The 118,280-nt window shown below is 41.3% G+C and overlaps 8 protein-coding genes and 3 long non-coding RNA genes across 15 annotated transcripts; 6 read left to right on the forward strand and 5 right to left on the reverse strand.

Annotated features, from left to right (window-relative positions):
• The first annotated feature begins 7,562 nt into the window (after positions 1 to 7,562).
• Positions 7,563 to 8,562, forward strand: LOC125561032. Its single transcript, XR_007307029.1, has 2 exons — positions 7,563 to 7,675; positions 8,161 to 8,562. It is a non-coding gene; the product is annotated as an uncharacterized LOC125561032 (long non-coding RNA).
• Positions 8,563 to 16,292: 7,730 nt separating this feature from the next.
• Positions 16,293 to 17,424, forward strand: LOC125561101 (ribosomal protein S4, mitochondrial-like). The gene is made up of 2 exons (XM_048724385.1): positions 16,293 to 16,568; positions 16,981 to 17,424. Exons 1-2 carry the CDS (start codon positions 16,293 to 16,295, stop codon positions 17,422 to 17,424), a joined length of 720 nt encoding a protein of 239 aa, XP_048580342.1.
• Positions 17,425 to 20,803: 3,379 nt separating this feature from the next.
• Positions 20,804 to 27,407, forward strand: LOC5515505. The gene is made up of 7 exons (XM_001635573.3): positions 20,804 to 21,014; positions 22,159 to 23,407; positions 23,824 to 23,877; positions 24,469 to 24,622; positions 25,456 to 25,547; positions 25,693 to 25,784; positions 26,136 to 27,407. Exons 2-7 carry the CDS (start codon positions 22,250 to 22,252, stop codon positions 26,314 to 26,316), a joined length of 1,731 nt encoding a protein of 576 aa, XP_001635623.2. The 5' UTR covers positions 20,804 to 21,014; positions 22,159 to 22,249; the 3' UTR covers positions 26,317 to 27,407.
• Positions 27,408 to 28,871: 1,464 nt separating this feature from the next.
• On the forward strand, positions 28,872 to 43,831 carry LOC5515515 (ankyrin repeat and LEM domain-containing protein 2). 2 transcript variants are annotated; one of them, XM_032385251.2, is made up of 9 exons: positions 28,872 to 29,137; positions 29,370 to 29,975; positions 39,273 to 39,395; positions 39,579 to 39,651; positions 39,743 to 39,921; positions 40,546 to 40,658; positions 41,282 to 42,067; positions 42,175 to 42,306; positions 43,088 to 43,831. In XM_032385251.2, the coding sequence occupies exons 1-9, from the start codon at positions 28,886 to 28,888 to the stop codon at positions 43,152 to 43,154; spliced, it is 2,331 nt and encodes a 776-aa protein (XP_032241142.1). In that variant the 5' UTR covers positions 28,872 to 28,885; the 3' UTR covers positions 43,155 to 43,831. The 2 variants fall into 2 exon arrangements, with proteins under 2 accessions (XP_032241142.1, XP_032241143.1); XM_032385252.2 differs by having other exon boundaries at positions 28,872 to 29,128.
• On the reverse strand, positions 43,615 to 66,101 carry LOC5515491 (advillin). 2 transcript variants are annotated; one of them, XM_032385249.2, is made up of 21 exons: positions 65,961 to 66,101; positions 63,521 to 63,622; positions 61,363 to 61,452; positions 60,864 to 60,920; positions 59,639 to 59,719; positions 59,371 to 59,441; positions 56,470 to 56,578; positions 54,398 to 54,511; positions 54,008 to 54,074; positions 52,990 to 53,155; positions 51,685 to 51,757; positions 51,275 to 51,376; positions 50,839 to 50,992; positions 50,044 to 50,294; positions 49,874 to 49,963; positions 49,518 to 49,676; positions 48,855 to 49,103; positions 48,472 to 48,672; positions 47,871 to 48,062; positions 45,808 to 45,915; positions 43,615 to 44,136 (listed from the first exon to the last, which is right to left on the reverse strand). In XM_032385249.2, the coding sequence occupies exons 2-21, from the start codon at positions 63,620 to 63,622 to the stop codon at positions 44,023 to 44,025; spliced, it is 2,550 nt and encodes an 849-aa protein (XP_032241140.2). In that variant the 5' UTR covers positions 65,961 to 66,101; the 3' UTR covers positions 43,615 to 44,022. The 2 variants fall into 2 exon arrangements, with proteins under 2 accessions (XP_032241140.2, XP_032241141.2); XM_032385250.2 differs by lacking the exon at positions 65,961 to 66,101 and adding an exon at positions 63,967 to 64,122.
• On the forward strand, positions 57,054 to 59,057 carry LOC125561026. The gene is made up of 2 exons (XR_007307020.1): positions 57,054 to 57,386; positions 58,082 to 59,057. It is a non-coding gene; the product is annotated as an uncharacterized LOC125561026 (long non-coding RNA).
• A 4,827-nt stretch (positions 66,102 to 70,928) lies between the features above and the next one.
• Positions 70,929 to 76,080, reverse strand: LOC5515501 (indian hedgehog protein). Its single transcript, XM_048724087.1, has 3 exons — positions 74,037 to 76,080; positions 73,571 to 73,832; positions 70,929 to 73,092 (listed from the first exon to the last, which is right to left on the reverse strand). Exons 1-3 carry the CDS (start codon positions 74,334 to 74,336, stop codon positions 72,449 to 72,451), a joined length of 1,206 nt encoding a protein of 401 aa, XP_048580044.1. The 5' UTR covers positions 74,337 to 76,080; the 3' UTR covers positions 70,929 to 72,448.
• A 7,981-nt stretch (positions 76,081 to 84,061) lies between these two features.
• On the reverse strand, positions 84,062 to 84,856 carry LOC116619902 (uncharacterized protein K02A2.6). The gene has a single exon (XM_032385228.1). It carries the CDS (start codon positions 84,854 to 84,856, stop codon positions 84,062 to 84,064), a length of 795 nt encoding a protein of 264 aa, XP_032241119.1.
• Positions 84,857 to 88,277: 3,421 nt separating this feature from the next.
• On the reverse strand, positions 88,278 to 91,153 carry LOC125560922. The gene is made up of 2 exons (XR_007306961.1): positions 89,384 to 91,153; positions 88,278 to 88,665 (listed from the first exon to the last, which is right to left on the reverse strand). It is a non-coding gene; the product is annotated as an uncharacterized LOC125560922 (long non-coding RNA).
• A 121-nt stretch (positions 91,154 to 91,274) lies between these two features.
• LOC5515507 (non-homologous end-joining factor 1) lies at positions 91,275 to 102,517 on the forward strand. 3 transcript variants are annotated; one of them, XM_048723355.1, is made up of 9 exons: positions 91,276 to 91,527; positions 92,020 to 92,393; positions 92,677 to 92,778; positions 92,879 to 92,986; positions 96,473 to 96,611; positions 97,053 to 97,114; positions 97,899 to 98,007; positions 99,221 to 99,348; positions 101,996 to 102,517. In XM_048723355.1, exons 2-9 carry the CDS (start codon positions 92,223 to 92,225, stop codon positions 102,086 to 102,088), a joined length of 912 nt encoding a protein of 303 aa, XP_048579312.1. In that variant the 5' UTR covers positions 91,276 to 91,527; positions 92,020 to 92,222; the 3' UTR covers positions 102,089 to 102,517. The 3 variants fall into 3 exon arrangements, with proteins under 3 accessions (XP_032241199.2, XP_048579312.1, XP_032241198.2); XM_032385307.2 differs by having other exon boundaries at positions 91,276 to 92,393; XM_032385308.2 differs by lacking the exon at positions 92,677 to 92,778 and having other exon boundaries at positions 91,275 to 92,393.
• A 3,624-nt stretch (positions 102,518 to 106,141) lies between these two features.
• On the reverse strand, positions 106,142 to 109,129 carry LOC5515494 (QRFP-like peptide receptor). Its single transcript, XM_032385312.2, has one exon. It carries the CDS (start codon positions 108,096 to 108,098, stop codon positions 106,884 to 106,886), a length of 1,215 nt encoding a protein of 404 aa, XP_032241203.1. The 5' UTR covers positions 108,099 to 109,129; the 3' UTR covers positions 106,142 to 106,883.
• Between the last annotated feature and the right edge of the window lie 9,151 nt (positions 109,130 to 118,280).

Below are 118,280 nucleotides of genomic sequence, written 5' to 3' on the forward strand. Positions count from 1 at the left end.
GGTATCTGCATGGGGCTAGTTACGTGTTGGTATCTGCATGGGGCTAGTTACGTGTTGGTATCTGCATGGGGCTAGTTACGTGTTGGTATCTGCATCGGACTAGTTACGTGTTGGTATCTGCATCGGGCTAGTTACGTGTTGGTATCTGCATCGGGCTAGTTACGTGTTGGTATCTGCATGGGGCTAGTTACGTGTTGGTATCTGCATCGGGCTAGTTACGTGTTGGTATCTGCATCGGGCTAGTTACGTGTTGGTATCTGCATGGGGCTAGTTACGTGTTGGTATCTGCATGGGGCTAGTTACGTGTTGGTATCTGCATCGGGCTAGTTACGTGTTGGTATCTGCATGGGGCTAGTTACGTGTTGGTATCTGCATGGGGCTAGTTACGTGTTGGTATCTGCATCGGACTAGTTACGTGTTGGTATCTGTATCGGGCTAGTTACGTGTTGGTATCTGCATCGGGCTAGTTACGTGTTGGTATCTGCATGGGGCTAGTTACGTGTTGGTATCTGCATGGGGCTAGTTACGTGTTGGTATCTGCATGGGGCTAGTTACGTGTTGGTATCTGCATCGGGCTAGTTACGTGTTGGTATCTGCATCGGGCTAGTTACGTGTTGGTTTCTGCATGGGGCTAGTTACGTGTTGGTATCTGCATCGGGCTAGTTACGTGTTGGTTTCTGCATGGGGCTAGTTACGTGTTGGTATCTGCATCGGGCTAGTTACGTGTTGGTATCTGCATGGGGCTAGTTACGTGTTGGTATCTGCATGGGGCTAGTTACGTGTTGGTATCTGCATGGGGCTAGTTACGTGTTGGTATCTGCATCGGGCTAGTTACGTGTTGGTATCTGCATCGGGCTAGTTACGTGTTGGTATCTGCATGGGGCTAGTTACGTGTTGGTATCTGCATGGGGCTAGTTACGTGTTGGTATCTGCATCGGGCTAGTTACGTGTTGGTATCTGCATGGGGCTAGTTACGTGTTGGTATCTGCATGGGGCTAGTTACGTGTTGGTATCTGCATGGGGCTAGTTACGTGTTGGTTTCTGCATGGGGCTAGTTACGTGTTGGTATCTGCATGGGGCTAGTTACGTGTTGGTATCTGCATCGGACTAGTTACGTGTTGGTATCTGTATCGGGCTAGTTACGTGTTGGTATCTGCATCGGGCTAGTTACGTGTTGGTATCTGCATGGGGCTAGTTACGTGTTGGTATCTGCATCGGGCTAGTTACGTGTTGGTATCTGGATGGGGCTAGTCACGTGTTGGTATCTGCATGGGGCTAGTTACGTGTTGGTATCTGGATGGGGCTAGTCACGTGTTGGTATCTGCATGGGGCTAGTTACGTGTTGGTATCTGCATCGGGCTACTTACGTGTTGGTATCTGGATGGGGCTAGTCACGTGTTGGTATCTGCATGGGGCTAGTTACGTGTTGGTATCTGCATGGGGCTAGTTACGTGTTGGTATCTGCATGGGGCTAGTTACGTGTTGGTATCTGCATGGGGCTAGTTACGTGTTGGTATCTGCATCGGGCTAGTTACGTGTTGGTATCTGCATCGGGCTAGTTACGTGTTGGTTTCTGCATGGGGCTAGTTACGTGTTGGTATCTGCATGGGGCTAGTTACGTGTTGGTATCTGCATCGGGCTAGTTACGTGTTGGTATCTGCATGGGGCTAGTTACGTGTTGGTATCTGCATCTGGCTAGTTACGTGTTGGTATCTGCATGGGGCTAGTTACGTGTTGGTAACTGCATGGGGCTAGTTACGTGTTGGTATCTGCATGGGGCTAGTTACGTGTTGGTAACTGCATGGGGCTAGTTACGTGTTGGTTTCTGCATGGGGCTAGTTACGTGTTGGTATCTGCATGGGGCTAGTTACGTGTTGGTATCTGCATGGGGCTAGTTACGTGTTGGTATCTGCATCGGGCTAGTTACGTGTTGGTATCTGCATGGGGCTAGTTACGTGTTGGTATCTGCATCGGGCTAGTTACGTGTTGGTATCTGCATGGGGCTAGTTACGTGTTGGTAACTGCATGGGGCTAGTTACGTGTTGGTATCTGCATCGGGCTAGTTACGTGTTGGTATCTGCATCGGGCTAGTTACGTGTTGGTATCTGCATCGGGCTAGTTACGTGTTGGTATCTGCATCGGGCTAGTTACGTGTTGGTATCTGCATGGGGCTAGTTACGTGTTGGTATCTGCATCGGGCTAGTTACGTGTTGGTATCTGCATGGGGCTAGTTACGTGTTGGTATCTGCATCGGGCTAGTTACGTGTTAGTATCTGCATCTGGCTAGTTACGTGTTGGTATCTGCATGGGGCTAGTAACGTGTTGGTATCTGCATCGGGCTAGTTACGTGTTGGTATCTGCATGGGGCTAGTTACGTGTTGGTATCTGCATCGGGCTAGTTACGTGTTGGTATCTGCATCGGGCTAGTTACGTGTTGGTATCTGCATCGGGCTAGTTACGTGTTGGTATCTGCATGGGGCTAGTTACGTGTTGGTATCTGTATCGGGCTAGTTACGTGTTGGTATCTGCATGGGGCTAGTTACGTGTTGGTATCTGCATCGGGCTAGTTACGTGTTGGTATCTGCATGGGGCTAGTTACGTGTTGGTATCTGCATCGGGCTAGTTACGTGTTGGTATCTGCATCGGACTAGTTACGTGTTGGTAACTGCATGGGGCTAGTTACGTGTTGGTTTCTGCATCGGGCTAGTTACGTGTTGGTATCTGGATGGGGCTAGTTACGTGTTGGTATCTGCATGGGGCTAGTTACGTGTTGGTATCTGCATCGGGCTAGTTACGTGTTGGTATCTGCATGGGGCTAGTTACGTGTTGGTATCTGCATGGGGCTAGTTACGTGTTGGTATCTGCATCTGGCTAGTTACGTGTTGGTATCTGCATCGGGCTAGTTACGTGTTGGTATCTGCATGGGGCTAGTTACGTGTTGGTATCTGCATCGGGCTAGTTACGTGTTGGTATCTGCATCGGGCTAGTTACGTGTTGGTAACTGCATCGGGCTAGTTACGTGTTGGTATCTGCATCGGGCTATTTACGTGTTGGTATCTGCATCGGGCTAGTTACGTGTTGGTATCTGCATCGGGCTAGTTACGTGTTGGTATCTGCATCGGGCTAGTTACGTGTTGGTATCTGCATCGGACTAGTTACGTGTTAGTATCTGCATCGGGCTAGTTACGTGTTGGTATCTGCATCGGGCTAGTTACGTGTTGGTATCTGCATCGGGCTAGTTACGTGTTGGTATCTGCATCGGGCTAGTTACGTGTTGGTATCTGCATCGGACTAGTTACGTGTTAGTATCTGCATCGGGCTAGTTACGTGTTGGTATCTGCATCGGGCTAGTTACGTGTTGGTATCTGCATGGGGCTAGTTACGTGTTGGTATCTGCATCGGGCTAGTTACGTGTTGGTATCTGCATCGGGCTAGTTACGTGTTGGTATCTGCATGGGGCTAGTCACGTGTTGGTATCTGCATGGGGCTAGTTACGTGTTGGTATATGCATGGGGCTAGTTACGTGTTGGTATCTGCATCGGGCTAGTTACGTGTTGGTATCTGCATGGGGCTAGTTACGTGTTGGTATATGCATGGGGCTAGTTACGTGTTGGTATCTGCATCGGGCTAGTTACGTGTTGGTATCTGCATCGGGCTAGTTACGTGTTGGTAACTGCATGGGGCTAGTTACGTGTTGGTATCTGCATCGGGCTAGTTACGTGTTGGTATCTGCATCGGGCTAGTTACGTGTTGGTATCTGCATGGGGCTAGTTACGTGTTGGTATCTGCATCGGGCTAGTTACGTGTTAGTATCTGCATCGGGCTAGTTACGTGTTGGTATCTGCATCGGGCTAGTTACGTGTTGGTATCTGCATCGGGCTAGTTACGTGTTGGTATCTGCATCGGGCTAGTTACGTGTTGGTATCTGCATCGGGCTAGTTACGTGTTGGTATCTGCATCGGACTAGTTACGTGTTAGTATCTGCATCGGGCTAGTTACGTGTTGGTATCTGCATCGGGCTAGTTACGTGTTGGTATCTGCATCGGGCTAGTTACGTGTTGGTATCTGCATCGGACTAGTTACGTGTTAGTATCTGCATCGGGCTAGTTACGTGTTGGTATCTGCATCGGACTAGTTACGTGTTAGTATCTGCATCGGGCTAGTTACGTGTTGGTATCTGCATCGGGCTAGTTACGTGTTGGTATCTGCATCGGGCTAGTTACGTGTTGGTATCTGCATCGGGCTAGTTACGTGTTGGTATCTGCATGCGTTCTCCCTGGGCGAAGCCTGGTGTTCAGGACAGACCTGTTGACTTTTGCGAAGCAATAATAGCGTAACCGCGAGGGGTGATAAGGACGACAAAAGGCAAGTTATACGCACACGCTAAACCCTAGGATTATATATTTGTGGGAAAGGTCGGCGCGGCGTCGCATTGTGTACGATACATTACTGGAACCATGTAAATGGCACCTACTGCTAGGGCAGTAAGCAGTAAACCCGTCACCCAAGCTGCGATAACACATCGAGCAGAACTGCGACCACTAGGGACCTTTAGCGGGTAGAGCGCGCAGGCGTACCTTTCTAATGCTGTGATACAATACACCAAAAACTGGAATTCGACTCTGCCAAATTTGCCAAGTTTTTGGTGTATTGTATTCATTGTTCTGGTACGAGATCGCGACAGTTTGGGCTTTTTGATTTTTTTTTTCTAATGCTGTGTTTACACTTGAGCGTCAACCTAGGTTCAGTTTGTGGTTAACTGAACCCCGGTTAGGAGAAATGCGTTTACACTTGAAAACTTAACCTCGGTTGATCATTCAGCTGGAACAACGCCGGTGTTATCAATTTGAATTCTGAGGTCAAATTGCTGCTGCGATTATTGTGATTTTCCTGGCCGTTCTTGTTATTATGTGGTGGCTTCTGCATACAAGATTCACGATAATTCAAGATGATCTTTTAGGGACCACCTTGCCTGATGTTTTCTCTTATGTTTGTCGTTTTCGTTGAGTTTTTTTGTGCTAGTACGTCAGGGATTCGCAGTCCCTTGACTTGAAAACGAGTTTATTGTAAAGTATTGTGTAAAATGTCCAGCAAAATGCGGAGATCTAGAAAACATGTGGTAATCTCATGACTATTGAGTAAACACTATTTGATAAATGACTGAGATCGGGAAGCGATAGCTGACAAGAACTGTCAACAGATTTGCCTGTAACCTCGGTTGAGTACGCTCAACCATGCCTCCTGGAATGGTTGAGCTCAACCGAACCTAGGTTTCGGATCCTTTGTAATTGCCGGCACATAAGTGGCTATTTCGAGCTACTAGACTCAAAACGTTTTTTACCACTGGTGACAACCACTGGTGACAACCACTGGTGACAACCACTCGTGACAACCACTCGTGACAACCACTCGTGACAACCACTGGTGACAACCACTGGTGACAACCACTCGTGACAGCCACTCGTGACAACCACTCGTGACAACCACTGGTGACAACCACTCGTGACAACCACTCGTGACAAAACCACTGGTGACAACCACTCGTGACAACCACTCGTGACAACCACTGGTGACAACCACTCGTGACAACCACTGGTGACAACCACCCGGGACAAAACCTCTCGTGTGACAGCTACTATTTGAAGACCGTTCGTGACAATAATTTTCTTCCATCACACATAGGCTTTTTCTCAATCGCTTGTTAGATACAAACGTACAATTTAACTCAATACTTTAGCACTATAAAAATAGCGTAATCATTAATTTGCTTCATTGTTTAACAATTATAAGTTTGTTGTCGGCATTTATCAGCAGCTTAGATTTTACGAAGCAGGAAAGAAATGTCATACCATAAACATGAAAAGTATTTGTGTAATTAAATCCTTAGATCAAATCCTTATACGCAACTTCGTGCAATTCTATATTCTGAGAAACATGAAAGTAAATGTTCATTTCATACTATTTCATTCCGGTTACCTAAGTCACTTGGTAACGAGGTTTGAGACCTCGAGGGGAAATAAATAATACTTTTGTAAAAAAAAAAAAAACCTAAAACTCGCTGCGGGTTAAAACTCCACGGGTTTCTTTGGTATTCTGTTTAGTATCGCGGTGTTATTTACATACATTTAGGGCGCTGTCAAGGAATGCGGCACTTATTCATTCATACTAAGATATGGTGGGGGGTGCTAGAAAATTTATTTCTAATGAGGCTTTCAATACATACTACAGTGTATTGCCCCAATTACGGACGGTTTTTGCATTTACCACCATAACTTAATAGAACACTTAGAATAGAACACTTTTGATATTTTTCCAGTAACAAGATTAGACGTTAACCTAATAAAATACTTATAATATATTTACATATTTTTCAAGTTTAGGGCGCCGTGCTCGAAAAGTATGGGTCACTGATTTGCCCTAATCCCGGTCTTCGTAAGATCTTTCATCCACGTTAATTACATTGAGATCGCACCAATTTCCAGGAAAAAATTAACAGAATACCACTCGTGACAATTGGCTTTTATTCGATAGCAATTAATCCGAATCAAACCAAACTCATAGAAATGAAGGGTTTTGTAAGATCTTTCATCGACATTAATAACATTGAGATCGCACCATTTTCCAGGAAGAAATTAACAAAATACCACTCGTGACAATTGGCTTTAATTCAATAGCAATTGATCCGAATGAAACCAAACTCATACAGATGAAGGGTCTTAGTAAGATCTTTCATCCACATTAATTACATTGAGATCGCACGAATTTCCAGGAAGAAATTAACAAAATATCACTCGTGACAATTGGCTTTAATTCCATAGCAATTGATCCGAATCAAACCAAACTCACACAGATAAAGGGTCTTAGCAAGGTCTCTCATCCTTGTTAATTACATTGAGATCGAACCATTTTCCAGGAAGAAATTAACAGAATACCACCCGTGACAATTGGCTTTTATTCGATAGCAATTGATCCGAATCAAACCAAACTTATACAGATGAAGGGTCTTAGTAAGATCTTTAATTCACATTAATTACATTGAGATCGCTTCAATTTTTAGGAAGAAATTAACAGAATACCACCCATGACAATTGGCTTTTATTCGATAGCAATTGATCCGAATCCCGGAGCCCCAGCCGGCCTGAAATGGTTTTGCACACCTATTTTAGACTTGCAAAAATACACCTTAGCAAGGGATTAGTGGTCAAAAGGTGTATAAAATCTGTCAGCACGCGCGGGGTCGAATAACACAACTACTGTTTATATCTTTCAACGTCACGGAGCCTGGAGTACGATTTGTGTTCCTGACTCCAAACTCGCCACGTTTCGCTCATGGACAGAGACACTCGGAATTCGGCTGTTCTGAGAGGGGACGAGTAAAGCCTTTTTTGTGAAATGTTTTCAATAAAATTGCCTTAAAACTTAGAACATGCCTTAATTTTATTGACAACATTTCACCAAAAACGCTTTACTCGTCCCCTCTCAGAACAGCCGAATTCCGAGCTACGAACAAGAGCAACCATTGTCTGGGCTACCTGTGTTTCTTCCCAGCGCGGTCAAGCGTAACTAATCGTCCAACGGCGTCGGTCAAGGATGCTGGTGGCTACTTTCTCGTTTTAAAATGCGGCTAGAGACAAGGGAAAATAGTTTAGCTCGGATGTGTTGCCACATATCGAATGTAAGTGTACCCTGGCATAGGTCTGCGAGATAAAAATATTTTGTTTGTTGTTTTTTCCTCTCGAATTTCAACGGTATTTGAGTGCTACTGAAAATGGCGCCTCCAACCTTGTTGCTTTCCTTAGTAGGGGGAGAGAAGTCATAAATTCCGTTAAGAACCCCCCCCCCCCCCCCCAAATCGTGCATTACACGTGAATTTGACAACAACAAGGCATCTTCTTAGTTTTAAGGCAATTTTATTGACAACATTTCACACAAATAACGCTTTACTCGTCCCCTCTCAGAACAGCCGAATTCCGTGCTACGAACAAGCAACCATTGCCTGGGCTACCTGTGCTTACCAAACAACAACTATACGAGTACCGAACGAACAACTTCCGAGACCAAATAAAACCGCCAGCTGCGCAAAAAGCATACAAGCTGAATTTTTTTCTTACAAATTTATATTTGTCCAGGTTACACATTCTTTCTAATCTTTCCTCTAAGGTCTCTGAGTGATGGTCTTTTTCAAGCAGAAAAATTTGTAGCGTCCTTTATAAAAACCCAATTGAAGAGGAGTAGTCGTCATAAATCCCACTGAAAACACATCAATGGCGTTGGTATTCTTGCTGCCAGGGACTCCAACTTCTGGGCCGTATATTCGGCGGTCGAAAGCTTCTCTCATGATGGAGCTTCAAAGTGCTTGCGGCAGCATTTCCCGAAGTAGATGATAGCAGGGCAGTTTTGCCCTTCCCGCTCCTCGACTAAAACGTTATTGGCTTTGATGTCATTGTGGAGATTTCCTTTGTGATGTATATAGTCAACCGTATTGCAGATCTTTTGAAACACTGCATTCAACTGTTGTTTTGAAAGTAGAGAAAATGAAATAAATACAGTACGGTATTTACATATACTTTGATTGGCTATTAGTTTGGATAACTTCATTACATCTCATTTGCAGGTTTTAAATCATAGCAATTATGTTTCAGATGAAGTCTTCAAGGCGTGCCGCCCAAAACTACAGTGAGAACATAAAGCACATTACACAACCTCCTCTATGAAAAAAAATATATCCAGCAATATGTTTCAGATGAAGTCTTCAAGGCGTGCCGCCCAAAACAACAGTGAGAACATAAAGCACATTACCTGATTACACAAATTCCTGTATGAAAAAAAATATATCCAGCAATATGTTTCAGATGAAGTCTTCAAGGCGTGCCGCCCAAAACAACAGTGAGAACATAAAGCACATTACCTGATTACACAACCTCCTATATGAAAAAAATATATCCAGCAATATGTTTCAGCTGAAGTCTTCAAGGCGTGCCGCCCAAAACAACAGTGAAAACACAAAGCACATTACACAACCTCCTATATGAAAAAAATATATTAAGCAATATGTTTCAGATGAAGTCTTCAAGGCGTGCCGCCCAAAACAACAGTGAGAACATAAAGCACATTACACAACCTCCTATATGAAAAAAAATATATCCAGCAATGTGTTTCAGCTGAAGTCTTCAAGGCGTGCCGCCCAAAACAACAGTGAGAACATAAAGCACATTACCTGATTACACAACCTCCTATATGAAAAAAATATATCCAGCAATATGTTTCAGATGAAGTCTTCAAGGCGTGCCGCCCAAAACAACAGTGAGAACATAAAGCACATTACACAACCTCCTATATGAAAAAAATATATTAAGCAATATGTTTCAGATGAAGTCTTCAAGGCGTGCCGCCCAAAAGAACAGTAAAAAGACAAAGCACATTACACAACCTCCAATATGGAAAAATATATATTAAGCAATATGTTTCAGCTGAAGTCTTCAAGGCGTGCCGCCCAAAACAACAGTGAGAACATAAAGCACATTACACAACCTCCTATATGAAAAAAATATATTAAGCAATATGTTTCAGATGAAGTCTTCAAGGCGTGCCGCCCAAAACAACAGTGAGAACATAAAGCACATTACACAACCTCCTATATGAAAAAAATATATCCAGCAATATGTTTCAGATGAAGTCTTCAAGGCGTGCCGCCCAAAACAACAGTGAGAACATAAAGCACATTACACAACCTCCTATATGAAAAAAATATATCCAGCAATATGTTTCAGCTCAAGTCTTCAAGGCGTGCCGCTCAAAACAACAGTGAAAACACAAAGCACATTACACAACCTCCAATATGAAAAAAATATATTAAGCAATATGTTTCAGATGAAGTCTTCAAGGCGTGCCGCTCAAAACAACAGTGAAAACACAAAGCACATTACACAACCTCCTATATGAAAAAAATATATCCAGCAATATGTTTCAGATGAAGTCTTCAAGGCGTGCCGCCCAAAACAACAGTGAAAACATAAAGCACATTACCTGATTACACAACCTCCTATATGAGAAAAATATATCCAGCAATATGTTTCAGATGAAGTCTTCAAGGCGTGCCGCCCAAAACAACAGTGAGAACATAAAGCACATTACACAACCTCCTATATGAAAAAAAATATATCCAGCAATATGTTTCAGCTGAAGTCTTCAAGGCGTGCCGCCCAAAACAACAGTGAAAACACAAAGCACATTACACAACCTCCTATATGAAAAAATATAAATTCAGCAATATGTTTTAGATGAAGTCTTCAAGGCGTGCCGCCCAAAACAACAGTGAGAACATAAAGCACATTACCTGATTACACAACCTCCTATATGAAAAAAATATATCCAGCAATATGTTTCAGATGAAGTCTTCAAGGCGTGCCGCCCAAAACAACAGTGAGAACATAAAGCACATTACCTGATTACACAAATTCCTATATGAAAAAAATATATCCAGCAATATGTTTCAGATGAAGTCTTCAAGGCGTGCCGCCCAAAACAACAGTGAGAACATAAAGCACATTACCTGATTACACAAATTCCTATATGAAAAAAATATATCCAGCAATATGTTTCAGCTGAAGTCTTCAAGGCGTGCCGCCCAAAACAACAGTGAGAACATAAAGCACATTACACAACCTCCTATATGAAAAAAATATATCCAGCAATATGTTTCAGATGAAGTCTTCAAGGCGTGCCGCCCAAAACAACAGTGAAAACACAAAGCACATTACACAACTTCCTATATGAAAAAATATATATTCAGCAATATGTTTCAGATGAAGTCTTCAAGGCGTGCCGCCCAAAACAACAGTGAAAACACAAAGCACATTACACAACCTCCTATATAAAAAAAATATATTAAGCAATATGTTTCAGCTGAAGTCTTCAAGGCGTGCCGCCCAAAACAACAGTGAGAACATAAAGCACATTACCTGATTACACAACCTCCTATATGAAAAAAATATATCCAGGAATATGTTTCAGATGAAGTCTTCAAGGCGTGCCGCCCAAAACAACAGTGAGAACATAAAGCACATTACACAACCTCCTATATGAAAAATATATTAAGCAATATGTTTCAGCTGAAGTCTTCAAGGCGTGCCGCCCAAAACAACAGTGAGAACATAAAGCACATTACACAACCTCCTATATGAAAAAAATATATCCAGCAATATGTTTCAGCTGAAGTCTTCAAGGCGTGCCGCTCAAAACAACAGTGAAAACACAAAGCACATTACACAACCTCCAATATGAAAAAAATATATTAAGCAATATGTTTCAGATGAAGTCTTCAAGGCGTGCCGCCCAAAACAACAGTGAGAACATTAAGCACATTACACAACCTCCTATATGAAAAAAATATATCCAGCAATATGTTTCAGCTGAAGTCTTCAAGGCGTGCCGCCCAAAACAACAGTGAGAACATTAAGCACATTACACAACCTCCTATATGAAAAAAATATATCCAGCAATATGTTTCAGATGAAGTCTTCAAGGCGTGCCGCCCAAAACAACAGTAAAAACACAAAGCACATTACACAACCTCCAATATGGAAAAAATATATTAAGCAATATGTTTCAGCTGAAGTCTTCAAGGCGTGCCGCCCAAAACAACAGTGAGAACATAAAGCACATTACCTGATTACACAACCTCCTATATGAAAAAAATATATCCCGCAATATGTTTCAGATGAAGTCTTCAAGGCGTGCCGCCCAAAACAACAGTGAGAACATAAAGCACATTACACAACCTCCTATATGAAAAAAATATATTAAGCAATATGTTTCAGATGAAGTCTTCAAGGCGTGCCGCCCAAAACAACAGTGAGAACATAAAGCACATTACACAACCTCCTATATGAAAAAAAATATATCCAGCAATATGTTTCAGCTGAAGTCTTCAAGGCGTGCCGCCCAAAACAACAGTAAAAACACAAAGCACATTACACAACCTCCAATATGGAAAAAATATATTAAGCAATATGTTTCAGATGAAGTCTTCAAGGCGTGCCGCCCAAAACAACAGTGAGAACATAAAGCACATTACACAACCTCCTATATGAAAAAAAATATATCCAGCAATATGTTTCAGCTGAAGTCTTCAAGGCGTGCCGCCCAAAACAACAGTGAGAACATAAAGCACATTACCTGATTACACAACCTCCTATATGAAAAAAAATATATCCAGCAATATGTTTCAGATGAAGTCTTCAAGGCGTGCCGCCCAAAACAACAGTGAGAACATAAAGCACATTACCTGATTACACAACCTCCTATATGAAAAAAATATATCCAGCAATATGTTTCAGATGAAGTCTTCAAGGCGTGCCGCCCAAAACAACAGTGAAAACACAAAGCACATTACACAACCTCCTATATGAAAAAATATATATTCAGCGATATGTTTTAGATGAAGTCTTCAAGGCGTGCCGCCCAAAACAACAGTGAGAACATAAAGCACATTACCTGATTACACAACCTCCTATATGAAAAAAATATATCCAGCAATATGTTTCAGATGAAGTCTTCAAGGCGTGCCGCCCAAAACAACAGTGAGAACATAAAGCACATTACCTGATTACACAACCTCCTATATGAAAAAAATATATTTTTAGCAATATGTTTCAGATGAAGTCTTCAAGGCGTGCCGCCCAAAACAACAGTGAGAACATAAAGCACATTGCACAACCTCCTATATGAAAAAAATATATCCAGCAATATGTTTCAGATGAAGTCTTCAAGGCGTGCCGCCCAAAACAAAATACAAAAATATAATTATTACAATTATTACAAACAAAAACATAAATGTAATTATTAAAGATAAGTTATTATTTGTCAGCTGATTGCTACAATACCAAACTCTTGTCCGCCAAATTTCTCTCTAGCTTTTCGATCTTTAACGAAAGCGATTCCACTTTCGTTCTTACTTCATGCTGTGCCAGTGTTTTCGAGCATAGGTTGGGATAAACGTGGTTGATCTCCTTGTCGATTCCCGGCAGTACGTTTAGAAGTCTGAAGGAATCCCTACTTGCTGAAATCTCCCCGATTACTCCAAACGCTTAAAGGACGTAGACTTCTTCCGTTCTAGCCCTGTTCCAGGCAACGCAATCTGCTTAAAACCATTTGATCGGAGCTGAATCGCCGGCAAGCGTCCTCTCACATCCTTCGACGTTATCTTATAGCTTCGGCCGGGATGCTTCAAAGAACCTCATATTGACAAATTTTCGTGGTCGTAAACGGCATAAGTCAATATTAAGTGCGTACCATCTTTTGTTTGGGTCAATCCTCAGTGAAATCACCTCAAATTACATCATGAAATCGGAAAGGAGGTCTTAGCCGACGAGTCAAATGTTGTAGACTGAATCAATAGAGCGAGCGCTTTGATTAATATTTGGCGCTATGTTCTACCATATTCCCATAGCATAATCCAAAATTTATAGAGGCCAAGTGTCGATAGAAAATACACACTGTACCCACCTGGCACCGATCAAAGTGCAGTCATAAAATATATTCGATTAACACGAAAATGCTTGACGCATGCTGGGAACAAGCATCCCCGCAGGTACCGTTTTCTCCTCTCTAGGGCTCCTCACCAAACTCATACAGATGAAGGGTCTTAGTAAGATCTTTCATTCACATTAATTACATTGAGATCGCACCAATTTCCAGGAAGAAATTAACAGAATACCACCCGTGACAATTGGCTTTTATTCGATAGCAATTGATCCGAATCAAACCAAACTCATATAGATGAAAGGTCTTAATAAGATCTTTCATCCACATTAATTACATTGAGATCGCACCATTTTCCAGGAAATAATTAACAGAATACCACTCGTGACAATTGGCTTTTATTCGATAGCAATTGATCCGAATCAAACCAAACTCATATAGATGAAGGGTCTTAGTAAGATCTTTCATCCACATTAATTACATTGAGATCGGACCATTTTCCAGAAAATAAATAACAGAATACCACTCGTGACAAGTGGCTTTTATTCGATAGCAATTAATCCGAATCAAACCAAACTCATACAGATGAAGGGTCTTAGTAAGATCTTTTATCCACGTTAACTACATTGAGATCGCACTAATTTCCAGAAAGTATTTAACAGAATACCACTCGTGACAATTGGCTTTTATTCGATAGCAATTGATCCGAATCAAACCAAACTCATACAGATTAAGGAACTTTATCGTCTTGCCCATTTACCTCCATCACAGGTTATTTACGGAGAGGGGAGGGATGGCATGTGTCGGACAAGGAAACTGACCTCTTATAGTCTAGTTACGAATGTAGTACGAAAAGTTGCTTTTAAGCACTGAAGAAAAGATATGAACAACGCTACTAACAAGACGCGCTTCTAAACAAGGATTTTTGGTTGGTTTATTATTCGGAACATTCAACGGAAATAGGAACGCTTAACCTACGAAGGCTAAAACTACGAACGCTTGCATGTGTTACCTCTAACAAGACGTGCTTCTAAAACAAGGTGAATAACAAAGTGACTAACAAAGTGACTAACAAGGTGACTAAAAATGTCACTAACAAGGTGACTAACAACGTCACTAACAAGGTGACTAACGAACTAAAAAGGTGACTAACAATGTCACTAACAAGGTGAATAACAATGTCACTAACAAGGTGACTAACAATGTCACAAACAAGGTGACTAACAAGGTAGCTAACAAGGTGACTAACAAGGTGACTGACTAACAAGGTAGCTAACAAGGTGACTAACAAGGTAGCTAACAAGGTGACTAATAAGGTAGCTAACAAGGTGACTAACAAGGTGACTGACTAACAAGGTAGCTAACAAGGTGACTAACAAGGTTGCTAACAAGGTGACTAACAAGGTGACTAACAAGGTAGCTAACAATGTGACTAACAAAGTGACTGACAAGGTGACTAGAAATGTCACTAACAAGGTGACTAACAATGTCACTAACAAGGTGACTAACGAAGTGACTAACAAGATAACTAACAAGGTGACTAACAAGATGACTAAAAAGGTGACTATCAAGGTGACTAACAAAGTGACTAACAAGGTGACTTACAAGATGACTAAGAAGGTGACTTGCAATGTAGCCAACAACGTCACTAACAAGGTGACTAACGAAGTGACTAACAAGATGACTAACAAAGTGACTAACAAGGTCACTAAAATGGTGACTTAAAAGGTAGCTAACAAGGTGACTAACAAGGTAGCTAACAAGGTGACTAACAAGGTGACTAACAAAGTGACTAACAAGGTCACTAAAATGGTGACTTACAAGGTAGCTGACAAGGTGACTAACAAGGTGACTGACTAGCAAGGTAGCTAACAAGGTGACTAACAAGGTAGCTAACAAGGTGACTAATAAGGTAGCTAACAAGTTGACTAACAAGGTGACTGACTAACAAGGTAGCTAACAAGGTGACTAACAAGGTGACTGACTAACAAGGTAGCTAACAAGGTGACTAACAAGGTAGCTAACAAGGTGACTAATAAGGTAGCTAACACGTTGACTAACAAGGTGACTGACTAACAAGGTAGCTAACAAGGTGACTAACAAGGTTGCTAACAAGGTGACTAACAAGGTGACTAACAAGGTGACTAACAAGGTGACTAACAAGGTGACTAACAAGGTAGCTAACAAGCTGACTAACAATGTCACTAACAAGAAGACTAACAAGATGACTAACAAGGTGACTTACAATGTCACTAACAAGGTGACTAAGGAAGTCACTAACAAGATGACTAACAAGGTAACTAACAAGATGACTAACAAGGTGACTAACGCAAGGTGACTAACAAGGCGACTTACAAGGTGACTAACAAGGTGACTTACAAGGTGAATAACAAAGTGACTAACAAGGTGACTAAAAATGTCACTAACAAGGTGACTAACAACGTCACTAACAAGGTGACTAACGAAGTAACTAACAAGGTGAATAACAAAGTGACTAACAAGGTGACTAAAAAGGTGACTAACAATGTCACTAACAAGGTGAATAACAATGTCACTAACAAGGTGACTAACAATGTCACTAACAAGGTGACTAACAAGGTAGCTAACAAGGTGACTAACAAGGTGACTGACTAACAAGGTAGCTAACAAGGTGACTAACAAGGTAGCTAACAAGGTGACTAATAAGGTAGTTAACAAGTTGACTAACAAGGTGACTGACTAACAAGGTAGCTAACAAGGTGACTAACAAGGTTGCTAACAAGGTGACTAACAAGGTGACTAACAAGGTAGCTAACAATGTGACTAACAAAATGACTAACAAGGTGACTAGAAATGTCACTAACAAGGTGACTAACAATGTCACTAACAAGGTGACTAACGAAGTGACTAACAAGATAACTAACAAGGTGACTAACAAGATGACTAACAAAGTGACTAACAAGGTGACTAACAAGGTGACTTACAAGATGACTAAGAAGGTGACTTGCAATGTAGCCAACAAGGTGACTAACAAGGTGACTTACAAGGTGACTAACAAGGTGACTAACAAGGTGACTTACAAGGTAGCTAACAAGGTGACTAACAAGGTAGCTAACAAGGTGACTAACAAGGTGACTAACAAAGTGACTAACAAGGTCACTAAAATGGTGACTTACAAGGTAGCTAACAAGGTGACTAACAAGGTAGCTAACAAGGTGACTAACAAGGTGACTGACTAACAAGGTAGCTAACAAGGTGACTAACAAGGGAGCTAACAAGGTGACTAATAAGGTAGCTAACAAGTTGACTAACAAGGTGACTGACTAACAAGGTAGCTAACAAGGTGACTAACAAGGTGACTGACTAACAAGGTAGCTAACAAGGTGACTAACAAGGTAGCTAACAAGGTGACTAATAAGGTAGCTAACAAGTTGACTAACAAGGTGACTGACTAACAAGGTAGCTAACAAGGTGACTAACAAGGTTGCTAACAAGGTGACTAACAAGGTGGCTAACAAGGTGACTAACAAGGTGACTAACAAGGTAGCTAACAAGCTGACTAACAATGTCACTAACAAGAAGACTAACAAGATGACTAACAAGGTGACTAACAAGGCGACTTACAAGGTGACTAACAAGGTGACTTACAAGGTAGCCAACAAGGTGACTAAAAAGGTGACTAACAAGGTGACTTACAATGTCACTAACAAGGTGACTAACGAAGTCACTAACAAGATGACTAACAAGGTGACTAACAAGATGACTAACAAGGTGACTAACAAGGTCACTAACAAGGTCACTAAAATGGTGACTTACAAGGTAGCTAACAAGGTGACTAACAAGGTAGCTAACAAGGTGACTAACAAAGTGACTAACAAGGTCACTAAAATGGTGACTTACAAGGTAGCTAACAAGGTGACTAACAAGGTAGCTAACAAGGTGACTAACAAGGTGACTGACTAACAAGGTAGCTAACAAGGTGACTAACAAGGTAGCTAACAAGGTGACTAATAAGGTAGCTAACAAGTTGACTAACAAGGTGACTGACTAACAAGGTAGCTAACAAGGTGACTAACAAGGTGACTGACTAACAAGGTAGCTAACAAGGTGACTAACAAGGTAGCTAACAAGGTGACTAATAAGGTAGCTAACAAGTTGACTAACAAGGTGACTGACTAACAAGGTAGCTAACAAGGTGACTTACAAGGTTGCTAACAAGGTGACTAACAAGGTGACTAACAAGGTGGCTAACAAGGTGACTAACAAGGTGACTAACAAGGTAGCTAACAAGCTGACTAACAATGTCACTAACAAGAAGACTAACAAGATGACTAACAAGGTGACTAACAAGGCGACTTACAAGGTGACTAACAAGGTGACTTACAAGGTAGCCAACAAGGTGACTAAAAAGGTGACTAACAAGGTGACTTACAATGTCACTAACAAGGTGACTAACGAAGTCACTAACAAGATGACTAACAAGGTGACTAACAAGGTCACTAAAATGGTGACTTACAAGGTAGCTAACAAGGTGACTAACAAGGTAGCTAACAAGGTGACTAACAAAGTGAATAACAAGGTCACTAAAATGGTGACTTACAAGGTAGCTAACAAGGTGACTAACAAGGTAGCTAACAAGGTGACTAACAAGGTGACTGACTAACAAGGTAGCTAACAAGGTGACTAACAAGGTAGCTAACAAGGTGACTAATAAGGTAGCTAACAAGTTGACTAACAAGGTGACTGACTAACAAGGTAGCTAACAAGGTGACTAACAAGGTGACTGACTAACAAGGTAGCTAACAAGGTAGCTAACAAGGTAGCTAACAAGGTGACTAACAAGGTAGCTAACAAGGTGACTAATAAGGTAGCTAACAAGTTGACTAACAAGGTGACTGACTAACAAGGTAGCTAACAACGTGACTAACAAGGTTGCTAACAAGGTGACTAACAAGGTGACTAACAAGGTAGCTAACAAGCTGACTAACAAGCTGACTAACAATGTCACTAACAAGAAGACTAACAAGATGACTAACAAGGTGACTAACAAGGCGACTTACAAGGTGACTAACAAGGTGACTTACAAGGTAGCCAACAAGGTGACTAAAAAGGTGACTAACAAGGTGACTTACAATGTCACTAACAAGGTGACTAACGAAGTCACTAACAAGATTACTAACAAGGTGACTAACAAGATGACTAACAAGGTGACTAACGCAAGGTGACTAACAAGGCGACTTACAAGGTAACTAACAAGGTGACTTACAAGGTAGCCAACAAGGTAGCTAACAAGGTAACTAAAAAGGTGACTAAGAAGGTGATTTACAAGGTGACTAACAAGGTAACTAACAAGTTCTTTATGCTTACTCGAAGGCCCGACTAAACCTAGCACCTAACTACCTTGCACGCCAGATCCGTCTCTATGGGCCAATCCGCACTAGTACTTTTAGCTGTTTGTACAGGGATAGTTGTTGACAGGACCTTTCAGGTAATGACCAAAGACAAATGCGGACACGAGTAGACAGTGGACAAAAGTTTGTCCTCGGCGGGCCGAAGATCAAAGGATGTGACGGCCTGCAGGCTGAGCTGGCCGTTTCGAAACAAAACCAGGCCGTTGCCAATGAAATATTATCACAGGCAAACTTTAGAATCGTACTAGTTGCAGCTTGCTCGACATTGGACAGTAATAGATCCCAGACAGATATTATACGAGAGAAATTTAGCCCTGTTTGCAAACACTAGACGCTTCTACGTACCATGATACGGTTCTCAGAAGTCACAGTTGATTGACATGTATGCATTTTGTGTTCAGTGCGGATTCACATATTATTGGCTAAGTCCTGTCCCGGAGAAACAAAAACACACGTACCGACAGTGGACAAAACCTGAAACAAAAACAAGCCTCCGTGTAGTGCGGATTGGCCCTATGTGCAACCATCTTGTCATTTGTAGAGCCGTAGCAGGCCTCAAAATATTGTGGGGGCACGGTACAGAATCATCAAAAAAGTTTTGGGGGCACAGCTACGCCCCTACGAGTCATTTTCTTATATTTTATGAAAATGTTGGGGGAGGGTCACGTGTGGTAAATTAATAACTGGTCAGGGTGTCAGACAAGGCCAAGCTAATGACAAAGTATCTCATCGTGGAGCGGGTCAATAAAGCTTGTGCTTGAGAGCTGTTCCATTACTTACATTCAGGACAAGGGTGTGTCGCATGTGCATGATAGTGATGACAAAAACCTTGAGGGCCAATCCTTGTTGTAGCAGTAGTATCACCATCATAGCAAAATATTACCATCATAGCAAAATATCACCATCATAGCAAAATATCACCATCATAGCAAAATACTAAGGAGGGGGGGGGGGGTAAAAGGGCTGCGAAAACCGCGCAGACAAACGCATAGAAAAACCGCAAAACAGTCAAAATAAGTCAATAACCGTTAATCGCGTAAGCATACTAAGTGTCTGGTCCCCCGGCAGTTCCGGTTCTGTCCGTTATGAAAATTTGACTTATTTCCCCTTTTCTTGCTTTTGAACTCGAAAACTTAGTAGCTCTAATATTGCGAGCCGTTTTCCAAGTGTAATGAATTTAAAATTAGAAGCAGAAAAGCAAATTCTTTTGTAGCAGTACTTGGCTAGCGAAGAGTGAGAAAAGAAATAGAAAAAGGAAATAATAAACTCAAAATACTTTCCGCTGAAGCCCAAGGAAAAGCTTGGTAACATGGAGTTTCTCATTCGTCCTTCACCCATTTCGGTCTGTAGGTTCGTGAGGAAATATATGGCTAGTACACAAGAGCGCGTATAGAAAGATTCCGAAAGTTCGAGAATAACAAATGTTGCGAATATCACAAAAAGATATCTATAACAGCAACGCACATTAAAAAAAAGCAAAAAATGCCTTTTATATGCCTAATAAAATGTGGCAAGATACTTTGTTTGTTTGTTTGTTTTTAACGAAATAAAGATAACACTGCTACTAGCATTTGGACCCTAGTAGTAGGTTTACACAGGGGCTCACAAATTTTTATTAGCCCCTGTTTTATAAACATAATAAGGATATATTGGCTGGGCCATCCTTTGCCGACCGAAAATTTTTATTTTATTCTACGTCATTTTGAGTTTATCGTCGAGGAACAAGATGTTGAACGTACGTATAAATTACAAGAAAGAAAAGTCATTTAGCAATGACGTGGCCCTTATCACGTCAGAATTCTTAACGCGTATCACGTGACAGCCCCAATCTATTACCCAGCTTTTCTATGATTGTGACAACATTTTACAATTCAAACGAAGTGTTTAGTTTTTGGTAGTTTGGATATTCTTGATGCTAATTTCGAGAAAGGGAGAAAACTTTTGTGAGTGATTTTGGTTAATTGGTCAAAGCCTCGATGTGAAGTAGAGAGAGCGCGTTGCGTCATGGGTTACAGGGTTTAGTTGAGTCAACACTCGGCAAGGAACTGGGGTACAAATTTCAATACCACAAATTCAACGAAATTTCTGCGCGGTCAACAATCGCAAGTCTCTATCGATTACAAAAATAATGTGAATTTCGAGGTAAGAAGTCATTATGTGATGAACGGAGATTTTTAGGACAGGCGGAGTTCAGACCCTCGGGACAACTTCCCTCACCGTTGTAATATATTCAGCGTGCAATATGGCGCCATAGGCCCAAACAGAAACCAACATTTCTGCCAAAGTAGCGCCTAAAAACAACCCTTATTCTTAGGGAAATAAGACATACTACTCAGTGGCCTTACAGGATTGACTTTCGTGGTATTTTTTCGAGATTGTGGCGGTTTTTTCTGAGTCATTCTAAGGCAACCCCGATTTTCAGGAACGGCGAACGTCCATCTGGGCAGGGTATCGCACAATGCAAATTAAACACTAGAGCCTGATTATTTGTGTTCACACAAGCTTAGAAACCTAACGTGAAACAAGTTTAATTATCGAACCCTTTTTTATCATGGAATTCTTTGTGAAAGCCTCTTTAATTTGTCTACTTTTCCTTAACAAGGTTTCTTTTGGGCTGGGCGCCATTTCTAAACCGCCGAAAATCGAAATGGGGGTATTGTTGCCCCTAAGCTCAGGTTACGGGCCCAGAGGTTGACCGAGACTCGATCATTTCGCTCACAAGTGTCCCAGTGAATATGTAAAACGAAATGTGTATTTATTTTCTGTTTTGTTTAGTGTTTGGCCCAAGACCAACTCTCTGTAATAAAGAAATAATGTTTATTGTCTCGATTTCTAAGTTCATTATTTATTCCGCTATTTCTTGTAGGAATATAAAAGCGATTTTGGATGGGCTGGCATCTGGTATAAAAGCTTAATATTTTTTTTTTCTTTTATTATGTAACTATGATTTTACTCAAATAAGGTTCCTTTTACATGGAGGTGATTAATTTTCAAAGCTATTTAAAGAGAAGTGCTTTCTGAACATTTACAAAAAAATATCTGTGTTTTCTTTGAGAAGATAGATCCTAGACACCTGTGAAATATTTATACAGCCACTGAGACAAATATGTGAAAAATACTTCCATGTATTTTCTGTGAGTTGTGAAAATTGTCAGTATTTTTGGGATCATAAACTTAAGTTTTGAATATATTTATAGTCACTTGTATGAAATAAAATTTCAATGACTTGTTTAAAAACTACTTATTTGTCAAACTCTTGTAATAATCAATTGTTACTATGTTTTAGAAATCAAGGTAACAAGTAAAAGCCCCCCATCGTTATGTAACTAAGTGCTCAAGAACAAGACTTGTGGATATCTGGATTGATTCTTTTGACAATGGAGGTTGTAAACAGAAAGGATTCAGGTGACATGAAAGGTGGGTCAGATCTGAAGCGGACTGACCGTAGGGGAAGAGTGCGTGTTGCAAGTTCGTTACTAGATCGCCTTGCTCCTACACCAGGGTTTGTTGACAAGCCAGCAGTTGAGGATGACTCACTTGCAAGGCGACGTACACCAAGGATGGCAAGCTTGAATGCTGCCGCAAAAGTGAATCTCTTCTTTGAGCCCTCAAGTCCTCTTGCTGGGCGTAATATTGTGGAAATTCACCAGCACTCAAGGAAGCTATCTCGTAGTAGTGTTGAGGACATGAAAAATGGCAATGAAGAAGAATGTTTCAGTTTTGAAGAATACATTCCTAGTGAAATAACATCCACTTCTGATGTTGAGCAAGATATACTATTTGCTGCTAATGAGCCATCTTCAAATGGTGGACTGATTGAGAGAGGAACCGAAGTGGAATCAAAACATCTCAGAAAACGAAAACTTGAGCCAGACTCAACCACAGATGGTGTCAAAAAGAGCAGAAAGAATTTCAACATTGATACATTGCTGATGAAAAAAGAGCAAGAACTTGAGATAGAATGTGATACTACCACTGGTGAGTTACCGGCATCCATGGTGGATGCATGCATCCAGGTTGATTTACCACGTCCTACGCCACAGTTCAAACACGTCCGCTTGCTCTCTGTTCCAATCAAAGGACAGTTGGTGACACCCTCAGGGTCTATGGAATTTACCAAAAACCACTTGGTGACCCCAAGTGCACCTCCAAAACCACCAGTGGAGCTAACAATGAGTAAAACACTAAATAAAAGAACTGCAAGTCTAAATGCTCAAGCCATGCTCAATGCAATGGTGAGCAAAAGTGGTCCTCTTGTGAAAATCAAGGGAATAAATGACTTATTGAGTGAGAAATCCAAGATTCAAGGGATAGGGAAAGACTCCCTCGTCACTAGACGTGACGCTGACTCAAGTACAATTATACCATTAAGGGTACCTAAGATCAATTTTGCAGCGACATCTACATCAACATTTAGTGCAGGGCGGCACCGTCCTGTCGGGAACCCCCTCAAAAGCATCCACATGAAGGCTCTAAACCTCCAACTTGAAAAATTGCAGGCAGAGAGAGCCAGGGGGGAGCCTCATACACAGAAGGTGAGAGCTTGTGTGTGTGGAAAGGATTAGAACTCCTTTGAACACTCTTGCCAATTTTATAGTTATTCAATTTTATCTTAAGTCCATCTGGCTCTTGATCAGTGAATTATAGGTATAATGACTGTACAACACAATATACATAAATGCCACTGTATAACACAATATACATAAATGCCATTGTACAACACAATATACATAAATGCCATAGGAGCCATGACAAAATGATGCATTCTTCTTTAGGATTAAATTTAGATTTTTTCGAATGTTTCAACACTAACATTTCTGGTGTTAACAACTGCTGGTAAGAATGTTTGATTATGCTAGAGAGGCATTTAAAATTACTTTTAGAAATGTTGTCTCAGACCCTTCTTGCGTGATGCTATTCATATCTGACATGGTGTTCTATTTGGTTTCAGAGAACCAACGGTTGGACCTACCATGGTATACCACTAGACAAGCCTTACTGCTATGTAAGTCTTCAACTTATATCTCCTCCAAGCAGACAGTACAGCCTGATTTATAAAATGTATAGGGATTGCTTTGTTTTATTTCTAATTTCCATTGCAAAGTTTGTCCCAATAAGGGCAGAGGTAACCAGTAAGCGAGATAGGCTTTCTAAATTTCATTCAAAAGGATTTTATGGTTTAAAGTGTGCTCAATAAATGTGAACTTATGCCATTCCCATTAGAAGAACATGCTTTTTTTGGAAGGGTATCTAGATAAGTATGAAGGGGGTGGTGATTAGATTTAGCCAACAAAAGGAATAAATGGGATGAAGATGGCATTATTTTTTGTTGCTATTAATCCATCCTTGTAGTATCCTCTTTATTTCTCATCCTTTCCCCAGGCATGTAGCTACAGTGTGCGCATGGGACACCCCCCCCCCCCCCCCCAGCTTAAAAAAAAAGATCTTTTCTTAACCAAGAATCGCCATGCGATGTTTTACACATTCCCCCCCCCCTCAGGAACTCCTGGCTACATGCCTGTTTCTTGAGCATTTGGCCAAGCTACAGTACACAGTACAGAGAGTTTTTGATTGAATACGATCTTTTTATGCTCAGGATGATCAAATCGTAATTCGGCATTACTACAGCGGCATTCAGCGAGGGGATGAGATTATCAATGTGCGTGATTCAGTCCTCCTTAAGGCTGGAACCCGTCGCAAGGATCAACCCTTTGTTGCCAGGGTGTCGGGTCTCTGGGAAGAGGATGAAGGTGGGTGAACCCATGTTAATCTAATGTCATACATACCTTGATCAAATGGACTAATTAACAATTAGACTACAAGCTCAAGTCAATAGATAGTCGAGGCGCATAGCGCTGAGTTGACTATTTGACTCATAGAAAACAAAATTTGGTTTAGTATAAATCCACTCACATTATACCTTCAAATAAATGACGATTTTAATAATTTTCAGTAAGAAATAACTGCTTTTTCGCTACTTACTATCTATGGCTCAATAGATAGTGAGTACGGGAGCCAATCAAATTGCGAGATTTATACTAATGTGTGATAAATACCTTGGTCAAATTGGGATGAGTAGTGATGGTAGTCCAAGAGACTTCACTTCCATGACCATTCATCTGTGCATGTACTCTCCATTTGATTATGATTATAGTAATCATCTGTGCATGTACTCTCCATTTGATTATGATTATAGTAATCATCTGTGCATGTACTCTCACTGACTCTTTTCTCCATTTGATTATGATTATAGTAATCGTCTGTGCATGTACTCTCCATTTGATTATGATTATAGTAATCATCTGTGCATGTACTCTCCATTTGATTATGATTATAGTAATTATCTGTGCATGTACTCTCACTGACTCTTTTCTCCATTTGATTATGATTATAGTAAAAGTATTTATAAAGGTAAAAACGAGAATTGCTGGATACAAGCTGTATTGAAACCCCTCTTAAGGTTTATTTTAAAACCCAGCTGCCATGTTTCCACTCTCATTACTCTTCCTAATTATTGCCAGCTTCTATACATTTCTACTCTACAAAACAAGATGTGATGTGTTAATGAATATCACTCTGACAGGTCCTAATGCTGGCGAGATGATGATGAGTGTTTTGTGGTACTATCGGCCAGAGCAGACTGAAGTGGGGAGGGACCCTTCCATTCATGGCGAGGTACAGTATATACAGTACATTAATTAAAATGGTCTGTGTAAATAAGAATTCACTTGATCACGGAATCATTTACAATCTTTATTTTGTGGCCTGTGTAAATTAGTATTCACTTGATCATGGAACCATTTACAATCTTTTTTTCTAGATGGAAGTGATGGCATCAAGACACAAGGATGACAATAGTGTTGCCTGTATAGTTGACAAGTGTTATGCTCTAAGCTACCCTGAGTATTGCAGGTATACTATTATAAGGATAATAATCATAACCAATATACCATAGCAATAATCAATCCTGTATGACAACCTTCTAGATGTGAGGACTTTTTCCCTCAATCAGAGAGAGTAAAACCAGGCACATTTATCCATAATTCAGTAAAATAAACCACTGAACAACAAAAAAACAATGCTCAGTTGAAATCTCATCAAATGTTGACCACCTTGGCTGAGGGAACACCTGCCCCATGTGAGAAATGAAAATTTTAGTTAGGATTTTTGTTGTTAAAGATTTTATGAAAAAATTGAAATATAAATACTTTGTGCACTCTTCACTTTTCGTTGTAAATAATTAAATGTGTCTATTCATTGCAGATACCGTGCACAAAACAAGCTCTGCCAAGAATCACGTGCAACCCCATTCTCCCCAGTACCTCCCGGTCAGTCTACAAGGCCTGGTTCAGTACCAGCTCCTGACACAGACCCCTCATTGGTCTTCTTTTGTCGACAAGTCTATGATCACAGGATGGGCAGGGTCATTAAAAACCCAGTCTAGACAAAGCTAGCCATTTCTATGTGTGATTCAACAGTAGGGACTTGGTTCAGAACCTGTTAACGTGGCATGCTGGCATTCGTTGTTTCCAAGTAGTGCAAAGTGACCTTTTTGTGCCAAGGATTTTTTCACTACTCTTTTATGTTGGAAACCATGACAAAATGATACATTTGTAAAAAAAATCACATTTAGAATATAAGTATTTCATGTCTTCTTCTTAAGTGATAGTTAATTACTAAGTGAAATTTATATGTTACATACCTGTCAACTCTCCCGTATTAGGCGGGAGTCTCAAGATTTTGGACCCCTTCTCTCGCTCTCCCGCGTTGAGCACTAAATCTCCCGCTTTTTAGCGATTTTTATCGCTTAAGAGAAATTATTATATAAAAAATCATCATTTTGCCAATGTTCTATTAAAATATTTGAAACAATAATTCACTTGCGTAGGGCAATTTATCTAACCCTCGTGCGATCTATAAGTGGATTTGTTCGTGAGAGCTTTCTATACGTCAAAAGCCTGCAAAGTTAAACCCACCCCTCTCCCACAAAAATGAATATACCCCACCCCCCCCAAAAAAATTCTCAAGCCTTGAGATTTTCGGAGGTTGACAGGTATGATGTTATCATCCATTATGACAATGTTTCAGTAATCATGAAGTATTCTTTAGCAGAATAATATAGATTTACAACACATTCATTGTGATGTAATATTTTCTTGATATTTCTTGAGTTGGAACCAATGTAATGTAGTGTTAAATCAGCAATCCGCTTTTTAAGCACTTTTCTAGTGGCAGCATTTTCTAGAATGGTTTACAGTTATTTATTTCTCTCTAGTTATTAGGAAAGCCTTCTTACCCTTATTCTATGTGGGGTGTTAGTTGTTTGTGTGAAACAGTTATTGGAAAGCTACAAATTGGATTTCATTAATCACAATAAGAAGGAATTTGAGTTCATTAATTCACATGTTAATGAAAACTTCTGTTATGGTGTTTTGTGTTTGCATTTAGTTGTGAAACAAATTATAAAATGCAGTTTTTGACAGCTTAATCTACTGTGAACTGTATAAATTGATGAGTAAATTTGAATATTCTAGAGTTTCAAGAATTCATTGTTCTCATTTATTGCAGAGGCCCGCGTCACTTGAAAAGGGCCCATAAAACAAGATCATATAGTTCTTATTTCAAGGTCATCTGTGGCTTAGCCAGGATTTTTTACAGGAGAAGGCCCTTTCAAGGCATTTTCTCCTGTATTTTAGATAATGTCTCATAAATTTACTGTATTTATGGCTGCTAGAAGGGGGGGCTAGGCCACCCCCCTGGCTACGCCCTTGGTCATTAACTTGATGGTTAATATAGCATCTAACACATCCACTCCTAAGTATTCTAGCGCTAAATTGTGAGAAAAACAACTGAAAGCAGAAACCCCCACTTCAAGTCCCACACTACTAGTCAAGAATACCTAGTCAAGTTCAGCTACCGCTGACCCAAGCAGAAACCCCCCACTTCAAGTCCCACACTACTAGTCAAGAATACCTAGTCAAGTTCAGCTACCGCTGAACCAAGCAGAAACCCCACACTACTAGTCAAGAATACCTAGTCAAGTTCAGCTACCGCTGAAGTTTCCCAACAATGTACTGCGGTGTCTACCCTGGATACCAGAGCCTCCAGACTTCTCTCGTCCAGTGACGCTAACTTAAAGTGCCGTGACGAGCGAAGCGAGCGTCACTGGACGAGAGAAGTCTGGGGGCTCTGGTACCCAGGGCCCGGTGTCTGCTGTCTAGCGATCATGTGGCCGCCTGTTTGTTGTTGACAACAATTTTGCTTCCTTTTTGGCGAAGAATGTTTATGAGTTAAAGGATTTGTTTACAAGTTTTGTCAGAAATTAAGGTTGATATTTGACAACGGAGTTATTTATATTGCATTGTATGTATTGATGCGTTTTTGAAAATCATACTTCCTTGGGTGAATCCGAGTATCCGGGTCTGGTATGTTTAGTTGCATTTCTGACGAGTTGGGCCTACATTTTTATGGGCTTCTGGGGGGCGTTATAGGGATGAATGTGTTAAGTCACACAACTTAATGAGACCCCCAATTATACCCTGTATTTATTTATTAAACCACTATGTTTACTGTGCTAGAAAGTTAGCAATAGAGAAGAAGTAAGGCTTAACACGAATCCATTTCCTTAGTCGAGTCAGACGTTAAATGGGGAAAGGGCTTGCAGTTGATTAAGATTATTTCGGTTTTGGTATTTATTTTGGTGCAGTTTCCTAAAACAAAGCGGTTTCCTTTTTTTCGCAAAACTCTGATGCATTTTTGCGTTTTCTTGCGATTCTGAGTTCGTACCCCCTTATACGCTCCTAGATTGCCCGAAGTCGCCCTCTTTAATTTTCCCTAATAAGTTTTTTCCTAAGGCACGGGGAAGGGTTTAAGGTTGAACAGCAAAAAAACAATTTTCTGAAGCCGGCCAACGCTCGTTCCCCTTATTTGTATTGCTGTTATAGAACATATTGGGGATGTGGAATCCCTGTGGTTACTAAGAAGTAAAAGACTGGGACCAAAAAAAATCTAAAATGGCGGCTGCTCGTAGCCCATCAGAGCTCACTGCGTCCGAATTAATGTCCGAATTACAGAGTTTTGGACTAAAGACAGGACCAATAACGCCAACCACCAGACGCATCTTAGAGCGAAGATTAGAAAGAGCGCGCAACGAGAAAAATGCGCCATCTCCACCTGTAGTAGAGCCAGATACAAGCGCGAAATTTGAACTGCCGGCTCAAGAGGGTCATGCCGCGATTTCTTCAAGTTTCCCGCAGGTGAAATTGGTAAAATTAACAGTGGGCACAATAAAGATATGAATTTGCCTAACATTGTTTGTACAAGGCTAAATAAAGATTTGGGTTCCACTAACATCTCTTGTCCAAGGGATCGTTTTAAAGGGATTTCCCTCCTAAGAAACATAAGAATTTTAACACTTTCACTTTGTCATTGTTGCAAAAAAGGATCGTCATAAGAACAGATTATGCCCATGCTTGAATTTACCCATTGTTTTCACAGGAATTTGACTCATCGGATGGAACTCCTGATTTATTTTATGGCGTTTGTTTTGACGATGAAAACCATCCAAATGGGTGTAAGTCACCGGCTGTTTTCGTCGACAAAACCCAGGCTCTTCAAGCAGTTAAAAGCCTCAAGAATTACGGAGCTCGCTTCAAGGCTTTCAAATCAAAGTCAGATGCAGAACAATTCTCCCTTCCATTTAACCAGAGTCAAAGAGCAACTCCAAATACAGAGACGAAATCTCCTGATCCCATCAGTAATTTCAAATCCCCAACACCTCAACAACTTGTGCTGTTCAGAAAACTCATTGAGCAAGGGAAGCAGCAGGAATTCATAGAGTTGGTATATAATAATCCAAGATATTTGATTAGTTCTGGTGACACCCCTGTTATTCTTCAAGAAGGGTTTCGTTACAATGCCATGCATGTTGCTTCAAAAGAAAACAGACCACACATGTGTGAACTGATCATTAGAACACTAGAGAGCATTCATTTTTGGCAGGTATTTTTGCAAACTGATAATAAAGACAGCTTGAATTCAAGTGTTAACAACAACCGCAGACAGTTTCTGGTGGATTTATACCTCAACACTCCAGATAAAGGGGTAAGTTGAAAAAATCAATTTAACCCCTAAGAGATAACACATTGAGGGAAGTCAAAGCAGTTTTTAATCCTAAGAGGTAGCACTGCCATTAAATAGTTACCAATTTAAGTTACAATTTTTTTTTTTTTTTTTTTAAATTCCAAGTCACCTGATTGCTTGATACGGTACTAACCCGTGCACGGGTAAGTACCGTATCAAGCAATCAGTTGACTTGGAATTTTTTATAAAATAAGTTTTGGGCATTAGTGTGAGACCCCCTAAAGATAGCAGAATCTAAAAAAACCTTAAGAAAGAGCAGTTCCTAAAATTTTATACCCTGAGATAGGATGATCAGTCCCATCTACTTTTATGGATAGGCCCCCAGACCTCCTAGTTATTAAGGTTCGGTTAACCCAAACTGGTATTCTGTCATTTTCATCTTATTAATTCCCCAAACCTGGCTGCTATGGTAGTTCATGCTGCTTATCTAAAACTTTAGTGGCTTATCTTCCCTGCTAACCAAGGTCTGTTAGATAGAGTGTCATCTTATCTTCCCTGCTAACCAAGGTCTGTTAGATAGAGTGGCATCTTATCTTCCCTGCTAACCAAGGTCTGTTAGATAGAGTGGCATCTTATCTTCCCTGCTAACCAAGGTCTGTTAGATAGAATGGCATCTTATCTTCCCTGCTAACCAAGATCTGTTAGATAGAGTGGCATCTTATCTTCCCTGCTAACCAAGATCTGTTAGATAGAGTGGCATCTTATCTTCCCTGCTAACCAAGGTCTGTTAGATAGAATGGCATCTTATCTTCCCTGCTAACCAAGATCTGTTAGATAGAGTGTCATCTCATCTTCCCTGCTAACCAAGGTCTGTTAGATAGAATGGCATCTTATCTTCCCTGCTAACCAAGATCTGTTAGATAGAGTGGCATCTTATCTTCCCTGCTAACCAAGATCTGTTAGATAGAGTGGCATCTTATCTTCCCTGCTAACCAAGGTCTGTTAGATAGAGTGGCATCTTATCTTCCCTGCTAACCAAGATCTGTTAGATAGAGTGGCATCTTATCTTCCCTGCTAACCAAGATCTGTTAGATAGAGTGGCATCTTATCTTCCCTGCTAACCAAGGTCTGTTAGATAGAGTGGCATCTTATCTTCCCTGCTAACCAAGGTCTGTTAGATAGAGTGGCATCTTATCTTCCCTGCTAACCAAGGTCTGTTAGATAGAGTGGCATCTTATATTCCCTGCTAACCAAGGTCTGTTAGATAGAGTGGCATCTTATCTTCCCTGCTAACCAAGATCTGTTAGATAGAGTGGCATCTTATCTTCCCTGCTAACCAAGATCTGTTAGATAGAGTGGCATCTTATCTTCCCTGCTAACCAAGATCTGTTAGATAGAGTGGCATCTTATCTTCCCTGCTAACCAAGATCTGTTAGATAGAATGGCATCTTATCTTCCCTGCTAACCAAGGTCTGTTAGATAGAATGGCATCTTATCTTCCCTGCTAACCAAGGTCTGTTAGATAGAGTGGCATCTTATCTTCCCTGCTAACCAAGGTCTGTTAGATAGAGTGGCATCTTATCTTCCCTGCTAACCAAGATCTGTTAGATAGAGTGGCATCTTATCTTCCCTGCTAACCAAGGTCTGTTAGATAGAGTGGCATCTTATCTTCCCTGCTAACCAAGATCTGTTAGATAGAGTGGCATCTTATCTTCCCTGCTAACCAAGATCTGTTAGATAGAGTGGCATCTTATCTTCCCTGCTAACCAAGGTCTGTTAGATAGAGTGGCATCTTATCTTCCCTGCTAACCAAGGTCTGTTAGATAGAATGGCATCTTATCTTCCCTGCTAACCAAGATCTGTTAGATAGTTGTCATCTTATCTTCCCTGCTAACCAAGGTCTGTTAGATAGAGTGGCATCTTATCTTCCCTGCTAACCAAGATCTGTTAGATAGAGTGGCATCTTATCTTCCCTGCTAACCAAGGTCTGTTAGATAGAGTGGCATCTTATCTTCCCTGCTAACCAAGGTCTGTTAGATAGAATGGCATCTTATCTTCCCTGCTAACCAAGATCTGTTAGATAGAGTGGCATCTTACCTTCCCTGCTAACCAAGATCTGTTAGATAGAGTGGCATCTTATCTTCCCTGCTAACCAAGATCTGTTAGATAGAGTGGCATCTTATCTTCCCTGCTAACCAAGATCTGTTAGATAGAGTGGCATCTTATCTTCCCTGCTAACCAAGATCTGTTAGATAGAGTGGCATCTTATCTTCCCTGCTAACCAAGATCTGTTAGATAGAGTGGCATCTTATCTTCCCTGCTAACCAAGATCTGTTAGATAGAGTGGCATCTTATCTTCCCTGCTAACCAAGGTCTGTTAGATAGAGTGGCATCTTATCTTCCCTGCTAACCAAGGTCTGTTAGATAGAATGGCATCTTATCTTCCCTGCTAACCAAGATCTGTTAGATAGAGTGTCATCTTATCTTCCCTGCTAACCAAGGTCTGTTAGATAGAGTGGCATCTTATCTTCCCTGCTAACCAAGGTCTGTTAGATAGAGTGGCATCTTATCTTCCCTGCTAACCAAGATCTGTTAGATAGAGTGGCATCTTATCTTCCCTGCTAACCAAGGTCTGTTAGATAGAGTGGCATCTTATCTTCCCTGCTAACCAAGATCTGTTAGATAGAATGGCATCTTATCTTCCCTGCTAACCAAGGTCTGTTAGATAGAGTGGCATCTTATCTTCCCTGCTAACCAAGGTCTGTTAGATAGAATGGCATCTTATCTTCCCTGCTAACCAAGATCTGTTAGATAGAGTGGCATCTTATCTTCCCTGCTAACCAAGGTCTGTTAGATAGAGTGGCATCTTATCTTCCCTGCTAACCAAGGTCTGTTAGATAGAGTGGCATCTTATCTTCCCTGCTAACCAAGATCTGTTAGATAGAATGGCATCTTATCTTCCCTGCTAACCAAGGTCTGTTAGATAGAATGGCATCTTATCTTCCCTGCTAACCAAGGTCTGTTAGATAGAGTGGCATCTTATCTTCCCTGCTAACCAAGATCTGTTAGATAGAGTGGCATCTTATCTTCCCTGCTAACCAAGATCTGTTAGATAGAGTGGCATCTTATCTTCCCTGCTAACCAAGATCTGTTAGATAGAGTGGCATCTTATCTTCCCTGCTAACCAAGATCTGTTAGATAGAGTGGCATCTTATCTTCCCTGCTAACCAAGGTCTGTTAGATAGAGTGGCATCTTATCTTCCCTGCTAACCAAGATCTGTTAGATAGAGTGGCATCTTATCTTCCCTGCTAACCAAGGTCTGTTAGATAGAGTGGCATCTTATCTTCCCTGCTAACCAAGATCTGTTAGATAGAATGGCATCTTATCTTCCCTGCTAACCAAGGTCTGTTAGATAGAGTGGCATCTTATCTTCCCTGCTAACCAAGGTCTGTTAGATAGAATGGCATCTTATCTTCCCTGCTAACCAAGATCTGTTAGATAGAGTGGCATCTTATCTTCCCTGCTAACCAAGATCTGTTAGATAGAGTGGCATCTTATCTTCCCTGCTAACCAAGATCTGTTAGATAGAGTGGCATCTTATCTTCCCTGCTAACCAAGGTCTGTTAGATAGAGTGGCATCTTATCTTCCCTGCTAAACGAGGTCTGTTAGATAGAGTGGCATCTTATCTTCCCTGCTAACCAAGATCTGTTAGATAGAGTGGCATCTTATCTTCCCTGCTAACCAAGGTCTGTTAGATAGAATGGCATCTTATCTTCCCTGCTAACCAAGATCTGTTAGATAGAGTGGCATCTTATCTTCCCTGCTAACCAAGATCTGTTCGATAGAATGGCATCTTATCTTCCCTGCTAACCAAGATCTGTTAGATAGAGTGGCATCTTATCTTCCCTGCTAACCAAGATCTGTTAGATAGAGTGGCATCTTATCTTCCCTGCTAACCAAGATCTGTTAGATAGAGTGGCATCTTATCTTCCCTGCTAACCAAGGTCTGTTAGATAGAGTGGCATCTTATCTTCCCTGCTAACCAAGGTCTGTTAGATAGAGTGGCATCTTATCTTCCCTGCTAACCAAGGTCTGTTAGATAGAGTGGCATCTTATCTTCCCTGCTAACCAAGATCTGTTAGATAGAGTGGCATCTTATCTTCCCTGCTAACCAAGGTCTGTTAGATAGAATGGCATCTTATCTTCCCTGCTAACCAAGGTCTGTTAGATAGAGTGGCATCTTATCTTCCCTGCTAACCAAGATCTGTTAGATAGAGTGGCATCTTATCTTCCCTGCTAACCAAGGTCTGTTAGATAGAGTGGCATCTTATCTTCCCTGCTAACCAAGATCTGTTAGATAGAGTGGCATCTTATCTTCCCTGCTAACCAAGATCTGTTAGATAGAGTGGCATCTTATCTTCCCTGCTAACCAAGATCTGTTAGATAGAGTGGCATCTTATCTTCCCTGCTAACCAAGGTCTGTTAGATAGAGTGGCATCTTATCTTCCCTGCTAACCAAGGTCTGTTAGATAGAGTGGCATCTTATCTTCCCTGCTAACCAAGATCTGTTAGATAGAATGGCATCTTATCTTCCCTGCTAACCAAGATCTGTTAGATAGAGTGGCATCTTATCTTCCCTGCTAACCAAGGTCTGTTAGATAGAGTGGCATCTTATCTTCCCTGCTAACCAAGGTCTGTTAGATAGAGTGGCATCTTATCTTCCCTGCTAACCAAGATCTGTTAGATAGAATAGCATCTTATCTTCCCTGCTAACCAAGGTCTGTTAGGTAGAGTGGCATCTTATCTTCCCTGCTAACCAAGATCTGTTAGATAGAATGGCATCTTATCTTCCCTGCTAACCAAGGTCTGTTAGATAGAATGGCATCTTATCTTCCCTGCTAACCAAGGTCTGTTAGATAGAATGGCATCTTATCTTCCCTGCTAACCAAGATCTGTTAGATAGAGTGGCATCTTATCTTCCCTGCTAACCAAGGTCTGTTAGGTAGAGTGGCATCTTATCTTCCCTGCTAACCAAGGTCTGTTAGATAGAGTGGCATCTTATCTTCCCTGCTAACCAAGGTCTGTTAGATAGAATAGCATCTTATCTTCCCTGCTAACCAAGGTCTGTTAGGTAGAGTGGCATCTTATCTTCCCTGCTAACCAAGATCTGTTAGATAGAATAGCATCTTATCTTCCCTGCTAACCAAGGTCTGTTAGGTAGAGTGGCATCTTATCTTCCCTGCTAACCAAGATCTGTTAGGTAGAATGGCATCTTATCTTCCCTGCTAACCAAGGTCTGTTAGATAGAATGGCATCTTATCTTCCCTGCTAACCAAGGTCTGTTAGGTAGAGTGGCATCTTATCTTCCCTGCTAACCAAGATCTGTTAGATAGAATGGCATCTTATCTTCCCTGCTAACCAAGGTCTGTTAGATAGAATGGCATCTTATCTTCCCTGCTAACCAAGGTCTGTTAGATAGAGTGGCATCTTATCTTCCCTGCTAACCAAGATCTGTTAGATAGAATAGCATCTTATCTTCCCTGCTAACCAAGGTCTGTTAGATAGAATGGCATCTTATCTTCCCTGCTAACCAAGGTCTGTTAGATAGAGTGGCATCTTATCTTCCCTGCTAACCAAGATCTGTTAGATAGAGTGGCATCTTATCTTCCCTGCTAACCAAGATCTGTTAGATAGAGTGGCATCTTATCTTCCCTGCTAACCAAGGTCTGTTAGATAGAGTGGCATCTTATCTTCCCTGCTAACCAAGATCTGTTAGATAGAATGGCATCTTATCTTCCCTGCTAACCAAGGTCTGTTAGATAGAGTGGCATCTTATCTTCCCTGCTAACCAAGGTCTGTTAGATAGAATGGCATCTTATCTTCCCTGCTAACCAAGATCTGTTAGATAGAGTGGCATCTTATCTTCCCTGCTAACCAAGATCTGTTAGATAGAGTGGCATCTTATCTTCCCTGCTAACCAAGATCTGTTAGATAGAGTGGCATCTTATCTTCCCTGCTAACCAAGGTCTGTTAGATAGAGTGGCATCTTATCTTCCCTGCTAAACGAGGTCTGTTAGATAGAGTGGCATCTTATCTTCCCTGCTAACCAAGATCTGTTAGATAGAGTGGCATCTTATCTTCCCTGCTAACCAAGGTCTGTTAGATAGAATGGCATCTTATCTTCCCTGCTAACCAAGATCTGTTAGATAGAGTGGCATCTTATCTTCCCTGCTAACCAAGATCTGTTCGATAGAATGGCATCTTATCTTCCCTGCTAACCAAGATCTGTTAGATAGAGTGGCATCTTATCTTCCCTGCTAACCAAGATCTGTTAGATAGAGTGGCATCTTATCTTCCCTGCTAACCAAGATCTGTTAGATAGAGTGTCATCTTATCTTCCCTGCTAACCAAGGTCTGTTAGATAGAGTGGCATCTTATCTTCCCTGCTAACCAAGGTCTGTTAGATAGAGTGGCATCTTATCTTCCCTGCTAACCAAGGTCTGTTAGATAGAGTGGCATCTTATCTTCCCTGCTAACCAAGATCTGTTAGATAGAGTGGCATCTTATCTTCCCTGCTAACCAAGGTCTGTTAGATAGAATGGCATCTTATCTTCCCTGCTAACCAAGGTCTGTTAGATAGAGTGGCATCTTATCTTCCCTGCTAACCAAGATCTGTTAGATAGAGTGGCATCTTATCTTCCCTGCTAACCAAGGTCTGTTAGATAGAGTGGCATCTTATCTTCCCTGCTAACCAAGATCTGTTAGATAGAGTGGCATCTTATCTTCCCTGCTAACCAAGATCTGTTAGATAGAGTGGCATCTTATCTTCCCTGCTAACCAAGATCTGTTAGATAGAGTGGCATCTTATCTTCCCTGCTAACCAAGGTCTGTTAGATAGAGTGGCATCTTATCTTCCCTGCTAACCAAGGTCTGTTAGATAGAGTGGCATCTTATCTTCCCTGCTAACCAAGATCTGTTAGATAGAATGGCATCTTATCTTCCCTGCTAACCAAGATCTGTTAGATAGAGTGGCATCTTATCTTCCCTGCTAACCAAGGTCTGTTAGATAGAGTGGCATCTTATCTTCCCTGCTAACCAAGGTCTGTTAGATAGAGTGGCATCTTATCTTCCCTGCTAACCAAGATCTGTTAGATAGAATAGCATCTTATCTTCCCTGCTAACCAAGGTCTGTTAGGTAGAGTGGCATCTTATCTTCCCTGCTAACCAAGATCTGTTAGATAGAATGGCATCTTATCTTCCCTGCTAACCAAGGTCTGTTAGATAGAATGGCATCTTATCTTCCCTGCTAACCAAGGTCTGTTAGATAGAATGGCATCTTATCTTCCCTGCTAACCAAGATCTGTTAGATAGAGTGGCATCTTATCTTCCCTGCTAACCAAGGTCTGTTAGGTAGAGTGGCATCTTATCTTCCCTGCTAACCAAGGTCTGTTAGATAGAGTGGCATCTTATCTTCCCTGCTAACCAAGGTCTGTTAGATAGAATAGCATCTTATCTTCCCTGCTAACCAAGGTCTGTTAGGTAGAGTGGCATCTTATCTTCCCTGCTAAACAAGATCTGTTAGATAGAATAGCATCTTATCTTCCCTGCTAACCAAGGTCTGTTAGGTAGAGTGGCATCTTATCTTCCCTGCTAACCAAGATCTGTTAGGTAGAATGGCATCTTATCTTCCCTGCTAACCAAGGTCTGTTAGATAGAATGGCATCTTATCTTCCCTGCTAACCAAGGTCTGTTAGGTAGAGTGGCATCTTATCTTCCCTGCTAACCAAGATCTGTTAGATAGAATGGCATCTTATCTTCCCTGCTAACCAAGGTCTGTTAGATAGAATGGCATCTTATCTTCCCTGCTAACCAAGGTCTGTTAGATAGAGTGGCATCTTATCTTCCCTGCTAACCAAGATCTGTTAGATAGAATAGCATCTTATCTTCCCTGCTAACCAAGGTCTGTTAGATAGAATGGCATCTTATCTTCCCTGCTAACCAAGGTCTGTTAGATAGAGTGGCATCTTATCTTCCCTGCTAACCAAGATCTGTTAGATAGAGTGGCATCTTATCTTCCCTGCTAACCAAGATCTGTTAGATAGAGTGGCATCTTATCTTCCCTGCTAACCAAGGTCTGTTATATAGAATGGCATCTTATCTTCCCTGCTAACCAAGATCTGTTAGATAGAATGGCATCTTATCTTCCCTGCTAACCAAGATCTGTTAGATAGAGTGGCATCTTATCTTCCCTGCTAACCAAGGTCTGTTAGGTAGAGTGGCATCTTATCTTCCCTGCTAACCAAGGTCTGTTAGGTAGAGTGGCATCTTATCTTCCCTGCTAACCAAGGTCTGTTAGATAGAATGGCATCTTATCTTCCCTGCTAACCAAGGTCTGTTAGATAGAGTGGCATCTTATCTTCCCTGCTAACCAAGGTCTGTTAGATAGAGTGGCATCTTATCTTCCCTGCTAACCAAGGTCTGTTAGATAGAATGGCATCTTATCTTCCCTGCTAACCAAGATCTGTTAGATAGAATGGCATCTTATCTTCCCTGCTAACCAAGGTCTGTTAGATAGAGTGGCATCTTATCTTCCCTGCTAACCAAGGTCTGTTAGGTAGAGTGGCATCTTATCTTCCCTGCTAACCAAGGTCTGTTAGATAGAGTGGCATCTTATCTTCCCTGCTAACCAAGGTCTGTTAGATAGAGTGGCATCTTATCTTCCCTGCTAACCAAGGTCTGTTAGGTAGAGTGGCATCTTATCTTCCCTGCTAACCAAGATCTGTTAGATAGAGTGGCATCTTATCTTCCCTGCTAACCAAGATCTGTTAGATAGAATAGCATCTTATCTTCCCTGCTAACCAAGGTCTGTTAGGTAGAGTGGCATCTCATCTTCCCTGCTAACCAAGGTCTGTTAGATAGAGTGGCATCTTATCTTCCCTGCTAACCAAGGTCTGTTAGATAGAATGGCATCTCATCTTCCCTGCTAACCAAGATCTGTTAGATAGAGTGGCATCTTATCTTCCCTGCTAACCAAGGTCTGTTAGATAGAGTGGCATCTTATCTTCCCTGCTAACCAAGGTCTGTAACATAGGAAGACTTTTGCCAAATGACAGACTAGATAAACAGCCTTAATGGACTTCCAGAAAAATGTCATGACTAAGAAGCAAAATGTGCTCATGTGCCTTATTTACATTCTGCCCACTATTCAAATAGATTTTTGAGGCAAAAGAAGAATTTTGAAGCAAGTTTATAAGTAGTTGTCTGCTTTATGAAGCATATAGTATATAAAGGTAACATTGTTTGTGTTTTCCTATAGAATCTTGAGACGCCCCTTCATTTTGCCTGCAAGTTTGGTCATTTAGATGTGGTAAAGTACTTGGTTAGCCATCCCTTGACGAGCATCACGCCACACAATAGATATGGTGACACTCCCGAGGAGGTAACAATTACACAGACATGTTCTGAATATAAAAGGAAAGCCATCATTAAAAATCATTATATAGTTACTTGTTATACAGTACAGTATATGTGTGAAATGAGCTGTACAATTTAAGATGGCTTGTTCTAGTTACTTGTTATTCAGTATATGTATGTAATGAACTGTACAATTTATGTGTCTAAGATGGCTTGCTCGAGATGTAGTTCCCTGGCAGGGTCTGTCCAGAAGAAGGATCAAATAAAACACTTGCTGCAGGGTGAGTAATGTCTAGAGATCAAATAGTGTGGAAGATTTAGACCATAGAGCTGTCTTTTTACTTGTGATCTTATTGGTATTATTTAATACAGACAATTACTTTGTACCTGTGTTTGGTTCGCAAGACAACTCGACCCCGCCTATCCTTGGAGACCCTTGGTCCCCTACCATGGCTCAAGGCCAGAGAAGACCACCCTCGTGCTCTTCTGTAGGAGTGTACAGCCCAAGGGAGTCAGTCCGGGCCTATGCAGGCCCAATGTCTCCCTCAAAGGTCTGGTTACTGACGGGAAGAAGTGTATCAATTGAAACATTATTAGGGGTGTGCCTGAGAAGTCCATCATCACGTTTTTAGAAGGGGTTTACAGTATAGCTTATGCAGGAATCAAATTCAAATGAAATGGTTTCCAATCACGTCACGTTTACTTCACCTGAAAAAGTACCAAACGCCATTACCAGGGTTAAACTCAGCACAAGCCTATAGATACTTGTGATATACTAGTGCATGTACCTGACTTATAGTAACTGCTCTTGAAAAAATGTTCCTGGTGCAGGGCATAAAAATTCATTGAAAATTTGTGGGATTTCGATACAATCGGTTAAGAGGATGAAATTCAAATAATAATATAACTTGAAAGACTACAGGCAAGCTGTAGAAAAACTAGATGGTCTGCGTAGGCGTGGTGTAGACAAGGTAAAGAAAACTGGATCGTTTTCGTTGGCTCCGACGAAGGGCTCGAAACGTCAGCGCAACCACTCTGTTTCACAGAGGCGTTTAACATACCTTTTCAACCTTGTGTTGATTCGTACCTTGAAATTCAATTTTATATATTTTTATTATCGTTCAATTTTTGTATTTTATACAAATATATAAATAATTTTTTTTTTACTTTTACAGGCCTCTGAGTTTCATAGGATGTGGAAAACTCCACCCACCTCTCCTGAAGATAGAAAGCAGTATACAAACATACGGCGGGGTGACTCATCCCGAGGTATTGAGAGAATTGGAAGGTAACAAAGTTATTTTTTTTACTCACTCTCAATGTTGACCTTTTTTTGTTACCAATCTTCACAATGCAATGCATGCTACCTTCACAGTACTGTATGCCATAAGGATATGCTTTAAGAGTGTTCTCTGATTCACATAATTTATGCTTTAAGGCTGGTTCTCACTAGGACGCAAGCACGAGCGTAAGTGCAAACGGAAGCACAACACAAGTGAGAATCGGTCAAACACAAGCGTGAGAAAACACGAGTACGAGAAAATCAAGCAGTTGCGTTCTCTTGCGCTTACGCTTACGTTTTGGTAAGAATCGGAAAATGATGTGCTCTGCTCCTTGCGCTTAAGTCCAAGTGAGAAACAACCTTTAGTGTGCATAAGACCACAACTTAATGTTTCTCCTTATCAAGCTTGTCTCAATCAAAAATGTGATGCCAGCTGATTGGCCAACTTTCTTAAACGTTGTCTTTACTAAGTTAAGAAAATGTACCAATTTCACCATTTTAGCGAGTTTAATTGTAGTTCCCTACACGTTTATCGTTTGATTGGATAATTGGGTATACCTCCCAAGATACTTAGCATTGCAAACGCTTATTTTTTATACATAGTGATATTAATACTTTTTGTTCCCCAGATCTTTAGCCCACAGCCATGGCGTCCCCTGGGCTGAATACTGGGACTTCTTGGGGTGTTATGTTGACCTGGCCACACCTGATGGGCTTGATAAGTTGGAGGCTCATCTCGAAAAGCGCAAGAGATTGATGACATCATCTCACTCCTACAGCTCAAAGGACAGCGAAGATGGTGTCCCATCCACACCCGATCAAAGCAGATCATCTGAATTTACTCACGTTTTTGACTCGCCTTTAACCACTCGCGTACCATCTGGAAGGTCTTCAGGAAAGAAGCCGTTTCCCATTGGGGATGTAACCGATGAGCTATCTCCTACAGATGAAAAGACCCCAAGTGATCTAGCAACAGAAGATCTTATTTCAGGTTTAAGTGGTCTAAGCATCAGTTCATATGATACATCACCTGAGCAACCAATGACTCCCTTATCAATTCAGACAGATTTCAATAAAGCCTCTAGGCTGGATGACACTAAAGACTCTACAGATTGCAAGAAAAAACTGTTCCAAAATAAATTTTCTCCGGAAGGAATACATACAGATGATGTCTTGTCAGGTGGCAGCTGTAATGTAATCAGTCAAAAGGCTGACGAACTTTCTGAACAAATGGCGCATATTGTTACAACTGAGGGAGTTTTGGTCGATGAACCTTCGTCAGAGACTCACAGCAGGTGTTGGGAGGATGGTGGACTGGGTCATTTGGACCCCCATGCCTCCCTCGGGTCGCGAAGCACAGGCCATAATACACCAAGGCTTCGTCAACTTCATAAAAACAATGTGTTTATTGATGGGTAGGAAAAAGCATAATTTGCCTTTATCAATTCTGTTTATTATGGGTAAGAAAATGCCCAACCTGTTTGTTTATGTTGACAAATATAACCACCATTGTATGTTTCAGTTTGTTTCCCAGTAAACTGGATGTTGACGTTTTGCGTGCTATAGAAAACAGCAATGTTGATGAGAGGAAGTACCCCTTACTGACCCTATGGCGGGAAAGTGTAATGGCATACTCAGCAAAGGCCAGAGAAAGGTAGGCTTGGGTGGGATGTGTAATGGCATACTCAGCAAAGGCCAGAGAAAGGTAGGCTTGGGTGGGATGTGTAATGGCGCTCTGTATTGTGTTGTATTGTATTACGGTAAAGTACCTATTTATTATTTCATCAATTTTGAAGTAATGCTCTGTGAAAGAACTAGGCCGGCAACCTAACGGCAAGTACACGCTGGCATGTCAAAAATGCTTTTGTTAATTCTAGAAATTTCATACACAAGAAATTTTAGCATGACATACACATAACACAGCATGATTCATAATTATTTTTTTGTAGACTTTTGTTAAACAGCTTTTGAGGTATTTTACGTGAGGATCCTTGGTTCAACACAGAAATCACCGATAAGATAAATAGGGAAGAATAAGTTTCACACAATTTCTTTAAGAAACCGTTAATGTCTGTTTTAGCGGGCTGGGCGCTTTTATTTATTTATTTTAGTTTCAGGGGGGGGGGGGGGGTAATCATCGAACAGTTAGAAATTCACAAGAGCACCTCTAACAAAGTCCAGTACGCCTGTTTCATTGTTCAAAAACAAAAAAAACAAAAAGATTATTTGTGCAAGCTAAAAGCTTTGTGTTCGGTCGTTGTTATATATATAAATATATATAAACTATTGGAAACCTGGAGCTTAAACAACTATTTACATGTCCCTGTGATGACCCGGGCACTAAAAAGAGCATTTACGGTACTCGATTTCGGATAAAGATTTCAATTGTTGAAATGCTTACCTCACAGTAATTCATATTCATTGCCATTTTGCAGTTGGCCAAGTCCTGGGTCGCCTCGCTTCAGATTGCGTCATAAAAAAGTGCAGCTGTGGAGCTGTTGACCTACAGTTCACTTTGTATTAAAGAGATGGGTCTTTCTTTTTAAAAACCTGTCGTGGACCAACGTAGTTTACTATATTTAATACATTCATGTGTTGGGTTATTCGTCGTTCTTACGCGTATCCCAGAATTTTGCGAGCCATGAGAATAGGGACCGGATTTTCCTGAAAAGTATGTTTGAGATCACACACTTTGTGTTTTTCGCGAGATCAGGAGTCTGTTCTCAAATTTGGATCGAAGGTAAATCAATATGACAGTGGATATGTAGGGGTGTTTGTGTAAGAATTTAATGAATGTCCAATAGCCCATGTAATATTACTCCCTGTCAGCTGTAGGGGTTACAATGTTTTGAAGAACCAGTGCGTTTTAGGGAACATATTATTACCCTTTGAAGCCACTAATCACGAGGAGGAAAAAAACTTCCCTTTTATTTAAGAGAACACACAATTAGCCCTGCACTACTGCCATTTAATCGAGTTTATTGACCAGACTTGTATTCTGTTCACAAGTGGCTGCCCTCTTTGTGCGTGTGTACTAAACATTCTTTTGTATTGCTAATCATTTTGCGACCATTCAAAGGCAAACTCTACTCTTGTAAGCTATATTTGCTATAGTGAAAATAGAGAGTGAAATAGAAAATTGAGTGAAAATAAAACGCCACGAACGCTTGTTGAGCTAATTAACAAATCTTTAAAGTGGACTAAAAATGCGCGCAAAAGTGTTCATGTTAATGTTAAAAGTTAATGGACTAGTCAAATAATTATATAGCCTTTAATCAGGCGTTAACTAAACCTGCTAGTTCTCTGACTATGCATTTTTCGGAAGCACTGAAATTTTTAATAGTCGTAGTTATGCAAGACTTAAACAGACTTAAAACAACCCTTTATCTTTACGCAATTCCCTCCGTTTCCATTCCCGCAACGATCTAAAGTCTCCTTTGCTCATTCCAAAGAGTTCCTTAAACTCGTGGTCTTCCAGATACTCCTGAAAAAGAAAAAAAAGCAAACATTGAACATCAATAGCTGCCTTAAAATTCCAACAACAAAAAAAACCTCCTCCTACCCTATCACCCTACACGATGCCTTATCACCCTACCCAATGCCTTGACACCCTACCCAATGTCTCATCACCCTACCCAATGTCTCATCACCCTACCCAATGTCTCATCACCCTACCCAATGTCTTGTCACCCTACCCAATGTCTTGTCACCTTACCCAATGTCTCATCACCCTACCCAATGTCTCATCACCCTACCCAATGTCTCATCACCCTACCCAATGTCCTGTCACCCTACCCAATGTCTTGTCACCCTACCCAATGTCTTGTCACCCTACCCAATGCCTTATCACCCTACCCAATGCCTTATCACCCTACCCAATGCCTTATCACCCTACCCAATGCCTTATCACCCTACCCAATGTCTTATCACCCTACCCAATGCCTGATCACCCTACCCAATGCCTTATTACCCTGCCCAATGTCTTATCACCCTACCCAATGTCTCATCACCCTACCCAATGTCTTATCACCCTACCCAATGTCTTGTCACCCTACCCAATGTCTTGTCACCCTACCCAATGCCTTGACACCCTACCCAATGTCTTATCACCCTACCCAATGTCTTATCACCCTACCCAATGCCTTGTCACCCTACCCAATGCCTTGTCACCCTACCCAATGCCTTGTCACCCTACCCAATGCCTTGTCACCCTACCCAATGCCTTGTCACCCTACCCAATGCCTTGTCACCCTACCCAATGCCTTGTCACCCTACCCAATGCCTTATCACCCTACCCAATGCCTTGTCACCCTACCCAATGCCTTGTCACCCTAACCAATGCCTTGTCACCCTACCCAATGCCTTGTCATCCTACCCATTGTCTTATCACCCTACCCAATGTCTTGTCACCCTACCCAATGTCTTGTCACCCTACCCAATGCCTTATCACCCTACCCAATGTCTTATCACCCTACCCAATGTCTTATCACCCTACCCAATGTCTTATCACCCTACCCAATGTCTTATCACCCTACCCAATGCCTTATCACCCTACCCAATGCCTTATCACCCTGCTCAATGCCTTATCACCCTACCCAATGTCTTATCACCCTACCCAATGCCTTATCACCCTACCCAATGCCTTATCATCCTACCTAATGCCTTATCATCCTACCCAATGCCTGATCACCCTACCCAATGCCTTATTACCCTGCCCAATGTCTTATCACCCTACCCAATGCCTTATTATCCTACATAATGCCTTATCACCCTACCCATTGTCTTATCACCCTACCCAATGTCTTATCACCCTACCCAATGTCTTATCACCCTACCCAATGCCTTATCACCCTACCCAATGTCTTGTCACCCTACCCAATACCTTATCACCCTACCCAAAGTCTTGTCACCCTACCCAATGTCTTATCACCCTACCCAATGTCTGATCACCATACCCAATGCCTTATCATCCTACCTAATGCCTTATCACCCTACCCAATGCCTTATCACCCTACCCAATGCCTTATCATCCTACCAAATGCCTTATCATCCTACCCAATGCCTTGACACCCTGTTCGATACCTTGTCACCGTACCAAATGCCTTATCACTCTGCCGAATGCCTTATCAAATAGCAAATTGTTACTGTTAAGTACCTCTCGGAGTGCGGGATCCACGTCCTCCGGTAAATTCTCCACGTTGACTTTGAGCTCCGTGTACGGGTAAAACTTGGTAATTTCACCTCCAACGTCTTCTAGTTGTGACTAAAGGATCAGCCCAGATGCAATAATTAGCAAGCTAAACTGAATATCCCAAGTATTTCAAAGACGGGCTGTTGGTTTGACACATTAAAGGTACTATGGCAGTGTATGGAATTATTGTCATTTTATTTAACTTATTCATCTGAATCATCACTGAATGCTAAAAAAAAGTTATTACTACATTCTGTCCAGTTGATTTATATTGCATTTAGAGTACTGCAAAAAAGTATAGATAAGAGAGGGACACTTTGGTATTCATAGATCCGACATGTCAATCACGCGCGCACAAATAGCCAATCAGGAAAGAGATGATGCAAACACAGCTATGTGGTCCCACAAATGTCCCACAAAAAATCGGCAATCGACGGCAAAAAACATTGGTTTGAGATATTTTTTTTTTCTCGAGTAAGGTTTAATTATAGTTTCACTAGATAAGGTTGATGGCGACAGCGGGGAATATCCGGATATAATTTTCACATGAGTACGTGGTTTGGCCACTATAAAAACCCTTGTGAACCCGGGGTGAGGCCTTCTCCTCAGAGATAACGAACGATACAGACGTGCAGAGTAGCCATCCCAAAAGAAATTTCCCTCCGCCTCCCCATCAGCCTGCCTTCATGTCTGGTTATTTTTCACTATTAGAAGTCATTTTCGCAGAGGTGGGTGGCGGTTTCTCGTCCCCACCTTTGCCGAAGTGACGGAATTAATGTGTAATACAATTACCTTGATCGATTTTTTAATTATTCAATAATAAAATGTCACTCAAGCGTGGCCGGAAAAATCCATATCAATGTGTCAATTACATCACTTCAGCAAACAAGCACGGCGCTCGATGTTGCTCGCATAAAGCCAATTTTTATGTTATATTAAGATAAAAACTTGCTCGGGATAAAAGCATTTTTCGGCCAGTGTAGAAAGTGCTAGTCCTGTTTTCTTTGACCGGCCACTTTTAGTGTAGAGTTGGGACACAAATTGCAGAAAAACACGTAAAATTTCTACGAAGAAACGAAAAACAAAAAGCAAACAAACCACATACAAGAATAGTGTAACTCCTACCATTAAACTTGTGTTTGATATTATCCTAGGTTACTTAAATTTTATATAAGAATGAGACTGTCTTTTGTATTATTGCTGTAAATTTTGACGTTTGCCGATAAAACTTCATAACTCTTTTAGCGATTTTTATCGCTTCCGAAAAATTATTCTATAGAAAATCGTCATTTTGCCTATTTTCTATAAAAATATTTGAAACATCAATTCCCTTGTGTAGCGCAATTTATCTAACACCCTCGTGAGATCTATAAGTGGATTTGTTCGCGAGAGCTTTCTATACGGCAAACGCCTGCAACCCACCACCTCTCCCCCCAACAAATTCTCAAGCCTTGAGATTTTCAGAGGTTGGCAGGTATGAAACTTGTAGTTAAAAGTCAGGTTAAACAGCGAATTCGGTATTCTCTTCTACTTTTCCCCGCACTTAAATCACTGCAAGTTGACAAAAATAGCTTTGAAAGCACATAAACACCGCTTTATCTTATCATTTCCAAGTTTTCGTATTTCGAGCTTGATTCGTTCCGTTTCCATTCAACCACCAAACTTGTAGTTATCTATTTCTATGCTTTGTTACAAGATTTTCACCAAGCTTGGACAACAAATCAATTTCTATCATGTTAGGTGACCGTGTTTTATTTCGCAAGTCGCAGGAAAACCCCTATAAACGTCTATATTTTAGATTAACCGAAGCAGGATTCACATACCTCATCCGACATGTTATGTTGTACAATTTGTGGGACATTTGAGATGCACTTCTCTGGCTTCTATTTGCCGCTTTCTGATTGGATATTCGTGCGCGCGTCGACCCCACCACTGTAATACCAAAGTGTTCCTCTCTTATCTTATGCTCTCTTGAGTACTGATAATACAATTTACTTGCAACTCAGACTTTTTTATGTTTTAATTACCAGGTCTATCTGCTTGTTAACCTCCTCTTGAAGTTCTTTCATTTCTTCGATGCTCATGCCCTTGGCGGCCGTCCTGTGATCTTCCCACACCCCGAAGAACGCTTTAAAATCGTCTGTTTCTGCGCCCGCTCTCAGCCTAGTGATGACGAAGCTACGTTCGTTGCGAGGCGTTGGGTCGGAAGCGATGTATTCCTGCAAAGCAATAAAAAAACATTAAAATAGTTTCAGCCAGCCGCCATTTTGACATCCCAACAAACTTCCAAGTGTGAGAAAGTATCCATTTCTATCTGTCTTGGGGAAGCTTTTGCGATATTTTCGACATTGGATACATACAACTTTCGACATTGGATACATACAACAAATACGTGGCTACCAGAGACTCCGTTATACAAAGCCCACCAGCAAGCATAGTATCGCAGTTTTCAAGGCTACGAGAAAGGCTTTTACAGAACTGGCCGAAACTGGAAGCAACATCAATTTGCCTTAATTCCCTTTCCTTTATCTTTACCCACGGTACTCGAACCTTCCCTGACACGTACTCTCGTACCTCGTGACCCCAACAGAGGGTCACGAGTCAATACGGGATGGCGCATGCCGCTACCTTGATGAATTCCTGCGTCTCGTCGACCTCGCTCTTCTTGGCTTCCTCGCCCACCCACATGTAGATGTGGTCTCCGAGGTCAACGAACATGACGTCATCGTCCACCAGATCGTCCTGGCCGAAGTTGACGATCTCCTCCACTTCGAGAGAACCTCGCTTGTTGTAGCAATGAAACAAACGAGGCTCGGGAGCTTCGCTACTCTGAAACATACGATCGGTCAAGTTATTTTCGCATCATATCTGGATCTTACAAAATCTTTTGGCTTATCAGAGACTTCAAGCATTACTCGGTTTAAGTCAAAAAGCCGCGTGTAGCTGCGGGATGCCTGGCCTTTAATATGAAGATATATAATGATAATTGTGTATCAACTTCATTTTTCTACCTGCAAAAGTATGTTATTCGCATAAGGCTTCTTGCCACCAAGTATTTCCCAAAACTTGGTTGCTTCTCTCCCTTCTTCGAAGAGATCGTAATTATCGCCGCCCTGTGGATTGATGATTTTCGCCGCCTCCTTAGCAGCTTCCACCTCATCCCCTGTGCTTCCTTTCCCTTTCCAGATGATCGTAGAACTATTATTGATAAGTACGAACGTGTCGTTGCTGTTTAGGTATGAGGCATCCACGCCAGCAACCTGCAATAAACCGGAGTAACACATCAAGATTCTCACCGGTGTTGTTCTTGTCGCTATTATTAGAACCCTGCTGTTGCGAGTTTTGTTTTTCATCAGCAGAAAAGCTAGCTTCCAAACGAGTCAATCAAAAGTGAATTTGGGAACGGCTTGTATACAACCGCTTAAATATCTTATTCAATACGTCATTAATCATTGCAACGCAGTTACTGAAGATCACGCAGGCTTATGACCTTATTACCTAAAATATTTTCTGTCAAGGATGGAAAAAACGCGCAGAACCCTCTTTGAATGCAAGATGTGGTTGTCTTTTGCGAAATTTAAATGTCGCGAGAATCTAGCGTATTAAAAGCAAACGTACGCACTCCCCTCCCCCCCCCCCCCTAAGAACGCGCCTGATATGATGGCCCCACCTACCTCCACCACACGAGCTTCGTTCTCTCTCTTCCCTCGCACTTGGAACAGTCTCTTGTGCTTAAATTCGTCTGGATTTTCGTAGTCGCCTTGGTACACGATTAGATGACCGCCAAATATGCGCAAGAAGTGAGGCGGCTCTTTCCCTTCATTTACTTCCACCTGATAAAGGACATTCCAGGGGAAAGCGTGAGTGAGTTCCGCCTAACAGAGGATATGTGCTATGCCTCATTTACTCAATTCAAAAGAAGATATTACAAAAAAGCTTTCCTCAAATCAACAAAATGGAACTGATATTTTGCTAGGATGAGAAAAAGGTGTATTTCCCTTGACCGATTGGAACTTGTCTCACAACGTACCTGCACAGCGTCTCCTCCAAAATTGTTGTTGTCCAAATCCACGGTCAACTTTGCGGCTGCACCCTTCTCGAAAACCCGGCTATCATTGCCCTGAAAAGAAAATCAGTTGGGTAATAACAATAAACAGTTTGGTTTAAGAGCCAATAATAGTTATTTTGTGGTAAACAAACCTTCCAGAAGTAAATAATGCTTTTCTTCTGGCCTCGTTGGGTCCGGTATGTGTAGACGACGAGATAAGAATCACCGGAGAAGAAGATCCCTTTGGCGGCAGTATTGCATTGAACTTTTCCCCCATCGGTGACGCGATAGAACCCCACCTCCTTGCTTCTCCCGTCATCCTCCTTGAACGCATCCGGGGGCCCACTGACAGCTGGTTTATCGTGAAACTTGCTGGCATCTGCCTTTTGGGTGTACAGTTTGGCTAGATGAGTGAACCAACATGTCGGTCATCTCGTGTTTTTCAATAATAATAGTGTTTTGTTTCCTTTTATAATGATTAAACCAAAAGGACATGTTCTACCACGCTTTTTTGGTGCTAGAGGATTTTAGGGTGAAAGAGAGGCACAATCCGTTTTAAAAGTATCACTACAAGCCTCAGAATTATTCAGAGTATACTATCATTACAAGGATCAGAGTTATTCAAAGTATACCATCATTTCAAGGATAAGAATTATTCAAAGTATACCATCATTTCAAGGATCAGAGTTATTCAAAGTATACCATCATTACAAGCCTCAGAGTTATTCAGAGTATACTATCATTACAAGGATCAGAGTTATTCAAAGTACACCATCATTTCAAGGATCAGGGTTATTCAAAGTATACCATCATTTCAAGGATCAGAGTTATTCAAAGTATACCATCATTTCAAGGATCAGCTATTCAGAGTAGATTACCTCATGGTGAAAGGCGTGGCATGTTGACATAAAGTGTGTGTCTAAGAAGCGACTATCAAGTCAGCTTACCGAGCTGGACCCCGACATAGGGCGTGCCTAGCCCCACGGTCTGACTTTTTGTGACCCAGTCATGAAAATACGAGCGGAAGGATGCAGGCTCGGAGAACTGGTTGATCAGCTCGACACTTGCGTATAAGGGAATATTTGTACTTTCCTTGAATGCCTAAAGAAGAAAAAAATCCTTTTCACTATACTACAGAGATGCTACAATTCAGCCCAGCGTCCTTAACGGATTTCTTGTGCTTGGAAATAAACAGTGAGGAAAAGTGGCAAACTCAGAAGAGTTAAGGGTTTCTGCACCGTCACAGCTCTCTCCCACCACAGGGGACCCGGTGTGTAAGTATATTTAAACAAAACGACCTATAACGGGCGGTTACTCTGTAAAGTACCAGCGTGTTTGCTACTTAGAAGCCAAAGTTTATTTCATCTGGCTTTAAGATCTTACCTTTAGGCCGTACAGGAAAGCTTGCTTACGCTCTTCTGAGCTAGCTTTTCGTCCTTTCCATACATACACGTTACCATCAGGGGTCACAAGTATGAAGCAGTCCTAGGAAGCAAGCAATGCTATTACTGAAGAATAAAACAAGCGCTTGCCTCGCTTCCTTTGTAAGCTTTCTCCAAATGCTGATTCTGGGGGGGGGGGGGGGGGCGTTCTTGTGCCTTAGGCATTGTCAACGTCATTGGCCGGATCATTTACCCGCCCGCCCGCCATGCATCATTTACCTGCATGTCACTCATCTTTTAACTTTCTAGACAACTTTCGACAGCAAAATTCTCCTGACAATGTTTTACCAAAGGTTCTGCACAAGTGCTGGCAATATTGACGTTGTCTGTGTGTGGCTCATTGTTACTCACATTCTCGTCAAGCAGTTTCTGAGTCAGCGGTCTTTCCCCTATTTCTTGTATTTCTCCGGCCGCATCCGACACCCTGCATAAACAGGGCAAATAGGCACAAATAGGCAAAAATGACTTGACGAGCAAGTGAGGACACCCTGCATAAACAGGGCAAATAGACACAAATAGGAAAAAATGACTTGACGAGCAAGCGAGAACATCCTGAATAGACAGGGCAAATAGGCAAAAATGACATGACGAACAAGTGAGGACACCCTGCATAAACAGGGCAAATAGACACAAATAGGAAAAAATGACTTGACGAGCAAGCAAGAACACCCTGAATAGACAGGGCAAATAGACACAAATGGTTAAGCTTCGATTAAACAACATAACATAAAAGCCGATGATAGTTGATAAGATTTGGTGTTATTTGAGTCGGTTAGAATTGATCAGAGTCGTTGATAGTTGATAAAAGTATTTGAAAGACAGAGAGTGTGTTACCCCGAGCTGTTGAGAAGGGAAGGAATTACATTATTTGAAAGACAGAGAGTGTGTTACCCCGAGCTGTTGAGGAGGGAAGGAATTACATTATTTGAAAGACAGAGAGTGTGTTACCCAGAGCCCAAGAGGTCTGTGTCGACATGAAAATCTCTAATGCCTAGTGCACACTAGCAACATAACAACATAACGACATGGGCGCGTGCACTATGTTAGCCCGACATAACGACATGGGTGCGCGCACTATGTTAGCCCGACATAACGACATGGGCGCGTGCACTATGTTAGCCCGACATAACGACATGGGCGCGCGCACTATGTTCAGCCCGACATAACGACATGGGCGCGTGCACTATGTTAGCCCGACATAACGACATGGGTGCGCGCACTATGTTAGCCCGACATAACGACATGGGCGCGTGCACTATGTTAGCCCGACATAACGACATGGGCGCGCGCACTATGTTTAGCCCGACATAACGACATGGGCGCGTGCACTATGTTAGCCCGACATAACGACATGGGCGCGCGCACTATGTTAGCCCGACATAACGACATGGGCGCGTGCACTATGTTAGCCCGACATAACGACATGGGCGCGCGCACTATGTTAGCCCGACATAACGACATGGGCGCGCGCACTATGTTAGCCCGACATATAACGACATGGACATGATGACATAAAAGAAAAAAAACATGTTTTTTCTCATGTCATTATGTCCATGTCGTTATGTCGGGCTAAACATAGTGCGCGCGCCCATGTCGTTATGTCGATATGTCGCTACTGTGCGTAAGATGCATAAGAGGTCTGTGTGGATATATTACCTGTACAGCTTGGTGTCTCCCCTGTATTTTTCTTCCGCTTCCTCGTCTGAGATAAGAGATGGCTTTTCTCCCAGGCCCAGGTTCCTACCAGCTTTCAACAATCTCCGAATGGCCATCACATCTTCGTCGGACGACATCTTTTTTATATCGTTAAGGTCTAAAGTGGCTGAAATAGAAAACGAGAGCATATGAGCGAAAAGCGACGAATTAAATTGTATTCGTATCTCGTATTCGTGTCGGATTTCGTCTCGCGTATTACTCTCGGTTTTCCTATTCACGTGTACATTTGTACTGCGTAATAATCGTATCGTGCATTTGTGTAGCCGACTCGATTTCTCGTATTCATCTCCGAGATTCGTCTCGCGTGTCCGTGTGGAATAATTATGGTATACCAAGTATTCGTGTCAATATTCGTATTACGACTCGTACGCGTACCGGGTAATCGTATAAAGAGGGGGACGTGAGGGTTTGCGGTGATGCGGTTTTGCCTTAAATCTGGCGCGGTTTTTCGTATTTTATTCCGCATTGCGGTTTCTCTAGACTGCGCGGTTTACGGTTATTGACTTATTTTGACGGTTTTGCGGTTTTTGGCGTTTTTCTGATGGGTGAGAAAAAAATGCTACGGCTAGATGTCACCAGTTTGCGCCGTGCGGATAAAATTAGTTTTACTTTATTTGTTTTGACAATTAAACTTGACTTTAAACAAAATAAAACTTTAGTTTTTAAATAGTCATTTGCGAAAAAGATAAAGACCTTATCGTAGCTTCAAGTCTTACCGTAGCTTCAACCAAAATTGGCCTTTTCCGAGTAAAATAAATTAAACTTCTACCAGGGCCGTAGCAGGGAGTGGGGCATTGGGGGCACGTGCCCCCCTCCCCTCCCCCCAAATATTTTCAAAGATTATAAGCGTGGCTGTGCCTCCACAACTTTCTTGATGTTTCTGTTCCGTGCCCCTATATATTTTGAGGCCTGCTACGGCTCTGTCTTCAAAAATAGCCAGGAGATATTTGTTACTTACAGACGAATTTGACGTGCGCTCTTCCCGCTCTCTCACCATCTTTAATATCGTTTGCAAGCTCACTCGCCTAGAAAATGTCAAGTTGTCGGATTAAGAAAGTGGCTCCATAGCTAAAAATAGAAGACCCGTGGTCAACGACTGGTCAACCCTACATTGGGGACTGAAAATTCCTCGTAGACTTCAAGGATAAGGGCACTGTCAAGGATAAGGGTACTGTCGTTCATCGCACTTTAGTCGCCTGTATTCGGGGATGTAACAGAACCGTTGGAGACGCTGACCCGTGGTACAATTTTCAGTCTAACAACTATTCCAATATACGCTGGACGGTAAAGGCGTGTACCACTCATCGTATTTTATAGCCGTTGGTTTTTTATCTCTAGTAATACTTACCGCAAGCCGCTCGTACTTGTTTGCCTTACTGCCGATGATCGCATAGATGTTAAAGCTATTGCTAACCAGAACGAAGCAATCATCGCAAGTGAGAGACTCTCCTGCAACAGCAACCTACAACACAGAGAAGGGATGATCAGCAAGCGCAACCTACAACACAGAGAAGGGTTGATCAGCAAGCGCAACCTACTACACAGAGAAGGGTTGATCAGCAAGCGCAACCTACAACACAGAGAAAGGTTGATCAGCAAGCGCAACCTACAACACAGAGAAGGGATGATCAGCAAGCGCAACCTACAACACAGAGAAGGGATGATCAGCAAGCGCAACCTACAACACAGAGAAGGGATGATCAGCAAGCGCAACCTACAACACAAAGAAGGGATGATCAGCAAGCGCAACCTACAACACAGAGAAGGGATGATCAGCAAGCGCAACCTACAACACAAAGAAGGGTTGATCAGCAAGCGCAACCTACTACACAGAGAAGGGTTGATCAGCAAGCGCAACCTACAACACAGAGAAAGGTTTGTCAGCAAGCGCAACCTACAACACAGAGAAGGGTTGATCAGCAAGCGCAACCTACAACACAGAGAAGGGTTGATCAGCAAGCGCAACCTACAACACAGAGAAGGGTTGATCAGCAAGCGCAACCTACTACACAGAGAAGGGTTGATCAGCAAGCGCAACCTACAACACAGAGAAAGGTTGATCAGCAAGCGCAACCTACAACACAGAGAAGGGTTGATCAGCAAGCGCGACCTACAACACAGAGAAAGGTTTGTCAGCAAGCGCAACCTACAACACAGAGAAGGGATGATCAGCAAGCGCAACCTACAACACAGAGAAGGGATGATCAGCAAGCGCAACCTACAACACAGAGAAGGGATGATCAGCAAGCGCAACCTACAACACAAAGAAGGGATGATCAGCAAGCGCAACCTACAACACAGAGAAGGGATGATCAGCAAGCGCAACCTACAACACAAAGAAGGGTTGATCAGCAAGCGCAACCTACAACACAGAGAAGGGTTGATCAGCAAGCGCAACCTACTACACAGAGAAGGGCTGATCAGCAAGCGCAACCTACAACACAGAGAAAGGTTTGTCAGCAAGCGCAACCTACAACACAGAGAAGGGTTGATCAGCAAGCGCAACCTACTACACAGAGAAGGGTTGATCAGCAAGCGCAACCTACAACACAGAGAAGGGTTGATCAGCAAGCGCGACCTACAACACAGAGAAAGGTTTGTCAGCAAGCGCAACCTACAACACAGAGAAGGGTTGATCAGCAAGCGCAACCTACAACACAGAGAAAGGTTGATCAGCAAGCGCAACCTACAACACAGAGAAGGGTTGATCAGCAAGCGCGACCTACAACACAGAGAAAGGTTGATCAGGAAGCGCAACCTACAACACAGAGAAATGTTGATCAGCAAGCGCAACCTACAACACAGAGAAGGGTTGATCAGCAAGCGCAACCTACAACACAAACAAAGGTTGATCAGCAAGCGCAACCTACAACACAGAGAAGGGATGATCAGCAAGCGCAACCTACTACACAGAGAAGGGTTGATCAGTAAGCGCAACCTACAACACAGAGAAGGGATGATCAGCAAGCGCAACCTACAACACAGAGAAGGGATGATCAGCAAGCGCAACCTACAACACAGAGAAGGGTTGATCAGCAAGCGCAACCTACAACACAAAGAAAGGTTGATCAGCAAGCGCAACCTACAACACAGAGAAAGGTTGATCAGGAAGCGCAACCTACAACACAGAGAAATGTTGATCAGCAAGCGCAACCTACAACACAGAGAAGGGTTGATCAGCAAGCGCAACCTACAACACAGACAAAGGTTGATCAGCAAGCGCAACCTACAACACAGAGAAGGGATGATCAGCAAGCGCAACCTACTACACAGAGAAGGGTTGATCAGTAAGCGCAACCTACAACAGCAAAGATAGGTTAATCAGCAAGCTCAACCTACAACACAGACAAAGGTTGATCAGCAAGAAACAGTTGATCCAAGCACCGGAAAATATTGTTTTTCTTGATATGTTGCTTATACCTCTTTGGCTTTGGTTTTTCGTTTTCCCTTAATAAGCCATAACTCAGTCGGATCTTTCGGTAGCGAATCGACATTCTTCAAGGCGCTTTCCACGCCGCCAGTCCTCCATCTGTCAACAAAAACAGTTATATTACATCAAAGATGAAGATTCGGCGGTGATCCAAAAATGTGCAAAGTACAATGTATTGTAGTGGCGTAATAAGCCATAAATCTTTTCCATTTCCATTAGCCCGAGTATCAGGCGATTTTTTGCTTCCCGGTATATACTTCAAAGGAAAAGCTAAAAGGGCCTGACCCTCGGACTACGTTGCCATCCACTCTGTCAAACTTGAGTTAGTTGATCCTACTTTTTTCATGCATGGTTTCCCTCACTTTCAAACCCGTTAGTGGTGTGCGCGCGCCTCAATATTAGCGGAGCCAGCACGGCCGCAGGCCGCGCGCGAAGCTCCATAGGTATAGAGAAATGGTATATAACTATGCGACTCAGTTTTTTTGGTAATTGCGGGGGTACCCTGTGGTGTCGCCGCCTGCCCGCCTGCCCGCCTGCCCGCCTGCCCGTGGAGCCAGCACAATTTGCAAACTTAGCAAAACGCCACCTCAGTGAAATAATTATACAAGAATATATTTTAGCACTATCCGAGAATGCTACATACTTAATAAAACCCCGAAAGTTGCATCAAAAATTACAATTATTTAGTTTTTAGTGTTTTTGTATTTACACTCACGGGAACCCTGCGTTTAATTTTTCCCGCGTTTTGCTGTTCTAACTCGCGGCCGACACCGTGAATTGATAAAGTTTTTGCATTATTTTCGACGTGGCTAAAGCCAAGAAAGAAATTCGACACATCTTAACACTTTTATAATAAAAAACGTACAAACGATGGATGGAAGGACAAAGGATGGGTTTGAAAAAGGAGGTAAGTAAGACGTCAATTTTATAAACTTCGTCGGAGCTATGAAAAACTCTTGTGTTGATATATTTCTAGCACTCAAACAGTTAAAGCCATGATGGGATGTTGACTGTAAATAAAAAACGATTTCTTATCTGGAGATTCTTCATCACAGTTAAGTTCCGTCAGCTCTTTTATGAAAGATATCGAGCGAGGAACGGTTTTAGTTTATATTTTGTGAGCTCGAAGAACATTAAAAATTTAAAATGAATTCTGGTTTAAATTTTAGAGAAAAAAAAACAGGTTCATGAGGGGTATAATAGGTTCTAAAAAGATCTGCTTTACATACACAGTTCCCTTTTTTCACAAAAAGATATCTTGAATACCCAAGCTCAACGTTTTCATACAACATCTCAAAACTCCCATCTCTTCAATTTTCAAAGAAAACTAAAGACAGCTTTTTCTTGGTAGCATTTAGTTCGATACCTATAGTTTTTCTCTACAGCTTTTCCTAAGAAAAAGGTCAAAAGGCAATTCAACCTCTGGCTCATAAGCCCCTAAATAACAGACTTCATATATTAATTTTCTGTTCAAGGTTCTATTTTAAAGGTTACTTGGAATTATTTTTAATTTTAGGTTTATCAATAAGGTTTTGTGCAGCATAACATTTACATCTAGTATTCTTCCGTAGTGTTTTGTCACTGTTCTCCAATTTTTTTCAGGCGAATCCCAACTCAAGCAAGCTGCCAGCTTTAAAGGCATGATGCTAGGGCAGGATGTATTCATTAATACAGCTAAGTACCAAAAAGATAGATAATAGTTACAAATGAAAACTTGTATAAAAAAATGACCCAGGCTAATAAACTAAACCAAAAGAAGTTGGAAACTTTAAAAACAAGTTAGAGTGGTTTATTTCATTCACCCTTTGACAAAGTGTCTGTTACAAAACACTGACCAACATTGACCCTTATTGCAAATGGACTGAATGGGTTTTCTAGTAAAAAAAATATAGTTTCAATTTGAACTAATTAACTGCACAGGGTTTTGTGAGCAATCTACTTTTCAAATAGCTGATATGAATACAGCTCAATACTTAGGAATCTGAGATGATATTTGCAAAAATCAACAGCAATGTACCATTTGACCTTTTGACCTGCAATTATTTCAAAGATAATTTAGCACTGTACATGGAAGTGATGTGAAATGAAAATATAGCTACCTTATTTTTAACAAACTGCATCTTTTTGTAATGTCACACCACCCTATTTTATGTTTTAACACAAAAATACCAGGTGTGCATACCCTTGAAACCATGATGCTTCAATATGGGGGTCTAGTGGGTCCATGGACCTCCTCATCGAGGGTCAGTGTTTTGTAGGATCCACCCAAGACGAAGTGTCAATTCAAAGAGTATTAGCCAAAAAACCCAGTAAAGAAGGTTGATAAAACTGTTTATCCAATATTTGTAATTTCTACCAAATTACTTTTATTACCCTTCAACTGAGAAAAAATTATAAAAATCAAGAAAATCTAGTAGTAGTGAAATGTGAAAGGAAGAAAGGGAATTTGGACAGTGTAGGCAATGGAGCACATTTACTGGCAAAAACGATATGCTAATGTATAGAAACGCGTTGTAAGCTGATATGGTTTTAAATGTTAAAGAGAATAAAAAGCACCCATTTTACTGTAAAAAAAAAACTTAAATTAATTTTCAATTCTTCAATGTTCCCTATTGGATGATACCTCCATATACACCCAACAAGTTTTTCCGGGTTAAACAACAATAAAAATATACATACACACATATTCCACTCTACACCTGTGCATCAAGCACTTTTCTATGAACGGCTTTACTCACACATTACATTATACATACATATATAGGTATTATAATATGGCTTTAATTGATTGCATGCTGGCTCCCCTTTTAGGCAGTGCCTAAATCTATATATTAATAAAATGAAATTTAAAATGGAAGAGTAGCGTGCCCTTCTTTCTTGAACCTGCTCACCTCAGGACACTGTCTATGCTATTTTCTTTTCCGAAAAGGGACATCAATTCTTTAGTCTCATTCTCCTGAAACTGTTGAAACAAGAAAAATAAGATGAACAAATAACCAGATGGAGATTCGCAAATTACAGTATCTTTTAGCATGAGAATCATCATTAGAAACCGACCAAGGCTTAGGGATTCCTGACCAAGAGTTCAGTTCTCCTAAACCTACATCAGCTCAGCTTCAAGCGCAGTAACCAAAACTGAACCTTTTCGCGACAACATACCTGTACTGTTTGCTTCGCTTTGCCGCCAAAGTATTCATCATCGATCGCGATAGCCTTCGTCGCTGCGAAAAACAGCTCATCCTGTGTCCATAAAGCGTGACAATTAGCGTTACACAAAAGATCTTAACATGGGACAGGGAGTTAGTCGATTGGCGCGAGTGGAGACTTTTCATAAAATAAGATAATTGGCGCAAGAGTGAAGACGTTACATGAAGTAAGACAATTGGCGCAAGAGTGAAGACGTTACATGAAGTATGACAATTGGCGCAAGAGTGAAGACGTTACATGAAGTAAGACGTTTGGCGCAAGAGTGAAGACGTTACATGAAGTATGACAATTGGCGCAAGAGTGAAGACGTTACATGAAGTAAGACAATTGGCGCAAGAGTGAAGACGTTACATGAAGTAAGACGTTTGGCGCAAGAGTGAAGACGTTACATGAAGTATGACAATTGGCGCAAGAGTGAAGACGTTACATGAAGTAAGACAATTGGCGCAAGAGTGAAGACGTTACATGAAGTCAGACGTTTGGCGCAAGAGTGGAAACGTTACATGAAGTAAGACAATTGGCGCAAAAGTAAAGACGTTACATAAAGTAAGACAATTGGCGCAAGAGTAGAAACGTTACATGAAGTAAGACAATTGGCGCAAAAGTAAAGACGTTACATAAAGTAAGACAATTGGCGCAAGAGTAGAAACGTTACATGAAGTAAGACAATTGGAGCAAAAGTAAAGACGTTACATGAAGCAAGACAATTGGCGCAAGAGTGGAGACGTTACATGAAGTTATGACTTTTGGTACAAGAGTGAAGACGTTACATGAAGTAAGACAATTGGCACAAGAAGGAAGACGTAACATAAAGTATGACAATTGGCGCAAGAGTGAAGACGTTACATGAAGTAAGAAGTTTGGCGCAAGAGCGAAGACTTTACATGATAGTACTTTAATGTTTATCTTTAGTAAATGACCTACATTTAGAAATTTAAAGAGTAAACTCAATCTAAATCGAATCCCCGCTAATTCGATCTGACTCCGGGTTTCTAACAAAATTTCCCGTCAATTTTTTGACAACACGAACTGACCCCTATTTTGAACTGTTTCGCATAAGGGTACCACTGTACTTGCTTTTTAAAAAAACCCTCATCGACTCATTCATTAATTCAGTTTCGTAAGGTGGTAAACAGGTTTCTTACAAGTGTTGGCGCAGCAAGATTAAGGCACGTACCGTGCTCGCATTCTTCCCATGCAAGATGTGTAGCACTGGTTGTTTTTTATTGGTTTTCTAAAGGGAAAAAGAAAGAAAGAAAGGAAATAGATACCATACCACACAAAGATAAAAAATCAAAGCAATGATTAGCGAGGCCAAAATCAACAGCGCAAACGGCTATCAATAACTACAGTTAATCGCACTAGGACTAAGCGAGGCGCACTTGTTTGAAAGTGCACGTCTATTCCTGAGCTTTTCAATATTTTGCGACCTCTCGCCGACAAGTTAAATTGTCATATGACTCCCATCATTAAAAATAATTTAAGCGTTGGCCAGTACAGAAATGGTGCTCAATCGCCGCCACTTTCCGCAAGTCGCTGACCAGTCAACAAGCATCGACGTGATTCCGATAGTTTGTATGAAGGAAGACAGAAAGAGGCATAAGCAGTTGGAAACTATTTTGGATGATTCGCGGAATACTGCAGCAAAAGGGGAACTATCACAAAGCATTACTCACATCCTTACGATAGTCCAGAATAACGTAGCTATCACCGTCGTAGAAACCCTCTTTAATAACTTTGTTCTCCATCTTTACCAACTTCATGTTCTATGAAAATAAAGACAGGATTGCTGCTAAACATTTCGTGCAAGAAACATTTTGGAGGTATTTGTTTCGTACAAGGGCTCAGTTGACAAGGGACAATTATGTAGACTAGTCATTGTTTGTTCAGTCAGGTTAACCAAAAAAGATTTTGGGCATCACCTCTAAGATTATCAAGTTGTACAATGGTTGTACATGTCGTATATCTAAACATCATGTATGTAAACCGTAACGAGGAAATACCCATAAAAACAAAGCCACAAATTATATAAAGTTCGGTTGTTTGTGAGCTTTCGTTGTTGACGACTTATGTCTAGTGCACACTAGTGACATAACGACAAAACAACACAGGAGCGCACACTCTTTTAAGGTGGCGCGCCGAGGTTGTTTTGGCTAAACAGCTTATATACTATGTTCCCTACAGAAGACTCATTTTCGGCGCGATTTTCGTAAATTTTTCAGATTTTATTAATACATCTATGCTTTATCAGATTCCGCTAGATTCCCTCTTCTTGGAAATCAAAGGGGAGAGAGATGTTGGATAGCGGGAGTGGGTGTGGGGTTTGAAAACCCCAAGTCCAGTGAAAAACTTAGAAAACGGGATCTCAGTTCCGCTCGTGCAACTTTGTCACATGTGAAACAAACAAGAAAGCTATCGTCGATTACCATGTGTGACACTAGCGTGGGCTTCGTTTGAAGCGCGTTCAGATACTCAACTTTTGATTCTAATCTCTCATAAACGCAGGTTCGACAGGCAACTGCATTAAGCAAGTACTTTCGGTAAGGCCTATTTTAGCCATAGCGTCGGGTAATAGTTTAGAAGAGGCGCGGCTTGGGCTCAAATGTTAAAAAGGAATAAATTCTTTAGTTTTCAAATTATCTTAACAAAAATACCCTCGAATTGACTATCTGAAATTTTTTCTTGTGCAAAACTATTCCTCTTGCCCCTCTCACACAAGTTGGGTTTGGACTTAAATAGGCGTAAATGCGGGGATGGATCTTTGTAGGCAAGATTGCATTTATTTTTTCAAAGATTGCGAGGACAATTTTGGCGTAAAATAAAGATTCATCAATCGCGAAGTTTGACAGGTCAGTTTTAAGCCAAAAATTCGTGTGCTTCAAGCTGGAGTATTGTTAGGTGTTACTGTGAATTTAGAAAAAAATCATCGCGCAGATTTCGATATTTTTATTTTAATATAAAAAAAATTGCTTCCATTTACCTTGCATGAAAAAAAATTATTTGATTTCAAACAAGTGTGAATCTTGCGGGATCTGACAAAGCATAGATGTATTAATAAAATCTGAAAAATTCACGAAAATCGAGCCGAAAATGAGTCTAATATAGGGAACTTAGTAAAAGCTGTTTAGCCAAAACAACCTCAGCGCGCCACCTTAAGCCCGACATAACGACATGGACATAATGACATAAGAAAAAACATGTTTTTTCTCTTATGTCGTTGGGCTTATGCCAAAATGTCGAACCATTCACACTATGTCACTAGTGTGCACCAGGCAAAAGTGTGTTTTTTCGCGTAACTGCAAAATGGCTTCCGCCACAAAAGTCAGTCGCGACTCGGAAATAAACGCCTGACTGAAAAAGGGTATAAGTGGGATGACGCCATCTATCAAACAAAAGACGCAGTCATAAATATCCCGACATCATCAACAAGCAAATGGCGTAATCATCCATAACAGGACGTCATTCGCAAAGCAAGTGACGTAATCACCCATATCATGACGTCATTCGCAAAGCAAGTGTAGCAACCACCCATATCATGACGTCATTCGCAGAGCAAGTGACGTAATCACCCATATCATGACGTCATTCGCAGAGCAAGTGTAGAAACCACCCATATCATGACGTCATTCGAAGAGCAAGTGACGTAATCACCCATATCATGACGTCATTCGCAGAGCAAGTGTAGAAACCACCCATATCATGACGTCATTCGCAGAGCAAGTGACGTAATCACCCATATCATGACGTCATTCGCAGAGCAAGTGTAGAAACCACCCATATCATGAGGCATCCACAAGTACACGACGTAGAGATACTGGTCGGTCCTTTCCTCACCTCGACATGCCACACCATAGCCGGCATTGTGTTGACGCTCTCTGCATTTTGCAAGTCGCGTCTGAGCTGTTCTTCTATCGACCAGGTCTGTCCTTTGCTCATCTTGACACAAAACAAATATCAATTAAAGGCATTACAGCAATTAAATTCTGCTCTTTAGTGCCATAACAACAGTGATGGATGGATGTCTTACAAAACAACAATTATGGATGTATGTCATGCAAAAGCGTTTTCGATGATCAATGAGTAAACGCAGCACCATCCCACATGCATTTAGTTTCATCAGGCATTTTCTCGCACGATTCGCCAGAACGTCCCAATCATGCTTATGGAAATTTCTTTTGAAAGATAACAGTCTCCATTTGAAGCGATTAGTTGATGCGTTAAAGGCTGAAACGATCAGCCATCAAGGTTCTTCAGCGTGTAAGTGGGCATTACCTCCTTACCTTGCCAGCCGCTAATTATCACACCTACTATACACTTGTTGATCAGAGCAATGACCTTAAGACACTAGTGGCGGGGCTAGTCTGCTTGCAGTTATCACTAAGCTCATGTTAACCTTATATGGCTGTGAACCCGACTTATCCAGAAGACTCCTGCGGCTCTAGCCGAGAACAGCACTACGTGGGAAGATTGGATCAAATCACGGCCGCGTTTCTTTGTGGAGTTTGTTTTGTTTTTTGGGCTCCATGACGTAAGCAGAAGCTAGAACCATCGCCAAAGGCACAACTAGGAAACGGCATGGGGTACTTAGTCAATCAAATACTAAAACTGCAGTGCACTCATGTATAAATAATGCGACTTCCAATAACAGGCAGCTTATGGAGATGCTAGCTATTTTCATCTTTCCACTGGTTGGATATATATTGCTTCATATTTTCAAAATTTATATCTGGCTTTGCATTGTATTTTTCCCAGGAAATAATAAGGCGTAGCAGGTAGTGTTAAGGAAGATTACAAACATGTATGGATACTACAAAGGACAGAAATAAAACCGTTTTCTAGAGAAATCGTTTATAGAGATTGTTCCCCTATATTTTACTGTTGTCGAAATGTTGATTCTATAGCATAGCGATTCCGATTCTCGAAATAAGAGGCTCAAGATTACAGCCGCTTTCCAAACAACCAACGCCCCAGACACACGTAGACATTAATACTCTGCTGCTTTAGAACACAGCAACACTTTTATCATCGAGAGCTGGTTTTTTTTTATCGATATTGCGCCGTTTAAGGCTGCTATCACTACACTTTGGACAATCTGTTGTAAAATAGGGCATTGAAACTGATTTCATTGAGTGTGAAAACCTGAATTCTCTAGATGATTCGGCTCGATGCATTCGAACTTTGTTTATAGTAATAAAAGGGTTTGTTAGAGAATTCAAAAGTTTGAATAACTTACACCAATTGGGGCATTCCACCCATTTTCAAACATACGTAACCAAAACAGTGAAAACTTATTGACATTTGATTACCTTCGGTTTCTCGCAATTAGCAGTTTTCTTAATGATGTACACGTGCCGTGTTATTAAAATTTGTTATTAATTTCTTGCTCGATATCCTATATATGATAATATTCTATGAATGTTGTCTTGTTATAATTTCTTGCTCAATATCTTATATATGATAATATTCTATGAATGTTGTCTTGTTATTAGTTTCTTGCTCAATATCCTGTATATGATAATATTCTATGAATGTTGTCTTGTTATTAGTTTTTTGCTCAATATCCTATATATGATAATATTCTATCAATGCTGTCGACCATCTCCTGCTGATTTGCCGTATCATTTGAACCCAATCGCGCGTATAGATACAGCAATTTAATACTACTTCATCTTTTTCCGCTAACTTGAGAATCAATAATAAATTAATTGAGCTACTTGAAGTTGAAAGGGAATTGAACTTTTACGAGGATCAGAAAAAGTTTGCGAAAAAAAAATAGATTGAAAACAAAATCTAGATTGCGTGATATTTTTTCCAAAACTATGTATTTTCTGCCAACACGAGAAAATAAAAAGTTTTAAAACTTTATGCAGATTATAAGGACGCCCTGGTCGCATTTCTGTGGTTGTCATGAAAACCGGCCTTTTTTTCGCAGTAGGTTTGTCATTAAAAATGTAGTGTATTTCAATCGCGGCAGATAAACACTATCCAAACTCTTTTCTAAATAAACGTAAAATATATTTATTCCATTAAAAAACTATTTCAAGTTTAAATAAAATGAGAGCTTGATTTGGATTTATGTGCATTTATGTTGTATACTGTGAAACAGCCGGGTCTAAGATATATAATATATCATAACAATAACCCGACCTAATAGCATCTAGCTACATAATTGGAATTTCTTGTGGATTTTGGAAAATATATAGGCACTAACCAAGCTGAGCACGAAAAGCACTAGTCTAGCTGTAATATGTGTAGCGTTTGGGGGTCATTTTACCTTATTTTCTCGTCGGCAGTGAAATTTCTTAGAGAGTTTTCACCTAGCAGCACAGCTCTGCACTTGGGCGCGGGCATGAACATCTGAGAATTCATATTTGCGGGTATCTAACCCGCTAGCCCCTCGCCACAAGGGTTCATTAGCATAGAGGGCTAATTACCCAATTAACACTTGCCAACGCCACGCTGGACAAGAGACAGCCAATAAGCGCTACTCAAATACTTGATAATTCGAAATGGAAACTAAAAGATGTTGATTATAAATGTGCGGCTATGTAGGTATTGAACGAGATACGGGTTTGTAATGGCGCTTTTTATTTTAGTAACTTTTTGTGGTTTCAGTTTTGCCAAGATAAATGGGTGAAAGTGCGTAATGGAGTTGCGTTCCGTTATGCTGATGAGAGCGACCAGCATTTTACACACACACACAAAATAATACTGGTATTTTTTTTAATAAGCACCCTCATCACCTATCAAAGACCGATTTTTTTAGATGATTTATTCACATAATTAATTTGTCGTCCAATGTTCAATGAATACAAAACCCAGCCGTTATTTGTTGTTTCGCGGACATCCACAGGAATCCTGAAGCGGAGACGGAAAAAGCGAATTCCGACTTCTGAAACCGCATCCTGACCGTCATGCACCGTGCGCTTCTTCAACCTCCCCAAAATGCATCGCGTGTCAGTGGTCTCTCACTAATTAGTTGTATCAATACAAACCCTGTGTCCTACCAAACACTAAAACTTCAGAGATGCCACACAAAAAAACACACATTATCTTGAGAGATGCCACACATGGCAATGAATGATTATACTCATGATATTTTTGTTGAATTGTACCGCGACTATGCGTATTAGGGGTATACATATAGAAAAGAGGTATGATGCTTTGACCGGAATAAGAATATTCGTAAATTCAACTTCCCTCCCTGGGACGTATGGTTCTATTCTAAAATAACACATTCTCGAAGTGGCGAATTATTATCTTGAAAGTTACTATAGCTCTTAATCTACAAAATAAAGCAGAGAACATACATTTCATGGAAAAAAATATTTTGGGATAAAAGATCTTGTTACTGGGATACCTGTGGTAGCCCTGTGGTATTTTTTTTTTAATGTAACTGGTTTTTGTAGCTACTGCGCATGTGCGAGTAGCTGCTCTGTCAGCATAGTAATACTTCCTTTAGATAAGTTTTGGTTTCTTCCCTCATGTCATTATATTTTTATTGAACAATTCCAAAAAACAACTAGAGAATTGTGTTGTCATTGTAGTGTTGTTGATCTTGATCCTTGAAAAAATAATAGCTTTTGTACATTTTTTATAAGAACAACGTCTGCATTTTAGAACGCATCAGGACTAAAAAAGTAATATTTTTCTGATATCTGAGCCTCGGCATGTTCTTAGCATGTCCTTAAAATTTTGTGAAATCTCATGCTGGAAAGAAGAGAAAAGAGTGTACTAATCATGTCTGTGCTATAGCTCTCTCATTTGACTTTTTGAATTTGTTTATGATAGCATAAATATTGTTGTTTACTTTATTTCATATAAACGAAATGATAAATGTCATTAACAAAGGAAACAATTATATGGGTGTAACAGCAAATACAATACACCAAAAACTGGAATTCGACTATCCAAATTTTCGTCTTTAATAAGACTTCTTCAGGGCAGACTGAAGAAAGCTTATTTACATCAGAATAGTGGCGCGAGACGCAAAAACATTACAACGATAATGATAACTTTATTCCAATAAATACCAATACAGGTATATTAGGATAATATACAAAGTAGGTTGGCTTATATGCCTATCCTCTATTCATAATATTTAATTACATCATCACGGCAAAATTTCAGGACTAGGCTCGTAATGGAGTCATCTGTTAAGCTCATAATATACAAAAAAGGTCTTTTGGCCTTAACAGTTTGAAAGAGTTATTGATTGCAAATAGATCATTAAAAAATACTCGACGTATATCATTGACATAGTCGCATTCCATTAAGGTATGGTACTCATCCCCAACCTTATTTTTTTCACATTTTTCACAAATCCTTAATTCATAAGGTAAATTTTTATAGCGGCCTGTTTCAATTGCTAGTTTGTGTGCCGAGACACGCAATCTAGTCATAGATTGTCGGCGTCTAACATTAGATTGTCGACTGACTGACAAAACTGACTGACAAAAACGCGCATTTTCTAGAATAGCGCGTGCTATGGATAAAAAGAATTTACACGTCTCTACGTGGGTTCCTACTACAAAAAAAGTCATCACTATTAAGACCCCGCGGGTAGATAGACTTCAGCCGATAAGCCCACTGGCCTTCCCTTTCCCTAAGCTGAGCCTCAGAGTTACACTTATCTATAAGTTGTACCATAACATTATTAAGACCTAAATGATTGTCGCAATGAAAATGTTGATAGATCAAAAGGTCATCATTAACTCTTTCACTAACCGGTAAACTAGGGTGCTAATTTAACCTACTTTTATGATTATTAAAACGCTTCCTAAAACTATTGATAGTAGACCCTACGTATTGCTTGCTACACATAGAGCAAATAATTAGATAAACAACAAAATCTGAGTTACAGTCCAAGTCAAAATTAATGACATATTTCTTATTAGTAACTGTACTGCGAAACTCCCGCCCTGTCTTAAGAAAGTTACACACCCTACACCTTTGACCGCCACACTTACCACAACCTCTAGCCTGAGTGCTCTCCTCTTTAAGAGAGGAGTGCACCAACATATCCTTTAAACTCCTAGGTTTCCTATGAGCCACCATAGGTACCCTACCAATAGCACCCCTACATCTACTAGAAGATTCTAGAACTGGCTGTAAATTACGCAGAATACCAGGTAAATTAGGTGAAACATCCAACAGTGTAACAGCAAATATACACCTAAGTGATAGCACATTGTGGGCGGTCAAAGCAATTTTTAAGATTTAGCAATTTTCAAACACATTTTCATTTTTCCTAAATTTTATTTTAGTGCTAACTCTGCTGTGGATTTCCTCTCTCTCTATGCTGGTATGTGCCCTCTACATACCTAAGGGATAGTATTTGGTAGAATTTTACACAATAGGACAATAACCCTGTCTACTTTCATGGAGTCCCCCCCTCCCTCAACCTGGAGAGATGATGCTTCTTACCTTTCTTGCCCGAATCAGTGTTGTGATATGGCATTTACAGTAAAACTCAAGTTTATACATACATTTTTTTCATATTCAAAGGTAGGAAACGTCTTTGTTATACATGTCACAACACAGGGGCCCAAACAAATTGCAGATGCACATTTAATCCTTCAGGTGTCCAATTCAACCCTGCGCGCAGGGTCTAGTTTTACAAAGTTTGTATAGTTGTCCGCTAAATATAAGCTCTCGCGGATTTATGAATCTTGTAATTTGGTCTAATCTGTTTATATAACCCTAACCCTGGGTTGTGCATTACCCCCCCCCCCCCCCCCCCCCCCCCCGCCAGGTAGGTTTTAAGTTAGTACGTTTCTATATGCGGCTTTGAAAGCCAGTTCTTGGACTTAAAATATTTCTCTAAGAAGACATGACTCTATGTTTGATTATAAAAACGAATGACTCACTTCTGTAAGAGTAACAAAAAAGAACTTTGACATTTATCTGAGAAATGAATCCAGGCTGCTCTTTCTAAATAACACACGTGCCATTTGAACGCAATGTCCCATCACATACGTATAAAAGAGGAAAGCGAATCTTATCGTCGGTCGCATCTGAGCAAGACTCCAATGATGACACTGGTAATAAGCCCCTTAAGGTGGATTTTACACGAATCACTTTAGCCATTCGGGCCGGTACTTCACACATTTCCACGACTCACGATAAAATATCTTTATTGCAGATCTTAAATGGAATCTGAAGAGTTAGTAAAACAAACCATAACACCCTTGAATGAAATTCCGAGGCGGATATATCGCACCGCTGTCAATGGGTTGATTACCTTCTCGGGTACGCAGCGAGGAATGATTAGAATTTCGTCTGAAGACTAATTCATTAGCGCACTTTTATCTTTCTTTCCGGTACACGCGGCACTGCCCTTGAGCTCGCGAGATATTATCTAAAAACCCTTTGGAATACTCCCGCTTGAGCCGGACAGTAACATGGTCGCTCCATGGTGCAGCCCAAAAATGAATGCTTATAGAAAGCCATGCTTAAAGAAAGCTATTGACAGTGCCATCTTACGCTCCCGTACAATATAGTCAGTATTGTCACACAAAGAATCCATTCCTTTCGGCTAATTAAGTATTAAACTTTATTTTTGGATGGTTATTGATTTTTCTTGCAAATAGATTATTGTATCTTAACATATAACAATAGTGGTTGATCGAAAAACGTTTTAGAAGTGTTTCAAGCTTATTTTTCGGTTGCGAAAAAGGGGCATCTGTAAAGACCGCAGAGTCTTCGAGCGTGCTCGCAAAGTTAATCGCAGCGAATTCCCTAGATTGTCTGCCCGCCTTTGAATCGAACAAGCTTCGTCAAAGGGCGTTGCTATAATCTCTATTTTGGGAAGGGTTTTTTCCGTCATTGCCAATAAAGAAAAACATAACAAGCTAATTTGTATCTAATTTGTACACTGGTCGCATTTTAACCCTTGACGTTGAGAAAAGCCGAATACTTCCGATTTTTTTTTACAATAAAAAAGACTCTTTGGTTTCAATGTAATGAATTTATAGTGGTGTTCACGGAGTGTTTTTCATGGATATTTTTAGGGTGTGAATCTGTTCACGGGTCTGGTTTCGAATGCACTGTTTATCAACCGTCAGCACTGCCTTATTAAGATGTAATCTTTATGATGCGCGTCGGGCGATTTAATCGCGAACTATCAGCGAAGGCGCGCGAGATGTTTGCACGAGTGAACAAAAAGGCGATGCTGGATCGGAAGTCTCATGGCAAATAGGCTTGACCTAATATCACACATATACAAGACATCAACTTCAGATTTCAAAATTGTGGTTATTTTATTGACAAAATAACAGTGCCTGCACTATTCCTACATACATGTTCAAGAAAATCTTTTAATAATCTCTACCCGAAATAACAATAAAGTATTCCGTTTTCTTATTGTAATATACAAATTAATTTTGAGCTGTAAACAACTCCAGCTACTCAAAGAAGGCCCGCCTATCAAGCGTCCTCAAAGAACTCCAGAATATATAATAGATTTAAAATTAATGCGGAATTCCTGTGACTAGAATTCCTTCTAGACTCTCCCCTAAAATTGAGTACGAGTTATGCTTTTTCCTATGCCATATTATTTGTGCGCGCTTCCGCCAAAAGAACGGATCGAGAAAAACTAACGTGGGCTGCACCGGCAGTCGCGCACAGACGCGCCGTGTGACAGCCAGGTAAATAGGAGTTTCCTGTGCTTTGTGATGCCAGTAGTTCTGGCGCTCTCAAGGATAAATCATCCATGGGAATGTTTCTTTAATCTTTTCGGTCTCCCTACAAGATAATCCTTACAAAATCAAGTCCACTTTTGGGAAGTCATTTAATAAATTAAGCTAGATATATGGTACACTTCGAAAAGCCTTTGCTTTTGTTTTGAATATACACAGAATTAAACAGCAGAAGTCAGCCATTTATGCAGTCAGTTTTGCCCTCCTTCAAGAAGGCCTTTGTTGAATGGCTCCGTTTGCTTATAATTGAGACGTTGGATAAGCCAACACGCCAAGCTAAAAACTCTAATTAGAATTTCAAGTCTGTGTTTGCTTTGAGATCCATTCGTCTGCCATCATGGCTATGGTAGAGCCAAGTATGTAGATAGCGTTTAATTGCCAATGATTATACTTTTTGATTTATCAACTTGTGTATTCTTATAATACCTACATTGTATCTACTATTTCCATAGGTTTTCAGGATAATTGCTCACGCACGAAAGCATATCCTTTTATACATGAGGGAACTATTGAATGAAAACCTTCTTCCCCGTGACCGTGACGAAATTTTTGAACTGCGGAAGAGATCGAATCCTCCTCTCCCACACACCATTGATCCGACTCAAACTTTAAGAGAAACCTATAGATTAGTCAGAAAAACAATCAATTTTACAAAGAAACGCTCGAAAGGATTTGCGAATGTGGGCACTAATCTACCGCCCTCTACCTCCCGCAAGTCGCCAGCGAGGCTAGCGCGCCCTTCACTCGAACTTTCCTATCGCACCAACTGATTTCTAACACTAAAAGCGTGAATTGGGTCTTGGTCGACGAGGTTCTTGGTCGAGATGTGTAATTGAAATTATTTCCTCTCGTTTTCCCTTCTATTGATGGTTACGTTATTTTACTGATTAATAGATAAACAAATTCGATTTGGCGTTAATGTGATTAAACAGAAACCACATACAGAATTCTTGGTTGGCATAGGTGTTCTCTTTGACTTTTTACTTCGAGTTTTTCGGGCGGGATCCAAGAAGAACGCCCCACTGCCAGCTACACTCCAAACACTAGGCCTTTCTTGGTATACTCACGCAAACTCCGCAATCCTCACGATTTGGTTCAGTGAGATCAGAAAACGCGGGAACCAGTGCACGCCTGCCGGGGTAATTCCTTCGTGTAACCAACTAAACACGCTCGGCAACCAATAACGAAGTCCGCGCAACGGACTGAACGCCAGATGCGAGATGGTATGACTCGTGACTTCGGAATAACACGAGGCCACAACTCCGTCTACTATTATAGTTCCCTGCGCAGTCAGGGGTGCGACTGCGCCAAGTTTATGCTCGATCCGAACGGACATCACTCTAGAAGGATGTAGTTTGCCTTTGGAGTTCACAAGTACATAGTCTCCGGGCGTCACAAACTGAGCAAGCTTAGCACTTGCATCGTAAATAGTAGAACTGTTGCGTTTCATCACAAAAATCAGGTGATTACGAGTAAGCGCTAGGTTAGCTACGTCCGTTTCGATGATTGTAAAAGGAACTTTTGAAAGCCACGGCTTGTAGTCGAGGAATATGAGAACCTCGCTATACAGAAGTCGGCCTGTTTCATCCATAGATTGCACCCTTTGTCCCGTTTTAAGATCCTTGATCGCGATTCGTTCGCCATTTTCAATAGTTACCAAAGCTTCAGAATGAAAGCAGCTCCCCCAGCTATCTTTACGGTCATCATCTGTAATATTAACAACAATAAAAAAACATCAGAATATTATGGCTACTACCATCACAATAGAAAAAGGCTTTTCGGTAATTATCAAGGCATGGGTAATTGAGTCTATTTTGCCATTCACACAAAACCCCAACGTTTGTTTTAGCTAAATAGATGGGAGTTTTCGCAGGCAGGGGTCATATAAATAGCTTCTATGATGTTTGCCGAAATCGAATAGAGATGGGCCGTCTTACATCTAAATGGAGATTTACGCGATTTCGCTTGAGGCGATATATATATGAAGTACCGGCCTTCGAAGCCAAACCACAATATCAAAATATCATTGACTTTTAACTTTCAACGCTAGTTTTTTTCCACTTGCTAAATGATCCATCGCAAACCTTGAAAGAATATCGGGTTAAAACCCTAATTAAGACAATTTAAGAAATTAATCGAACGTAACTTTACGGCGGATAAAGAAATTATCGTTCTATCAGCTTACCTGAGCGAACTGAAGCGTGAATACTACTTCTCCGGTCGTAATAGACCCAGTCGAATCCGGCATCAACCGCCAAACTCCCAAGGTCCGGCAACTTTTTAGGGTCTTTATCTGAGGTACTTATATCAACAGCTCTGCCTTCGTAATGAAGTGAATCAAGAGAATGTTGCCCGTCTTCGTCCCATGCTTCTGTTACACGTAATTTTACGCCCTTCCATTTCTGCTTCACTTTCGTCGCGAGGTTCCTCAACTTCTCTCGACATCGCTGCAACAGAACGTACGATGTTTTTAGATAAAAAAAAATACTTACAGGCCGTCAAGATACATATGCTTAATTCCCGCGTAATTTAATGAATGGAAAATCTTTCTGAATGTACAAAGCCCCCCCGCAAAAAGTGACCATGCTGAGCGCTAAATTGCGATGAAAGACAAGATACCAAATGTAAACAAACGCCAAGGGAAGCCCAACCTTGCTCATGAGGCGATCGGCACCGGTTCTCTCTTCGTCTTTGAAAACGATATCAGTGTTATAGCAAGCCACAAGCTTGTTGAATTTCGAAGAATTTCTTGTAATTTTGCCCTGTGGTCTCCCACTAGCTCCCAATGAAAATTCGTCGACGTCTGGAACTCTCTGCTTGAAATAAAGTGGCCTTCTGCCTCTCCTACTCAAACTTGGTCTTGACGAGCATGAGTTAGCAAAATCCAACGAAAACTGGAAAAGCACAAGGGCAAACGCAAGAGGATAGAACAAGAACAAGTGCAGCCTCATGTCGAGCCAATTGTAATTACCAGCCAGATGACAATATTTAGGTTGGATTAAAACTAGTGAGCAGCCCTAGTTCGCTCCTTTCCAATTGCTGTGCGTTCAACATCTTTCTGACAACCAGATCTGCGTTCAATTTCAATGATGCTGCTCTAAAATGGTTTTCATAGCAGCGCGCCCATGATTGGCTGGAAGTGGTGTGATTGTCATCCATTGTTGATTTTTGTTTTGTTCGGTTGCATCCCAAAGAGAAGGCACTTCCTGTGTTAAAGTGACACCTGCGCTGTACTTGGGGCCGCGCACACAGTCCGCCCAAATTCCAAACTATTTGATCGAATACGAAGGGCCATTTAGAAAATTCTTCCCCTTCCGAAAATCTACTTGAGAACTTTCTAAAGATATACACAATTTGGTTGTACAAACCGAGTAGCTTGATTAGTAGACAGGAGACCAATCAGTAACAACCTTCTAATTATGCCTTGTGAGAGACTTAGCAATTTGTCAACATTTGCTGCTAAAATTAATAAATCAGCACAGATCTGCAAGAGAAATGTAATTTATTGGGCATTAGTATGAAAAGATTGTCTAAACAGACGTAGACTATATTTACCTTTGACTTATGCAGATCTTAATTCGGAATATTGACGTCCAAATTTTGAGTGCCTTCTTACTTAAATTGTAGAATTTTGGCTAGAAAGGGATAAGCGATGTGTTTTAGTTAACGTTTTTCCGTTCGCAATTGACCGGATTAGCATTTGATAGTCTGTCTTTTGCAGTTTATTGCGAAATACAATCACTAAAGTTGCAACGAATTGTTTTCGGTCGTGTAATTCTCTGGGGCTTAACGAACGCCAATCATACTCGAGGGAAAACAAAATCATAAAACAAAGAATTCCCATTGTGTTTGATTCGACATGTCGTACCATTTAATTGGTATTTTCACAGACAACATTAAACAACACGAGCGACAGTGAACATCAACGTCTAATGAACAGATGAACGGCCTGTGGAAGAATTCCCTTTTCACCTCATAGAATGCTTCTATTTATAACATGCTAATGTAATAATGTTATTTGCCACGCACTATAGCACTATGCCAAGTTGATAGCATTTGAGGCAAGAGAAAACATGATGACAAAGCTGGTATTGTTACAACATAAGCCAAAACACAGTTTTCTTATAAAGGAAACTTAACATCCTGGTTATTTGGCTGGTTTTATGACAAAAAAAGGCAAATTGCTCAACATTCCATGATATTTCCACTTCGATGTAGTATAAGCATGTCATTTATTGCGGAAGTGAATAACAGCCGTGCTAAGATTGAGCCTAAACTTACGACCCTGGAAAGAGACAGTGAATAAATTAGTTCACTTCTCACTTAAAAGCGATAATAGAAAGCCAATTACCCACGTCAGTAGCCTATCAACATGAAAAATCTGCAAAAGGCGGTACTTCCGTGCGAGTATGCGAACTTGCCGTCGGAAACCATGACGCAATACACACATAGGAACAAACGCTCTGAATTCTTGCATGCAACTGCAGACATTAGAAAAAAACATCTTCTCCCTTGCACAAACCCCAAACCATTATTCTTTTCGGTGGCTTACAAACGTTTCCAGTCCCTTCCATATTTGTAAAGCCAATATTTTGCAATCGGCGCCCCAAAAACGCCCGTTCCATATGTAGATAGTTCGTACTGTCTTGGTGTTGTGTTTGTAGCAGTTAGATTTGACTGCTCATTCCTGAAATACTTCACTTAGAGACAATAAAGGCGGAGTCCGTTTAATAAGTGTTAATTGAATTGAATCGTAGTTAAGTGGGCGGGATAAGAGCCATACCGACAGGAGCTTTTAGCGCGGCATTTTACACGTCTGTCATCGAACAACCCAAACAATCGAAAACCTGTCTGGCAGCCATCGTGGATGGAACACGACACCTAGGCATTTTTGCACAGTAAGCAGAACAACGTCTTGATAAGAAAACATGAACAAGTTATTCAAACATTTTGAGTTGGTTGAGTTTGAAAAGACTTTATTGCAGATCAAACGGTGCTGTAAAGGTGGCATGTACAATGAAACCTCTATCCAAAGTCTTAATCAGCCTCCTACTCACTTCTAATAACACAATCCTGTCTTAAAACACGTCACGTTTGCATTTCTCGACTCAGATCTATTGTACTGTGTCATGAATTGATCAAGCTCTATCGATGGTCGAACGATGTGGGGTGAAAAGAGGGGTGAGGCGTGGGGAGTTATTTATCCATTATTTATTTATTATTTATTTATCCATTCTTTTAAACGAAAAACATAGTGAAAAAGGCACCAAAGAAGGTTAATATCATTTATCTCCCCTTTTCCCCTAAAAAAGCATATGTCGACAATTCAACGTGAATCAGAAAATAAAGAGAGTTGAATTGAGAATCCTTACGCACAGGCCCATAGAAGAAGAAAATAGTGTGCTCAAAATCCATATACTTTTTAAAAATTATAACCAAGAGCAAACTATTCTATCCTACAGTAAACAAATAACGGTATATCTAGATCGAAGATGTAGAATTGACTCGCCGGAGTGGCTAGAAAAAAAGGCAGAATTTATCAGTAAATCTCTAACATAGCCCAGTGGTGATTTTTAAAAGATTGATCGATTGATTTAGACAAAACCACTTCCGTCCTAGTTAAAAGAACCGCAAAAGAATAGAGGAAATAAAATGGCAAAAAGCTAGTAGCCCATGAATGACTCTATTATGACGATTGAGCAATTCAACCAAATGTCTTTTAACGATTATATTTTCCAGGAATTTTATGTACTTTATATTTGATGATGTAACGGGCAACCATTGTGGTATCTAATCGTATCTTTATCGAATATTTTTTTCAGTGATAGCATGCCGGGCTCAAAGATGCCCCGCTAGGTAATGATTTAGCTTAGCGGGGATTATTCGGTGACTTACGGCCACTCGGTACCCTGCGGTGTGCTTTTCCCGCAAAGATCGTCAACGATTTGGAGACCTAATTCAATTAATATCATTAACTAAATACATGAAGATTTGTGGGTAAGGGCACGAAGCTGAAAAATACCCAAACACAACGGAAGCTTAAGGAAAAGGTGGCTCATAGACAAAAGGAAGTTTTAGAATATAAAAAGTTGAGATTATAACCAATAAGGTTAGACCTCAGTATCTTCCTATTTCTTATAAACCGCACTTCAACTACAACTACCACTTTCTATTCTTAGCAACACTTATATAGTCAAATCGGATGAGATTCACTTCAACTACAAACCGCTTTCTATTCTTAGAAACACTTAGTCAAATGCTGGGATTTGTAAGTCCATGATAATACCACAAAGGTGGTAAAATAAGAGCATAGTAATTGTTTTTCAATCGATCTCATTTGATTCATTTTCAACGGGCGCTGTCATTCATGTAGTCGCCAGAAGGACGTCAGGCCCAAAATATTTTCCATTTTAAATTTGGTATTTTAAAACTACGTTTATCACAACAAACCTCCTAGTAAACACGAACACGCTCTTTGCTGAATTAAGATCTCAGAGACTTATTAATAAAGTATGTAAAAATAGCCACCTTAAACCATTTCATAGAACGAATACTAATTCAGGCGTGGATGCAGGAAAAATTCTGATCGGTTTACGAAAAAAGCGCGAAAACTGTTGCACAACGTCAACGAACACATCAGCTTGTAATTAATGATCTCTAAACATCCTGACCTGTTTACGTCTGATTACAAAAAAAGAAAACCAATTTACAATCTAACATACTAAACCCCATACCTAGAGATAGACCTTACTTTAAGAGATTCATTTTCATTCAAAAAGTCTTTTCATACCAAAGCCAAAAGAAGGTCAGAAAGGCCAGAAAAAATCCTTATAAATTGCACCTTTTCTTTCAAACATCTGTAAGCGCAGCATTCATTATTCCTTAATAGAGACTTAGGGCACTGTGGTAAAAGTTGTATATAAGTAACTGTCAAACTCGTCCTCAACTGGCGAGACACATCAGTTGAGACATGGACAGCAAAGCACTGTTTGCCCTTTATATTGGCAGGGCCGTAGCTAGCTAGTTGTTAGTAGCCATAGCTAGTTAGTACTAGGGCGGAGAGGCAGTATTCACTCCTCCCCCTGTACATATAGCTCCCCCTGCACATATAGCTCAATGTTACTATAGTAGACATTACCCCCCCCCCCTGCACGTATAGCTCAATGTTATTATAGTAGACATTACCCCCCTGCACATATAGCTCAATGTTACTATAGTAGACATTACCCCCCTGCACATATAGCTCAATGTTACTGTAGTACACATTTACCCCCTTGCACATATAGCTCAATGTTACTATAGTAGACATTACCCCCCCTGCACATATAGCTCAATGTTACTATAGTAGACATTACCCCCCTGCACATATAGCTCAATGTTACTATAGTAGACATTACCCCCCCTGCACGTATAGCTCAATGTTACTATAGTAGACATTACCCCCCTGCACATATAGCTCAATGTTACTATAGTAGACATTACCCCCCCTGCACATATAGCTCAATGTTACTATAGTAGCCATTGCCCCCCCTGCACATATAGCTCAATGTTACTATAGTAGACATTACCCCCCCTGCACATATAGCTCAATGTTACTCTAGTAGACATTACCCCTCCTGCACATATAGCTCAATGTTACTATAGTAGACATTACCCCCCTGCACATATAGCTCAATGTTACTATAGTAGACATTACCCCCCTGCACGTATAGCTCAATGTTACTATAGTAGACATTACTCCCCTGCACATATAGCTCAATGTTACTATAGTAGACATTACCCCCCCTGCACATATAGCTCAATGTTACTATAGTAGACATTACCCCCTGCACGTATAGCTCAATGTTACTATAGTAGACATTACCCCCCTGCACATATAGCTCAATGTTACTATAGTAGACATTACCCCCCTGCACATATAGCTCAATGTTACTATAGTAGACATTACCCCCCCTGCACATATAGCTCAATGTTACTATAGTAGACATTACCCCCCCCTGCACATATAGCTCAATGTTACTATAGTAGACATTACCCCCCCTGCACATATAGCTCAATGTTACTATAGTAGACATTACCCCCCTGCACGTATAGCACAATGTTACTATAGTAGACATTACCCCCCCTGCACGTATAGCTCAATGTTACTATAGTAGACATTACCCCCCCTGCACGTATAGCTCAATGTTACTATAGTAGACATTACCCCCCCCTGCACATATAGCTCAATGTTACTATAGTAGACATTACCCCCCCCTGCACATATAGCTCAATGTTACTATAGTAGACATTACCCCCCCTGCACATATAGCTCAATGTTACTATAGTAGACATTACCCCCCTGCACGTATAGCTCAATGTTACTATAGTAGACATTACCCCCCTGCACATATAGCTCAATGTTACTATAGTAGACATTACACCCCCTTGCACATATAGCTCAATGTTACTATAGTAGACATTACCCCCCCCCCCCTGCACATATAGCTCAATGTTACTATAGTAGACATTACCCCCCTGCACATATAGCTCAATGTTACTATAGTAGACATTACCCCCCTGCACATATAGCTCAATGTTACTATAGTAGATATTACCCCCCCTGCACATATAGCTCAATGTTACTATAGTAGACATTACCCCCCCTGCACATATAGCTCAATGTTACTATAGTAGACATTACCCCCCTGCACATATAGCTCAATGTCACTATAGTAGACATTACCCCCCCTGCACGTATAGCTCAATGTTACTATAGTAGACATTACCCCCCTGCACATATAGCTCAATGTTACTATAGTAGATATTACCCCCCCTGCACGTATAGCTCAATGTTACTATAGTAGACATTACCCCCCTGCACGTATAGCTCAATGTTACTATAGTAGATATTACCCCCCTGCACATATAGCTCAATGTTACTATAGTAGACATTACCACCCCTGCACATATAGCTCAATGTTACTATAGTAGACATTACCCCCCTGCACATATAGCTCAATGTTACTGTAGTACACATTTACCCCCTTGCACATATAGCTCAATGTTACTATAGTAGATATTACCCCCCCTGCACGTATAGCTCAATGTTACTATAGTAGACATTACCCCCCTGCACATATAGCTCAATGTTACTATAGTAGACATTACCCCCCCTGCACATATAGCTCAATGTTACTATAGTAGATATTACCCCCCTGCACATATAGCTCGATGTTACTATAGTAGACATTTACCCCCCCTGCACATATAGCTCAATGTTACTATAGTAGACATTACCCCCCCTGCACGTATAGCTCAATGTTACTATAGTAGACATTATCCCCCCTGCACATATAGCTCAATGTTACTATAGTAGACATTACCCCCCTGCACGTATAGCTCAATGTTACTATAGTAGACATTACCCCCCCTGCACATATAGCTTAATGTTACTGTAGTAGACATTGCCCCCTGCACGTATAGCCCAATGTTACTATAGTAGACATTACCCCCCTGCACATATAGCTCAATGTTACTGTAGTAGAAATTTACCCCCCTTCACATATAGCTCAATGTTACTATAGTAGACATTACCCCCCCTGTACATATAGCTCAATGTTACTATAGTAGACATTACCCCTATGCACGTATAGCTCAATGTTACTATAGTAGACATTACCCCCCCCCCAGCACATATAGCTTAATGTTACTGTAGTAGACATTACCCCCTGCACGTATAGCTCAATGTTACTATAGTAGACATTACCCCCCCTGCACATATAGCTCAATGTTACTATAGTAGATATTACCCCCCTGCACATATAGCTCAATGTTACTATAGTAGACATTACCCCCCCTGCACGTATAGCTCAATGTTACTATAGTAGACATTACCCCCCTGCACATATAGCTCAATGTTACTATAGTAGATATTACCCCCCTGCACATATAGCTCAATGTTACTATAGTAGACATTACCCCCCTGCACATATAGCTCAATGTTACTATAGTAGACATTACCCCCCCCCCTGCACATTTAGCTCAATGTTACTATAGTAGACATTACCCCCCTGCACATATAGCTCAATGTTACTATAGTAGACATTACCCCCCCTGCACGTATAGCTCAATGTTACTATAGTAGACATTACCCCCCCTGCACATATAGCTCAATGTTACTATAGTAGACATTACCCCCCTGCACATATAGCTCAATGTTACTATAGTAGACATTACCCCCCTGCACATATAGCTCAATGTTACTATAGTAGACATTACCCCCCTGCACATATAGCTCAATGTTACTATAGTAGACATTACCCCCCCCCTGCACATATAGCTCAATGTTACTATAGTAGACATTACCCCCCCTGCACATATAGCTCAATGTTACTATAGTAGACATTACCCCCCTGCACGTATAGCACAATGTTACTATAGTAGACATTACCCCCCTGCACGTATAGCTCAATGTTACTATAGTAGACATTACCCCCCCTGCACATATAGCTCAATGTTACTATAGTAGACATTACCCCCCTGCACATATAGCTCAATGTTACTATAGTAGACATTACCCCCCTGCACATATAGCTCAATGTTACCTTAGTAGACATTACCCCCTGCACATATAGCTCAATGTTACTATAGTAGACATTACCCCCCTGCACATATAGCTCAATGTTACTATAGTAGACATTACCCCCCCCCTGCACATATAGCTCAATGTTACTATAGTAGACATTACCCCCCCTGCACATATAGCTCAATGTTACTATAGTAGACATTACCCCCCCTGCACATATAGCTCAATGTTACTATAGTAGACATAACCCCCCCTGCACATATAGCTCAATGTTACTATAGTAGACATTACCCCCCTGCACGTATAGCTCAATGTTACTATAGTAGACATTACCCCCCTGCACGTATAGCTCAATGTTACTATAGTAGACATTACCCCCCCTGCACATATAGCTCAATGTTACCTTAGTAGACATTACCCCCCTGCACATATAGCTCAATGTTACTATAGTAGACATTACCCCCCTGCACATATAGCTCAATGTTACTATAGTAGACATTACCCCCCCTGCACGTATAGCTCAATGTTACTATAGTAGACATTACCCCCCCTGCACGTATAGCTCAATGTTACTATAGTAGACATTACCCCCCTGCACATATAGCTCAATGTTACGATAGTAGACATTACCGTATTGCTCAATGTTACTAGAGGACATATCAATCAATCATCTTATTTGGCACCTTTTTTCATTTAGTTCTCAGGCGTTACTACAAATAAAGAAATATGAAAAATAAATAAGAACTTAAATAAACATATTATGTTCGTATGAATAAAAGAAAGTGTTCCCGCCCCATTACCACCCTTTATGTTCGCTTATTTCGTGATGGTTATAAGCTAACGAGGTACAATTAAACAACGGCTAGCAACTTGTTCATAGAATAGACATAATTTAACGAAAATTAATCATCTAAGGACGTCCAAGGACATCTAAGGACGGCCAAGGACACCTAAGGACGGCCAGGTACACCTAAGGACGGCCAAGGACACCTATGGACGGCCAGGTACACCTAAGAACGGCCAAGAACACCTAAGGACGGTCAAGGACACCTAAGGACGGCCAGGTACACCTACGGACGGCCAAGGACACCCAATGATGCCCAAGGACATCTAAGGACGGCCAAGGACACCTAAGGACGGCCAGGTACACCTAAGAACGGCCAAGGACACCTAAGGACGGCCAGTTACATCTAAAGACGGCCAAGGACACCTAAGGACGGCAAGGTACACCTAAGGACAGTCAGGCACACCTAAGGACGGTCAAGTACACCTAAGGATGGCAAGGTACACCAAAGGACGGCAAGGTACACCTAAGGACGGCAAGGTACACCTAAGAACGGCTAGGTACACCTAAGGATGGCCAAGGACACCTAAGGACGGCCAAGGACACCTAAGGACGGCAAGGTACACCTAAGGACGGCCAAGGACACCTAAGGACGGCTAGGTACACCTAAGGACGGCTAGGTACACCTAAGGACGGTCAAGTACACCTAAGGACGGCAAGGTACACCTAAGGACGGCAAGGTACACCTAAGGACGGGAAGGTACACCTAAGGATGGCTAGGTGCACCTAAGGACAGTCAAGTACACCTAAGGACGGCCAAGGACACCTAAGGACGGCCAAGGACACCTAAGGACGGCTAGGTACACCTAAGGACGGCCAAGGACACCTAAGCACGGCTAGGTACACCTAAGGACGGCCAAGGACACCTAAGGACGGCTAGGTACACCTAAGGACGGCCAAGGACACCTAAGGACGGCTAGGTACACCTAAGTGTTGTGACCTTATTGTGGTTCTACTATCAGAAAGCCATGAGTGAAGGCGGTACGTGTTTATTGTAGATCTGTGTGATTCAACTCTTTCCTAATCATACATGTGCTATATGCTAATTACAATATTTGTGATCATGTGATTAATATGACGTAATCATTAAGATATTAGATTACTACATTCCTCCCTTTTCAGATACTTATATGTATATATAATTATAGAGAATCATTTCTATGTACAATCATAATCTGGAAATATTTTAAATCAATACATAACTGTAACAATAATGTGTCTCATTTTGATTGTTCTTTGTTCTTTCCATTTAGTTCATAATGATATTACTTCGAATAATCTCGCAGTCTCCGGTCGAATATAGAAATGTGTTTCCGTCCTGATCGTCTTGGCTGTGTAGTCACTTCTGGCTGGTGTATTGGCTGGTGTATTTGCTCCTTGAAGCATGGTGGTATCTTTTTGATATCTCTACCTTCTTCCTCTCTTTCTTCCTGTATGTTCTGTGTCGCAGACTTCAGTTGTTTAACTCTTGATGCATCTTGACATATAATCTTTCCATCTCCGATTCTTCTTGCCTTGACTTTTGATCCTTTGATTTCAGTGATGGTATAGATGTGCGGTTCATATGGTGTTTGGGCTTTTGTTTTCTTGCCCCGCTTGATCAGAATGGCTTGTCCTACTGCGAGCTTGTGTTTTGTTGCTCTGTGTCTTTTGTCGTGGTACATTTTTGTTTGTTCTTTGTACTTGCTGTCGTTGCGTCGTATTTCCCTATCCTGTGTCGGTTTGTCTGTTGGGAAGTGTTCCAATTTCGTTCTTACTTCTCTGTTCATCATCAATTCATAGGGTGTCTTCTTTGTAGCAGGGTGTGGTGTGTCTCTGTAGGCTGATAGCATGTCGTATGTCGCTTCGTGTACATCTATGTGTTCTTGGTTAGCAATAGTCGCTATCTTGTTTATAAGCTTGTTAAAGCCTTTGACTTGGCCTTGAGCTTTCGGGTGTCTTGGTGTGATTTTCTTATGTATGAATCCTTCTTCAGCTGCAAACTCTGTTAATTCTGTGGAATTGAACGGTGGTCCGTTGTCGGTTTGTACGACTTTTGGTACACCGTGTGTAGCAAACATCTTCCTAAGTTTCTTCCGGGTTGGTTTAAGTGCTGTTGATGTGATAAACTCTTCTTCGGGTTGGTATCCTTCGTCAGTCTTCTAAAATAAACCGCCTCCTAGTCCAGTTGGGCTGCCGTCGCAGATAATCAGCGTTTGCCGTTCAGGCTTGTAGGGAATCAGGACTGGTGCAGTAGTTATCGCTCTCTTCAGGTCTTCAAACGCCTTTTGCTGCTCGTCGTTCCATTCAAACCTTGCGTCTTTGTGTGTCAGTCTCCTCAGAGGTTCGCATCGACATGAGAAGTTGGTGATGTAGCGAGACAGGTATGCCATTTTTTGAAGAAATGATACGAGTTCCTCTTTAGACTGCGGTGGTGCGCATTCTCGTACTGCTTTTATCTTGTTTGGACTGGGTTTAAGACCCTCTGATGTGAAGAGATGTCCGTGGAACTCGACTGTCTTGCCGAACTCGCATTTCTCTCTTCTCAGTGTTAAGTTGTGCGCTTCCAGTCGCTTTAATACTGCCTCGACGTTCTTGTTGTGGTCGTCTTTGTTTGTTCAGCACTCGCTGGAGTCCTGAGAGAATACGGTTAATTTCCGCGTCGAATAGGTATTGGCTGTTAACGCCGCCGAACGCTAGCCGTCTGTACCGATAGTTGCCTTCTGGGGTGGAGAATGTCATCAGCTTTCGCGATTCCTCGTCTAGTGCAAACTGGTGGTATCCGTGATTCATGTCTAGTTTGCTAAACATTCGACAGTCCTTGAATGTTGCGATGAAGTCCTCGGTAATTGGTGCTTGGACTTGTCGTGTGCGCTGCATTGATTTGTTGAGCACTCGGAGATCCAGACTCACTCTGATGTCTCCTGGCTTCTTCGGTTTTGGTTGGGCCACTAATGGTGAACAACATGTTATCGATTCGTGTTCCGGGACAGGCTCCATGATGTCGTTATCGACGAACTTTTTCATCCTTTTCTTTAGTGGCTCTATCAGGTGATGGAACTCGCCTCGGTTCCTGGATGATAGGCTGTGCGTCGTCTTGCATGGGTAGGTGGATTTCGATATCTTTCCCGTCTCGTCGTGCTTTTCCGATCTCCGAAAAGAGCTGTGTGTGATTGTTGACTATTTGATCCAGCTGCCCGTTTCCGGTCTGTACCTTGTGTATGTGTTTGTTGGGTTGCTTCAGGCGTCCGGTTGCATCGAATTTCACCATCCCAAGTTCTTCAAGTGTCTCTCTGCCTAGTAGTGGTAGCGAGTCGATGGTTCCGCCGATAATCGCGATCCTTGCTACGGTACTTCGGGTCTCATTGGCTATGGTCACGTTGATTTCACCGATTACGGGAAGGTCCTCTGTAAGCGTTTTGAGTTTCAGCGTTGTTTTCATTAGCTGCACTTCCGGTTGGGCGTTTTGAAGTGTTTTTAGATGTTGTTCGTCCATGACGTTCGCATCGGCTCCGGTGTCCGGTTCGATGGTTGTTTTGACTCCGTTTATCCAGATCCTGCATTTGTTTGCTTTCGTCGAGGATGGAACTGTGCTTGTCAGGGGTGGATCCAGGTTTTTGAGTGAGTAGTTTCCACCGAAACACCAACAATAGGGGTGTTTGGGGGCATGCTCCCCCAAGAAAATTTGAAATTTCAAGCTCTATAAATGCCATTTTCTGCATTTTCAGAAAAGTTAATTACCCCAAAAAGAACAAAAAAACATGCTATCATAAAGGCAAAAAAAGTTTTATTTTGTTGAAGGTGGTACATGGAACACCTTGCTCTACAAAAAGTTTCTGGTATCCAAACCGGTGCCACTGGTCTATGTCCAATATAGCTGCCTACTAACTGTCTTTGAGCAGGAGAAGGAAAAATGGTACTTATAGATGGCAAGCCTGTGGTTGGTCCTTGGTCCAGGAGTTTTCAAGATAATAAGAAAAAAAAAATCCAATATTAATATCATATGTCATATACAAAAGATATGTACAAATTATAGACAATATAATTTGAATGAAAACTCCCCTTTTTCATCCTTGGGGACTGCAGTAACTGGAGCTCTGGAGAAAAATACAACATTAATATCAAGTCATAAAAATGAGAAGTACTAAATGATTATAAAATATATATATAATTTGAAAAATACTCCCCTTTTTTATCATCTGAAACTGCAGCTTCTGGAGCACAGGGAAATGTTTGTAAACCATTTGAGCTTTACATGAAATCCCAGTGTCAATAGAAAAATTGAAATAATCACTATATAAAAAAAACATCTAGAAATGACTTTTTAAGAAAGTTATACAGGCACCAGTTTGAGTTTCTGTAGCTGTTATCCATCAGTTTAAGGGTAAGACCCAGATGGAACATAACTCACAAGCCCTCTAGAAACAGATGGTGCAAAAATTTAAGTTAATATGTTTGCCATTCTCATTCTCCTAGGGTGCAATTGAGCAAATAAATCTATTATTCTGTCCAGGTCTAAATCCATGTCTTTGTGGGTATACATTAGTGCCAGCCCATTCAATTTGTCCTCAGTCATTGTGCTTCTTAAATAGGTTTTAAGATTTCGAAGGGATGAAATGGATCTCTCACAAGAAGCAGATGAAATTGGAAGTGTGATCAGGATCTTTAAAATGAAATAAATATTGACATATGCATCTGTCAATATCCTCCAGTGTAGCCTAAGAGTGTCTGGAATCACTTCTCCTCTGTTATCCCTCCCCTTTCATAATCTCTCCCATAATAAAAGCTCTGCCTGTAAACCTATATAATTTGGCATGTCCTGTCTGTAATAGTTACAAAATTCTAAAACATTAGGCTTCCAGTCATCAGTAGCAATCAAAACAGAGGGTATGATCGAAATACCTTTGTAGCAGATAAATACATCATCCTTGAATCTAGAATCGAGCTGCTCGAGTTCATGGTCTAGGAAAACTCTGGTCAGATTTATTTTGTTAATAGTCTTCAGGATTTGAAGCAGGAGCATTGGGTCTATGTGTCTGTCTCTGAGCTACCCTTGGCATATCTGGTTGTACATCTACTTGTCTTGCGATAGTCACTGCATCCTGGTACAGTTCATGGTGTGTGGCATCAATGTCATTGCTCATTTCTGTGAGAACTGATATCAGAAGAGCAAGTTCTTCTTTAGCTTTCAGGATATCCATAGCTTTACTTTGCAGCTTCACTGTAAGTCGCTTAGTTAGTGCCAAAATATGTCTGACAATAACAATAGCAACAATAAAGGAAAAGTTGATAGCATTAAGTAATGATTGGGCATCTTGTCTGCTGGTAGGATTCCAGTTGGTATTTTCATGCTTGTGTCTGTTCATTGAGATATCTTCTAGTGTAGCTGTGACTGGATGGGAAGCTCAACTATTCGGTCCATAGCATCTATCCTTTCAATCCATCGGGTGCGGCATACATTAATTAAAGCAGTGTGGTTTTTTTTTTGTTTTTGTTTTTTTGCAAAAGTTCTATGATCTTGAATTCTAAATGTTCTTGTCGCTTGGGAGAGTTGTCAAAAAATTAAAAAAGCTTTCGCACAACATCCATCATGTTTCTGACATTTGGTATTTGGCAGGTATTGGCAATACACAAATTCAGCTGGTGATTCATGCAATGGACAAAAATTGCCTTCTCATGTTCTGCTCTGATTAACGAGGAGGCTCCATTAAGTCGTCCAGCCATATTGCCAGCGCCATCATAACATTGGCCACGACAGTCTTCCATCATCAACCCTAAGGGTACTACAGCTGCAGTTATAAAGTCTTTGATGGCCTCTCCTGTTGTTCCCTCCTTACAAATATAAAATCCAATAAATTCTTCTCTGAAGTTTTTGGTTGAGTCGAGAAATCTAATCACAACAGAAAGATTTTCTTTGTTTGCTATATCAGCCGCTTCATCTGCCATTACAGAAAAATATTTACTATCCCTCATTTCTTGAGATAAATTATTTAAAATATGAGCACCAACAGTTGATATCATTTGATTCTGGGTGGTCTTTGAAATGTATGTGGCATTTCTTGGTGCATTTTATAGGTGCTGCTCCAGTATTTGGTCACCACTATCTACCCGGAATTCAAGCAGTGCCTGGAAAGTACCAGCTAGGGCAGCATTAGTGGGGTCACTATCCCTCAAGCCCCTGAGTGGGATATTGTTTTTCCCACAGAAAATAATTGTTTTAAAAAGGGACCTAAGGATCTCACGGTTTCTAGCAATTTGCTGTTGAACGATGTTATTTAACTGCAGATTTATCGGGACAGCGTCTGTTCGCATCATTTTCTTAAATTCTTCTATAGCAATCATAGAAAATTTGTGAATTTCACAATTTCATTGCGCGTGTTTTGTAAAGCGCGAAGCGGCCGAAGTCCAATTTGTAAGAGGAGACTTCAATAATTTGTCTAACTTACTAGCGTTTCGCCCACACTGGACTCCGAAACAAACACAAGCTAAGCAAAACACTCCATTGTAATATTTAGAGTAGGCTAGCCATGGATATTTCTTTAGCCAGTTTAAAACAAACTTGCGAGATTTTCCATTCTCTATTGACACTGGGAAATCGAAAAGCTCACCTGGTTTCCATACATTTTCGATGAATTTCAACTTGTCCTGAGGCGAATAGCTGGCGATCTTGTCGAAGACTAAGCCAATGTCGTAGGGAGAACAATCCTCCTTCCGACAGACAGGAGCACGAGCCATAAAGAGTAAAAACTAGTGCAATTTGTTAACTAATTCCTTCGTAAACTCCGATGCAAGTACTGAGACTCTAGTGAAGGCAAACGAAAGAAGACCGTTGGGGGAGGTACAGACCGTTTTATACTTTTGTCGATAGTTTCCGCGGTGGTTTCCAAGTGAGTTAGCCAATCAAAAATGGTTTTGAGTGAGTTCCAACACAATGAAAAAATTTCCAGCCAATCGCGCGAGGTTTTGAGTGTGTTCCTCCAGGGCTAACTATAATAACACCTCACCCACCCCCTCGCTTGCAAATTGGTGACAATATTTTCCGATCTTATCCGACGGATTTCCGAAGGTTCCCGAAAAGTAATCGAAGCTCAAATCCAAAGCTCGTGATCCAGGGCGCTCCGTGAAGTCGCATAAGAATAATAAAGACGATAAGGCATCTTTTTACGTGTTTAATTTAATTAAAAACCAAAAATACAGGAGATTGAATGATTTCCACAGACAAGCCAATAGTTTCTAGGGATATCGGAGTATTTTTTAAAAAGCCATTTAAGTTCAAAATAACTTGGTCTGAAAAACTTTGAGTGTGTTCCGGAACTCACGTAAACTACCCTGGATCCACCCCTGCTTGTCTTGCGGATATTTACATGTTTGAGTATCCGGTTGATATCTTCGTCGCTCTCTGTTTCGCTTGATTCGGTGTCGCTTTCTCGCTCCACGTGTCGAATTTTTCGGCGTCCTTTTCTTTGGTTCTGCTTCCGAAGTTCCTTGATTGATGTTACCCGCGTTGGTCTTGCCATTCTGAGGTTGTTTCGTCTTTTGTTTTTGCGCCGCTCCTACACATTCGAGCTTAGTGATTTCTTTTCCCGCATTTGTGGCATTCTGCTCCATAGGCTCTGCAATTGCCTGTGCTGTGTTTTGCTCCGCATCGGTCGCATTCTTTGTGGTGTTGGTCGCGCGTGTGTCGCTTTGTGATTTATTTTACCCTTTGAGATTCCGAATCCTCCTTAAGCTTCCTTTCGATGGCTGCCGCTTGCGCGCTTGATTCTTCATCTATCGCTGCTTCGTCTAGTATCTGTGACAGAGTTAAGTTCTTTCTTATAGTCTTGAGTCGTAGTTGAGCGCTTTTCATAGTCTTGATTAAATGATCTCGAATCACCTCGTTCTCATCTGTGAATTCGCATTTCTGCGCTACTTCGCGGATCCTCCCGTAGATTATCAGGCCGTCTTTCTTTGTTTCTGGTTCTGTTATTCCAAAGAAGCGAAACTGTCTTTCGATGTCCTTCTTCCACTTACCCAACGGATTGCCGTGTCATTGGTGTCGGTGTTGATGTGGAAGGGTTTGATACTGAGTTGTCGGTTTACTACGGTGATGTTGTTCGGGTTGGTCGCCGCGCTACTTGCGCCCGAACTTGTATCTGCCGTGTCATTTGTCATTCTTCTACTCTTCTGCTTTGCTGATAATTCCTATTCCTCGTCGCCAAATGTTGTGTCCTTATCGTGGTTCTACTATCAGAAAGCCATGAGTGAAGACGGTACGTGTTTATTGTAGATCTGTGTGATTCAACTCGTTCCTAATCATACATGTGCTATATGCTAATTACAATATTTGTGATCATGTGATCAATATGACGTAATCATTAAGATATTAGATTACTACACTAAGGACGGCTAGGTACACCTAAGGACGGCCAAGGACACCTAAGTACGGCTAGGTACACCTAAGGACGGCCAAGGAAACCTAAGGACGGCTAGGTACACCTAAGGACGGCTAGGTACATCTAAAGACGGCCAGGGACACCTAAGGACGGCCAGGTACACCTAAGAACGGCCAAGGACACCTAAGTACGGCAAGGTACACCTAAGGACGGCTAGGTACACCTAACGACGGTTTGGTACACCTAACCATGGTTAGGTACACCTATGGACGGCCAAGTACACCTAAGGACGGCCAAGGACACTCAATGATGCCCAAGTACATCTTAGAACGGCCAAGGACATCTAAGGACGGCCAAGGGCACCTAAGGACGGCTAGGTACACCTAACACTTAAGAAATGTGGTGTACCCGTAGAAGATATGGTAACTGTATACTGCTCACTAATTCGATCTGTCACTGAATATGCCTCAGTCATTTTTTCAAATATTCCGTGTTACCTCTCTGAAGCCCTGGAAAAGATCCAGAGGAGAGCACTTAAGATAATTATGCCTGGTTGCCAATACCAGGATGCCCTGCGGCTGTCTGGTCTCCAGACACTAGAGGACCGTAGGCATCTTGCATGTGAGGCCTTTATGAAAAACTTGAATCGCCAGAATCCGCTTTAGCATATAGCAGATAGTAGAAGATCGAGAAAAACTAACTATTACTCGTTAAGACACCAGCAGACGCATAGATTTAAGAAATATCACACTAAACGTTTTTCTGAATTTGTCACTGTTAAATATTCGTATTGTTTGAATTAGTAAATGTTGCGCTTAGCCTGTAATTCAGCTCTCACGCTGCTAAAGGTTAAATAAACATATCTATAGGACGGTTAGATACACCTAAGGACGGCCAAGGACACCTAAGGACAGCCAAGGACACCTAAGGCCTGGCCAAGTACACCTAAGGATGGCTCTCTAAGGTTGCCGCCCTCTAAGGTTGCCGGGGTGCAGTTCACTTATATTGTACCTTGAACACACTTTACCGATCATATGTGAAGTACCTACCTACCAAAGCAGCAGAGTTGCAGATGGCTTCGTTAGAGTGTGTTCCTTGGAAATATTTCCACATTCAATACCGCGATTTCGTAGTCAAAAGCTCATTTGGCGACTCAGAATCATCATACGAAATCTATATAAGCGATTTTAAGCGTCTATGGTTTGAAAGAGTAGAAGGGAAGGACTTTCTACACAGGGCCAAGGTAGGTTTTATATATACGTAAAGTTTTTTCTACTCAAATCACACTAGTGGACTATCATTAATGGTGCATAATGACGTTTTTGGCTTTACAAATCGGCCTTTTCCCCCCATTGAATTTTAACTCAGAGCTCATTTAATCTCGAAGTGTAATTGCAGATAAATAATAATCAAATTTCCTGGCCTGCAAATACTGTAATTAATCTATGCTGGCCAGAAAATGATTCTATTAAAAATGCTTTCTTAAATTATAGAGCCCTTTTACATTGCGTGACTTTTTACCATAGGAATTTAACCCAAATCTTGAGGCAGAAATGAGCTTTCTTCAAAAGCACCTTAAGAAACTTGTGCATAGTCAAGATAAGGAAACCTCATATGATATCGTAGTGGTAGGTGTATTGGTCCATACTTTTGTGTTGTGATTATATACCACGATTTTTGATTTATAGAAGGAATTATTACAATATGGCCAGTCTTTTCCCCTTTCAGGATGACATTATTGATGACAAGAAACTGGTTCTACGCATGAAGACAAAGCTTCAGGCTGGTGTTCCATTTGTCTGGGAATTCCACTGTACCACAAAGGCTCCAGAACATGTGTGTTTGGGCTACCTGTGCCTTTCATGACTTGGAACCCTAGGGGTTGGGGATGAGAGTAGAATGACGCTCCACTATTAGGCCTCCCCTATGCAAACTCTATATTTCCTCCTCCAAGCAAACATTCTTCCATCCCTCTTCCAAGCAGGGGCATCAGAAGGGGTTTAAGTGGTACATATGCAACCAACAACAAATTGGTTGAACAGTTTAAAATCCTGTGCATAAAAACCCAGGTTATCCCCCACGTTCTTATGAATAGGGCTTAAGAATTTAAAACCCCCAATAACAATAACAATAACATAATTCTTCTTTCCCCTCACCCAAGCAAACATTCAATCCCCCCCCCACAAGCAAACATTCCTCCCATTCCCCCAGCAAACATTCCTCTATCCCCTCCCCCAAGCAAACATTCCTCTATCCCCTCCCCCAAGCAAACATTCCTCTATCCCCTCCCCCAAGCAAACATTCCTCCCATTCCCCCAGCAAACATTCCTCTATCCCCTCCCCCAAGCAAACATTCCTCTATCCCCTCCCCCAAGCAAACATTCCTCCCATTCCCCCAGCAAACATTCCTCTATCCCCTTTCCCAAGCAAACATTCCTCTATCCCCTCCCCCAAGCAAACATTCCTCTATCCCCTCCCCCAAGCAAACATTCCTCTATCCCCTCCCCCAAGCAAACATTCCTCTATCCCCTCCCCCAAGCAAACATTCCTCCCATTCCCCCAGCAAACATTCCTCTATCCCCTCCCCCAAGCAAACATTCCTCTATCCCCTCCCCCAAGCAAACATTCCTCCATCCTTTTCCCCAAGCAAACATTCCTCTATAACCTACCCCAAGCAAACATTCCTCTATCCCCTACCCCCAGCAAACATTCATCTATCCCCTACCCCAAGCAAACATTCCTCTATCCCCTCCCCCAAGCAAACATTCCTCTATCCCCTCCCCCAAGCAAACATTCCTCCATCCTTTTCCCCAAGCAAACATTCCTCTATCCCCTACCCCCAGCAAACATTCCTCTATCCCCTCCCCCAAGCAAACATTCCTCTATCCCCTCCCCCAAGCAAACATTCCTCTATCCCCTCCCCCAAGCAAGCATTCCTCTATCCCCTCCCCCAAGCAAACATTCCTCTATTCCCTCCCCCAAGCAAACATTCCTCTATCCCCTCCCCCAAGCAAACATTCCTCTATCCCCTCCCCCAAGCAAACATTCCTCCATCCTTTTCCCCAAGCAAACATTCCTCTATCCCCTACCCCCAGCAAACATTCCTCTATCCCCTACCCCAAGCAAACATTCCTCTATCCCCTACCCCAAGCAAACATTCCTCTATCCCCTCCCCCAAGCAAACATTCCTCTATCCCCTCCCCCAAGCAAGCATTCCTCTATCCCCTCCCCCAAGCAAACATTCCTCTATCCCCTCCCCCAAGCAAACATTCCTCTATCCCCTCCCCCAAGCAAACATTCCTCTATCCCCTACCCCCAGCAAACATTCCTCTATCCCCTCCCCCAAGCAAACATTCCTCTATCCCCTCCCCCCAGCAAACATTCCTCTATCCCCTACCCCCAGCAAACATTCCTCTATCCCCTCCCCCAAGCAAACATTCCTCTATCCCCTACCCCAAGCAAACATTCCTCTATCCCCTTCCCCAAGCAAACATTCCTCTATCCCCTCCCCCAAGCAAACATTCCTCTATCCCCTCCCCCAAGCAAACATTCCTCTATCCCCTTCCTCAAGCAAACATTCCTCTATCCCCTCCCCCAAGCAAACATTCCTCTATCCCCTCCCCCAAGCAAACATTCCTCTATCCCCTTCCTCAAGCAAACATTCCTCTATCCCCTACCCCAAGCAAACATTCCTCTATCCCCTCCCCCAAGCAAACATTCCTCTATCCCCTCCCCCAAGCAAACATTCCTCTATCCCCTCCCCCAAGCAAACATTCCTCTATCCCCTTCCTCAAGCAAACATTCCTCTATCCCCTCCCCCAAGCAAACATTCCTCTATCCCCTCCCCCAAGCAAACATTCCTCTATCCCCTCCCCCAAGCAAACATTCCTCTATCCCCTCCCCCAAGCAAACATTCCTCTATCCCCTACCCCAAGCAAACATTCCTCTATCCCCTCCCCCAAGCAAACATTCCTCTATCCCCTACCCCCAGCAAACATTCCTCTATCCCCGTCCTCAAGCAAACATTCCTCTATCCCCTCCCCCTAGCAAACATTCCTCTATCCCCTCCCCCAAGCAAACATTCCTCTATCCCCTCCCCCAAGCAAACATTCCTCTATCCCCTCCCCCAAGCAAACATTCCTCCATCCCCTTCCTCAAGCAAACATTCCTCTATCCCCTTCCTCAAGCAAACATTCCTCTATTCCCTCCCCCAAGCAAACATTCCTCTATCCCCTCCCCCAAGCAAACATTCCTCTATCCCCTCCCCCAAGCAAGCATTCCTCTATCCCCTCCCCCAAGCAAACATTCCACTGTCCCCTCCCCCAAGCAAACATTCCTCCATCCTTTTCCCCAAGCAAACATTCCTCTATCCCCTTCCTCAAGCAAACATTCCTCTATCCCCTCCCCCAAGCAAACATTCCTCTATCCCCTCCCCCAAGCAAACATTCCTCTATCCCCTCCCCCAAGCAAACATTCCTCTATCCCCTTCCTCAAGCAAACATTCCTCTATTCCCTCCCCCAAGCAAACATTCCTCTATCCCCTACCCTAAGCAAACATTCCTCTATCCCCTCCCCCAAGCAAACATTCCTCTATCCCCTACCCCAAGCAAACATTCCTCCATCCCCTACCCCAAGCAAACATTCCTCTATCCCCTCCCCCAAGCAAACATTCCACTGTCCCCTCCCCCAAGCAAACATTCCTCTATCCCCTCCCCCAAGCAAACATTCCTCTATCCCCTCCCCCAAGCAAACATTCCACTGTCCCCTCCCCCAAGCAAACATTCCTCTATCCCCTACCCCAAGCAAACATTCCTCTATCCCCTACCCCCAGCAAACATTCCTCTATCCCCTACCCCCAGCAAACATTCCTCTATCCCCTACCCCCAGCAAACATTCCTCTATCCCCTACCCCAAGCAAACATTCCACTGTCCCCTTCCCCAAGCAAACATTCCTCTATCCCCTACCCCCAGCAAACATTCCTCTATCCCCTCCCCCAAGCAAACATTCCACTGTCCCCTTCCCCAAGCAAACATTCCACTGTCCCCTTCCCCAAGCAAACATTCCTCTATCCCCTACCCCCAGCAAACATTCCTCTATCCCCTCCCCCAAGCAAACATTCCACTGTCCCCTTCCCCAAGCAAACATTCCTCTATCCCCTTCCTCAAGCAAACATTCCTCCATCCTTTTCCCCAAGCAAATGTTCTTCCATCACCCGAGCAAACATTTTTCCATCCCCTCCTCCATGCCAAGCAAACATTTGTTCTTCAATTCCTGTTGTGGGCTGTGCTGAGCATCATGACTGACTTGTTGATATTTTTCAGATCTTCACCCATATCACACACCCATTGCTAGCAATGGTAGCTGAACTGCAGCGAAGAGAACAAGAGCTATGTAGAATGCTGACCAAAAAAGATGCAGAATTAGCTGATTATAAGGATTCAGGATATAAACTCTCCAGAAGTAAGATTTGTTTTTACTATACTAACCTAACACATTGATAAGACTCAGACTATAATACTATATGGCAATATAACATGTCATAGTTGTGCCAATAAAAACTGAGAAAATGACAAAATATATTTCACAGGCTGTAGCAGGGGTGTGGCACTTGGTCATGTGCCCCCCATTATTTTCAAAAATTATAAGAAAATGACGTGTTGTGCCCCCTCCCACCCCTATTTCTAGGCCTGCTATGGCACTGTTTCATGAGAATAAAGCTTGACTGGTTATTAAAGGTGGATTTGATACTGGCTTCTATATCCTATGCTCATAGATCTTGTTGTTGTTGTTGTTGTTGTTGTTGTTGTCTTGTTGTTGTCCCTTTGTTCTTGCTTGCACTTAAGCTGAATGGAAAACTATTCTGCTGTTTTTTTTTTTACACATTTAAATAATGCTTTATAGGAAATCTTGAGACACAGGTTTTCAATGAAGAGGAATTCTGCAAAACAATGCTGCTATCCCCTGTAAGTTCTTGGTTATTGATCCTATGCATTAAAGAGACTTTATCTGAAACCATTTTGTTACCCGAGCAAAAGTACCAAGGGTTAGAAAGCATTCATTTGCTTTGGCTTATTTATGACAATTTTTGTTTTAAACTGAATTTGAAAAAATGTAGCTCAAGATTTTGATTTTAGATTGTTATTTCAAGATCTCTTACAAAGGTGTGGTGGATATGGGCTTTTTAATCCCCTCCCACTAGGGGAGGTTTCTGAATAAGGCGTGGGATGTCTCCACTGGGTTACAAGACAGGGTTTTTAAAAGTGGAATCATAGTCTGACTCCCCTCCACACCACACCCCACATATGGTTATATGCTTGCCCCAATATTTTCAAACATTATAAGGGGAAGGCTGCACCCCAAATATTTTTTTAATGTTTCTGTAGTGTGTCCCCCAATATTTCTAAGCCTGCTAGGGCTCCAATTACCACTATAAATGAATGATCTACAGCACCCACATTTTGGTTCTAAATCAACCCTGGGGATCTTCCTGAATTTTTGCCTTGAACCCTCACCACACTTTTTGCCAACTCTGTTGCCAATTTTGTACTAAGTATTGTAGTCCTGTCAAAGATTTCACTAACTCCCATCATATAAAATATTCAGGACTTTCATTTTCTTTTAACAAATGTTTCATTGACATAATTAATTTTTTGTTTTTTAAATGGGCTTTTGGCCTTTATAAAAAGGGAAATACACGTATCAAATGCCAGTAAGCTGTTCTGTGTTTTTTTTTTTTTTGCTCTTCAGGGATTTCCTGAGTGTATTTTGCACTCCGCCAGACATTGCTTCTCATTATCAGGGCAAGACCTTTATCAACAGATCATGTCTAAGAAACAATGCTTACAAAGTGCGAAAGGTAAGTTAGAACCCACTTGTTATCGACAGATCATGTCAAAGAGATGCGACAGGCCAATTGGAACACACCCTTTATTAACAGATCATGTCTAAAAACGCTGCTAACAAGACGTGACAGGCTCAGTGAAAAACTGATTAAACATTTTTTAGCATCACTAAAATGGTGGAAATAGTTTGGACACAATTAACACACCCCAAACCCCATCCCCTCACACTTCTCATCTTCCCTCACACTTGCACCCCCCCTCTCTCCCTCTCTCACACTTACTCTCTTATCCCATGTACTCTCTTATCCCGTGTTCTCTCTTATCCCACTTATCTGTGAAAATGTGATTAACAATATTAACACTCGTACAGTGTGCTTGGGCACCCCTATATACTTAATGGTTATGGTATTTTAATTTTAAACGACGATACAAGAAAGTATGATTTATTTAATAGAGAACAAATTCATCCTTGTTGCTGCTTGAAGGCCAAACAAATCTGTTCCAATGACATCTGTTTTTAGATATGACTTCTGATCTGCCAGTCCTTACGTATATCCTAGCAACACTAGTCTACTAATAGATACCTGTTCTAAAAATGACTTCCAGGCTCTATAACATGAGTGGAAGAAATTCGTTCCCTCAGCCCTAGATTAAACGTATCATCGTTAAGGGTATCAGAGTCGCACCATTCTGGTTTGGTTGGTGTCTGACACCCAGGGGGACTCCCCCTAAAAAATGTTTATTATGCTCGTCGAGAAAATGCATTTTAACACAAAGGGATAGCAAAATGGGTGTGGTTTCTGGATCTTTTAACCCTTAGGGATGGCAGGTAAAACATGTTTCTGGGTTATATTAACGGGATTCTAAGACTCTCCTATCAAGCACTCCTCTGTGGAAGTGAATTTTTATTTTGGGGGGTAAGGTCTTCTGGTAGACACACGGGTTAGCAGATTTCCAGAAAACCCTAAGGGATAGCACTTGGGGTGAATTTTATACCCTAAGGGATAGGACAAGCATATGTACATTTTTTTTAGGGAGATCCCCCCACAGTTCCACACACACAATAAAAGTTGGATCAAGCTTCTCATTAACTTCATTTTGTGCACAATAAACGGCTAGCTAGCATAGTCAGATCTGACAAACTTTTCTCGAGCGGCACGATCATGTGACCCTCATGCCGTTTAATCAAGGCCTTACTGTCCATCATACTTTCTGGTGTTATTTTAGAGGAAGCATCAACACATGTCCTAGATGGATCAGAAGATCTTGGTCCTGGAGCTGGTGTTCAGCGCAAATCTCCAGTGAAGTCCCCTAAGAGACCTCTCCCTCCCTCGCCTGATACTTTACACAGTAAGGTATGTATATGAAGTCCCCTATGGGACCTCTCCCTTGCCTGATACTTTACACAGTAAGGTATGTATATGAAGTCCCCTAAGAGACCTCTCCCTCCCTCGCCTGATACTTTACACAGTAAGGTATGTATATGAAGTCCCCTATGAGACCTTTTCCTTGCCTGATACTTTACACAGTAAGTCCCCAATGGGACCTCTCCCTCGCCTGATACTTTACACAGTAAGGTATGTATATGAAGTCCCCTATGGGACCTCTCCCTCGCCTGATACTTTACACAGTAAGGTAAGTATATAAAGTCCCCTATGAGACCTCTTCCTTGCCTGATACTTTACACAGTAAGTCCCCTATGGGACCTCTCCCTCGCCTGATACTTTACACAGTAAGGTGTGTATATGAAGTCCCCTATGGGACCTATCCCTCGCCTGATACTTTACACAGTAAGGTAAGTATATAAAGTCCCCTATGAAACCTCTTCCTTGCCTGATACTTTACACAGTAAGTCCCCTATGGGACCTCTCCCTCGCCTGATACTTTACACAGTAAGGTGTGTATATGAAGTCCCCTATGGGACCTCTCCCTCGCCTGATACTTTACACAGTAAGGTATGTATATGAAGTCCCCTAAGAGACCTCTCCCTCCCTCGCCTGATACTTTACACAGTAAGGTATGTATATGAAGTCCCCTATGAGACCTTTTCCTTGCCTGATACTTTACACAGTAAGTCCCCAATGGGACCTCTCCCTCGCCTGATACTTTACACAGTAAGGTATGTATATGAAGTCCCCTATAGGACCTCTCCCTCGCCTGATACTTTACACAGTAAGGTATGTATATGAAGTCCCCTATGGGACCTCTCGCTCGCCTGATACTTTACACAGTAAGGTATGTATATGAAGTCCCCTATGGGACCTCTCCCTCGCCTGATACTTTACACAGTAAGGTGTGTATATGAAGTCCCCTATGGGACCTCTCCCTCGCCTGATACTTTACACAGTAAGGTATGTATATGAAGTCCCCTATGGGACCTCTCCCTCGCCTGATACTTTACACAGTAAGGTATGTATATGAAGTCCCCTATGAGACCTTTTCCTTGCCTGATACTTTACACAGTAAGGTGTGTATATGAAGTCCCCTATGGGACCTCTCCCTCACCTGATACTTTACACAGTAAGGTATGTATACGAAGTCCCCTATGGGACCTCTCCCTCGCCTGATACTTTACACAGTAAGGTGTGTATATGAAGTCCCCTATGGGACCTCTCCCTCGCCTGATACTTTACACAGTAAGGTATGTATATGAAGTCTCTCCCTCGCCTGATACTTTACAGAGTAAGGTATGTATATGAAGTCCCCTATGGGACCTCTCCCTCGCCTGATACTTTACACAGTAAGGTATGTATATAGTGTAGAGTGCTGTTATATGCTGTTTTTCTGTTACAAGTGCTGTATAGAGTGCTGTTATATGCTGTTTTTCTGTTACAAGTGCTGTATAGAGTGCTGTTATATGCTGTTTATCTGTTATAAGTGCTGTATAGAGTGCTGTTATATGCTGTTTTTCTGTTATAAGTGCTGTATAGAGTGCTGTTATATGCTGTTTTTCTGGTATAAGTGCTGTATAGAGTGCTGTTATATGCTGTTTATCTGTTACAAGTGCTGTATAGAGTGCTGTTATATGCTGTTTATCTGTTACAAGTGCTGTATAGAGTGCTGTTATATGCTGTTTTTCTGTTACAAGTGCTGTATAGAGTGCTGTTATATGCTGTTTTCTGTTATAAGTGCTGTATAGAGTGCTGTTATATGCTGTTTATCTGTTACAAGTGCTGTATAGAGTGCTGTTATATGCTGTTTATCTGTTACAAGTGCTGTATAGAGTGCTGTTATATGCTGTTTATCTGTTATAAGTGCTGTATAGAGTGCTGTTATATGCTGTTTTCTGTTATAAGTGCTGTATAGAGTGCTGCGCACTCGCAGATTTTTGTTAATTCGTGCCCTAAATCCCATAGAACACTCGCGTCCATTATCTAACCCTTACATAATCGTTATATGCCAAACATGTCCTAGTTCTTATAGAATCGTTATATGCCAAACATCAGAAACGTGTCCTTGTTCCTAATTCTTATTTAGTCAAAATATGCCAAACATGTCTTAGTTGCTAGTATTTATATAGTCGTTATATGCCAAACATGTCCTAGTTTCTAGTATTTATATAGTCGTTAAATGTCTTAGTTGCTAGTATTTATATAGTCGTTAAATGCCAAACATGTCCTAGTTTCTAGTATTTATTTAGTCGTTATATGCCAAACATGTCCTAGTTTCTAGTATTTATATAGTCGTTATATGCCAAACATGTCCTAGTTCCTAGTATTTATATAGTCGTTATATGCCAAACATGTCCTAGTTTCTAGTATTTATTTAGTCGTTATATGCCAAACATGTCCTAGTTCCTAGTATTTATATAGTCGTTAAATGCCAAACATGTCCTAGTTCCTAGTTCTTATATAGTCGTTATATGCCAAACATGTCCTAGTTCCTAGTATTTATATAGTCGTTATATGCCAAACATGTCTTAGTTCCTAGTATTTATATAGTCGTTATATGCCAAACATGTCCTAGTTCCTAGTCCTTATATAGTCGTTATATGCCAAACAGGAGCTGGAGTTGCAGCGACAAGAAGAGCTTAAAAAACGACTAGCTGATGAAGCTGAGAGAAAGAAAAGGAAAAAGAAGAAAATCAAGCTATAGATCTATGAGAAAAGACGGTAAGGAGCCAAGTCACCATGGAAAAACCAGCGCACGGCTACTTGATGGTAGCTCAGCAAATCATTCTGAATTAGTATATAGTATATTGCGGTTTTTTTTGTATTAGTGATGACATAACGTTAAAAACAGTTAACAGTCACTTGTACTCTTACAAACTTGTCTATATTTGTTATGCTTATGATGGGGGCCGGTCGGTGCCCATTGGCCGTGCGCATCCACGTCTGCGCATACAAGAAAGCACGTGCGCGCTTGTTTTTCATACGCAATGTCACAAATCAAACGGATAAAAAAAATTTCATAGTTGTTAGAAGAAAATAACTTCAAAATATTTCTTCTGCATATTATTCTACAATGCTTGATGTTATCTATGCTATTTATGACAATGAAAATAAAATTCACGTTAAAACTGAACATGAATTTCCCTGTATGTCTAGTCGCGAGCACTTAGTCTGATGCGGCAGCACGTATCCATGTGCTTGTCTTTATACTTCTTGGTGTCTCAACTATTTTGAAAAAAAATTCAAAAATGATCTGGTGAGGTGTCTGGCTCAATTAAGAATTAATGACGCTTGTGTAATTTTCCAAAAAAAAGGATGTGCCGCCATAGTTTTCAACCAAAGTTCTCGGAATTCTATAATCATATGAAACAACTGGAATGTTTTAAACCAAAAATCTGACGACTCTCCAGTGTATAGAATTTATTATATATTTTTCTGACTCAGCAATTTTTAACGACTTTGATGACGCGTACCTTATTAAAATGCACGGTGACTCCTTTTTTTCCACGCGATTTTGGTGGCCCCGGGTAGACCCATATACCTCACAATTAGGGAGCACCAACCCAAATATGGCGACCGACCAACACACCAAAATACATGCATAATTGTAAAATTCCCTTTAAACCACCATTTTTGTTTTTTGTATCGTGGGCCGATCCGCCCAGCATAGTTACGGAGTTTTTTTGTGATTAGGGAAGATTTTTGTGATTAGGGGAGATTTTTGTGACTGCTTGAATTGTCAAAGTAGAACTATATCAAATTTCTCAACTACGAAGACGCTACGTGGGTAATACAAGTTAAAAACAACAGCAAGCAGCTGTACCTGGTACCTGTAAAGCAGGCATGGGTATGCGTATCAAAAATTGAGCTTTAAGTGATGACTGGATTTTATTCTATTTCTTTCACTAATACGCGACTTGCACAAACGACAGAATACGTCACTCGATTCTGATTGGCAATTACAAACAGAAATGGCTGCACCCGTCGTGCCAGAGAGCGACGTAGAAATAAAATATTTTAATGAAAATAAGCCCTTTTTGACAAAGAAATCCCTAGTTGATTTGTAACGCCTGAGTATGTCACTTATAATTTTGCCGCTAAAAGCCTGAGCGCGCGCGAGTTTGCCGCCCCAAAAGTCACGTGATCTCTTAGTGCCTTTTATTATGTGCTACTGTTGAAACATAATATATATTATCATTTTGGAAAACATCATCCATATAGACTATTTTATCCTTAAGTGATAGAACGATAGAGGAATGATGAATCTCACAATGACTGAAGGTTGCGGCACAAAGATTCGTCACGGTTCAGACGAAAAAAGAGCAACCTTTCTTATCACATTATTTTTATTCTTTATTGTAGATCGACCGCTTATGTTATCAACCGTTATTTTTTATTATAGATAGACCGTTAATAGGTTTATGTTTTAACCGTTTTTCTTTGGAATTTAAACGCCCCGCCATTCGCCGCATTTTGTACAACATCTTTAAACTCTCGTGTTGGTATCATGTTGGTGCTATTGATGCAAATCATTGAACTGCAAGAAGAATGTTTGTTTCAAAATAAATGTGCTTTGACATTACGAAATTCATGGATGTTCAATCATGCAGCGTAAATATTGATTTATAGGTGTTTAATCTGTTGGTGGCTTAGTGTACTATTTCACTCAAACTAGTGTTATAGATCAACGTTAACTATTTTCGTGATTTATCGATCAAATTTTTCATTTTTATCTGCTTGTATCAAAATCGATAAAATTTAAGCAGAAGCTCATATTTCTCATCGAATCTTTTCTACATGGAAATACGCGATGTACCATCTAGCTCACAGTATAATGCGACACGAGTGTCATGAATCACATCTTAGTAGAGATGGAAATGGCGAAGTAGTTCGCATTGATAGATATACTTGCCAAACTGATATCTTCATCCATCTTTTTATAGTACCGCCGTTTAATGGGTTTTAAAAAAAGTCATTTTCACAAAAGTGACACTTGAAACCTTTGAAGCCACTTACCATTTCCCCCGATAATCGTTTCCAATATCCAACTATTCTTGCTGTTTTTTTTTAATAAGATTTACTATTCATTTGCGAAGAAGTGTCGTCTATCACGAGATCGCTGTCCTCAAATAACTAATATCTCACGGAGATAAGTTTGTTGAGCATACATTTGTATTATTCTAGGCCCCTTTTGAATTAAACCTCTGCTTATTTTCATGTATAGCTATTTTTAACACTTCCTGATAGAAAAAAGACCCCAAAAAACCTTAAAGTCGACCACGAAAATTTGTTGACCACCAGTTTTAGTGTACTATATTCATTATGCTCTTCAAGGACGGCAACTGTTGGTGTTCCTAGTAAAATATCCGGAAAAAAAACGTAAGTCCAGTTCGGGGGAAGAGCAACAGATGTCAAATTTGGCTTCAGGGCTTTTAATTAACAGGGCTTCTCCAAATATCATTTATCGCCAGGGGCGGTGGACGGGGAGGGGCAGGGGGCGGTGGACGGGGAGGGGCAGGGGGCGGTGGACGGGGAGGGGCAAGGGGCGGTGGACGGGAGGGGCAGGGGGCGGTGGACGCGGAGGGGGCGTTGGACGGGGAGAGGCAGGGGGCGGTGGACCGGGAGAGGCAGGGGGCGGTGGACGGGGAGGGGGCGTTGGACGGGAAGAGGCAGGGGGCGGTGGACGGGAAGATGCAGGGGGCGGTGGACAGGGAGAAGCAGGGGGCGGTGGACGGGGAGGGGCAGGGGGCGGTGGACGGGGAGAGGTGGACGGGGAGGGGCAGGGGGCGTTGGACGGGGAGAGGCAGGGGGCGGTGGACGGGGAGGGGCAGGGGACGGTGGACGGGGAGGGGCAGGCGTGTTGGACGGGGAGAGGCAGGGGGCGTTGGACGGGGAGAGGCAGGGGGCGGTGGACGGGGAGGGGCAGGGGGTGGTGGACAGGGAGGGGGCGGTGGATGGGGGAGGGGCGGTGGACGGGGAGGGGCAGCAGAGGCGCTTCAAAATGGGGCCCCCCTTCCCCCACTTTTCTGAGCGGATTTTATTTCTCACATGAATGCGCGGTTTTTACACGTACCGAAATAGAATGACAAGTGTTACATGTATAATTCGTTCGTTGATTACAGACGATATTATACAATTTTAATTGTTTGTATCATTTTTATCCGTATTCTAGTCAAACCACCCAGGTACCCCCTTCCCCCTTTGACAATCCCTCTACCCCCCCCCCCCCCTTCTCCCACGGCCATTTCCGCCCCCTACTTTAGGGAACATTCTGCAGTCCCTCATCGCGCAAAATTATCTATCGCGCAAGAATAAGACAGTCGAGTTTTGAAACCGCCATTCCGCGAGTCCGCGATCTTACCTGTGAAAAGTGCACACATGTATCCCACACAAGGAGTTGTTATATCTCGTTGAAGTAGGAAGCGTGAGAAAACACCCCCCCCCCCCTCTCCCCTGTGGACAATCCTGGCGACACCCTTGTAGGTACACAAATCATACCAATCAATGGTTGTCGTTTTTCTAAATGAGCCTAAGGTGACTACGCGGGAAATCTGATATTTATACGCTAGGGTATGGGCCTCTGTTCCAAGATTACAGCTTGCAAAATCGTAGTAAACACGAATTCCTACATGTTAACGTGAAAATTAACGAAGTACACAGTTCTAGGGAGTAAGCGCCTTCGAAAAACGAGTTTTCAAAACAGATGTGTCAATTCTAGGAATCCGGGTTTCTTGCTCTAACAAGACAGGACCTCTTGTTGTCCATGGCGACCATGTTTAATATCCGGATGCGTCTATTGATATATTTTTTTTAGTATTAGTGTAACTTTAACATTATTTCATTTACTTCCTTTGTATTCATGAAAATGAAGTAGAAGCAATTCGATATTGTTTCTACTCATCACTTTAGAAATCCTTCTTGTTCACTTTTTGCATGACAATCCCAAGGCTATCCATTTCTTTTTTTTTTAATATGTTTTTTATCCCCTCTGTCTATTGTCTAACCCCAAGCTGCCTAACTCGAATGTGCGAGATGAATATAGATAAGTTTGTAAATTGATATTTCGGCAATATTTACCCAGAGTGATTAGAACATATCCCCCTTGTTAGGTTTGTGTTTTTTCATGTGAAATGATATTGCTAATGGTTACAACTTAGTCACTTCCTAGAAAGTTACTTAGCGCTAGTATGTTAAGAGGAGCGAGGACGGCAAACCATAACACGGCGTAAAAAATATTTCACGATTTATCCGTTCGTGGATGTGTTATAACTTGAATAGCTAAAATTAGTTTCGCTTTTTTAGAAAAAGTGCGTTGTACTTTCTGAAACTGGTCTGAAATAAGTACTAAGCATGGTCTTTTTCGGTAATGCTCTTCTTAGTAGCTCGCTTGAGGACTACGCTACGAGAGTTTTGGTAGAGCGAAAATTCTGTTTACTAGCTGCATGAGCTGCATGGTGAGAGGCTCCGATGACGATGCCAAGGACTGTGCTACGAGACACTTATAGAGTTTTGGAAGAGCGCAAATGCTCTTTCGCTGGCATGGTGAGAGGCTCCGATGATGATGTGGTGGCGGGAGGGTTGTCGAGGGCGTCCAGTGAGATGTCGGCAGTGAGCTTAGAAACTCTCTTGCGGGTGGACGCGCGGGTTGATCCCTCTATGAGCCGGGTCTGCACTGTGCTCCTGCTCTCAGCATCGCGTGTGACTGTAAACACACGCTTCAGGCCGCGCCTGTAGTTCTCAATAAACACGAAGTAAAGGCACGGGTTGATCATACTGTTGGAGTATGTAAGAAACACCACGACATCAGACAGCACGCGCGCGCCGTGCCCGTTAGTCTGCGGTTTCCAGTTCCACACAAAGCTCTGCAAGAAAAGGTAGATGTTGTACGGCCCCCAGCACACGGTGAACGAGATGACAGTTAGCACAGCGAGGCGCAAGAGCCGGTTATTGTTGGCCTGCTGCCTGCGCTGTGCCGCGCTGCCTTGCTTTACTTGCCGCGTGAGGAAGGCCATCCGGACCACCACCATGATGGCGACGTACATGCCTGTGAGGAGCACCATGGGGACGATGACGAACACGACGCAAGTTGCTGTGATGTACGCGCGGTGGATAGCGACGTGCCGCACGCGGTCCTGACTCCATCGCATCAGACAGTGCAAGGTGTGTAACCTGGGGGAGCGAACCAGCTGCATGGTGTAGAACGAGGGCGAGAGAAACGCTGCCGAGAAGAGCCAGGTGAACACGATCAGTAGAACGCGGACCCGCGAGGTGATCAGCGTGCGCTTCATCGGGAACACGACCGCGCAGAAGCGGTCCAATGTGATGCAGATTAGGCTGAGGATGGACACGGCGGGCGACAGATCCGAGGTGAAGTAGACGAGTTTACACAATGCCTCCCCCGCCGCGCCCGACACTCGCCACTCAGGGAGGAACTCGTAACTCGTGATGTTCTCCGAGATCACCCTCGGCAACACGAACAGGGGAATAGCGAGGTCGGACACGGCCATATTGACGATGAAGTAGTTGATGGTCTTACGCATATTCGCGTTACGGCACACGACGACAATTATAAGGGCGTTGCCGACTAACGCGGTGAAGATGATGACAAAGCAAACCACGATCTTGGCGATGCGCTCTGTCGAGGTCATGTCAAGCGGCGGTATTCTGGGTACTCCCGCAGATACGTTAGCGAACGTATAGTTAGTAATATTCATGTTCAAAAGAAAAAGTGCTCGCAGCGTTCACCGTGCCGATCTGTAACAACTTCGACTGACTCGAAGGAGCTCTCACAAACCTGTAACACTACGACTGAATTAGCGATGCACTTACAGAGTCTAGCGCGCCATGTAACACACCACGACTAATTCTCACAAAGTCTAGCGTGCCAACCGGGATATATTACTTTATCCGGTACTTGACGGCAAATCTTTGTAACAATTCCGGATACTCAATTTGTCAGCAATATTTGGCCTGCATTAAAATAATCCAATAACACTGTCGACAAAACTGTTAACCATGCGTTTGCCGGAACAGAAAGTTCCGCCCGTCTGTCGTAATCTGTTTTTTACGGATAATTACTCTCTTCCTCGTCACCCAAAGTCGAGCAAACGATCTTCTTCAGCGTGTGAATCGAGGAGGTTGCGAGGCTTAAGCCGGGAAGTGTAAACTCTTAGTGTCTCCCAGAGATAGAGGAAATGTTTTTCGCGTCGATAGCTCAGTCGACAGAGAGTCGGTGGAGCGAATTGAGGGGGCTAACCTCAAACCACTACAAGCCTTATCTCGAAAAAACATTGGCATTAATGTCTCCCCATGATTGTCAGATATTGGCATTCCATTTGAGCGCAAGGGTAACACTGGGCCGCAAACGAAAAAAGGCGCTATCAGATATGATATGCGATAGCGAATACCATGGAGCATTTAAAGTGCCGAATGTCCATAGCTTACTTTTTGAGCTCGAAAACCCCTTCTATTGACGTTTATAATTAACTATTCATTCCCTACCCTTCGGTTAAAAATGTTGGTCATTCAAACAACTTAAGGTAGACAGAAGAGCACTTTCCAAAGAACCATCAATATTCAGTCTATTTGAGGGACACTAGGAAAATATTCCACACTTTGGTTTGCATTCCAAATACAAAATTAGGGATAGTATTATTTGTTAAAAAAGAACGATTTAAATGGGATAGTATTACCCGCCCCCAAAAATATCGAATTTTGCCTAATCAGCCAGTCTCGTCAAACAAGAGATCTGCGCAAGAAATGTTTAATTGCTTCTAAGGCAAGATAATAAACGAGAAAGAGGGAACACGTTATTGATGTCCTGTCCCTGTTGTTTGACAATCTCGGTGAGAGCCTCACGTTAATGAAGAAACGCACGCCATGGTTATCTTTCTGATTAGGGAAAAGTCGAGAAAGGTAGCAACAATGAAAAGGGGAAAGAAATGCCATAAAGATGAATAAATCAATGGGCTTTTTTTGCCAAAATGCAAAAAAACACCTAAAATATACTTATATTTGTAACAAAAGATAATTTAGCCAGACAATACCGAAGACGAGGCGAAGGATTTTTTTTTACCGTCTAAAAGGTTTAGGATGACAGAAGGATTTTCAAATGAATGTCAGCTTTTGCGTAATAGGCCTGGGTGTTTAGCGCGAATTAGAACTTCATTGCGGGTTAAGCGGGAGACCATGGGAGTCTATTACAATCTTAAAAACCGTCTTACTCCCACCATTAAGGTTGAAACGATATCAAATAAGCCATTAGACACTAGAAGAGGTGACTAAATTTTGTCATACCTCCGCCATGCGGCGGAAATCTCTCGTTACTCTGAACCGACCCCCTGTACCGCTTACGCAGGAAAAAGACGCCACGATGTTCCCGCGGCTGATCGTGGGGTCTAATAAGAAACATTATTCGATTGCAATGAATGAAAATTAATAATGCTTTCCTCAGAGATTACGCAAACGTGTTGGAATTCCGCACGTTTACGCGCCAAAGCGATATGAAAGTTTGCAAGCCTTAATGAAGGTTATTTTATTTCCCCCTTGAGGATACATATGATTACTGGCAAAGATTGGTCTCTTGTATTAGAAACATCTAATATCATTAGTAAGGGGATCAAAAGATAATATGCATTTTGTTGTGAAAAATAATCAAACCGCGGGTCGGACTATTAAAAAAGAGAAATAGTAATTTGGAATGAATTGTGGCTTACCTAAAACAACGGTTTATTCAATCTAATAATAAAATAAAAGTATTCTTAGACTAGGTTACGGTAATCAATCAGATTCTATTTATTTCAATTAAAATTTAGATGAAAAGAAAACGTGTGCACGCAGTGGTTGCCGTAACAGACTCCGATTTAATTTTTTTTTTTTTTGAACGATCGACATTTGTTGAATTAGGGACATGACACGCACACATGGAGACGCAATAATGGACGACTGGGGAGACACGTGATACAGCTGGCGCGTAGCCAAGATTTTGAGCGGGGGGGGGGGGGGGGGGTTCGTTTACCCATTTAGCGGACCATTTTAGCTCACCCTAGCTCGCAGTGATACTCAATTTTCTTTCATTAGAGCGGACCTTCCAGTCGAGTGGGGCGGTTCTTCCGAACCCCCCCGAGCCCCCCCTGGCTACGGGCCTGTACAGCGATATCTCTACTGCTATAAGATAAACATAACTACTGCTTTATTATTGATATATCCACGCTATAGGTTAGAATCAAAAAGCCCAAACTGTCGCGATCTCGTACTAGAACAATGAATAAAATACACCAAAATCTGGAAATCGACTCTGCCAAATTTTCGTCTTTAATAAGACTTCTTCAGGGCAGACTGAAGAAGTCTTATTAAAGACGAAAATTTGGCAGAGTCGATTTCCAGGTTTCACGCTATAGGTTAGATATATAGCTATAACAAAGATAGTCTATACCCACTGCTATAAGATAAACATATTTACTTCAATAAGATAGAAACACACAACTCGTGGAGGGCTTCAAAATAGCATTCTATCCGCTATAAAAACAAAATAAAATACAGGAAGAGTCAACACGATATTTTAAGCTCTGTTGTTTTAGTTTTGTACGTTAAATATATTTATAAATAAACAGAGAGTTCCCCAATACATTCCTTCATTTAACTACTTAGCTGCAGTATTTGGCTTTGGACACGAAAACCAAGATGGTGTCCGTCAAGGACTGCTGACCAGATCGCTGAAACTCCCCTGGCACACTCACTACACCCACGATCAACTACGCATGCGTGCAGGGGAATCTGAAAACGAGGGGCGCATTCCTTGGAAGTCGCGCATGAGATTGAGGGTGGAATATCTTTGGGTTAGACATTTTATCCTGGTTTTTAATTACCATAGTAAAGCTGGCAGGCAACTCAGCAGGCAACTCGGTGAAGTTAGCAGGCAACTCAAATGTGATGATTTGTGTAATATCTCGGCAGGTATATGGCCGACTGTCACGAAATTTTGACACGATTGTACAAAAAGTACAACAAACATATTCATGCATGTATGATATCAAATATTATTAATCACGTGACTGTGTGACGTTGAACGTTCCAGCTGGCAAGTCGTTACATCACAATTGTCGCGATATCTACATCCCCTTTTTACCGATAGTCATCAAACTTTAACCTAAGTGTACAAATGTAATAACGAGGACAACGCCGTATTAGTTATTCTCATGACGTCATCAATCACGTGACCGTGGTGAAAAAAAACATTTTCTCGAGTTCCTATTGAGAAAACATTACGAAACTTTCGAAATATGACAAATAGCACATGGGATTTTACAATCATGAACTTTTAAAATATGACGTCATCAATCACGTGACCGTGGGAAAAAAAGTCGATATCTAGAGTTCTGACTGAAATAACAGTGCAAAACTTTCGAAATACGACAAATTATGTATGTCGTTATTAAAGCCTAACTTTTTTGGAATGTTTTCGTGATTTACTTTTATAAAAACTTTTAGCAGGCAACTTGACAGTACAGCAGGTAACTCGTGATGCACTGGGAATATCGTATTCGTCGTTATTAAAGCTTCACTTTTTTGGCATTTGTAAGTGATTAACTCGAATAGAAACATATACTGAAAATATCGTAATCGTCGTTGTTAAATGTTCACTTTTGGCACTTGCACGTGATTTACACATCTTAACCTGCACTGTAATTCCTACCGTTTCTCTGCCGTATCTACGCGTATTATTTTCGCTCGATATGGGCCATCGCTTAAGCTCATCGATTATCAGTCACTAACCTAGAGCGCGAATCCTAACAAACTCTCTCTCTACACGACACAATATAAAAACCCATACTCAAGGAGCCAACTGTCCAACACTTATATAACCACTATCTATCTTCTATTTGCCATCATTGATTTGTCCCCTATCTGCACGCTTTCAGATATTATTCCTCACCGGTCTTGTTATTGACTTGATTTTTCACAAGCTCACATTACACTCACAGGAAATTATCAACAGGTAATTATCACCCTCGTTCCAAGGTCAAATACACTGTTCTGCCCTAACTCCAAGCCCGTTTTCTACATTTCATTTATAGCCACAACTCTTAACTAACATCCCCAATGCAATACACCATATATAATAGCCATAATTGCACACTTTAACCCACGCACTAACGTCTATCACCATACATTTTATAACCCCACACAGCCGCCTCGGTACGAATACCAGATTTAAATGTTCACTTTTTGGCATTTGTACGTAATTTACTCGAACAAAAACATATAACAGGCAACTCGACAGTACAGCAGGTAACTCGTTATACACTGGGAATATTGTATTCGTTGTTGTTACAGCTTCACTTTTTGGCATTTATACGTGATTTACTTTAATAAAAACATATAGCAGGCAACTCAATAGTCCAGCAGCTAACTCGTTATGCGCTGGGAATATCGTATTCGTCGTCATTCAAGCTTCACTTTTTTGGAATTTGTACGTGATTTACTTTAATAAAAACATATAGCAGGCAACTCGACAGTACAGCAGGTAACTCGTTATGCACTGGGAATATCGTATTCGTCGTCATTCAAGCTTCACTTTTTTGGAATTTGTACGTGATTTACTTTAATAAAAACATATAGCAGGCAACTCGACAGTACAGCAGGTAACTCGTTATGCGCTGGGAATATCGTATTCGTCGTTATTGAAGCTTCACTTTTTCGTATTTGTACATGATTTACTTTAATAAAAACATATAGCAGGCAACTCGGCAGTACAGCAGGTAACTCGTTAAGCACTGGGAATATCGTATTCGTCGTCATTCAAGCTTCACTTTTTTGGAATTTGTACGTGATTTACTTTAATAAAAACATATAGCAGGCAACTCGACAGTACAGCAGGTAACTCGTTATGCGCTTTGAATATCGTATCCGTCGTTATTGGAGCTTCATTTTTTCGTATTTGTACATGATTTACTTTAATAAAAACATATAGCAGGCAACTCGACAGTACAGCAGGTAACTCGTTATGCACTGGAAATATGGTATTCGTCGTTGTTAAATGTTCACTTTTTAGTAATTATACGTGATTTACTTTAATAAAAACATATAGCAGGCAACTCTACAGTACAGCAGGTAACTCGTTATTCGCTGGAAATATCGTATTCGTCGTCATTCAAGCTTCACTTTTGTGGAATTTGTACGTGATTTACTTTAATAAAAACATATAGCAGGCAACTCGACAGTACAGCAGGTAACTCGTTATGCGCTGGGAATATCGTATTCGTCGTTGTTAAATGTTCACTTTTTGGTATTTATACGTGATTTACTTTAATAAAAACATATAGCAGGCAACTCGACAAGCAGGTAACTCGTTATGCGCTGGGAATATCGTATTCGTCGTCATTCAAGCTTCACTTTTTTGTAATTTGTACGTGATTTACTTTAATAAAAACATATAGCAGGCAACTCGACAGTACAGCAGATAACTCGTTATGCGCTGGGAATATCGTATTCGTCGTCATTCAAGCTTCACTTTTTTGGAATTTGTACGTGATTTACTTTAATAAAAACATATAGCAGGCAACTCGACAGTACAGCAGGTAACTCGTTATGCACTGGGAATATCGTATTTGTCGTTGTTAAATGTTCACTTTTTAGTATTTATACGTGATTTACTTTAATAAAAACATATAGCAGGCAACTCTACAGTACAGCAGGTAACTCGTTATGCGCTGCGAATATCTTATTCGTCGTGGTTAAATGTTCACTTTTTGGTATTTATACGTGATTTACTTTAATAAAAACATATAGCAGGCAACGCGACAGTACAGCAGGTAACTCGTTATGTACTGGGAATATCGTATTCGTCGTTATTGAAGCTTCACTTTTTCGTATTTGTACATGATTTACTTTAATAAAAACATATAGCAGGCAACTCGACAGTAAAGCAGGTAACTCGTTTTGCAATGGGAATATTTTATTCTTCATTTTTAAATGTTCACTTTTTGGTACTTATACCTGATTTACTTTAATAAAAACATATAGCAGGCAACTTGACAGTACAGCAGGTAACTCGTTATGAACTGGGAATGTCGTATTCTCCGTTGCTTAAGCTTCACTTTTTGGGCATTTGTAAGTGATTTACTCTGATAAAAAACATATAGCAGGCAACTCGACAGTACAGCAGGTAACTCGTTATGCACTGGGAATATTGTATTCTTCATTGTTAAATGTTCACTTTTTGGCATTTGCAATTGATTTACTTTATTAAAAACATATAGCAGGCAACTCGACAGTACAGTTCAATCCTCACTTTGTAGTATTTGTAAGTGATTTTCTCTAATACACAGGGCCGTAGCAATTGGTGGGGCACTTGGGGCAAGTGACCCCCAAAAATTTTCAAAAATTATAAGGAAATAATCAGGAGGGGCGTGGCTGTGTCCCCAAATATTTTCCAAATGTTTCTGTATTGAGCCCCCCCAATTATTATGAATATTGTTTTATTTGTCTTTGCTATAGCTTTCTTTCTATTGTTTTTGCACAATTTTAACATTAGTAGATATAGCGGACATGGTACAGTGTTGCTGTATTGTATCTACTTTCCAACATGATTACGGGGTTTTGTATTCTCTTCATACTGGTGTTTTAAAATTTCAAAATAAGTTTGCGTCATGGAGTACTTGAGAAGTAATTCTTGTGTCATTTCTTTTTTAAAAAATACGCTATTAAGCACGTTTGTGCTTAATAGCGTATTAAGGTTTCTCAACAATCCATTGTTAGTGGGGCTGTCAGGGGCTGAGAAACAACATGGGCGAGGCTGGTCCTTTTCGCAAATCCTGTTGTAATTGTGTATCTTCTGGATATTGAAAGCGCATAACGAGTTACCTGCTGTACTGTCGAGGTGCCTGCTATATGTTTTTATCAGAGTAAATCACTTACAAATGCCTAAAAAGTGAAGCTTAAACAACGGAGAATACGATATTCCCAGTGCATAACGAGTTACCTGCTGTACTGTCGAGTTGCCTGCTATATGTTTTTATCAGAGTAAATCACTTACAAATGCCTAAAAAGTGAAGCTTAAACAACGGAGAATACGATATTCCCAGTGCATAACGAGTTACCTGCTGTACTGTCGAGTTGCCTGCTATATGTTTTTATTAAAGTAAATCACTAACAACTGCCTAAAAAGTGAAGCTTAAACAACGGAGAATACAATATTACCAGTGCATAACGAGTTACCTGCTGTACTGTCAAGTTGCCTGCTATATGTTTTTATTAAAGTAAATCACTTACAAATTCCAAAAAAGTGAAGCTTGAATGACGACGAATACGATATTCCCAGCGCATAACAAGTTACCTGCTGTACTGTCGAATTGCCTGCTCTATGTTTTTATTAAAGTAAATCACGTATAAATACCAAAAAGTGAGCATTTAAAAACGACGAATACGATATTCAAAGCGCATAACGAGTTACCTGCTGTACTGTCGAGTTGCCTGCTATATGTTTTTATTAAAGTGAATCACGTACAAGTTCCAAAAAAGTGAAGCTTGAATGACGACGAATACGATATTCCCAGTGCATAACGAGTTACCTGCTGTACTGTCGAGTTGCCTGCTATATGTTTTTATTAAAGTAAATCACGTACAAATTCCAAAAAAGTGAAGCTTGAATGACGACGAATACGATATTCCAAGCGCACAACGAGTTACCTGCTGTACTGTCGAGTTGCCTGCTATATGTTTTTATTAAAGTAAATCACGTACAAATTCCAAAAAAGTGAAGATTGAATGACGACGAATACGATATTCCCAGTGCATAACGAGTTACCTGCTGTACTGTCGAGTTGCCTGCTATATGTTTTTATTAAAGTAAATCACTAACAACTGCCTAAAAAGTGAAGCTTAAACAACGGAGAATACAATATTACCAGTGCATAACGAGTTACCTGCTGTACTGTCAAGTTGCCTGCTATATGTTTTTATTAAAGTAAATCACGTACAAATTCCAAAAAAGTGAAGGTTGAATGACGACGAATACGATATTCCCAGCGCATAACGAGTTACCTGCTGTACTGTCGAATTGCCTGCTCTATGTTTTTATTAAAGTAAATCACGTATAAATACCAAAAAGTGAACATTTAACAACGACGAATACGATATTCAAAGCGCATAACGAGTTACCTGCTGTACTGTCGAGTTGCCTGCTATATGTTTTTATTAAAGTAAATCACGTACAAATTCCAAAAAAGTGAAGCTTGAATGACGACGAATACGATATTCCCAGTGCATAACGAGTTACCTGCTGTACTGTCGAGTTGCCTGCTATATGTTTTTATTAAAGTAAATCACGTACAAATTCCAAAAAAGTGAAGCTTGAATGACGACGAATACGATATTCCCAGTGCATAACGAGTTACCTGCTGTACTGTCGAGTTGCCTGCTATATGTTTTTATTAAAGTAAATCATGTAAAAATACGAAAAAGTGAAGCTCCAATAACGACGGATACGATATTCAAAGCGCATAACGAGTTACCTGCTGTACTGTCGAGTTGCCTGCTATATGTTTTTATTAGAGTAAATCACTTACAACTGCCTAAAAATTGAAGCTTAAACAACGGAGAATACAATATTACCAGTGCATAACGAGTTACCTGCTGTACTGTCAAGTTGCCTGCTATATGTTTTTATTAAAGTAAATCACGTACAAATTCCAAAAAAGTGAAGCTTGAATGACGACGAATACGATATTCCCAGCGCATAACGAGTTACCTGCTGTACTGTCGAGTTGCCTGCTATATGTTTTTATTAAAGTAAATCATGTACAAATACGAAAAAATGAAGCTCCAATAACGACGGATACGATATTCAAAGCGCATAACGAGTTACCTGCTGTACTGTCGAGTTGCCTGCTATATGTTTTTATTAAAGTAAATCACGTACAAATTCCAAAAAAGTGAAGCTTGAATGACGACGAATACGATATTCCCAGTGCATAACGAGTTACCTGCTGTACTGTCGAGTTGCCTGCTATATGTTTTTATTAAAGTAAATCACGTACAAATTCCAAAAAAGTGAAGCTTGAATGACGACGAATACGATATTCCCAGTGCATAACGAGTTACCTGCTGTACTGTCGAGTTGCCTGTTATATGTTTTTGTTCGAGTAAATTACGTACAAATGCCAAAAAGTGAACATTTAAATCTGGTATTCGTACCGAGGCGGCTGTGTGGGGTTATAAAATGTATGATGATAGACGTTAGTGCGTGGGTTAAAGTGTGCAATTATGGCTATTATATATGGTGTATTGCATTGGGGATGTTAGTTAAGAGTTGTGGCTATAAATGAAATGTAGAAAACGGGCTTGGAGTTAGGGCAGAACAGTGTATTTGACCTTGGAACGAGGGTGATAATTACCTGTTGATAATTTCCTGTGAGTGTAATGTGAGCTTGTGAAAAATCTAGTCAATAACAAGACCGGTGAGGAATAATATCTAAAAGCGTGCAGATAGGGGACAAATCAACGATGACAAATAGAAGATAGATAGTGGTTATATAAGTATTGGACAGTTGGCTCCTTGAGTATGAGTTTTTATATTGTGTCGTGTAGAGAGAGAGTTTGTTAGGATTCGCGCTCTAGGTTAGTGACTGATAATCGATGAGCTTAAGCGATGGCCCATATCGAGCGAAAATAATACGCGTAGATACGGCAGAGAAACGGTAGGAATTACAGTGCAGGTTAAGATGTGTAAATCACGTGCAAGTGCCAAAAGTGAACATTTAACAACGACGATTACGATATTTTCAGTATATGTTTCTATTCGAGTTAATCACTTACAAATGCCAAAAAAGTGAAGCTTTAATAACGACGAATACGATATTCCCAGTGCATCACGAGTTACCTGCTGTACTGTCAAG

Source organism: Nematostella vectensis, chromosome 2 (assembly GCF_932526225.1).
Source record: "Nematostella vectensis chromosome 2, jaNemVect1.1, whole genome shotgun sequence".
In the NCBI taxonomy this organism is placed as follows: domain Eukaryota; kingdom Metazoa; phylum Cnidaria; class Anthozoa; order Actiniaria; family Edwardsiidae; genus Nematostella; species Nematostella vectensis.

Excerpts from the sequence above, each read along its gene's own strand:
- LOC125561101 (XM_048724385.1), top strand. The coding sequence starts at position 16,293 with ATGACTAACAAGGTGACTAGAAATGTCACTAACAAGGTGACTAACAAT. Across the intron at positions 16,569-16,980 it reads CTAACAAGGTGACTAACAAG|GTGACTAACAAGGTGACTAA; the intron begins GTAGCTAACAAG and ends GTGGCTAACAAG.
- LOC5515505 (XM_001635573.3), top strand. The coding sequence starts at position 22,250 with ATGGAGGTTGTAAACAGAAAGGATTCAGGTGACATGAAAGGTGGGTCA. Across the intron at positions 23,408-23,823 it reads GGGAGCCTCATACACAGAAG|AGAACCAACGGTTGGACCTA; the intron begins GTGAGAGCTTGT and ends ATTTGGTTTCAG. Across the intron at positions 25,548-25,692 it reads ACCCTTCCATTCATGGCGAG|ATGGAAGTGATGGCATCAAG; the intron begins GTACAGTATATA and ends CTTTTTTTCTAG.
- LOC5515515 (XM_032385251.2), top strand. The coding sequence starts at position 28,886 with ATGGCGGCTGCTCGTAGCCCATCAGAGCTCACTGCGTCCGAATTAATG. Across the intron at positions 39,396-39,578 it reads ATGGTGACACTCCCGAGGAG|ATGGCTTGCTCGAGATGTAG; the intron begins GTAACAATTACA and ends TATGTGTCTAAG. Across the intron at positions 42,307-43,087 it reads TCAGCAAAGGCCAGAGAAAG|TTGGCCAAGTCCTGGGTCGC; the intron begins GTAGGCTTGGGT and ends GCCATTTTGCAG.
- LOC5515491 (XM_032385249.2), bottom strand. The coding sequence starts at position 63,622 with ATGAGCAAAGGACAGACCTGGTCGATAGAAGAACAGCTCAGACGCGAC. Across the intron at positions 51,758-52,989 it reads GGAGACACCAAGCTGTACAG|GGTGTCGGATGCGGCCGGAG; the intron begins GTAATATATCCA and ends CTGTTTATGCAG. Across the intron at positions 49,677-49,873 it reads TTGGAGGAGACGCTGTGCAG|GTGGAAGTAAATGAAGGGAA; the intron begins GTACGTTGTGAG and ends GTCCTTTATCAG.
- LOC5515501 (XM_048724087.1), bottom strand. The coding sequence starts at position 74,336 with ATGAGGCTGCACTTGTTCTTGTTCTATCCTCTTGCGTTTGCCCTTGTG. Across the intron at positions 73,833-74,036 it reads CCGATCGCCTCATGAGCAAG|CGATGTCGAGAGAAGTTGAG; the intron begins GTTGGGCTTCCC and ends GTTCTGTTGCAG. Across the intron at positions 73,093-73,570 it reads TCACGCTTCAGTTCGCTCAG|ATGATGACCGTAAAGATAGC; the intron begins GTAAGCTGATAG and ends TTAATATTACAG.
- LOC116619902 (XM_032385228.1), bottom strand. The coding sequence starts at position 84,856 with ATGTTTGCTACACACGGTGTACCAAAAGTCGTACAAACCGACAACGGA.
- LOC5515507 (XM_032385307.2), top strand. The coding sequence starts at position 92,223 with ATGGCTTCGTTAGAGTGTGTTCCTTGGAAATATTTCCACATTCAATAC. Across the intron at positions 98,008-99,220 it reads ATGCTTACAAAGTGCGAAAG|AGGAAGCATCAACACATGTC; the intron begins GTAAGTTAGAAC and ends GTGTTATTTTAG. Across the intron at positions 99,349-101,995 it reads CTGATACTTTACACAGTAAG|GAGCTGGAGTTGCAGCGACA; the intron begins GTATGTATATGA and ends TATGCCAAACAG.
- LOC5515494 (XM_032385312.2), bottom strand. The coding sequence starts at position 108,098 with ATGAATATTACTAACTATACGTTCGCTAACGTATCTGCGGGAGTACCC.